This window comes from Corvus moneduloides, chromosome 3, assembly GCF_009650955.1.
Source record: "Corvus moneduloides isolate bCorMon1 chromosome 3, bCorMon1.pri, whole genome shotgun sequence".
Classification (NCBI taxonomy): Eukaryota; Metazoa; Chordata; class Aves; order Passeriformes; family Corvidae; genus Corvus; species Corvus moneduloides.
In genome coordinates, this window is record NC_045478.1 from 65,913,975 (window position 1) to 66,058,153 (window position 144,179).

At 36.7% G+C, this 144,179-nt stretch overlaps 1 long non-coding RNA gene across 2 annotated transcripts; it reads right to left on the reverse strand.

The window, feature by feature from the left end:
- Positions 1-47,848: 47,848 nt before the first annotated feature.
- On the reverse strand, positions 47,849-110,901 carry LOC116440817. 2 transcript variants are annotated; one of them, XR_004238772.1, is made up of 8 exons: positions 110,809-110,901; positions 105,850-106,940; positions 102,886-105,738; positions 93,457-93,624; positions 69,532-69,632; positions 58,269-58,462; positions 57,672-57,702; positions 47,849-54,718 (listed from the first exon to the last, which is right to left on the reverse strand). It is a non-coding gene; the product is annotated as an uncharacterized LOC116440817 (long non-coding RNA). The 2 variants fall into 2 exon arrangements; XR_004238773.1 differs by lacking the exons at positions 47,849-54,718; positions 57,672-57,702; positions 58,269-58,462; positions 69,532-69,632 and adding an exon at positions 87,701-90,672 and having other exon boundaries at positions 102,886-106,940.
- Between the last annotated feature and the right edge of the window lie 33,278 nt (positions 110,902-144,179).

The window sequence follows — 144,179 nt, forward strand, 5'->3', positions numbered from 1 at the left end:
CCTTCCCTTCCCTTCCCTTCCCTTCCCTTCCCTTCCCTTCCCTTCCCTTCCCTTCCCTTCCCTTCCCTTCCCTTCCCTTCCCTTCCCTTCCCTTCCCTTCCCTTCCCTTCCCTTCCCTTCCCTTCCCTTCCCTTCCCTTCCCTTCCCTTCCCTTCCCTTCCCTTCCCTTCCCTTCCCTTCCCTTCCCTTCCTTTCCCTTCCCTTCCCTTCCCACACCTTCCCACACCTTCCCTTCCCACACCTTCCCTTCCCTTCCCTTCCCTTCCCTTCCCACACCTTCCCTTCCCTTCCCTTCCCTTCCCTTCCCTTCCCTTCCCTTCCCTTCCCTTCCCTTCCCTTCCCTTCCCTTCCCTTCCCTTCCCTTCCCTTCCCTTCCCTTCCCTTCCCTTCCCTTCCCTTCCCTTCCCTTCCCTTCCCTTCCCTTCCCCGCTCCATCCCCTCCTGCCTTTGGGTGGATGGTGAAGAGAGTTAGAGGCACAAAAGGCAAAGATCTTGGGTTGAAATAAGAACAATTTACTGGAAACAGCAATGAGATAAGAAAATGAACAGTTACAGCAACAATACTAATGACAAAAAACGTGCAAAGAGAGGGTGATTGACATGCAAAGTGTTTACCAAGCCGAGGAGGATAAAAAAAAGCAATGGCGGACAGACACTTCACCTGCCATGCTTCTCCACCACTGGAAAAGATCACCCTTTCTTCTCATAAACAAGAGACAATCTCTTTACCCCATTCCTGGCAATGACGTAAGATGGTATCAAATAACATTAGGCTTTTGGCCGTGTCCACGTGAATCCAGGCTCTGTCCCTTCATGGCTACTGAAAAAATTAACCCTGTGCTTGGCTGAAACCAGGACAGACATATGAAATGATACCAGCCTGAACCACTTCATTATATTCTCAAAAATAATTCAAGGAATAATTTGTAAGTCTAGAGACATTACAAAAGGGAAAAAATGCTTAGTGAAGAAGAAATTATTGAGTTACACCAAATACAGAGAGTTTCCCTTTTTTTCCACCCTAAATGTTAAGTATACTCCATAAAAGCTTTATTGAGCTTTTTGAGTGAGCTAGCCAGAGATTAGGCACTTTATGAATCCCACTGGATCTTTAGTATGACTATGTCATGCTGGCAGGTGATATCAAGAACTAGACAGCAATGGAAGAGAAACACAGGGACTCCCTTATCCGTTTCTGGCTCATACTTACTCAGGTGACTGAGAATTCTGTGAGTGCTCTGGCAGGCAAGGACAGAGCCCTCCAAATGCTGCAGTGTAACCCTTTGAATCTGACCAGTCAATCTAACCCAGGTGCCATGACAAGAATGTGCAAGCACCCTATGATTGAATACTGAAAAGAAACTGGGTTTCACCAACCCAGCTTAAATATTTTATTGAACCTCTTTGTTGGAGTTTAAAAGCTGACATGTGAGGGAGGGGAGTTAAATGGCTAATGCCACCATTTTCTCATTTCTTGTATAACCAGCTTGCCAGCTCAGGGTTGTTGAGATGCTTAGCTGACACTCACAGAATAGTATTATTTCAATGCCAGGACAAGACTTCTCTGTTAATAAAATAAATCTCTGCCTTTGAAATTCGAAGGAAGTTGTTTATTTTCAACCAGAGATGTGACAGGGACTTATGTGATTTTAGCATATTCTCATTTCACTAATTTGGATTAGTTTGTGGTCAGTATATCATGCAAATATATGAAGAATAAAGTAGTGATAGTACATGTTAGAAGACCATGGTTTGTGACTTATTTAATAAATGTAGTCTTTTTTTTTTTTCTGTATTTAAACACCTGCCCATAAGCACAGTTGACAAGAAAAAATTGCAGCTACTACTACCTTCAAGTGTGCAGTGGCAACTTGGCTAAATAGACACTCTGATTCATTTTCTTTACCTGAACTGGTATTTATACTGGGATATGCCTATGGTCTTTTTAATAGCTACAACTGAAAATCTGTTCTGTCATTCGCAGGTTTTATTTTATGCAGTTTATTTTTTCAACAGCATATTTAAAATTCAAACTACTCATCTAGGAATGATTCTTAAGATTTTAATTATTGTATGTTAGTGCAATTAGGGTAATTGATTCATTGAATGTTCAGATAAGCAAAGTGCCTTAACAAAAGAGAATCCGTTTTAAAGGAAACAGAGTTTGAGACAGTGAATATAAAAGAATATAACTGTATTATCAGGATGCTATGAAATGTATATTTTTATATGATTAAATTTCGGACCTTGATAAAGAATTTTTCAACTCTGTTTCCTCTTAATGAAATGTCCATTAAACACTGCTTGCATTTGTCTCTCTATGTACATGAGTATATACAAAAGAGTGGATAGAAATGAGAAAAGCATATCTATACTGAAATATTATAAGGGAAACAAGTTGTCTCTCACAGGAACTCCAGACAGCCACTGTGGTGCTTCCTGACAGAGTAAAGCAGCAGGAGACAGCTAATGAGGCAAGTCATCCGTTATCATTGCAGTGCTTAGCCTGATTTAGTTATCTGAATCAAAATGACAGATTCAGGAGGAAGGCTCCTGGGAACCTGACTGAAAATGTTGTGTTGATGTTACCATGCATTGATCAATCTAGTGGAGTGCCTCTTTGTCTCCATGCCAACAATGAATAGAAACAAAAAGCAGGGGTTAAAGGGCATGCTTTTGGAAAACTGATATTAGGGGAGATATTTTCTTTATAAACAAGTTTTGTTAAACACTGAAATAAGCTTCATGCCTGAGACAAGTCATGGCTCTTCAAAATGTGGGAGGCTTTATAATGTAATTTCAGCTTGTCAGGAACAATTTTCCTCCTTCCTTTTAAGATTACTTAGAAGTTTAGCTTCAGAAGCTACACTCTATGTCACTGGTTGCTTATTAACTTTATTCTAACATTAAGAGAAAGAAAGAGACTTTAAGCATTTCAATACCAGCAAAATGCCAGCCAGTAACTTTTAAAAATGTGTGATCATATTTTTATAGAATATTCATCTTATTAGATGGGGAAAGTTAATCTTCATAGCATTAAATATTTTTAGAAAATATGCAATTTAGAAGACAGAAGGTAGTTACTATCTGCAAAATGAAGATCCAAATGGTGACTAATTTTTATGAGGAGTTAAACTTAGAGCTAGGGTTTTTTGAATGAGAGCTCTGGACTAGGCTTTCTTGCAAAATGAATAAATGATATTTAAAAAAGAAAACAAAGGGAAAAAGCAGTCTTTGAAAAGAAAATCAAGTCCATAGAATCAGAGAATCATAGGATATACTGAGTTGGAAGGGACTCATCAGGATCACCAAGTCCAACTCCTGGCCCTGGGGAGGACACTCCAAAAATCACACCATGTGCCTGAAAGCACAGAGAAGAGCAGGGCAATTCCCTCCCTTGCCCAGCTGGCAATGTTGTGTCTGATGCACCCCAGGACACAATTGTCCCTCCTGTCTGCTGGGGCACTGCTGACTCATGTTCAACCTGCCATCGACCAGGACCCCCAGGCCCCTTTCTGCGGCACTGCTGTCCAGCGTCTCATTCCCCAGTCTATAAACACAACCAGCCTTGCCCCATCCCAGATGCAGAATACAGCACTTCCCCTTGTTAAACTTCATACAGTTGGTGATTGTACATGACTGTAATTTGTAGCGGTTTCTCTGCTGGGCCTCTATGCCCTTGAGGGAGTTGATAGCTCCTCCCAATTTAGTGTTGTCAACAAACTTGCTTAGTATCCCTTCAAGTCCTGTATCCAAGTCATTAATGAAGATGTTGAAGAGAACTGGGCCAAGGATGGAGCCCTGTGAAATCCCACTGGTGACAGGTCACCAGCCTGATGTCACCCCATTCCCTGTAACCCTTTGTTCCCAACCCATGAGCCTGGTGTTTTCCCTTTCCCTCTTCCAAGTTAGATTAACACTTTGTCACGGAGGCCCAATAGCTACTGTGCTTGAATTCTTTCTCCCCCCTGAGAAAAGTGCATCCCATCAGGTTTCAGTAGACCGGGTGTTGAATAGATCATTCCATGGTCAAGAAACCCAAAATTTTTCTAGTTACACCAGCCTCAGAGCCACACATAGACCTGATGGATCTGCCTATTCCTATCAATATTACCCCTTGTTACCAGAAGGATCCCGGAAATCACTACCAGTGCTTCTTATCCTTCAACCAATCATACCGAGTCCCTGAAGTCTCTTTTGATTACTATTGGACTTCTCTTTGTTATTTTGTCACTGCTCTCTTGAACAAACAATAACAAATAGTAATCACTCCTTACTAGTGTGGAGAGTTTTCCAGTAATGCTCCTGATCGGAGGAAAGTGTTAAAAGTGGCAGAATGGAGAGGAGGATTATAGACTCGTTAAAGTGACTTTGTGGCTGGGAATGCTGAGGTCTGGAAAATAACAGTGTGGGAAACCCCACATATTGTGCCTCCTGCTGTTTATCCTCTGCCTGTTTTGGGAAGTAGAATCTCTGTGTAGAGATAACATAGGTGTTCATGGAGACTGGGAGGCGCTCTCACAGACATGCCTGAGCTCCCTATTTTGGAAGAAAGATCAAAGCTCAGAGATCCTAAAGAGCACAAGGAAGTTCATAGTATGGTGGTAAACTACACATGTGCAGACCTTTTTTAAATTGCTGCAAACAGCAGCCCCACAGCTCTGTCAGAATAGATCTTAACGGAGCCCACATTCTGGCTGGTGTGTCTCTGCCCAGGATATTGCTTCAGGATCTTCCAGTTTGAGAGGTAATGGAATAAACTTACTCTTTGCATTTCAGCCATGGTTTTGTGGTTTTTCTACCTGCCTGCCTGTGGTGACTCACACAGTCCCTTACCCAAGCCCTTGGGAAACAGCAGACTTCCCTGTGACCTGAGTCCAGTCTGTATGTTGGGCTCTTCATTCCCCTTAGAAGGGAGTCACCTTTTAGAACTACTCTTCTTTTCCTCTTAACAGAGGAGGTCATGATATGGGGTACAGATGGTGTTGCTTTAGGAGGCCCCTCTACCCCAGAAGGGCCTTTTCCCACCTCATCAGTTGTCTGGACTTCTGGTTCCAGGGCCTCATACCTCTTGCAGAAGGTGCCAGTCCTACTTACTACATTTTCAGAATGAGGGGTGACCTTGCTCCTTGTACATGCGGTGACTCACTTTCAGCTTTTGTCTTCAACAGACCCTTGACTAATTGCCTTGCGGGGTTCTGAGTCCACCAGCTTCTCAGCTACAACTGATGTTTGAAACTCCTGAGGGTCTTGAGACTGTAGCATCTCTGAAAACAACCAGTCTTGCTCATTCCCCAAACACCCAAACACTACATAGCCTATTTACTTCCTCCTGTAGCTCCCTCACCTGGAGATGCAGGTCTTGAGGCACAAGACACCTTCTGCAAAGGAGCTGTTTGTTTGCACCAGCCTTGCAGGAGGCATGAGGCAATACTGGCAACCTGTGTGCTGGAGCATTGCTGAGTGGGAAGCTGAAGTTTTACTTTTGGTGGAGCCAAGGCAGTTTCTTTTGTAGACTCAAAGGGGTTGCTGATCTCAAAAGGAGCCATCATTCCCTTTTTCCATTCAACAGGCAGATGGTGCTGAAATCAGAACCTGGAAATTCCAGTATCCCAAACAATAAGAAGTCACAAACCTGGAAGAATATGGTAATTTTCCTATTTATATTTGAAATAAGAATTTATAATAATATCAACAACAATGACTATGGAACTTAAGCAACTACAGTCAAAAGGCACAGACTGTGGACTTAAGAAACAGTAATTACTACAGTGTTGAACACTTCTAAATAAGGATACAGAGAAAAAGGAGTTTGGAGATGATAAGAATAAGACTCTTGACCCAAATTTAGAATCATGAAATTGTTCCCATGAAAAAAGCTTTTTAAATTATCCAGTTCAACCATTAACCCAGCACTGACAAATCCACCATTAAATCATTTCCCTGAGTGCTACAACTACCTGTCTTTTAAATAATTCCAGGGATAGTGATTCAAACACTTCCTAGAGCATGAAAACTCTCGGTGAGGACATTTTTCCTAATAATGAATCTAAACCTCTCCTAGCACAGCTTGAAGACTTTTCCTCTTGCCCTGTTACTAGCTCCCTGGGAGAAGAGATGACCCCCACCTGCCTACACCCTCCTTTCAGGGAGTTGTAGAGAGTGATTAGGTCTCCCACAGCCTCCTTTCCTCCAGGCTAAACATCCCCAGCTTCTTCAGCAGCTCCTCATCAGACCCGTGCTCCAGACCATTCACCAGCTCAGTTGCCCTTCTCTGGACACACCCCAGCACCTCAATGTCCTTCTTGTAGTGACGGGCTCAGAACTGGACCCAGCACTCAAGGTGTGGCCTCACCGGTGCTGAGTACAGGGGGGACAATCACTGTGCTGGTCCTGCAGGCCACAATACTTGTGCTGCAGGCCAAGATGTTATAGACTTGTGTAATTTTTTTGTGCCTCTCTTCATCATCTCCTTCATAGTAGCCCTATTCCTCATCCTGTCTTTCAAATCTAGAGTTTAAGCTGCCTCAGCTTTTCATAGCCATCTAACCTGATCAGACTATCTAAAATACTCATATACCTCATAATATGGACGTGCATTGCTTTGTATGGAAGCTCGCAACTATTCCCATGTGACAGCAAACTAATACAGACTAATCTTGTACCTGGGTTAAAAAAAAAAAAAAGAAATAAAGAAGGATTAATGGAAAAATATGTAAATATGTGCAGAGAAAGAGGTTATGCTGTCCTGTTATGCCATATTCATGTCAGTTTTTTGTTCTGCTCATAACTCAACTGCAGGTCCAGTGCAGATCTTGTAGCGAGCTAACCATGATGCATTTTCAGATATTTCTTAATATTTTTTAAGGTCCTGCTTCTTTTGTTGTGGAAGGTTGTAAGGATATTATGATGCTTGAAAAATGCAGGACTTTTGCAAATATGTAGAAGTTAAAAAATATATATTTATTTAGAAAACTGTGGGGTTTTTATATTAACTGTATGTCCTCATCTTTCCTGGGAGCACAATATGTATTTCCATCAGTTCTTCCATTTGAGTGCTCTGTCACAAATATGGAAAAGCTGTTTTTGTTAAAACAACTGAAGCGTTCTTTACTGGAGCACCTCTATGACACAGATAGAGCTGGATATCTGTGGATCTGCATGTTCCTGCCAGAGTGGCATTATGCACAGCACTTCAAGGGAACTCTTAGTACAAGTAGTGTTTGCATAAATGGAAAAAACAAAAGTTAAAACCTTACAGAAATACAAAAAGTTTGGGGTTGTAACATTGCAACCATGTTACAAAGGTTCAAACTAGTGATCAAGGCTTATAGATTGGAAGATTTTTTTTATGTCAGAAGGATTTTATCTTAAATTGCTTGAATCCCCTTGTACTCAAGAGATGGGGGTGCTGGGTTGTTTTGGGGTTCTTTTAAGCAAAAACTCTTATTGGATAAAATAAATACATAATAGGGGAGTGCTATTTCTGGAGCGGATTCATCTACTTTTCTAGCACTACTTGTGTTATTGCTGGCATTATTAATGCAGTATGCAGACACTGACACTACTCAGTCTTGTGTGACCTGAATAAAACTAGTGTTTTAATAGTCTAACCACTGTAAATGTCATGGATGGGATGGAGACCTGTCAAACAGGCAATTTATTACCAGAAGGAATATGAGTGAAAATATATTCCATGATCTTATGGGGCTGTAGAAATTGTTATATTTTAGTTTTTTGAATTGAACAGCAAATGAGATACAGAGAGCAAATTATTTTTGTCTGTCACCATTAGTTGCAGATACACTGGGCAGAGTGAATGTGAAAATGCAGCTTTACTTCCTGTCTTAATAAAATATTTCACATTTTTTTTACACCAGTACTGTAGTAGATGGGAGGAATGATTGACTGTCTCAAAGCAACCAGGTGGAAAGTGTGTGTGGGGGGACAGAGAGAGTTCTGCATAGGTGGGACAGTGCTTAACAAATGCAAATGATGGTCTATCTAATCCTTATATACTGAGATGGAACAGCACCTATACCTATGACTAAGGGATTCAAAAAATAGCACTAATCAAACTCAGTAATAATGAAAGTTTTACATTAAATAGGCTGAGTACATAAAAAGCAGAGTAGACACATGGTGCATAAAAAAAGCCAAGTTAATGTAACAGGAATTCTGATGAAGTGCAAGACTGAAGATTGCACGTCAAAAATGTATGTGGCCTAGTTTTTATACTCTTTAATTTCTTCTTTTCATTAGTTTTCTTGCCATATTAATGTTTCTTTTTCCATCTGAGGCATCACCTAAGTTGCGTAAATGGAGTGACATAAAGTGTCTTAAGAAATAAGTCTAATGCTATTTACAATAAAATTGCTAAAGGAAATGGTCTATTCAATGGTAAACTTTAAACCAAAATGTAGTGCTTAAAACTAGTTAATTTGCTTGTTCCCATGTCAAAGTTGAAGGATACTTTTTATAAATTGTGTTCAAATTAGGAATCATATGCAAACGCTAGGCTTCCTGTTGCATTCAAAAAGGAAAAACCAGCAGTTTTAATATTACGAAAGGAGATAGCTTCTGCTGTAAGCTTACCCTTAGATGAATCTAAAATTAATTCAATCAGAGCCAACACTTTATTTTATAAGTTCTGAAAGTACATAACCACTTAGTTCTTATCTCCTTATTTGAGAAAAATAAATTAACTCTATCCCTTCCTCATTTAAAGGTATTTCCAGATTGTCTGCTAAATTGTTATTGCATTCAACTTTGTTGCTGAATCAGAAGTTTATTGACTATTCCAGCCATGTGTCATGCAAAGAGAGTTTGATTCATGTTCCGTATTCATGTTGACTTTCTTATCTCTGAAAGAAGACTCACTTAAAATATTTCAGCTGACTTCAGCCTGACTTCAGTATATAGTAGTCAAATTTGGCTTAGGAAATCTTGTTTTCATATTAGGCAATACTGTATATTAAAAATGGCCTGAAATCAATCAGATGGTTTCCTTCTAGGAATTTCCATGTAATATGGATGGGATTCAAATATCTTTACAGAGAAGCACACTGAATTAATAACAGCTGAAAAGTGAAAGACATTTCTTCTTCTAAGAGACATACAAGTTTCTTAGTATGGGAAATTGCAGGCAGTGTTGTATATGCATCACACACTCTCCTTGAAACTTTTCAGGAGCTCACAGGCTCCAGGAACAGTCTGTAATGAAGAGCAAATCACAATGACTTTTCTTCTCTGTGTTTCTTTGTGATTTGGTGTAGTTCAGGTATGTCAGTGGCAGCGGAAGGGAGGACAGACTTTCAAATCGCATTTTTTGTTACCTAGTACAAAACAGGACAGAGAATCAGATTCCAGAAGTAAAAAGCTTTCAGGGCCTTGTACTAAACATTTTGAACAACAAAAGTGTCAGACCATTGCCCTTCTCTTCTTTGTGGTAAAAAATGTTTAGGACACTTTTAACTTTGGTAGCATTTTCATTCTTATCTCCAAATAGTGCAGCCAGCCTCCTCTAGTGCAATTTGATTCTTTGGGATGGTTTGAATTGTTTTCCTGCTTGGTTTTCTTCATAATCTTATGTTCAGTTTACAGAATTCAGTCATTCCCTTAATGAACTATATATGATGTCCTAGAAAAAATGGTCAAGCAGTAATAGTTCAGAGAATTAATTTGTTCATTATAGAGCTCTCAAAAGGGAAGTGTCCCTGTTGTGGTTTAGCACAGCTTGAGTTTTAGTTAAGGAGAACTCTACCAGCCATGGAAGTGATTTTTTTACAAGGGGCTGCAGACAGCTTTGTCTAGACCCGACAGAACCAATCAACTGGCTAGTTTGAATATTGACAACTCTGTTAAGCTGCCTAAGAAGCTTGACATGCCTCTGTGATCTACATTTAAGAACAAACAAACCCCACGAAAGCTCTCTTGCTTCTGGCTTTTGGACAGGTAACTGGGGGTACCATTCCTCCAAAGGACTTGCTTTTCAATACCCAAGATGATGTTACAGGCAGTTATATATATGAGAATCACACATTTACTTCAGGATACATCAGGTGAAAGCTGGTTGTGTTTCCAAATGCACAGAGTATTATTTATTTTACATCTTTATCATTTTCTTTGAGTTCAGCCTTTTGGTATTGCTTCAGTATGGGTCCAGGTCTTCAGTTCAAGGTAGATTTGGGTATCTGACAAGTAGATAGTGGAGAAAATTTGGAGATTCTCTGGATTATTTTATTTATTTTATTTCTCGAAAAAAACCTGCAATAGGCTTAGTAATACCAAAATCATCTCTGAATTTAATGCAACTTTCGCCACAGTTTTAACAAAGAAAGGCTGAAAAAACATTAAAAAATGTTATAATTTTATGCTGTATGCTTTACATACAACTAATGTTTTTCCTTTCTTACTTAGAACTGTCAGCATTTATTCTGTGAGAATTCTATGCCCTAAAATTTTAACTTTTGGTTAAAAAAAGTGATATGGCAATCAAAACAATGCTGATTTTTTTTTCTTTTGAGGATTTAGGTTTTTTTTAGATTAATGTAATTTATGTTTTTAAAAGTTTTTTTCTTGTTCCATCAGCAAGCTGAGAAATTCATCTACTGTTTGCACAGTTAAGGCTTCATGTTCACCTGTCATCCTTGGAACCAGGTTGTTTCTTTTGTCTATATTAATACAGTGACAAAGATTCAACAGTGCAAAAATATTCACTGACTGCAATTTGTGTGACCTCCTAGTTTTCAAATTAGGTTGTCATTTATGCACATCTATAATTGAGGGTAATGTTTGTCCTGCAAATATTTATTACCATAATGTGAGAGAAGGCAAGAATGTAGCTTGTCTCAGAATGCAGTCAGCATAAGCATTAACAGCAATTAAAAAAGATAAAATTTTTTGTTTGTAAACTAAAAAATTAAAGGCTGAAATAATGAGAACTTTAACCATTTTAAAGTCATTTTACACACTGTCTTTTCTATACATCACTTCTTCCATTTAGCCAAAGGCAAAGAAGGGAAAGGGAATGAGTAAACAGCCTGAATCTGTTTTGTAAGAGATCATGTCAGTTGTTATTAACTGTTATATTATGTTTCATTGGGCTGGTTGAAGGCAAACAGAAGGTCAAAATATTTGTTTTTCTTATTTGGCTTTCTTGTCTTTGAAAGAAGATTTACTTAAAATATTTCAGCTGACTTCAGTATTTTTTAATGTATTTTATTAGAATCACCATTTTCAGCAATATTTTTAGAAAGTGGAAGGTTTTTAAGAGGAACATATGGATGCAATACCTTTGGGGAGTGGGGGGAAGTGCTTATGTGCTGGTATAAAAATGTCATGCCTGTAAGGACTTATATGAAGAACATGAGCTCATTCTAACTTAACCCTGTAAGCAAAGGAAAATGATTATGAATTGTATCAATAAACATTAGGAATATTCCTCATTCCCAAGTATTATTGTCAATTAGCGGACCTAAAAGAACTTTATCCTTTTGTTTTGCCTTTTTTTTTTTTCTTCCGGATGAATGAAGCACAAGTTATCCAAGGTAAAGTGTAGGCAATGTGAGAGCCAGTAAAAGAACCTGATTTCCCTGAAAACCAGCTATTTCCATCAGGCAATGTTTTAAGTTTTTTTGCAATCTTATTTTAACCATACTGACAAATGCAGCTTATTCCCTGGAATTTTTTTTTCATTTACAATCACAGTCTTGCACTCTTTTTCCCATGCTTTAGACCAATCTGAGATTTATATATGTTACCACATAATAGTTCTGTAAACTGTTTCCAGTAGTTTCAGGAGGTTGGTCTATTCAACCCTACACTAGCAAGTTCCTCGCAGAGATGGACGTTTTGTCCTACAGAATTGCTGTACCCAACAATGCTATTGCATTAAGTAAATGCTTCTCTGTGTCCATTCAGTGATGTGTGATACTATAGGCTCTGGCAACAGACATGCTTTCCTACAGCATTAATGGCTCAAGCACAAAAGCTCAGCACTACATAGATTTGAAGCAACCTGCCCTTCCTCACTGTCAAATGGCAAAATGCAGGATAGCAGCTTGATGTTGTAGAGTATTCAATAAAGTAGAAGCTTTCACAGCTTGGCATGATAGACAAATAAAAGCCCCTGACAAAAGTATGGGCTCTGAAATTGCCCATAATGTTGCACTTGCCAACATATGGATGAGATCCTTTCATCCCACCTTGCTTTGAGGAAGGAAATATCAGTGCTTTACTCTTACCTATGTATGGGAAGGTTCTTCACTGCTGATTTGGTGAAGAGAAGTGGCTGGCTGGGTGTATCCATTATTTGAAGTAATTTTTCAAAAACCCAGAACTTGTTTGTGGACACTTTTCTCAATTTTAGTAAAAACAAAAATCATAGCAATATTTTTAAAAGGACTCCTGTCAAATAAATATGAACTATTACACCCAGAAAGCCATGCTCACCTGGAAGATCCTATACAGCAATCTCCAAATAATCACTTTCCAAGTGCTCTTAATAGTTAAGCAGCAAAAAGAAACTTCTCAGGTAATTGCTTTCAGAAAATCAGGAATTGCTTGTAGTTTCCCACACAGCAATATTTCAGATTACTATTGTGATAGATAAATAAAGTGGGGCAGTCCATTACTAAATAGTGCATGAGTCATATTTAGTATGCAGTAGATCAGGTACTGAGAATTGAGTGATTTTTAAAACCTATTCAGCGCTGGAAAATCTGTGCCACATTTACACATATTGTAGAACTCCCCCTGGGATTCCAAATTTATTTCTAGAATTTTAAAAACAGTTCTTTAAGATGTCATTATTTAACCTCCCAGGCCTGGGAACAAAGGAAAAGAAAACTTCTAATTTTTCAAGTCCATCTATATTTTCAAGTACTACCAGTCCTAACTATGTGCTAGAGACTTTCACCCAGTACAAACAGTTATTGGAAGGCAGAGTGGGATGCATGAGTTAATAAATTACTTATAATTATGACAGTTTTTCTTGAATTACCCATCTGTAAAATTCTTATATGAATGGCCCTTCAAATATCTTGGAGCTGAGCAGGTATTCCAGTGAGTTAAACTGGCAGCAAAGAGGTACAACACACTAGTAATGAAAACCAGATAGCAGAGACTCTAGAAAACACCACTGGAGTTGTAAGATGTTTTTGATATGGTGATAATGAGACAAATCAAAGAAGCTATATATATATATATATAAAAATAAACAGATTCTTAGGAAGATAAAAAGCAAAATGTGCAAAATACAATAGCTGGTTGTGACTACTGTCTCTCCAACCACGTGGGACCTGTTCAATAAAGCATGGTTTGGGTTGGGAGGCATCTGGACGTTTTTATTCTGCAGGGATTTTTAAAATATTCAGACCTGTTTTCTTCTAGCTTGGACAAGGAGACAGACATTTTAACTGAAGATGATGTGCAAAAACTATTATTTGGAATCATGGAAATGCGTGCATATTTATGTGTGGTCAAGATACTTTTGCTTTGGATGTAAAGCTTATTCATTATGCAAGATGGATCAGATTGTAAAAGGGGAAGGCTTTTTAAATTTTTATTTGCTGTGGAAGATGAGACTGGGATGAACGATCAGTCAAGGAAAGGGAAAAGAAAAAGGAATGGCTCCATTTTTAAACTATCACTCTACAAAATTATCCTTATCTGATAAAGAATTTCTGCATGAGTTTAAGCATCCTCTCATGAGTAGTCAGTAACTGTGCATTCATCGTATTCTGGGCTTGACCTGAGATCATGGGGTCTGGTCTGCAGAAGTGTTCAACTTTCATGGATCTCACACAAAAGTGCTTTGAACCTTTAAATGTTCTGTAATGCATGCTGGAAAATCAGATTCTATGCCCTCAACTGTGGGATATGCCCAGCCACTGCCCTGGAGGGATGTCTGCTGAGATAAGAGAGTTTGCAACCGCCCAGCAGGACTCCCTGGAAAGGACTTGAGTCATGGTGAGGAAAAGTAGACCCACAATCCTTTGGGATACCCTATGCAGATCGTTCTGTAACCCACTGGTCTATCCCAGACCCTCTGTAATCCATTGGTCCCCTTGCTGATCCCCTGTATCCCTATAAAAGACCAATTCGCCTCTGTAGAAGAGAGCTCGTCCCTGGCCTTCCCTTCGCCGGAGGGAACCCACAATAAAGCTCCCTTCGTGCGGAACCAGCCATACGGGCCTTCTCGTCTCTCTTTCCGGTCTGGTTTGGCCTAGAGGCTGCCCTGCAGAGCTGAGCTGAAATCATGAGCTGATAATTACTAAAGAGCTGACAGCTTCTGCAAGGGCTCCTCTGCCAGCAGCTGAGAGGAAGACACCGGGCGTCGGGAAGGCGATTCCTTTCGGGACCATCTCCCCAGACCGGTCACCTCTTCCTGGGTCACAGCCTCGGACCCCACCACCAGCTGTAATACTCAACTTGGACTCTAAAAATCCATGAGTGCACTTGACCTCTTTGTCTCTTTCTAGTACCTATAAAATTGGGAATTACACCATCTCTTCATATCACTAGAGTGCTATGAAGATTAAATAATTTTTGTGATGCACTCTGATATTGCTATTTAGACATCATAGAGAAACCCATGAGAAAATTAATCATCCTGTCTTCAGAATGACTGTGCACTTCATAAATCCTACGGCTATACATTTGACAATAAAATTTACCGAACAGCTAATTTTCTAACTTCTTTGTTCTTGTTCTTTCTTCAGTCATTCTTCTTCTTTTCTTTCCCACAGTGCCCAAAAGTTTTTTCTCCTACACTTGCCAGAGATTCCTGGTGATAATAGCCTTCCTCTAGTCCTGCAAAATTTATCCCTCTATCCCCTCCCTGATATGTTGGTGAATTCTCCTCTTCCCCTACTGCCTTCCTAAAGTGCATTCCAAAGTAAATAACACAAAACGTCTGAGTAATTATTCATTGATGTCTTATTATTTCTTCTGTGGAGAAGAAATAATAATTTTTATTGTGTGTGTAACTTGGTACAATGAGTTCTGATCCTGATCACAGCATTTTCATGATGCTATAAAATTAAAGTAAAATACTATTACTATCATGGCTGTCTCATAATTTAGTATAGAAATCTTGCACCACATGCAGTTTAGTTTGAGTGTGACCTCATCAATTTCCTGGCATATGAGAATTAAGAGGGACAAAAAATAATGAGAACACTGTTGTACATTTTTCCGTTTTCCTGTAAATTTAATCAATTCAGTTTTTAGCATGTGTCTAGAAGACCAATCTGTATATTCTCTTTTTAATTTACATAATTTGTTTCCAAATATATAGCACACAAAATAGTTCAGGAATCATTTGCCTGTATTCTTCTTTAAAAATTCTCTGCAACTACTTTCCTTGCCATTTTTATTGAGAGACAGTTCTTGAACCCAAAATGCATCCTGAAATATCAATCTAACACACTAGCTTTGGTTAATGACTTCTCTTAGATAGGAAACATTAGCTATGCCACACTAAAATGGATTTTTAAGCTTGTAGGGTCAGAAATATAGATTACATAGCTCCCAGAATTTAACAGAGTTAGCAAAGTACTTGAACAGAGAATCAGGTTCATAAAACCAGGTTTAGAATAGCTTTGGTGGGTTGTTTTTATATTTCCCAAGGAAATAATTATTTTATAACACAGCTACAACTGTCTATCTTACATCAACACACATCTGAGTTTTTCAGAAAGCTTCAGAAAAAAAAAAAATTAATGGGAAGATAAAACAGGGAAGAAAGACCACCAGAAATTGAATTGATGATTTATGCACACTTAACCTTGGGCAATTCAATTTCCCCTGATTTTAAAAGTGAAACTACCTCTTTAATGGGAACACACTCTATTAGATTAGATGATTTGTAAAAATTTTTGATATAAATTCCCACACAAATATTAAAAGCAAAAAAGCTTTTTAACTGTGTCGTAACTAGGTATAAGAAAATCCATAGGTATCAGTTGGGCAATTGGATTTTACTATGATAGGAGTGTTTAGAAGACCAGCAAGTCAGACCAGTTTAAAATTTTAGGATGACACTTTTCTGGATTTACACTTGTTAACAATGAACATTGTGTTGTCAAAGGCTGTTTAAACACTAACAATCGTTACCATTGCATATGCAAAATACTGAGACCTTAACAATCTTAACCTAAACCAGCTATGAGTCTGCAGTACCCTGGAATTGATTGGTTTTAGTTGGCACTGGGGGCTGTCCTTCACTTGACCAAGATCAGTCAGCCAAGGTTTTTCCCAGGGGAAGACAGTTGCATTTTCTTTCCTCCCCATCTTTCTTTTCTCATTGCTCTGTCCAATTCCCTAAAAGAAATGAGGTGATCTCATCTAGTTTTGACAACTTATTTTTTGGGATCAGGATGTAGGCTGGCTTATCTTATTCTGCAGAATTCTGGTTTCAACAGACGCCTTTCCTGCATGTTCCCCATCCTTAGCTCTGCTCTGGCATATTTTACTGCTTGAGCATGTTTTTCTTCTTCCTGCTTGTGCAACTATACTAGAGACCTCTCTTTGCTATGGCTATTGTTTTAATATTTAAGCTTAGCTGTCTTACACAATGTTATTGGTAGTGTTACAATGGTGCAAAATCCTTGGACATTTTACCAGTCATAGTATTTTAAGTTTTTTTCTTTGGATTGAGGGCACCCAAATATTAATAATGTCTTCCTTTATGTCTTCCTTCTACAGGTCCAATTGACCTCTGCTTTGTCTTGAGGAGTGGTGAATCTGTCTTTCATCAAACTAGCTAGTAATTTTTCATGTTTTGTCCACTAACTTTATTATTCCTTCACAATTTGATGGCCAAAATGTTATAAATTTAGGAAAACACCATCACATGATTTGTAGACCTTACTTATAGCTGGATTCCTACCCGCTTGGCTTCTGACCGTAATACCTCCACTGGAGAGATGCACCCTGGGGCCTCCAGGAAACTCTTGGGCCAGTGCTCATGCCCTTACTATGATAGTGAACTAGCTGTGTTCATAAATCTATAGTACTGATCTTAAACAAAGTTACTTTTCTGGAAGGTCCTGCAGAAAGACTGTTTCAAAACCTCAGTCCTCTTAAAGCCTCTAATACTCAGACTAAATATACTCATTGATGACCTAGCTATGTTCTTGTGCAGTAATAACTTTGCACAGCTTTTCTAGCTTTGCATCATTTATCCTAATTTCTCAGTTCTTTTTAACTCCCTGCGGTAGATGTTTCCTCTTTCCTGACCACACCCATTCTATAGATTGAGTGGGAAATACATCCTGCAGTGGTTCTCAGGAGAGCCATGTAGTTGTCCTGCCGTACAGGACCTGGTGTCAGCAGCTGTGCTTGGACATGGCAGAGCAACCTCAGACTGGTTCTGCTGGTCCTGGATCATTTCTGAACAGTGGCATTGGCATTCTCCAGTCCTTGTTAGAATGTCTCACTAATGTGTCTGAGAGGTAGAGATGGGACAGGAAATTGCCATTAGAGGATTTTCTGACGGAAAATGCCTTTATATCAAAAGCAAATTTTTCTGCAGAAAAATTCTATTATTTGTTGTGAAAGTTACAAAAAACATTCAACTGTTCATTTCTCAATCTGTCTTGTACAGTAATCAGGAAGCATGTCTAAGGATGCCAAGAGGATTGTTCTGCCAATCCCTACATTGCATTTGTTTGGATACAAATTTCTTTTCCAGTAGGTGACTACTGAAATCTCTCTTAATCATGACATGTCTAGAAGAACTTCTAACAATAAGTAACATTCTTCTGACTATACACATTCATTGAATTCAAACCCACATGCCTTTTAAGCCAAGAGGTTTGGAATGAAGTTGCCAAATTGGAATTGCCAAATTTGGAATGAATTGCCTTCTCCACCCTGCTATGACCCAACCTCCCCACCCTAGAGTGAAAATGTTAAAAATGAAATCTTTATAAGAGATTACAATGTTGGTTATGTGAGTTTAGTTAAAATGTGAATATGTATCCAAAAATGAGGTTGCAGCTTCATAATATGACAAGTGATTGAGCCTGCCAGCTGAGTCAGAATTTTTATGTGAATAAAAATCTTTTGGGATGGTTCTTCCTGCTTTCACATGCATTAAAATTACTTTTAGGAAAGAATCTGTCATTACATTATAATTCCTCCATTTTGATGCATGCCAGAATCTATACAGTATTTCTATTAGTGAAAAAAAGCAAATGAAAAAAAGAAAAAAAAGGAGGAATTCTTGCAAGCAGAATAAATAGTTTAAATAGCTTGGTTAAGAGAGAGTGATTTTTGAACAAATAAATAGGGTTTTTTTGTTAATTGATTTACTCAGTCACAAGAGCAGATTGGAAGACTGGTGGATTTTTTATATCTATTTTAACCTGATAAATAAATCCTTCATTGATTGTACCTATCCAAATGGAGTGTAAGTATTTAAAAAAATCTGAAGGCAAGTCTTTTTCAGTTCATGACTGAAATGGAGTTCCATTCCAATAGCTAGGAAAAGTTTTATTTATTTGCATTTCAATCTTCAAAGAATTTTGCTATAAATTAGCTTAATTTCCAAGCATAATTGTCCAAACAATATAACAAAAAATATATTGCCTTTTGAAAAATGTCAAATGTGCACTTCAATAACTGTAAAAAGTCATGATTTATTTATGCAAAATACATTTTTCAGAAATGACCATTTCTCAGTTGAAGTCTCAATTTCAACAAATCCTTCTTTCCCAATATGAGAGGTGATATATTGCTAGAAATCCTTTGGTCTTCTTTATGCTACAGTGATATTTGAAAGATAACTACTACTCCCTGCTTCTGTGGTCCTGGGTAACTGGCAACAATGAGCAGCCCGTGTAAAACTATGTCATGCATTGCTTCAATGTATTCCTGCTACCATATCATGATCTTGACTAGACTGTGCAAATTAATGCAAATTATCATCTGTAATTTGGTTCTTCTCTGCCAAAACTGGAGCAACTATCACTCCTTGATGCCATATTTTTCTGTCGACCTAGGTAGGTGGTTACTTGGGGCAACACCTGGCATTTCCTTTATATTTCTACTTCCTCATAATGCAGTTAACTCATTAATACTAAATAATATAAATTATGGCTATCATTCCAAGGAAATAAAAACAGAAAAAAAATATAAAGTTTACCTTTTCGTAAAGCAGTTACAGATATCACAAATAAATCTTTATCAAAATAAACAGGCAGGAGTTCATCTTCACTGTCATTGCTCTTTTTTATTGAAAAAACCTGTTAGATATAAGGAAATGTTCTTCCTCCATGGAGATATCATTACTTTTCTTGGCCATAAACAGGCTGCCACAGCAAACAGTGCACATTTGTCTAACATTCTAAAGGATAATTTTGTCTCTGGTGAAATACATCATTTTGCTCAGCAGGCTTGAGTGAAACGAATGCTTCAATTGATTAAAAATATTTTATTCTCTGGCTCCGTGAACAACATAAACCAAAAGCAGGGATGTAGAGGACACTCTTCTCCATTTTAAGGAATTTTTTTATTTATCCTATATAATAGACAAGGATGTCATACCTACACTTAGATATGCTTAATTTCCAGTACCCTAAAAAGGGGAATAATAACAAACAGTGTCAATGACATTTTTTTCTTGCATGTTCTCTGAGTTGCAGTATGAAATGGGGATTAGTAAACACAGCAGATTTCCAGTAAAGAGTATTTTTTAGCTTTCTGTAGTGTGTAGCATGGCAAGCTGGAACACCAATATTTCTTCAAAATCACTTAAGTGCTTGTCATCAAATGAAGGATTAATTCCTTCACAGTAAACTTGCACACAGTGTGTAGGTTCCAATTCTCTGAAAAGCATAATGATCCTAGAGCTTTGAAAGATGCCAAGCCTGACATTTCAGGAGACTGAAAAACTGTACTCAGCCATAAAACAGAGATCACAGAGGGAACTAACTCCAGCATGATTCTTTCCTTCTATTAAGTCACCTCTCCTCCACATGGCAAGTACCACTTCTAAAGACTTGCCTTAGATATGCCCACTTTATCCCTGTCTGCAGAAAACTCTGGCAACTAATACCTGTGGTGGTGACAGTGTTCTGGAAAAAAATGTCTGATAAACAGTAGGAAGTGCTAGGATTTCCTAGCAATGTGCATTTGTTGCTTGGTTGGTTTTTAATTACCTTGATAAAGCTGTTGGAAAGATGGGTGATGAAAATAACTTTACCTACTTCGACTGCTACCAGTGTCCACACATCTCCAGGCAAATTTCATGTTTTTCTCCTTGGTATATTGATGGCTTCTTTTGCACAGCTGCTTTCTTCTCACAGTCCTGTTCTGACATTTCATAAATTTAACTGTCCATTGCAATTTTGCTGTGGGTGTTCTTTTGCTCAATTTCCATTTCAGAGGAAGTAAATATGATGAACTCATAATAAATCTGTTGGTGTAAACAACACGGGAAAAGGAGTAGGATAACTATTCCAATTCACACCAGAAAAGAATAAGCTGTTGCTTTTGCTCTGCACCTCCTTTTTCAGACACAGGCCTAACCTAGGCAATCAATGTCAACCACTTACTGAAGTGATATGCATGCTTTTACTAGTCTAAAATATGGCCATCAAATATCTAACCCTTTAGCTTTTATCTATTTTCTTTATTTTTTTTCTGCTCTTTGAATTCACTGACATGACAAGCTAATTAAACATAGGAACATGTTTATACTGCAAAGGATTATCAGAACCACCCCCCCCATTCCCTGCAGATTTCATGAAATCCAGGGTTCCTTTGAAAATTCTTGGATGTAACAAATGTGGGCTGATGACAAACTGATCTTTCTTGTACAAATTCATTGTGTCTTTACCACCTGTATGTAAATAATGTAAAATACCTTTTTTAAATTGAAAAAAAATTACTTGAAAGGGATTCCACCTCAAGGCTGGAACACGACAACAAATACTTCAGATTCCACCATCATGTCTTGTCCTGTATGAGTGATAAATGTAATTACTTCTTCCAGCTTGTCTAGATTTAGCAGTATGATACTTGAAATATGTGTACAATCTGCACAGGATCTTTCAGGTAAAAAATCCCCCTCTAACTCATTTTAGCAAGTATTTCTAAGCTTTGAATATGAGTTTCTACCCAGTCCTGAAGGAGCTGCTTGTACTGAACCTCCAACTGCCTCGTCATCATGCCAGACCACTGAGCCCTGCATGTGGCTGATGAATTATTTCAATCTGCTTTAGGATTAACCTGTTTTTTCTATGACACAACACCTACTGTATGTCGACTGGAAAGGACGATTAACTAATTTTCAATTTGTTTGTGGACAGACTCCCATTTATAAAATAAACAGGCAAATCACTTCAAACAGAGAGAACACTCAAAGCTAAGTGGTACATTTCTTCAGCTGATACCCAATGACCTTTCAAGATGAAAGGATAATAGTCGACACAGAAAAGGAAGAAAAAAAGCCCTGTGTGCTGTTTGCAAGGTTTAGAGGTCACTTGGCTACAGAGAGAGAAGGATACAATGGAAGCTGCAGAAAACACTGCAGAGGCAAACATGGACTAGGGTTTAGATTTTTTTCTTCTGAGCCTCACCATTCACCACTGGCCATCTCCATTTAACAAGAGCCTCTGTTTCCCTGACTAAGGATATGTTCTGTTTATTGTGTGGCGAAGGCTCCACTTATGTATTAGCTGCCTATCTGAACTCCTCTTTGGAGAGCAAATAATTGGTCAAACCCAAAAGCAAAATGGCATGCTTATCCCATTCAATTGTCTGGCGATCATATGACAGGGTTGAGAGAAGATGGTGGGGGTCTTACAAGACAAAGTAAGATATTATTCCCAATGAAATCCTGCGGCTAGATGCACCTCTGTCTTCAAGTACAATCAAGGTCTTTGTTCTGTCACAGATCCTGGGAGTCAGCTTGCTTCTCCCTTTGAGAAAACTCAAAGCAATTTCCCACACTCGTAGCAAGACATCACCAGGCCATAAAGATTGTTCTGTCCTCTGAGCACACAATGTTTAGACAGAAATAGAAAATTAAAAACAAATTCCTTTTCATTTTACTGACCTTCAGAAGCTGTACTCTTAAAAGCAGACACAGCATTTGCACCAACAGAACCTGAGTCTTCACTACACAGAATATGCTTTCAGAAAAACTTCTTCCCATGCTCACTTTTGATTAAAACTTTTTATACTGCTTCTCTTGAAAGAAATCAGTGTCAGCTTAAGGGCTGGAGATACCAGTCACTTCCTACATATTTCACATCCTTGCACTTTCACTCTTGCACACACACACATCCATCCTCACACAGCCACCAAATTAATAACTCTTCTCCCACATGCAGGTTTGAGAAACAATCCTGATCACTGCTTAGATATGTTAAACATTTTTTAATGGTAGTCTCTATATAGATAAATGCAAAACTGATCACCATTTTCAAGGCAGGAGTCAGCATTCAAAGTCACCTTGAACACTACTGTCAGAAATTATTGTTTACCCTTGGGCTATTCTGTCTGCATTTAAATAATAATAATAATAAAGAAAATGATTGAAAGGAGCAAAAAGCTAGTGAAATATAGTTTAGTTTTAACACTATTTTCTACATGGGAGCAATATGTTTCCACCTATATCTTACCATTCATCTGAAATATTATTTTTTATTGTGACTTCTTTTTTACTTTTTATTGCACTACTTCGGTAAAAATTACAGATTAGTTATATTTCTCCTCTCTGAAAGTTGTCTCCAGGTTTGGTTTTTGTTTTGCTATGAAGCTAAAGGTTTTATGTAGAGAAGCAATATTTGGGTGGTATGAAGGCTAGGTTGCATATTTAGCAGGAGGTTAGAAAAGCTCTGTTTGTTTAGCTTTGTGAAACAAAGGCTGAGAAGGAAGTCTATAAATACATCAGCAGGGTAAACAACAGGAGAGAAAAGGACCATTGAAGTGAAACGCCAGTGTTGTCACAGGAACAAATGGATGTGAACAGCTGGAAATAAATTTAGCGGGAAATTAAAAGAAATGTCCCAACTCTTAGAGTAGTCAGGCTCTGGAACACAGCCTTCCAATAAGAAAACATAGGACACAAACCCCCCCAAAATAGTTTTGAGTATAGAGGTTATTAATAAATGAGTTTTCTGAAAGGTGAGAAAATATATCAGAGAATTTCAAAGATTTTCTCCAGCCTTAGGTTCTTGGGATTTTTATAGTGTTTTTAGTTATTTATTTTGATTTGCCGTAGCTGAAAAACCTGAATGGAATTTCAAAAGCAAGCTAAAGGAACTAGATGTTGAAAACAAGTTAATTAGGTCTCTAATTTCTGCCTGGTCTCCTTTGAAAATCCCAGTGCTGAAATGGATCTCTTTAGATACGAGTAAGGATTACATTACCTTGCTCTTGAAATATTCAGTGCTCTTCTGGGAAACTGAAGCTCTCGAATGATTCAGGGAAATGCAGGCATAGTGGCTAAAAGGTGAGTAAAGCATTTTTAAGCAACCACCCCTCCCCATGATCAGCTCTCAAACACCCACAGTTGTAATTATCTACCTGCTGTAACCCACAGTCAGTGGGTCCAACTACTTGCAGACCAAGGCCCAGCTCTGTGAAACCCAACTGTATGACCTTGGCTTGGTTTTACCAATTTGGTAAAAGTTATTGCTGAGCTGTGGTAGAGTTCTTACACTGAAGATGTGCATGATGAGAAAAAAAAAAAAAAAAGACAGAAGTGAAATTTTTGAGGTGATTCTAGTTACTAGCTCAGGGAATAAAGAGAAAAATATCAGTATGAAACAATATAAAATACTGAGAAAAGAAAGCAGATAACTGAAAGGTAGAACTCAGCAAGAGCCTTGTTCCAAAGCTAATATTCCTCCCTCTGCCCAAAAAGGTGTCTGGACAGCATAGGCTCATGAAGTGTCTGCATGCTAGTGACTGGTCTAGTAACACATTAGTCTCAGGTATAAGCTGACATGCCTATCTAACAAGCACATTAAAATAAAAATAATTGTTGTACACTTGTAAGCTCTGCGTGAGGTAAAAAAACTCACATTTTGCCAAAAAGATGTTGAAATGTGATTCAGCAGAGGAAGGGTTACCTGATATGAACAGGAATTCAGAATAATATTTTAGGATTCAGAGGTTCAAGACAACAATTGGCAAACTCAGTTTGATATTTTTAGGCATATTTACTTTTTAAAATGCTATCCTCCTGACAATTTTGGCCAAAATTCTTACCGCCTCGAAGGAGCTGACAAAGCACATGTGTCCACTGTCACCTTGACTGAGCTGGAAGTATTTTGTGGATTGTGACAGAAAAGAGGATTTAAAGGATTTCTGCTTCCACCACAGGCCATGTCATGGCCTTCCACCATATCTATACATGTCAAAACTGTTTCCTGTCAGATCGAATTGGCTCCTTACTCCTTAATATCATCAACACTGATGAGACAGATGAGCACATTTCTATCTAACTGGTGTTAGAGCTGCACTGCAAACTTTGCCTTTTTGATGGCAATGCTGTAAGGAAGCATCTGTAATAAGTAACAAGATGGTACAACACGGAGCAAATTGCTTGGAGACAGTAACTCATGCAGTTGCTAAGAGAAGCAGCTAATAAATATGGTTTGAATAGAAATGCTAATGAAATAGAGCTGGATGCTTGTTATGTCGTTTAACACTACTGCATATACAGCAGTTAATCTTTTTTGGGATTCTCTTTATTGTCACTGAGGTCTATGCCTGTTTTTACTGCTTTTATTGCAAATCAGATAAATACTGTCATATGGCAGGAAACAGTGAACAAATGTAGTGATGTAAGGTTACATTCAGCTGGACACCATCTATCTGAATGATTAATTGAAGGTGTATGCAAAAAGCTACTGAAACTCAGCACTTCTGTCAAACAGCAAAAAAAAAATCAATAAGAACACCACTGTCTTGGTCTCTTGTACTTTTGTGAAAAACACAAAGACAAATCAAGGATATATTTTCAAACCTGCCAGGAAGTTGCTGCAAGATGAAAGTCTTTTATTTTTTCCCCACTGAATTATAGCTTCTATTAATAAAATGGCATCTGCAGTAAGGACAGAATCTAATATGCAACAGTCTTCCCATGCATTTCATCATCTCTGAGGTTTTAAATGTATTCTTGTTCAACCTTTAGTTAAAGATCATTGCTACTATGAAATCAATTTTTGCTCTCGTCCTGGGTGAATGATTAAGAAAGATTTTAGTACAGTTATGTCAGAAAAGGGGCATTTTGGCACAAGGTATTTACATGTATGTGACGTGTCATGTTCAGTTAGCTTAGTCCATTGGGATACCCTGATGAAGGAATACTAATTTCTATAGACAATTGACCACATGCAAGTCCATCTTCTTTACAGTTCATGTACATCCATGTGGGACTTCTTCACTGGGGTGCTAGTGGGGAAACATCTTTTGTCATGAGTCTCTGAACCAAAACCAATTTACATTTCAGAACATGTAGAGCAGCATCTAAATTACCTAGCCACTATGCCAAATCTATTTTCAGCAAACGCACAAAGAGACTGAGTGTTTCAAGCCAAGGAGATCAAACCACGTTGGGGAGTACCAAAGACAGCTAGTTTCTAATCCTGAAAATAAATGTCAACAGTTTCAGTGCTTGCTTTATCAGAGAATGAAGAAATTGTATTTGTGATTTTTTCCCCCAAATAAAAACTCCCAGTCCAGTATGTTGTGAGATTTTTAAGATCAAATGAATGGTCTCTGAGAACTTTTGAAAATATTCAAAATGCAAGAAGCTTTCTGAGTGCCATATGAACTCATTCTGAGGCCAATGTATTTATCAGAAAGACAAAATGGATTTGTTCTTTAACACTCTCTTTGAAATACTACAGTCATAGAATTAATGGAAACGGTATGATGTCTCTTTGCTGACTAGAAGTATGTGAATAATCAAAGCTTACAACTTGGTTCCTGTTCAGTAGTTTTTAATGTTATTCAGAAATAAATAAGAGTCCAATCCAGAATGATTCACTAATTCACAGACATAATGAATGCCTGAATAGTTCAGCCTCTAATGAATGCAGTTTCCAGTATCTTAGTAAGATGTGCTAAACATCAAATAGATAATATTGAGAGTAGTATGTCAGTATAAATACCAGAGGATTTTGCCTCCATAATCTGTAGCTGCTTTTGAAATACAGATTTTTACTTCTGAACGCATTCAGACATACAGTGTAGCTCCTAGAAACTGAAGAGCACAAAAGCTTTATGAAGAATATTGTATGAATGTTCCTGAACTAGAATCAAAAAATAGACAAGGAGAAAAGAAGCTTCTGCAGTGTCATGGTTTGATTCAAGAAGTAGAAATGGGATGTAAATGGTGCTTAGTGTACTTGAAACAGACTATACCTGCACTGGTCTGTTGCCAGTGTTAACTGGCTGCTAATGGCTTTTCTAGAAGCCTTCACACAGGTGGCCACAGGGCAGAATTAAAAAGCAATGAGAGGTATACAGTGACATCTCTGTATGAAATTCTCAATCTCCTTGTCAGATTGTTGACATTTCTGAGTAATATCAAGATCATGTAAGTTCATAAAATTTGTCTAATAAGATTAGATAACTTTGCTAAGCTGATATACTTAGTAACAAGAAAATAGTTTTAATTGCAAGTGGAAAGAGATGGAAATCTCCAAGGAATGATGTATCCTCTCCTAAAATTCTTAGGTGGAATTAATTGCTGTCTGGAGATATCCACTTCTCTGTATCACTCATCCTCACCTAAGGTAATGATTCTGGGAGATCTCTTCCACATCTCATATGTTTAATTATGTGCGTAAGGCTTCTAAGGTGAAGACAGCAGAAGGTGAAGGCGTTGCAGTAATGCCATTACTACATATCACTATAGATTTATAAACTCTGTTTTGCTTTCATTTCCTGAAGAAAGCTGAAGATGACTAACAGATAAGGTTGAAATACTGGGTTACTAGTAAATAATCTAGTAATTAATAACTTTAATGACCTTTATGAATACTCAGAAAAGTTGGTATGGTTGTTGTTTCAAGATAAGAAGCTAACAACTTAGATTAAGGCTTATGCTTGCTTACAAAAATGCAAGAGGAAACAAGAAAAAAAACAGAATTTTGGTATTCCTTTTGATTATGGAAACTTGTATGTTTGGCTAAAGATGAAAAGAATGAGGAAGGCATTTTTAAGTCAAATTCTTGCTCAAAGAAGAACATTGTTTTTGTCATTAAGAAGGACCTTTTTTATAACCACCTATATTAGCAGAATGTTTGCTTACCAATGCGTAGCAATCAGATCACAGAATCTCAGAGTTGCTGAGTTTGAAATACCGCATCAGTTATTTTTATACACTGATAAGGTCCCTCTGAACCTTTTTTGCTCCAGGCTGAACAATCACAACTCTTTCAGCCTCTCCTTGTGTGAGAGATGCTCCGAGCCCTTGACAATCTTTTTGGATCTTCAGTGGACTTGCTCCAACATGTCCAGCTTACTCGGATACTGGGAAGCCTAGACTCAGAAATCCAGATGGACGCATGGGCTGAGCAGAGGAAAAGGATCACCTTTCTTGTCATTATTTATCCTGACAATGAAAATGTTTCATATATATATATATATATATATATACATATATATGAATGAAAATACATATATATCATTTGCAGGAAATTACTGTTTTCAACAGTATTTTTGATAGTGTGAGGAAATGGATGTTCTGAAGCTTTCAGATGTACTACTTGGAGAGTAAAAAATGTTCATAGTTAATCTGAAAAATATTTCACATATAGAAAAGTTATTTACAAGAAAAAATTGGAAATAAAGAGAGAAAATTTAAAATAGAATGTATTGCTTTACCTTGAAAGAATATTCTGAATATTTTATATCCTTATTTAATGCAGGAAATTTATTTGGAATTCTTTAAATTGTGATAGGATAAAAAATAATGTGGAAGGCTTAAAGGTTAAAAGGTTATAATGGAAAAAACCCCAATAAATAATGATTATTTGCTGCTATGGTAAGGGAAAAAAACGTGCAAAATATTATATCTCTCAATCTTGAGGAAAATAGCTGCTACATTTACATAACAGTCTGATCTTCAGAGAATGATTATTTACTGATTATCTGATTATTTACTAATTTCAGTTCAGTCCTTCTTGCTTCACCACAAAACATTCAAGTTTTATAAGATGGTGCATAAGTTCAAATACTGCTGTCTAATTTTCTGGGTTTTTTTCTTAGATAAATTCTACTTTTAAGAGACACTCCTTTATTCAATGAGTGAAATGTGTGATCTACAATAAAACTACTGAAATTACCATAAAAAATGTTGTTGCAAAGTTCTGGCATTGTGGTATAGTAAAGGGAAAAGATTTTGTCTTTTAATATATCCAATATATTGCTTTGCATTAGATAACAATTGAACTGATTTACTCTTTTATAGATTGTTCATTAGTTCTGAAGTCAACCCTTTGAAAATGTTGTCAGCTACATGACTTACTTTAACAACTTGCACTGATGCTAGAGTTCTCTCAAGTGGTCTGTATTCAAGGAAATCATCATCTATTCACAAAAATTTCACAATGATTTTCCCCTTTACTCATTCCCTTTGTACTTCATCAAAACTGATTTTACTATGACATGCTTTAGGGTGGTCAGGTCTTTCATGGCAAACCTGTCCTTTCTTTTTACCCCCCTAGAGTGTTTACAGCAATGATCAAACAGAAGCTTACATTTTAGAGGATACTTTTTTCAAATTTCCTTTGACTGCTTGGACTTTGTCTGGTTAAAGCTTGCTTATAAACATTTCTGGCATTAACGGAAATCAATGAGAGACTTTTTCTTACCAGAGTAGAATATGGGGCAGTCATGGATGAAAAGCCAGTGACTTCACAATTGGGAAGTATATGAGGTTTTGTACAAGTAATCTTGTATTGAAAACAGAAGTCTTTCTGAAGGCGTGTTGGTAGTCCTAAGAGTAAAGCTAATTTATTTTTCTTGTTATTATACCTCTAGCTGCCAGGTCATTTTTTAAATAAGAAGACTTAATAGATGTCAGTGCTGATTTAAAATTCATTCTAAGATTTATAAATCTCACTTACAAGGTGAAGGATGGTCATAAGCCAAATTAAGCCAAAATGACAGACACCCCCGCCACCATTCAGGGAAGAAACAGAGAGCAAATGTTAGCTTCCTTTTAACCCTACTACCACAGAAAAGTTAGAGATGTTAATAGAATACAAATATCTCATGTTTGGTTTGCCTGTGCTGTTGAAATTACAGTTTAAGTTTTGGGTTTTTTTCCTAGTGTGAGTAACACTGTAAATACATGGATTTCGCTCACTGTATTAGTTTTGGACCCTACGTATCACAGCCAATCTCTCTTTTTTTTTTTTTTTCCCAGTCCATTATTATCCATGGAAATCTTAAGAGTAGGAAAATAAAATAGGAAGTAGTGGAGTCCTTTTTTTTGCACATATAACAAGCATTATATTTGGGATAAGAAGAACATCTCCTATAAATTATTTCAACTCAATTAAATGAGTGCAGCAATCACTTAAGCAGCACTGAAGGAGATGTGAAAATGTTCATTCCCTTAAGAAAAGGTGAATTTTCTTCATATGACTGTCTCTCCAAATGACTGAGACTTCTGCTGAAGTGTGTGCTATTTCAAGGTAAGATGCAAACAATGAAAAAGGAAACAAATGATGAAGCCATCACCTCTGACCTCATTGAAACAGAACTCTTAAGAGAAAAATGCACTTCATGCCTCCAGTCACAGGATTCTGATTTAAATTAAGGCAAACATACTGTGCAAGCTGCATATTTTTTTCCTTTTAAATTTAAATCTGTGCATAACAGGCAAATGCATTTCCTATGTTATAATAGGTGTTCCCAAATCTACTTTGATTTAATGAGTAGTTGATTGAGGAATGGATAGAGCTCCTTAGGGGGCCACAAGGCAGGGACCTGATGGCCGAGACCTGTCCCATCACCTCTGGACACCAGCCCCCATATAGGGAGCAGGACAGGCTGGGGGGCAGCTAAGAAACACCTATATCTTACATAACATAGATAAAGAACCAACTTTATTTGGAGACCACTTGGGCTGAACTACCTTAAAGAATGCCTTGCACAAGGATTTGAACGTCATTTCTCCTCTCGCGTACTTAGTTGATGTCTAAGGGGATTATATAGTTGTTTCCTTTTATCAAGTAGATAGTAGCATATTTAAAATAGAATATAAATTAAAACCAGCAATTGTTATATTCTATAGACAAAGGAAACACAAAAGTGAATGGAAAAAATATAGAACACTTTGTTCTTACATGGCTCAATACATTCAAAAATAATTTTGATTGATATTGAGTTAAAAGGTGTCTCTGTATAGAATGTATGGTTAAAAAAATGACAGTAACTTACTTTTAATAACTGACTTTAATTCCAGTTGTAGCCAGTAGTTCATCTTAATTCAGGATTTTTCATTTATCTCCAGGGCCCAAGGTTACGTCTATTAAAAGGTAAAGTGCTGGTAAAGACCCTGCTCTCTCTTCCCTTTTTCCATGGGTTCTGTCTTTGGCCATGATCATCATATTGGACTCACGATCATTAGCAGTCTACTGTCATGGGAACAGCCAGCATTTCCATAGGAAATTTTGGGAGAACAACAGGGAGAAAAAAGTGTCTGGCAGCACATGAACAGGAGACAGAGGAGAAAGATGAACTGGAAAGACATTATTCTGAGATATAAATCCTGTAGCAATTCAACTCCCAGGGGACCTAAGACGGAACTTTTTTACTCATTTATTTAGATTCCTGACAAGAACAGAGACAATCATGCATATTCTGAAAAAATGGGTAAAGATTGAAGTACCCAAGTTGTTGGAATAAGACTGACAAAGACAAGAAGATTGCTTTCACATTTACTAACTGGAACCTCGTGACCCAGTGATCATTCCTAATTAGTAGAATGTCTTGCTCTTCTGTTAAATCTGAAGAGAAGAAGCAAGCTGAGTGGAACAGGGCTTTGTACAGTTTACACAGCAAAAACTTTTTGTCAAGAAAAATTCCAAATCAGGCCACCTAATCAGCACAAACTGGGCCCTACTCCAGTCTATTAGGCCCGAGTGAGGCTCTGCAGTCCTGCCAAATTCTGAATGAGACTCAGTTCCTGAAAAAGTGGCTCCCAGGATAAGATCATGTAAAGCAGAAAGACTTTTCAGCAGTTCTCTCATCTAGGCTTTTCACTTCCACGACATCCCAGCTAGCTTGCTGCTTATAAAAAGATCTTCTAACTCATCAAGTCCCAAACTTATCTGGAAACTCTCTTGAAATATTTTGTATTTATAGCAGTAAACAACAACAACAACAAAAAAAAACCAACAAAGCCAAAACCAAACAAAAAACCCCCCAAACAGCCCTAAATCAAATGATTCAGGCTGTAATTATGCCAAGAATTCAATAAAAATAACGCTGACTTTGCCGCTGAACAAATCACCTCTGAACTGGTGCAGAGATCTTTGACCAGTACCAGATATTGGAGCAATGCCTGATTCATTCCTCCTTTTTTACAGCGCTTAACTTTTTAGTTGATAATTCCCTGAGAGGACTATGTCTTTTTCCACTTTTAGAGAAGTTAAAAGTAGGGTTTTAAATGCTAATTTCTTTGAAAGAAGAGGGAAAAGTACTAAAACTACTATTAGAAGCCTAGGGTTCTAAATACTTGCTAAGACACCTTCCTAACATTCACCATATGGCATTTTATCACATGAGCCGTGTACAGGAGGCACATAAGTTTAACGTCCCATAGGAATGGAATCACATAAATTTTCTTTATGAGTGTGTCTATCACTTCTACAATTATTTGTTATGCAAATATATTGTATTTATTCCATAAATTATTTTATTTATTATGTAAATATATTTTTGAATATTATTCTTATCCAGACAGTCTCACATCTAACTATGTATTTTTCCTTGTTTGGTTATCTTTATTTTGTATGGAATACTAATCATTATTTTAAAGTGCAATTTTCCGTGAATGGATTTCACTCATTTTTCCCCAAACAGATCCTAATTTGACATGGAGGAAAATACTTTAAAAAGAATTTCACCCACAGGATATTATTCTGTTTTATTATAAAGACTAACATATTGTAATTGGAGTTGAATAGAATATAGCTTTTCCAATCTATTAATGTTTTCAGGTTAAGAAAAAATCTCCCCCACACTTAATAAAACCCAAAGTTTTGCCCTAATCAGCAAAAAACCTTGTCTGTTGCTCAAAAGCACAATGATCTGTGAGAGTTAGATTCAGTAAGGATACTGCTATAATAATTACTTACACGTACAAAAACTTCAAATGGAAAATATTCATAATGGTTTTCTTCTTCACAGACAAATCAGGACCAAGTGTTCAGGACTACAGTGTAGATTTCCAGACAGAATTAGAGACTTGAATTTTGCCTTTCCTTAACCTAAATAAGCACACAGACCTATAGACTTTTACCAAATCTGTGCCAAGTTTCTCTTTCAGTTTAGTGAGAAATTTAATTAATTCTGAAGTTAGACTACCTCCTAAAAGTTTTCAGTTTAAGTAGAATTTTGGACAAAAATACTAAAATAAAATATATTGGAGACACTTCAGCTTTAAGCTTTCATTTTCTATGTGACAATTTGCAAACGTACATGTATCAAATATGTCAAAAAGTAGTTAAAATACCTAAGCTTAAAGATTTTTGAATCTGACTTTCCACAAAGAGGAAATATCCACAGATTTCCTCCAAGATGTTTCAAATTAGTGTTCCAAATTTAACCAGCTGAAGGAGGGTATTTTGCATAAACTTATCTATTGAACCAGAAATATGGGCTTTTAATTTTTGCTTTTTATTTCCTAGCAGCAAAATCTATTTTAGGATTAAAGTGGGAAAAGGAAACAAAGTTTACATTGCAAACATATACACATTCAAATAAATTAAAGTATTTACAAACAATCTGGATACAGTAAAGGACTCCAAGATTTCTAGCAGACTTAATTAATAGGACTATTGCTAAAATGAGTCAATTTATCCCCTCAAGCGTAGCATAACGCTCCCAAGTAACTTAATCAGAGTCATAAAAACTTATGGAGAAGATCAGACAATTTTAATGATCTTCTTCATTGCCTCTGAAAAGCTAATCTAAATAAGACAGATATCTGTATAGACCTAATGATACCACAGGTATCCAAATTTACTCTCTTCTGGTGACTGAGACACTGGAATGGTTCTTTTCATACCACTAAAAAAATTGAATTTTAAAGCATAAATTCATTTGTGATTTCAATTCTAGACCAAGCTCAATTAGCTCAAAAATAGAAAGTAGGAATAAAAAAATGGTCACAAGGCTTTCTCAATAAATTAACTCCATGTAGCATTCAGAATCATGGTCATAACTTTTTATGCTAGTTACAAGTATACGCTCAATTATTTTTTAATGTTGTTTGCACTTTAAAGAGAAGATAGCTGAGACCAATAGAGTGGATTAAACCATTTCATTTCTTTCTCCTGTGCTGTTTAAGAAATTGAGCTGAATTATAGAACAAAGTAACTAATGATTAAATACCTCCACTTTGGGTGACTAACTGGAAACATCTTTTATAGCCATGATTTTTTAAAGCCATGATTTCCAAAGTCAGAAAAGCAACATTTTTATTAAGGGCCTTCAAGAAAAATGTGATGATAAGCCAAATATTGAGATACTGAATAATTCCTAATCATAGGTTTCTATATTCCTGTTTTGTACAAGATGATTTGTTTGCTAGATTTTGGCAAATAATAACTGAACAAGTATATCGAAAACAATGATGTTGAAAAGGTGACCTGAGATCAAGATATGGAGTGGCAGAGATTTGCAGACATAAGTAAGGATCTAATGTATCAATATACATGTCAAATAAACTCAATCTAGCTTGATGAGGCACTGGTGATAAATAACCAATATGACTGTATACTTAGAGATCAATTCATGCACTGAAGTGCTGTTGACTGAAACAGAAGAAGCATGAGAGAGAGCAGTCCAGATAACAGTATATTAAAGGTCATGTAGGATGTTTATAACAGAGCTGTGAAGTAAATCACTTGATTTTGCTCTTTGGGAGAGAAGGTGTTTTTCCATGCTCCCAGGCCCAGAATGGGTACGAGCATGGTAATGCCAGGGTTCCCTATCCACGTGCTTCATTGATTTCCTTCTATCTAGGGAAACCACCACCACTAAAGGAAGTTCTAAAGGAGGTTTGGCCCTTGTGGTATTGTCAGAACAGAGGGGTTTAGTGCCCCGATAAGATTGTAATAATCAAGCTGGAGCCTACTCATATGTACCTTTAAAGCACTGATCATATTATTCACTTACCTCGTTACCCTTCTTCCTGTTTCTTGACCTATCTCTTCGCTATCTTCACTCCAGTCTTCTCCAAAATAAACAAACTTTTCTTCCAATTGATCCCACTTTTGCTGCACCTATTGCTTTTTCTGATACTGTAACCTAAGTGATCTCAACCTTATACGGTGTTGTCACCCTCACAAGACTCTTTTCCCAAAAGCCAACACTTCAGGTACCTTTGAAGTTTCTCCATTTGTCATTTGTTATGTGTCCTGCCTACTGGTTTCACATGTCACATCCACATCCTGCTCAGTTAGCTTTGTTGTGAGCCAGGGCTTTGTTGGGGAACCAGTCATTCACTGGCAGCTGTAATATCAGCTCACAGTTTCCGTCTTCCATTTATTTGTACTCACGATGATGGAAGGAAAAGGAGAGACATCCATTCAATTCTGAGTCCAGCCTGATCTTTGTCATCTGATTACACCTCTAACTTCACAGAGATACAGTGAGCACAGAAACTTACCATTTCAATTTTATGTTTCCTTTTCAGAGTTCAACTGCCAAGGCAAAAATCTGCATTTAGATTTAGCCTTTTGCCTGTCATTGCTATTAAATAAGACGCAGGTGAAAATATCTAAAAGTGAATAAAACTTAAGATGAACCACCTAAGCCAGTCATTTTTCCAGACTCTACAATAGAGAAATTTTTAATTATCTCACAGGGTTGGTTATATTAGGATAGGATTTGGAAGGGAAGGAAAAGGAGGCAATAAAATAGCAGAAAAAGACTCCAAAGCATTTAATACAGTGGAGGAAAAAGGAAGCAACATAAAACAATGGAAGGAGATGCTTATTTTACTAAGAGGCTGATAGGAAAAATGCAAAAGAGGTATCAGAGAAGAAAAACAGAGGTAAATAGCATAAGATGAATAGTATTGCTGAGATTGCTTGTTTACCAGCAGAATGTCTGGACTTGCCAACCCAGAGAGTCTCTTTTGCTTTTATGTTCCTAAATTGCATAAGCAGAAAGGGGTAAGAAACAAATCCAAAATGTGTGATAAAAATATTTCAGCAGCACTTTGTCCTCAACTGTACCAGAAGAACTATTTATTGAGAAGATTCTCATAGGAAAGCAACTATGAACTGAGCTTGCATTTCTCCAATAGGATGAAGAGAGGAAGGAAGGAAGGAAGGAAGGAAGGAAGGAAGGAAGGAAGGAAGGAAGGAAGGAAGGAATTCGGCATTCGGAATTCGGAATTCGGAAGGAAGGAAGGAAGGAAGGAAGGAAGGAATTTTCCAGAGGAAAATAGTAGAAAACATTTTTACAAATATTGTTAGCTGGAGAGAAAATTTGGTATCTTTCTAAATGATACTTCTATTATCTGTCTGCCAGATAATCCCTGGATTTCTCTGGTTTTGCAGGCATGCAGATTAAGAAAGAGGAGAAAAATTATATAAATCTTTACATTTTGTCTGATCCCTTCCTCTGGAAGAGGAATATGCAAAAGATTTAAAGTTAATGACCTTTGCTGGTATGCTGAATGGAACTGAGCAACTGGCATGACGATATGGTATCTTCATGTCCAAAACAGGGAGATAATTTTTGCCATTAATAATGCACTTGCATATGCAATTACAGACTAAAAGGTCTGTGTAGGTGTGAGACATAGCAATCACAGGGCTGAAGCTTCTGTATATGACAAAATCTGGTACTCACTGGAATAACATTACAACACAAATTCAATACACAGTAGGTTAAACATCATCGTGCAAGTCTTCAATACTCTTAGGCATGACAACAGCACCAAGGTATTATAGTGATTTGCATTCTGTGTGTCCAAAACAGATTAAATACTCTGTTCAATGTGTCAAGTCAGTTTGCAATGCAAAACAGATGTATATTTGCTTTGGCTTCTGCAACCAATATTTAAAATAGAAACTGGGAAGCTGATGCAGAGAAATACCATTTTAACATTCAATTTCATTTTACTGCTTTGTCCCTAGTTAAGCCTTCATTTCAGCAGTAATGAATGCACACAGTTGTTGGTTTTTAGTATCTCTTTTCTTTAGCATAAAATTAAAATGTGCTCCTGTTGGAGCAGAACAAATATAAATTAAAAAATTAGGAAACAAAGACTCCTTCTGCATCTCACATCTCTAAATCCATAACACTCTATTAGAAGCCTCATTTACTTTAATAAAAGGTGTTCTGTAGAATTTAGATATTCCACTGTTAGAAATCACAAGATTCTTGAAAAAATCAGTTATAATACATTATAGCATAATGACTATATGCTAGATCACAGTTTTGTGTCAAGATTTGTAAAACAAATTAAGATGAACAAGTGTTTTAGATTAACTCTCAAATCACTTCAAGTTGACCACTACTGTCCCTTTGTGTTTCCAATCCAATTTTACCATATGCAAATGTTGTTGAGCCAAACAAATGGGTAAACGTAAAAAATAACCCAACTCCACAAACCTCTCATCCTCAAGAAGGCACATTTTTGATCTTATGTGTTCTTCAGCTTGATTTGATGCCAGTCCTGTTTCTATTAAATTCGACAATGTAAAAATCTTTCTCTTAATTTCAGTGGATTTTAGTTTTCTAACATGTAGTATTTGTAAATGGTGTCCAGAACTTTTCTGTGAAAGACAAGCAATTACAGTAGTTGTAGTTCCTTCCAGTCATACTATAGTAAGAATCCCAGGAAGTTATTTCCTTGAGGGTTTTTTCCCCTATTTGTACTGAAGCCAGTGTCTGCAGGGTCACTTTTGACTGCAGTATTAAGCAAGAACATAAAGATATTAAACCCACACATTTTGGTCAAGAACATATATTTACAGATGCTCTGAAGTCTCTGAGAATTTTTTTTCAAACATTACATGTTAAGCATTTAGAGACCAATTTTTTTGTTGTTGTTTTAATTCAGTCAGCTCTTTCTAAGAAGGATTCTGACAGAAAATCAGTATCTTCCCTATCATTCATGAAAACTTGTTCTTTATTCCTGATCAAAAGTCAAAAATTCCTGATGCTCCTTTCTCCCACCTAAACAAATTGGATGTAAATTAGAAGAAAAAAAAAAAATGCACTAGTCTACCTAGACAGAGCAAAGTAACAGTTTGCTAAACTAGCAAACACTCCAAGATAAGATTGTTGGAGTACAAGAAGCTGAAAATTCACTGATGGAAAAGAATCATTCTGGTTTTTTTGTTATGTAATGCTACATGCAAGGACATCTTGTGTTTTGAATATTATTTATTTTATGTTGTTCTAGTGACAGTTCTTCCCAGCCTCCAGACAGAACAGTTTAGAATCTGTCAAAAATAAAGATATATTTTCCAATTCTATTTCTGACTATTCAGCCTGAGATCTCAATGTTACATATTTCTGTGTGATTTATAAATGATCACAAATTATAATGGTTATTTTATGTCAAGTTTTATCCTCTGGTGTTTTGTTGATTGCAAGATGCAGACCTAAGCAGATTTTTCTCATGTAGTTTTAGGAATGTCAAGGTGAACTTTAATATTCACTTTACCCATGTGTCTTGACCGGCATTTTCTGTATCTTGTACCTGTAGTGGTCACATAAAATTGTTTGTGTAACAGAATTTCTCCAAAGGATTTTGTAGTTATCAGAAGCAAGGTACTCTTCAGGTTTACATTGCTTGTTTTTTGGGGGTTTTTTTGGTTGTTTTTGTTTTTGTTTGGGGGTTTTTTTTGTTTGTTTTTGTTGTGGGGTATTTGTTTGGTTTTGGGTTTGTTTTTTTTTTTTTTTCCTTTTCTTTTTGCTTTATCCTGGACTGTAAAAGGCAGTTTAAAAGCTACCTTCTACTACTGTACACCTTTCTTCAATACAGACTTACAATGCAAAGTAACACAGTTCAAGTATCTCTTGGCTACTTTAGAAAAGATTCTGTACATAGGTGAACTCCAACAGCTAGCAGTAACCTTTAAGAAACCTACAGGGAAATGGGAACTGCAGGTTTCTAGGTCTATCCCAAAGCTTCAGAAATGAACTTAAAGCAGCATTGAACTCAAAGCAAACAGTGCAAATCAACAGGTCAGAACTGCCACAGTACATGCAGGTAATATTGGCATCATAAGTTAAAAACCGAGCAGGGAATAACAGACTGCACAGGGTGGAAGACCGTCCTTGAAAGACAAGGAAGAGGAATATGCAAAAAATTAACAAAGTTAATGACATTTGCAGGTATGCTGAACAAAACTGAGCAACTGTCATGAAATGGAAGTATTTAAGTCAATGGCTGGTTCAGTATATGGCCAAACTGACAGGACTATTATTAACACTTTATGCTTCATGTAAAAAGGAATGAATGATTTCTGCATTAAGCTTCACTACTGGTGTAGCCAAAGTGATGCTTTATTAAAAAGGAAGGTGTTACGCTAAACTGTGAATTCATATCACTGTGTGACTAGGATGAAACAGCATTCACTGAGGAGCACTTATGAGTGAAAATTAAGAGTTTTCCAGAGCTCTGGGAGTATAATGCACATTTTCACTAAATGTTAATGGGATTTTGGAACCTAACTGCATTAGTGACCTCTGAAAATCCCTATCAAAGTGACTGAATTGCAAACAAAAAATAGAGTTTCTCATTAATCTCCACTATTGTGCAAGTAGACTGGAGGGTAGCCAGTATTGTAGCCATCTTAAATGATGTGTTAGGGGTGAACCTAAAAATTATAGACCAGTGAACATGATTTTAGTATTAGGTAAATTAGCTGAAAACACATTTAATGAGACTTGTAAAACACACAAATGAGCATAATATAATAGAAATCAGCAAAGCTTCTGTAAATGGGAATCACACTTCTTAAGCCTCATTTTACTCAAAAGAATTGAAACGATGGAAAAATAATTCTTAAATATAATTTAGTTGAATTTCTGAAAGGCCCTCTAGGAAATATCTGGGCCAAAGGTGCTAGTAGGAGGAAAAGGTAGTCTTAGGAAACAGTGTAGTATTAGTTTAATTTTTAATAGGTGTGCTGACATAAAAGGAAATTTTTGAAAAACACAGTGTCTATTAAAATTAAATATTTTCAAATATAACAGAGGTAATAGAAATCAATAATGGAAACAATATTACGCTACTCTGTAGGGAGGTGATGGGTCCCTATCTTAACACATATGGTTGGTTTTGGTCAACAAGCTTTAAAATTGCATAAAGGTCTAAAATACAGAAAAATGCAAACAGAATAACAGGCCTCGTGATTGCCACTATTTCTATCATGCTGTAACATAAATTTTAAAAGGCAATTACTTTAAAACAGAAAGAAAACAAATAATTATCGATAGTAAAAGAGTAATTACACTGTATTTATAGCTAATTTTTCCAGTGTCTCTGCTGGCAAATTGCTTGAGCCTATTCACTGTCATTGAGGCCAGTATCTACCAAGCACCTACGTATTTCCTCATAAACTTTCAGACTTAAAAAAAACCCTCAAAATTTTTTCTATTGAATATTCTCTGTTAAATCTGAAAAAAAATTTGTAATTATTTCAGAGTTGTAGTTTTGTAGACCAAAAAACTTTCAAGGACTTTTCTAAAAATTTGATAGTGTTGATATCCAAGTTTAAATTCCTAGAAATGTTCCTTAGCACTTAGCTAATATAGAAATAGCCCTTATGGCTGAGATCCAGGTTCATTATTAGAAAAAAAAAAGATCAAAATAAATAGATAAATAGATAAGTAAAGACAACCAGAATTAATTACTTGATTTGCTACTTCTCTGTGTAATTTTTAGTACTTAAAGCAAAACTCAGGTTGTTACAATATTGCTACCAAGTCAGAACAAAATACCAAGCTTGTATTTTCCTAGAACTGCTGTAAATTAATATAAAATACTTTCATCCAAGACAAGGCAAGATTTATGCTTACAGTAAAAATTTCATTTACCACCATGCCAGTCAGAAAACAATTATAAGTCTACCAGCCACCTCTCATCAAATAACAATTGCTCATTCCTTACATATGTTTAGAAACAAGCTTGCCCTTTACAAATAACCCCTAAACTGCAGCTCCTTCTAGCTGTGCTGATTCAGAAATGGCACAGTCACTTGAAAACTCAATTTACCTAGGCCTAATTCTGAGTCCAGCCTGGCTCCTTTGAAGTACAATGTAGACATGCATTTGGAAGTCCATGTTTAACTGAAATCCATGAAGTTTATGAGTTTTGTAATGAGGCACAGTTCTGAAACAGAAATTTCAGGTAAGATAAACCATAATTCTTTTCCTCTAGGGAGAGAGAATAACTGTTATGCAACTTGAGTACACCCACATCCGAATCCTACAGTCTGCAGCTTAATCTCTAGGATTATTATAGGTCTCACTATAAAGAACTGAATCTCAGTCCCTGGAAGAGCTGTAGACACAGAACTTCGTTTAGTTGCCTAAAGATTGCTCACCAAAAGCCTCGGTGTGACTGAGGCGTTTCACGAGGGAAGCAGATAGGACAGTGAAGTGAGCAGAGACCTGCAGTTTTCTGAAGCAAGGAGACGACTCCATTAAATTTCATCTGGCACTAGGTGGAATAAACAGCAAGGCCGTGTCTACTCTTCTGAATGGAGTCCTAGAAATCAGTACATAAGCAGCAGGACTGTGACTACAATCACTTTCAGTACACTTTCTCAGCAGACTAAATACACTTACACAGATGATATAAAAGGCTTTTGTGAATTGGACCCTGCATTTTCAAAGCTAAGCACTTTTTTTCCATTTACAGAAACCATTCATTTAATTCCAAGAGAAAAAGACATACATACCATTTCATAACTTAGAATCTTTATTGGCTTGAGTGAATTATTGAAAAAAACAAATTTAATTTCATGTTTTATTTTGCCCACAAATAAATTTCTGAACACAGTACGTCATACAAAGCTAAGTTCCTTTTGTCAGGGAAAAAACATCATCATATTGAATGCCAAAATCTTTCTAAGCATATCTTGCTTGCAAAAGAAGAACTTTTAATTAACTTAGATATAATGATACATCACCTTACAGATGTAAAATATCCCATCTGTCAGCTTCTTTCTTTTCTTCCCCTAATGTTGAAATCTATGAGGCCAGAAACCCCCAAAATCCTGGCTGACAAATTGCTTAAGTGTCAACAGAGTGGTTTCTGTGAGGGTTCTATTCTATCCTTGTACTTCAAATCCCACATCTGTAACTTTTTTACTGTTCCTCTCTCTAAATTTCTGATTTTCAGTACATCTGATGAGTACAGAAACTCATTTGTAATTGAGAAAAAATAGGGCCCTTTATTTTTAGATTGTGTATCAACATGCTCTGCAGTCCTACAGCCTTTCTGTTCTACAAAACACACAGAGTATTCCCGCTGGTTGTCATGAAAAAATTGTCAGCTCCCCGCTCCTTTTGTACTGAGAAACTTATAATTTGTGTTTGCCACATGACTACTAGTACACGTAGCAGCATATGAAATACATAGTATTAACATCCCTATGAATTTATGACTTATCATTAAACACACATTCAGATATTCCCATACCTTTCCAAAAAAGTCTTATTGCATGCACAGACTTTCATGATGCAATATTTGCATGCTTTTATGAGAAGATTCTTCTCCAAGTACTGTAGACCATTTGGATAGTGCTTCACTTGGATATTGAAAGGTTTTTATATTGGGTGTATAAGGAATTTGGTTTTTTCAGTGTAGTATTCAGGGTTGCATTTCAGCAGTATAAAGTTTAGGGAAGCTGGAATCAAAGAGGAAGTTTATACATTATAACTTCCAGTCAGCAACTTTTGCAGTGTTTTTAAGGAGACAGAGATGCTTGTTCCTGTTGCAGTGGGGATACTGCAACATGCATATATCAAACCAGGAGTCCCGTGGAAAGGAAATATATACGGACAGACAGATTCTTGATAGCTGTTTCAGAGAGATGTTTATTTTCCCAGCCGCATGGCCGGGGCTCAGCGGAGGAACTGTTCCAATCACGGGACCAAGGGTCCTTCTGCCCGCGCAGGGAACACAAACCAACCAATGGGAACGAGGCTGAGCAGGGGCAGGAAAACCCCGTGTCTGTGCCCTCAGGGCCCCTCTCCCAGGGCTACACGGCGGGGGAGGAGACCCCAACACCTCACCTGTTCTATTTTAATAAAAGGAGAATGAAAACAACTGGATAAACATAACAAGAACAGTTTCAAAACAAAACAAGCCACCCTCCTGAGTCTTTAAATGTCCAAACAGATTCTGTGGAACATCTTAGGGCTGACAGAAGGGAGACATGACTCTCTGAGCATGCTTTGTGGGGAAACTGAGGCAGGAGAGGGTTTAATTTCTTCCCTCCCCCTTTTCATCCCTCACTTGGCATTGGAAAGGGATTTTTGGGGAAACAATTGGCAAAAGCATGGTTTTGTGAGGAAAACCATGGATGAAAAAATGGATTGGGAATACACTGGGGGTAATAGGACATAGGGTAAAAGGGAAAGGTGGGATTAGGAAAGGGAGACTGTACGGGGGACTTACAATGGAGATATTGTCTAACATGACTACGATTTTTTGCATATATACTGCCTTTCACAGAAACACCATCAGGCCCAGTGACCTGCGATGCTTGTAACCCTTTTCTCCCTAGTACAATATTAAATTCCACCACCTCTCCATCTCCCAAGCTTGGGATGCATTTTTCAGGGTTATTCTTTTTAATAGCAGTTCTATGCACGAATATGTCTTGCTGGTTGTCACACCTTGTTATAAAACCATAATTTTGCTTAACATTATACCATTTTACTATCCCTAAGATCTTAGCTACTATGATCTTTTCCTTTTTCCGAGTGGCTGCTGTTTTCTGTCTCGCTGCGTCTTTGCTCTCTCCTTTGGTCGCTCCCGTGTTGGAATTGTTGGGGCTGCTGGTGCCTGCGCGCTCTTCCCGGGGTCGCGTTCGGGGCTGTGCGGGCCGGGCTGGGCTGCGCCGCTCAGTTCTCTGCGCGTCGCCTCCTCTGGTCGCAGCTTCGCTGCCACTTCCAGGCGCTGTACCCACGTCTCGGCCGGGCCCCTGAGCGACGACTCCCCCGCGCTCCGCTCCAGCGCGCGTTTTGGCTGGGCGCGGCTCCGTTCTACCGCCATCGCCGCCAGCCGCTGCCCGCGCGCCGCCCCTCTCAGTCGGGCGTTCCCGGGGCTCGCTCCACCACGCGCTGCGCGCGGCCGGGCGGGCACCGCCGGGTCCCGCTGCTCCCGCCGCTCCTCGCTCCGCCACCGATACTGCGGCTCACTTGGCTCCGCCCGCACGCGGGAACTGCCTCGCTGCTGCTCGCAGAGCGCTCGGTGCACGTGGCCTGGGCCGCACGGTCCCTGCGCCAGGCTTCCCTTCGCCAGGACACAGCTGACATTGCTCAACAGTCTCGGTAACTAAATAATATTCACGAAAATATTCTTCCATCGGCATATATTTTGACTCCAATATTAACTGTGTCCAAACGGTTTTCCAAAAGCCCTTGGTAATAATTAAATCCCAAGAAACATAGAAAAAGTTCTTAAACAACCATGCCAGGAAGTGTTTCAGTTCTTTTTGAGCTTGAATCAAGCTAAAATTCACAAATCGTTGTTCAAGAATCATTTTAAGATAAATGTCCATATGCAGCTCTGAGAGCCAAGAGTCTTCCCACGGTTCCTCCATAGTTTAGATATGGAATAGCAAAGCAAAACCAAGAAGAGGAATCCAAAGTTTCCAGGGTTTACTCACACAAATCAGTCACTTAGGGATCGGGGATTGTTCTACTCACAATTCTCCACCATTATGTTGCAGTGGGGATACTGCAACACGCATATACCAAACCAGGAGTCCCGTGGAAAGGAAATATATATGGACAGACAGATTCTTGATAGCTGTTTCAGAGATGTTTATTTCTCCAGCCGCATGGCCGGAGCTCTGCCGAGGAACTGTTCAATCACGGGACCAAGGGTCCTTCTGCCCGCGCAGGGAACACAAACCAACCAATGGGAACGAGGCTGAGCAGGGGCAGAGAAACCCCGTGTCTGTGCCCTCAGGGCCCCTCTCCCAGGGCTACACGGCAGGGGAGGGACCCCAACATGTTCCATCTTACATAACCAGAAATTTCATTGCAATACAAGAACTAAGTTTTGAGGGCTGTTAATTCTCTTGAATTTTAAAACCTTATCTGTGTTAACTGACAGCTCTCTGTTACTTATTCTTGCTCAGGTACACAGCAGTTAGAAATAAATTAGAGACCCAATTCCTAGTAAGTCTGGAACTTTTCAGTACAAGCTTAGTATTTTGTCTAGTAAAAGATTTAAATCAGATTTATGTCCTTCCTGACAGCCAGTTCCATTATTCATTGTCCTTCACAGCTTCTTAATCAAGAAGTTTTCCCCAATCATTCATTATTTCTACTTTCTTTGTTGTTTTCCTAAGCTTTCCCAAACAGTTATTTTTGTTCTTGGAAGGACAGATGAAGCTACTGTAAGTTATAGCACTGGTAAAACAGGTAAGATTCAGCTGGGGTGTGTGTGATTGATTGAATGATCTGGTTTAAAGGTGTTCTGGTGAGATACATTGTTGTAGTGGCCCCTTAAATAGATTTATTGTATCTCCATGGAAGACATTGAAGTCAGATGAATCCTGGGCAAAGTGAGTGCATTGTGCCACATCAGCATATTTCTGATAGTTTAGTGCAGTATGAATATATTAACAGTAATATCTTACAGTATATCAAATACTGTTTTGTATGTGGCATATTGTACTGAGTTTATAACCCTTTACAAAATACATTCCTTGTGCTTAAAAATTCTCTGTGTTAAAAATACTATGGGCTTTTTCACAGGAGAAGGTACATTATTCCTAACTTCCAATCTATATAAAGTAAATATAACTCACATTTTTCATCTTGGACCATTGAAAGTTCTGTGAAAGAGATTCTTCCTTTCCTTTATAACAAAACTGTAGTAAAAGAAAGTAAAAAATAAATACACTGTCCATTAAATTTCTAAACTTTCACTTAAACTGTCCATCCAAACCTAATGTCATTCATGGAGATAATCCAGCATAAATTTCATGCCATTTTTCTACCAGTATAGTTTCTCCTCTAGGAAGTTATTGTAATCTGGAAGTTGCTATGGAATTTTCTTCTCAAACTGGAAAAGAAAGTACATATGCTAGAGAAAACATTTAAGAGCTAACATCCTTAACTTCTAGAAGAGGCCATAACCATCTTCTCAGAATGAAAAAGTAAATAATTTAAGTCCATAATGTCAAATAATTGGAAGCAAAATATGCTCAGAACCTTCTGTTTGCATTTGGTCTGACATTTTGGGAATTAAAAGCATCCCTAAAGCATCATCAAAATAGATATATAGAAGCTTAATGATTGCTAAAAGGCTGATATTCCGGACCGGGAAAAATATAAAAGATTTATCTGTGGTAAGAGTTTTGGCAGACCTTGTGAGAACTGGCTCAAATGAAAAAGGTTATGTGGTGGGTAGAAGATAAACTCAATTTTTAAAGAGTGTGGGAAGAGTCTATGGAATTTTTACAGTTGTTTTACATGCGTGACAACATTAGACATACCAGTATAAAATCAAATTAACTAAATTAATAAAAATACAAGGGAATAAGGAAAAGGATATATTTACTTTTCCATAGATATAATTTTATCAGCAGCTGTTAGTGTGCTATAGCTCAAGAGAAACTACCTACTCAAAGTAAATGCATAAAACCAAAATATGATGTTTGAGGAGGGCTGAGGTGTTATGCTTTATCTCAGTTATGAATATAACTTTATAGAGAGAAGTGAAAAAAGATTCTTCAGCAGCAGCATAAAAACTGTCTGTTCAGTTTGCCAATACATCTAACGAGAGGAAAAAGCATACATTTTTTGGAAGATCCAACATGCATTTCCTAGAAAGCAATTTAACAACTTGGAGAATACATCTGCATGAAATAGAATCTTACTTTGTTTCAGTTTGGAGTTGAAAATTCTTGAACATAATCTGCTCAAGGTTATGGCTGCCATATGGTTTTTCTATGATAAATTGCTACAGTGTGTAAATAAATAAGAATACACAATCATAGAAATTAAGTCATGCTATTCCTAACAGAATATTTTAGATCTAAACCACTGTTGGCAGATCAATGGTCAAGCAATTTTCAAATTAGTGGAGGATATTTATGTGGATCATTCCAATAGTTAATCAATTTACAATATGTTTAGTACGCAGTCTTCCTAGCATTAGTATGAGTTACTCTGAGAGCAGTCCTTTCCCACTTCTATTCAGTACTTCTCTTTTGTGCAAATTGGATGCTTTAAAAACTGCTAGAGATGGAATATGATTGTTTTGTCACCAAGAGGATCAAGTGGTTACAAATCTTGCTGAATTTTTTAAGGGGAGGAAGAGGAAAAACATCAGCTCTTCTGGAAATCCCACCATCAGCAACCCACAGCAAGGATTTAAAATTAGTTATCTATGCCTATGTCCTCATATTCCTTTGCTGTGAAAGTCATAAGTGAGGATAAAGGTGAGATGGAAACCAGAGCTGGCATGGAGTGGGAATGAGGAAACATGGACAGATCTTAAAAACATCACACAGCTCCTACAAGCACAGGCATGACCAGGAGTTAATCACAGCAATCTCTAGGTGCAGTGATGAATGATAAATAATCAGACTCATCCTGTGCTAGTCGTTTGATATGGTGTTTTGGAGAATAGTGCCTAGAAAGATTATCAACTGCAGTGTGTAGAGGAGGAACACAAAAATGGGAATGACACTTTTTTTTCCCCCTAAATATACTTGATTGATGCAAAAATGTGTGGCTTTTGTGGGAAACAGCAGAAAGGGAAAACAGCAAATAATATTGTTTACTTTGAATAATTATGCAGCTTTGCTGGTAACTGTTAGAAATAGTTGGATCCCTGTTTCTGGTACACTTTTTAAATAGTTCCTGTTAAGATGACTCAGATGTTTCTGAAAATAACATTAGGGTAAGAATCATGTTGTCAATATAAAAGAAATTATATTTTTAAGTGAAACCTTGTGCCTGTACTTTGGACAATGAACATGAAATCTGGAGAGTATGTCAGATGGGAATCAGAGAAGTTCCTCTGTTTCTGTAAATGCTGACTTTAATTTCCACCTAATTACTTCATTTATGATATTCTTTTTCAGGCTATTTATTACACTCCAGAATTAATGTAAAATGAAATAGTCCTATGTAACAAGAACACTATAACTGCAATAACAAAGTGCTAAAGATTTAAAGAAGTGTCCAAATTTACTGACCTCCATAAATTTAACTGGGTGTATTTAAATTACAAAATTATTTTTAATAGTATGACAATGTGTTAATTTGTTCCTGTGAAAGACTTGCAACACAGTGAAATCTCAAAGCTATATGAAAATTGTTGTTATTTTCCCATCCTTTTCATTTGATAATTTATTTAATGCTGAATAGAAAAACAAAAGTCTTCTTCCAAATGAAAATTAGGACATTTTAAAGTGTCTATTTATTTTGAACTACAATTACATCCAAAGATTTAACAATGGAATAAAAGGAAGAGTTAGCATTCTTAAACAAAAGCAATTATCTATGTATCTGCAGAATTTATTTAATAGTGGTCAGTCTAGCACACATCAATACAGATAAGTCTGTACTCAATAATGAACACAAATCATGATTTATAATAGACTAAGCAAAATCAATATAATTTGAAGAAAAATCAAAGTCAAAATGAAATGTTTCAATAGGATTGAAACCAGGAACACAAGCAAAGGAGTCCACATAGGCACCTGTTTAGTAGGAAATAAACCCCCTCTCCAATACCTTTACTGCTTCTGTGGCCTCCATTCAAACATCCATCAAATCCATAATTATTCACTTTCTCAATGACTTTTCACTGGTATCTCAAAATGAATTACCATAGCATGCTTATGCTTATCTGTGTACTTTTTGTTTTCAGTTATTTCAAGTGCCTATTCATTACTTGGGGCACATTAAAAGTATGGCAATATCTTCCACTGTGTCTCTTGTGGTTTGTATTTTACTTTTATTACAACATAGTAATCGGTTATATAAAGCTGAAGGCTTTTAAAACATGACTATTAAACTTTTATCAATAAAATGCACACTATACACATTGGTTCAAAAATAATAAAAAGGAAAGAATAAAATCTAGGATAAAATAAAAATATAGGTCACTGTTTCTGGCATGACAGCTAGAAAGTGTTTGAAAATGGAATAAAACTTGGAGACACAGCCTAGAATAGATGAGATTAGAAAAAAAACAATAACTTTGCCTCCCTGTCTAAATTTTCATATGGTACATCCTCCCACTAGGTCTGAGGCAATCAAAGAATATTCAAAAATTATTAATTTCTGCTAGCCTATAGTACGCCTGTACTCTAAATACAACAGAAGTGCTACCCTGTGTTGAATGCACAGTCCTTTAACAGTGGCAGTAATTAACCTGAAGAGCAGTCAGGGAAGAGAAAAGCTCAGTTTTCCCATTTTCATCCTCAGAAAAAGACCTGGATATGCAAAGGTGTCCTTCTATGCTGTATTTTCCAGAGAAATAACCTTTCTCCTTCTTGCTTCCAGTATTACTCCTATCTTTCATTTGTGAACAGCTTTTCACCATTCCTGTGGTGCTGTTTTCTTCCACCTCCTATATAAACAGCTGCTGGATCACATTCTTCAATAAAGAATCAGTAAAATTAAGCAGTTTAGAAAAAGGAGGACAAATTTCATGCCATATTCCAGTGTCCATATTTCGTGCCTGGTCCCTGCCAGCAGTTGTATGGGCCCTACAGAGGGAGAAATGATCTCCAGCATGAGAACAGGAGAGATTGGTCAAGGTCAATGAGAACTGCCTACTGGGAGTCTACCTTTTCTCAACATGTATACTAGAGACAAACACAAGTTATTGGCAACTGCATCAGCTGTGAGCTGAGAACAAAAGATGTAGTACACAGGTTTTAAAGCCTATCAATCCATGAGAGCCTATGGGAACAGAAAATTTGACTGGCAGTGCAAGGAGAGGATTTTGTCACCCACTTGGTAAATCTCAAATAATTAAATATTATTAACTGCATTTCAGCATGTCCCATTAGAATTAAAACTAATATTTTATCTTTGACAAAGAAAATTTATTGACCCTATACTGAATATTCAGGTCACTGGTGTTATATAAGTCTCTTTCCAGTAAAATATCCATCACCAGTATCATTTAGCCTCAAAAGAGAAATCTGAGTTCATTTTCTCATGAATATTATACTCCCCCAGAAGATATGAAATATACAGGCTTTCAGAGTTAAACATGTGAAACCAAAGCATTTTCTTGGTTAATTTTCAAAACTGGCCATTGCCCAAGGGAGGTAAATTCAAATAAACACAAAGATACTGAATCTTACTGCTTTCAAGTACTATGAAGGCCCTTCTCTATTCACTGAGGGCTGTATACAAACTGGATGTTATCTATTTATAACATCCAGCACATACTGAATCAGTATCTCCTGTGATAGAAGAGTTACGCATCTGTGTAGGTGCAGTTTGACACCAGTATAGCTGATGTAATTCCAATGTACTTAAATCAGCTGTATCAGTGTAAGCATTCTTAGCAATACCTCTGGGATTACGTCAGGGAAGGCAGGGGGTATTTTAATTTTAGCAGCCAACTGTAAAGACAGCACAAAAAGTTTGATTAGAATGCAACAAACTGCTGATACCTTGTGCCATAAAATCCAAATTCTGTTATGGAAACTATTCAAAGATGGAAAGAAAAAAAGAAAAATAATAATAATAATATGGTATTGTTCATTCAAGGGGAGAGCCATCCAATTTTCGCAGGGAGAACACTTTCTTTCCTGGTTCAAATTGTACCTTCACCTCAAAAATGTAGTCCATTCCTGTAACATGGGGGAAATTGGTTAGTGCTCTCCATGGCTGGGCAAGCCTTATAGAATAGGTCTTCTGCATCATGGGAGATTGCTGTAATGTCTGAACAATTACCCCATAGCAACATTATCCCTAATCCCTAAAGGAAGTGCCAAGGGTGCTGCTCTGGGTAGATTTTCAACCAGTGTCTGTCCTGTTGATTTCTAGGCTAGGTCTGAAATCAGAATTGCACCTCCTTCCATTTCACCCTGAGGCACCTGACTCTTCCTATAGAGCTGAAAAATCTTACAGACTGTTCTGCAGTCCTCAGCTGAGGGCAGGTCTCTGAAGATTTTAGGAGTATAAGACCTTAACTGACCCAGCCCTACCTAATTCTAGACAACAGAAGATATGGCAGCCATTAAATATTCTGCAATGAGAAATGCTCCATTTATGATTTTGTTCACATCTTTTAAATTCATGCCTTTGAGCAGGACTTCCAGCATTCTGAGATAATAACGAGGTAATGAAAAATTGCTGGTTTTGATGTCTGTTTGGCTAGCAGCCACTAGCAGTGGTTAGGATCAAGAGAACGACAGATGTCCTTTATAATATATCAGTTACTGATGGGAAGATCCCAGATCTGAAGCACCATAAGTCCCTTCAAGGGAAGGACATAAAGTTGGAAAATATCACAGAGGTAGAATTAGATTATACAAAATATATATCTCACATGAGTACCTTAGGCATCTCTTTGATTTCTTGGGTCAATCAGTGCTAAATTTAGTTATAAAGGATGAAACCAAGCAGTCAGACTGCTGGAAAAGATTGAAATAAAATAAGTATGTTCAGGACAATAAGTAAAGGATGTTTATCAGTTTATACCACATGTCTAGATTTAGAAATGATTTGCTAGAAACAGTGTTGGTATGCTTCCCAGAGATAATGTTTCTCTCTTTTGCCTTTTCTGTGTGATACAGACACTTTCAGATGGCAGATATTAAACTAGAAACAGCTGTATCCTCTCCACAAAATATTTTATTACTGACAAGCCATATGTCTATTGCCTGTCCTTAAAAAGACAACTGCGTGCCACACAGCATGCAGAGAATTGGGGCATATAATACAGACCAAAAAAAAAAAAAGGAGGAAAACCTCTCTGTCAAGACTGGTGTAGATTATGTTGTTGTTGTTTCACCCTGTACCATAACTAATTGTTTACACAGACAGACACAGAAACAGAAGACAGATACCACTTAACTTTGTAAGACAGGGCATTTTCCATAAAATGTATGCTTGTGGCCTCCCCAAACTGCAGCTTGGACCTCCAGAAGAGACTGCCTTTTCCTTCCTGTCCATTGTCACAGACCAGGGTTTTCCTCTCTTCTTAGGTATTTTCCACAAGCCATTGCTTTCTCACACTCAAGAGTTTAAATTTGCAACTGATTTCATATTGCTTTTTCCAAAGGTCAATTAAGGCTGTTCTCTTTTGGCTGCCGGAGTATGTGCAAATCTCAGAATTTCTCATGAAAATGAAAAGCACAGATTTTTTCAAACAGAAGACTGGCTATAGAAATTATTCAAATGATACAAAAGGGCAAGAAATAAATGCAACTTTTAATTTGCCATAACAGACACACTCACAATTTTGATTTGGACTTAGAGGAAATGACATTCAACAAGTTGATGAAAACTTTTCTTTTGAAACATCCTTACTACAGAGTATGTGAAAGCCCACTTAACACTGTAAGAGATACCTGTGGGTACTGGTCTGCTTCTCCACATGGAACAAGAGTCTGCAGTATAATGTGAAATTCCTAACTTGGCTTCTGCGCTTCATATAGATAACATTTGCTTCTTTTTAATGGTGTGATATCCTTTCAGAAATACTAACACTCTGCACTTAGAGAATTTTATCTCCAGTATAGTGGCCAATTTATGCCATCAGCAATTTAACCCAGTGTAAAGTAGCACATTAATCTTGGAATATTGTCCAAAATTCAGGGACAACACAGTTTATACATATACATGTAGATTTTTTATATGTATATATAATCTGACAAATCATTGGATACAACACAAAATCTGACCAATCATTGGGTTAAAATCTGAGTAGAAAAGTACAACATGCCTCTACTGTGTTGGAGATGATACTTCTCTGGAACACCATCAGATATAATTTTCTGGTTTGTTTAGCATATGACTGAGGATGGACAATTTCCCTCATGCAGATTTCTGTTGCTGAAAACTGCAGTAACTGCAAGATACACTCAATTCAAATCCTTTTTAACAGTTCAGAGAAGTCAATGGCTCAATCCTTCATATTTCCTTTTTTTTATTTCTGTAAGGACTAAATTTAACATTCTTTAGTGATCTGATAAATTTACTGGAAGAAGGGATTTTGCCATTCTCTCCCACAGTGGCCCAGAGGGAGACTGAAAATTTAATACATTTTGGCTCCTAAGTTCCAAACAATTCCCGCTCTAACCAATTATAGATGCAGTTCATCATGCCTTATTTTCAGTTGTCCAAATGTTAGATATCTTAGTATTAGCCATCTGACACAGCCTTTATATGCTGTGTGCAGAAATGTGTGAATTTCAGGAAAATGATTAATCTCATCCTAAAATAGGTATAAAAAATTGAAGATATTATTCAGTTGAAAAGGTTCCTGTTCCTTTCCTTTAATGATTAGCTGAGATTCAAACATTTAAGAACTTTTGAACATTTGAGTTCACCTGGAGAAATTCCAGCTATGGTGTTCATTGTGTTTTGCTATTTTTAATCCTGAAACATAAGCATGAGGTTTTCAGCATGAGAAAATACATCAGAATTTAGATATATCACTTTGAATACTGAGAAATAGAAATACTGAAAAATAAGGCGTGTCATGTGTGATATCACAGAAAAAAATGCGAACACAAAGTTGTCAATAGAGACTTGTGAATTGGAACTTCAAAAGTATTTTCTTCTTTACTGTTAAAAAGAGGTGCAGGTTTGTCCTATTTTTCACATAAACACCTGCCTCTAGATAATCTGCAAAGGTGCATTTTTGTCTTCTTCATTATTCATAAGCAAAAGTTCAGGTCTTACTAAAAAAACCACATTAGATGTATAGATTAACTACGATTGCATTTGTACAAAATATTGTATGATTTGTCTCACAACTGAAAAAGTTGAAAATGGAGAAGATCATTTGTCAAATATGCTTAGTGACAGAAATGCTGACAACAGGAAATCTATGGACTTTGGTAGCACGAGAATTTAGATAAGCGCAGAAGAAAAATTAGTTGTTTACATAACTGCTATATCGTAAAAGCCAATGCATTGGAAACACTCATCAAGAAATTTCTTCCATTATATTATAGCATTTAATAAAATCACAAATTCCAAAATTATCAAAACTCAAATGCAAATATACATGGAGCATCCTAATGCATAATTGTTCAGTTTGCCAACCCTTTCAACATTTTTGCAAAAATAATGACCTTCATATTTTTTCCTGCCCTCCTCACTATACAAATTTTTTGGACAGAATTCTGGACTGATTGACAGATCCCAAAGAAAAAGCTCTCCAGGATCTCACTTTAGCCTCCTCTTATACACCACAGGAAAAGGTGATACCCTACTTAAGAAAAAATTATAAAAGATCTTCATGTAACTGTAATGTGAGCAATAAGGTTAAACATGCAATATCTATACATGAGGAAATGGGACTTTGATGAATTCCCACGCTGCAGTAATGGGGTTGAAGCAATAAAGTTATCTATTTTCTCATGTCTTTATATTTTACCCATTAATTCACAGAAGGAAAATGAAATCACTAGTGGCAAATAAAAATGACTGCTCTGCAAACAAAAATAAAGAAAAAATTATTGCTTCATGGAAATACTAAGGAGTTCAGTTTGCTTTAGAGTTTTTTTTTTTAATATCTCCAAATATTTGCAATAATAGAAGGTATCAAATTTAGAAATACTGATTTAGAAATTTGATTGCAATTTTCATGTTCTAAGTCTTCCTGTCATAGCTAGCTTGAGGCACTACTGCAGTAGGGGAATTTCATTTATACAAGTTCAATTAACTTCTTTTCAAAATATAGCAAGATCCATTGTTCCAAGACAGTAGTTTAAATGACTGAAAATGGAAAGCAAGAGCACTAAGAGCTTTTTCTCTTGGAAATGCTGGGAATACATTTTTCCTTCTCTTCTTTTTTTTTTTTTTTTTTTTTTTTTTGTCTCTGGATGGGAATTGGAATTAAATGCCATTGGTGGTTTCCCAGTAACAATGGGAGCTAATTCTTCTTGGAACTGATTTTCAGTATTATTTTATAGTCTACCTGACTTACCTTAATAGAAATTTTAAAAAGCTGCATTAAAAGGGAAAAGAAGCCCCAGTCACAGACAGCTTTCTGTTTTCTGTTCATATCACAAGAATTTGTTTGTATCCCATTTTGTCTTGCAGGCTTTGGTTCATTCTCCTGTTGTCACTGTGAAGATGACATCTGCACCATTATTTCATTATCATATTTTAAAACCACTCTCTGTAACTATTATTTTCATGAAAACCATTTTGAACCATGCTACAGAAAGGAATAATTGTCCCTGTGAAGTTGCATAAATTTATCAAATATAAACATTAATGTAGCTATACTCAGGAAACATATTTTAAGGACTTCCATGAAAAAATCCCTCGGTCTGTTGTATACTAATTAGTTTTAAGTAAAATACTTAAGTTTGTACTAAAGTAAAAAAGAACTACATTTAACCAAAACAAGAGTATCTTTACTATGCATTATATGTGAGTGAAAAAAGCCCCATAATTTATAAATGAGTAATTGTTTATATGTGTCTGTTGGACTAAAATCCACCTGTTTTGTACGCAAGGACCAGGATCCTTTGCTGTAGAACAAGAGTCTTCTCAGTAGAGACCAGATTTCGCATACATAACCATGATGAAAATAGAGACTAATAGGTTAAAAACTGTAAGGCCCATCCTAAATTTTAGTAAACCTGGAAAATATGGAGGAGTTACTGTATTTGACTAACTAAAAGATACTCTTAATGGACCTCTCTAATCTTTATGCAACGATGAGCAGGCACTGGAAATGGACAAGTTGTGCCACCCAGTCAATTTTATCATTAATTTCTGTTTCTGTATAATCCTCCTGGAGAAATGCTTACTCTTTTGAAGTTGGCATGATTTTCAAGGGACAATCAGTAAAGTTGTTATGAAGCCCTCACCCTCTCTGGAGAACAAATGAGCTCATCCAGTTTCACAGATGTGCCACCCTATTCCTGGACTGAATTGTCAGATCTTTAGAGACAGAACACCTCGTGGTTTGAGGCACACATTAATTTAAATTTAGATCAAGTCCACAGGGAAAGCTTCCTATCACAGTGCACTTAGTTGAAGGAAAGTGATAGAAAACCCATTGTTAGGTAAAAAATTCAGCTTTAAAACTTTTGGTAAGTGTTAATGGCTCAATGGGAAACAAAACAGCTTGTAGCTAATAAATACTCTCTTTCCATCTCTATATTGTCTGAAGACCTTTTCTGAAGACTTTTATTCAAGCATACATTCAAGACAGATAACAGGAAATGTTCAAAAACAGGCCTTTTGGCAATCTGTAATTAAGACACTACAGTCCTTGAGATGGAAATCTCAATGGAAATTTAATTTAACCCAATGTTTGTGTTTTAAGTATTTGGTTTGCACAATACTAGAATTTAGTCAAAATTACTTTTCTTTTTTTGAGATTGTAATAAAGCAAAGACAAATTACTATCCTACTCTCCCACTGCAAGGACAAGCAGCCAAAATTACGGAAGAGAGTTTTCACACAGGGTGGAAAGAAACACTGAAGGATCATTTACTCTATCTTCTTACAAATTTTTCCTTTTGCTTTGACTTTTTCACTGTGAGGGTAGTGAGGCACTGGAACAGGTTGCCCAAAGAAGCTGTAAATGCCATATCCCTGAAATGTTCAAGGTCAGGCTGGATTGGGCTCTCAGCAACCTGGTCTAGGGGAGGTGTCCCTGCCCATGGTAGGAGGGGTTGGAAATAGATGATATTTAAAGTTCCTTTCAACCCAAACCATTACATGATTCTAACCTTTAAATGAAGAAGCCTACAACATATCGTTTTATTAAGGACCAGAAGTATTTCTATGTTCAAGGAGAGACCTTTGAACATGGGCCTCCTTGTTTTATCCATTTCTATTAAATGACATTTGGGTGAAAAGGCAAAGACTATTCCTTCTGCTACATGGTTATGTTATGGTCCATTTAAAGAAGTCCAACCATGAAAATCACTCTAGATACCCAGTAAAATTGGCAAGAAGCTGACTTTTAAGAAGCAGTAGCACGCAAACTAAATTGTTTTCCAGTAGGATTGCAGCATTTTTAGTGCTCCCTCACCCTGCCCCAAATAAGTCTTCACACAGGTCCGGGGAAAACAAGGGGATTTCCATTAATGTTATTATTACTGGATTTTTACTCATGTGAAATATTACTGTCATAGCGAAACTATAGATAATATTTGTAGCTTTCCATAAACTTTTATTCCCTAGGAACCAAATTAATGCTTTAAAATTGATGTTATTTTAAAACAGACAAAAATGATAAATGAGAAGTCGAAACATAAAACTGCTTGTTTCAACAAGAAAACACCCTATTTGAACTATCAGGATCTCGAATTAGTATGTCTTTTTACTAGAGAAAAAAATTACTCCTGTTACACAATATTTTTATAACAAATAAAAAAGAGAACCTTAAAATGAAATTTTTTAGGTAGGGTATTATGTAGGAAATCTCTACTAAAAAAAAAGCAAAATAGAGGCCCATCAAAGGTAGTTTCATTTTATATAATAAGACCCATGGACAGTCACAGCCAGATTATTGCTTTCCTCCACACAGATCCGTTCCTCAGCACTTTTGGTGCCCATCATCAGCATTCCAATCTGCAGGCCTGTGGCTGCAGCCACACACGGGCAAACACTCTGGAGCGGGGGAGCTGATTGTATAGCCTGAAGTGTATGAATAAAGGCTTATTACAAAGCAAATACATAAGGGTCTCCTACAGTGTCACTCCCCTCAAGCAAGCAAGGCGGGAAATTGATCATGATTCTGAAAAGTAATTAAGTTTGAAAGGAAAAGTAAATCCTATTTATCTAAAGCAAGCTCTGGTTTAACTAAAGGGAGCATCTCAAGCCCTAAAAATGCCTTCCTGAAGAAAACTTACAAAATAAAGCAGTTATGAAGAGTGAGACAAAATAGACATAAATGGAAGGCATGTAAATTCATGTTATGCAAACAAGGCTTTAAGTTAAGTACACCAGACATCCTCATATTCATACAATAAGAACATGCAAAGTCTACAGCACTGACAGAAATATTTTATGGCATGTATTTGATGACTGTGAAAGATCAGTAGCTCACTTACCATAGTGAAATCTGGGAACACAGCCAGTAATCTTTAAAAAACACAATTAAAATACATTAGTTAGTTAGTTTATAACTTAAAAGGATAGCATGTTCTAAATATTGGACTTTTCAATTGTAAACCCTCTGATGGTAGAAAGTCAGAACATTTAACTTCTGTTCTTGTGAATATCCTTGTTTTGCCCTTTTTCTCTTCTTAAAAAGTACCACATAAAATATCAAATAGGGTAAATATTTTCTAGGGGAAGGATTAATTCCACTTATTCTGGCATGTCTAAAAATTTGCATTAATTTCATATAATGTAGTTGAAATTTGCTCTCCACCTAAATCAATGGCTGCCATTCCTTGCAGCCTTGTATTTTTTTGTAGTCTGGCTCAGTTTATGAGTTGTCTCACAACTAGATTTTATAAAACCTTTTGTACAGCTCACAGTTTTCAAGTATTAAAATCTAAGCTTATCAAGTTGTGAAATACAAAGCCCTAAGATGCTTTTATAAGTCACACCAAAGAGAAATCAAGAAACCTATGCCCATGAGCACTTATTTTTTTATGAGGTCATACAGTATGTGAAAAGACAAGAAAAAGAGATCATTTTACCGTATTGAAATCCATTCAGTATGTTTGCTGCTCTGTCTAGAAGACAGCAACACCTGAAGTAGCCAATACCAACTGCTGGAGAAAGGAGAAATGAGAGCAGCTCTGAACAGGCCATCCAGCCAATGTCATGGCATGCAGCTCTCCCACCTTGCAGTCATTGTCTTGCAGTGTGACTCATCCAGCTCCAAAGTAATCTAATAAAGACATGATTCAGGACAGCGTGATAGGAATCTTGATTGATTTTGCATGCACAGGTTTCTGACATGTACAAATGGAGAGGACTATTTTGTAGGTAATTATTTGATGCCTACAGAAAGCCAAAGACATAATTCATAACAAAAGCCACTTTTCTTTGTAGGAGACAATATTTTGTGTTATGTAAAAGCTGTGTGGAAAACAATATTTATCTTGTAATGAACTTTAATTAAATAAAATGTTAACTCTGAACTAGAGACATAATGAATGTATAAATGTTGCCTGTAAGTTGTTCTCAAAACTATGGGATGAATTATTTTCAGCCATAATTTTTGTGACTACTCAGTTTCTTGGATTTAATTAGCAGTTTTACCAAGAAAAACATTTTCACCTTATGACTTGAAATATTCCAGTACTGAATTTTCAGATAGTTTTTCTAAGTTCCAGCAATCTATTTGGAAAGGTCCATCAAATCATAGCAAAGAAATCACATAAATTTACCTTATGGAATGCATGAAAATTAAGTAATACAGTTCAACTGCCACAAAAATAACCAAAACAAAAACAAAGATATGAAATTTTTTGTTTCCTCTTTAAAAATTCTCTGTTTAGAAATTACTGATGTGCTTAAGGAAGTAATGAACTTTTGATGGGCAATTTACAATCATACAAATCAATGGATGTATTTGACAGACATTAAAAAATGCATGTTTACCACTACCACAGAACAAAGCAAAATACAACTTTATTTTCTTCCATGCTTATGAATGAACATTCTAATTAGCAGTCAATACCACAAATCAGGAAGATTTTTCATATGGAATCTCTTCCTTCCTTCCCAGTCTTCCTCTATTCTGTCCTCCACAGAGAATCATAACAAATCTCCAACAAACTTCAGAAAAACAAGTTTTCAAAAATGTTAATGAATTATTGTCAACTTTATTAAACCACTTCAAGAACAATCAACATAACTGAACATTTACAATTTTTTTGTCAGACACTTTATTAAGTGGTATTTTGAAAGTCACTTAAATTTTAATTATGTTTTGTATCAAAGGAGTTTTCATGCAACCTAAGATTCAATTTCATTGCTTTTTATTAATCAGTAAGTACCACATTATTATATATTCTATAGTATTACAGATAATTTATATATACATTTGTGTATGTATGCATATAAATGATAAAACATAAATATTTCACTGCTTGTTTTCAGCTTTTTTTAAGAAGAGTAGAAAAAACTAAAGGAACCAGAGTTTTTTCTCTTCTCTTCTCTTCTCTCAACATTATACTCAGTGTGACAGTCTCCACTCAAATGCCTCTGGGCATGTGTACATCTCTAACTACAATAATCAGTGCTGGAAACTGTTCCAAATCCTTCCTGAAGAATTTCTAGTTCTCTCTTCTTTCACCCATTAGCTTCATTTTTGTCTGAATAGCTAATGTCAGTCAATCAGCATAAAGAGAATAGCAAGATTAAATTCAGTGAAGGGGGAAAAAAATGGTGTGGTAAGGATAAATTTTACAGATCTCAGAAGTCACACAAGCACTGGCATAAAATCTGCAGAATGTGAAATCATAGCTTAGTTACTGCACACAGCCACCTCTAGCTTTTATTCCAAACTGTCAGTATCCATTACAGCTTCAATTCATTTATTACCATACCTATCTTTCTTTCTGCCTGTAATCATTTATAAAGAAAAGCAAACTTCTATTGTATTTATTGCTGCTGCTGAGACTTGAATGAAACTGTTTTCCATAGATATTAGGCAAGTTTATTCCCTTACCATGTAGAGTTATGTTGTGAACCACATCTGCATTTAGACCACTGCCCATCATGTATGCTCATATATCTTGCTCTAAATTAATTAAATTGTTGTAAAACTACATAGACTAGCTATGTTCTCATACACTTTAACCCAATTCTATATTTATTCCTCCCTGAAAGTGTAATGTCAGATTAAGTTAAATCACCCTACATTTTAAGTAAAGGTTTTGTAAGCTACAGGGTAGTTTAAGAAATTGTGTTCCATGCTATTCATTACCATTAATCTGTTCAACTACTCTAAGTGATTTTATTTCAATGATTTCTCTTTAAATCTAATTCATTTAGTGATTTCTAAAGGTGTTTTCTCGCTTGCTCTCTCTCTCTCTGCTCAGAAAATCCAGGTATTTTTTGTTGGTTTGCCACTGACTAAATTGTAGGCCCTATTCACATCTGTCTTTATCACTAGCATCCCTGTCCGTAATATTGGCAGCTGTACACATACAGAATTTTGCAATGCCCAGCAGGAGGAAATTGTCCCCTCCAATAACTTGAGGTTTCTTGATGAGAGAGTGGAGACATTGAGGAATACATTGCTGCCTGTGCCTGCAGTCGCCCATGTCAATGGCTCTTAACTATACCAAGGAAAGTATTACCTTCAACAAGGCTTGATGAACTGAAATCCAGACTGCACCAACTTCTGTATCTAAAACAGTCTACAGTGAAAGGAGTCTAAGGACTGCTATATATCATATCCATCATTTCATCCATCAACTTTCTCAGAAGTTTTGGGAAAACGGAAGATTTGATATTACCTCTCAAGAGCATCAGATTTTAGTCAAGTTACTGACACAGTTACTAGCTTAAAAGAGGGCAACACAAATTCTGAAGAGAGGAACAGTTATGCAATACAGTGAAAACGTACCAGATTCTTCCCTATCTGTAACCATTGAATTCTTCATTTCCCAAACACTAATTTTATTATCCTCTGCCTTGAACATCCACATATTTTAAAGGAGCTTTGGGGATGAAAGCTTAGGTTCCTGGGGGAATTTGCACAAGCCAGGATGATCCACAGTTTTGAATTTCTTTATGCACATTGTGTTAGTGAGGATTTTAATTAAACTCAGTGGCAGATAGTCTGAAGCAGCTGAGGCCCATAGCTATTGTGTATGAAGGAAAAGCATTGAAGGAGTAGATGGATAATTATATGGAAATCAGAACTCATTTCAGGCTCCCATGTAATTATCTAGGTCGTCAAAATAGTCCCTCAAAACCAGGAAATCTTTGTAATTCAGACGCATATATATATTTTTTTTTAAGTTATAATATCAAGCTGGGACAATATTATATGTACATAGTATAATTTTAAACCACATATTTATGCCACAAACCGTTTCTTAAAATATAAAATAGCCTCACAAAATAGCCTCATTTTTCTCTGCATCCAGAAGTATCTCAAAGCCTAACCTACCTCACATCTGTATAGGATGTGCTGTTTTTCTAAAGCCAATACTCCAGTTTCTGGAGAATGAAGAGGAAAAGAAAGGTGAGAAGCCAAGACTTGCACAAATAACTCCTCACTGCTGTCCAAAAAAGGAAATTATAGTAGAAGGTCCTTTGTCATAATTTTGTCATGATCTCATAAAAATCTAAGACAAGAGTGAAGAATCAACTGTGACACTGGATAGGTGTCATCAAAATCTGTAAACATATATGTTAAAGAAACTGGTATGTTATTCAAAAAGTGCAAATACTGATTGCTTTGGGAGTATTCTGCTTAGGCTGGGTGCAGTGTAGTAGCTTCAGAACTTCAATTAGTACTGAATCGTAAAAAGAAAACCCTTCTCTCATGTTCAGATTGGAATTTCTGTAAAGTATGATAATTGCTATGTCCTCACCTGCAACTCCTTGCTTAAAAAAAAAAAAAAATCAATGACAGTCTTTAAAAAGATTTGACTTGTTCCCTTTATTGCACAAAAGAGCCTTTGAGCTAACAAAAATGCTTGTTTGTAGATTCTAGATCGCTTTAAAGTGAGGCTGAGAGAGACAGGCATAATACACATATTACACCAGAACACCCCAGTCAGCATCATTTGAGGGATAACCATGGTGGTAATCGCCACAATGGACAACACTCATCTGTGGTGCCTGGGTATATTCCTGCTCGTCCCACTGCAAAGCATCCCTGCACCATTGCCACGCTGTGAACACCACCACTACTGCATCCAGACTGTACTCATGCAGCTGGTGCCAAGGGCTGTAGCTTTTTATGGTACGGTGTAATTAGCTTTTCCTCTGGAAAGCTGAATCCTACTGCCCTGAATACAGTACAGCCCTCTCACAAAACAGCTTCCTGAAAAGAGGTGGAGGAGGCAGTGTTCCACATATCCAGCCTCACTACTCTACTCTGTTAGGCAATATCTGCTGGCTCCTCGGATGCCATTGGGAAACAGTGAAATTGCTTGTTCAGTGCCTGCACTCACATTTCCCTCTGTTTTCACATTTTTTGATTCTTTGAATCTCACACTCCCTCCCTTTTTCCATTCCTTGGCACATACAGTCACATGATTCCTCCCTGCTCATTTCTCCATAACTTTTTCTCATGTCTTCTTGGAAAGGGCTTGAAGATTTTTTTGGACTGTTGTCTAGGTTGAATCCAAAAAAAGACTGTTTAATCCAAAAGAGAAACTGTTTAAAGGAAGAACATAAACCCGGCCACTCCCTGCCATATATTCTGTACCTACTCCCCCATCCTCCATACTTCTTGCAATAAGCATGCTAGAGGGTACAGCCTTGCATCTTATTTTAAGTGTATTTTCATGGACCTGCTGTCCAAAAATTTATATACTTCCTTTTTGTAAGTGTCTATATCACCTGCAATCACAATCTTTTATGGCAAAGGATTCCATAAGCTTTCTACCACCAAGAAGAAATATGCTCCTTTATCTGTTTTAAATTAAACTCACCGTTTTCTTCAATCTCCATCTAGTTTTGTTACTACAGGCTCATGTACCAAGGTGTAAGTCTGCCATCTTAATGTTTTTGTGAACTTTGTTCATATGTCACTCCTAAGAGGAGCATCACTGATAATCGCTGATATTTTATTCTCTTCTCATAAGCCAACTGTTCCATCTCCTCCATAATTTTAATTATCCTTTGCCTTCGCCACTTTGTTCTTCTTGAGATGCAGAGACAATACTGGCCAACCATGCTGAAGACAGAAGCTCATCAAAATTTTGTGTGGCAAACTGTCTCTGTCCTGCTCTCAGTTGCTTTCAAGATGATGCTAAGCTCTACATTTTTCTTCAATTTTTTTTTTTTTTTTTTTTTTTTTTTTCCTGGCTAAAACCACCTGCCAAGAAAGTTATTTCAGACAAATGTCAGCCCCAAATCTGTTACTTAAGTGTTATTTCCAAGTTCAGTACTGGAAAAAGGTAACATACAATGGAAAGTTAAATGACTTCTCTCTGTCACACTCGTTGAACCAGACTCATATTTCAAAGTATTTCTCTTGTTTTCTGTTGCAATCATTAAATGACTCTAGCTTCTTGTGTGTTAAAGATCAGTTTTTCCTTTTCAACTTTCCCTGTAATCTGTTTACTGACTTATCTCTCTTGATATATTGTGAGGAATAAGCAAGCAGGTTTAGAAAGCTATGGCTTCATGGCCTTCCTGAGAAACTTGATTTACCAAGGCACAGCTGAGGCCCTGCGTTAGAATCAACTATGGTCGTGGTTTGTGGTAGCTGCAAAGAGCAAAGCATGACAAATCTGAACCAAATAGACAACATAGTATACACAAATGTGTATTTAGAGAAAACATGTAACATTTAAAATATCCCTTGAAATCCTATTCCTAACATACCAAACTTTGGAATGCTGTTTACACACATGCTTTCAGAAAACCCTACTAAACATGCTGTAAGTTAAAGTTTTTTAAGCTCTCATCCACATCTAAAGCTGAAAAAAACATTCAAATGCCTGAGTTTTCTCGTTGTCTCATGAAAACTGTCCCCACTGACCAAGCTCTTCTGGCACCATAATGAAGCCTCTCCTCATTGGGCCTATTTTGAAGCGTTTTTATTGTTTCTTGCTATGCACATTATGTTGGCTAGGTAACTCCCTAGCTGGTTTGTGTTCTCATTCAAAGTGACAGCCTACCAGTAAATAAAAATGTTCAATTACCAAATGAGAACTGAAACTGCAGTCCTATCACTTCACTTCAGACACCATTTAAAAAAAGAAAGAAAACCCACCCAGACAACCCAAAACATTAATGGTAAAACAGGAAATAACACTGATTTGGGATTGATTTTTGAGTGGCATTCACTCATTAACTGTTCCAAACACATTAAGAGCCTGAGGGGATCTTCCATGTCTCAGTGAAGGAGAGGCAGTTAGTCAAAACTTTTTATTTATAACAGTCACAAGAGCATTCAAACCAGGAGCTCCATCCCTGCAAGCAAGGGAATTATGTAGCACCTGAAGTCACACTTCCGTATCATGTTTTACAATAGTATTCTGCATGTCATAAACATTAAAATAAGTTCTTGAAAAAGGGGGGGAAAAAAAGCCTAAACAATTTAATTAATTTTCTTTTATAATGGACAAAGCTCCCTATAGGTTTTCATATATACATAAACAAAGTTCCCTAGTCTTGGTTTATTAGTTTCTCTCAAGAGTTCAAATTAAGATGTTCTCTATTAAAAGTAACTTAATAATCTCAAAGTTAAATAAGGGAAGTACAGTTGTGTAACATATATGCTCTCGTATTTTGAATGCTTCCTTCAGTGTTCCTCCTTCTGCATTTCCCTCCTGCTGCAATTGAAGTTAAGAGGTACTTCTATCTTTATAGCATTACCTTCTTCTATTCCCATCCTACTAACCTGCATATAAATGCAATGGTCCTAACACTTCCTGACTACTCAGCTAAAATTTGTTCCTTCTAATCCTCACATAATTGAACACCTAGACTTTAACCTCCGCATTACTTTTTCAGAATCTTTTCATTTTTTTATTTAATATTCTCAGTATTGCCCCATGTTTTCCTCTATTGTCTCTGGAATTTGCGTTCTGACCACCTGTAAGTTAGTAAACTATGAACAGCTAGGAAAGTTAATTCAAGTAATTGAAACTTCAAGTTCAGCATCTCTTTATATTTTGTTTCAAATGCTTTTGAAATGATAAGAAAATGGTATAGCCAGAAAATGTGTGGAGATTTTCCTTCTACAGTATCTGAAGCTGTAGTTACTTTGATATGCAAGTTGTGTTTGGAGGCTGCCATCAGACATCCAATTTTAATTCACCCTTTCTAAAACTGCCAGTCACACAGTTAAGATCATGTCTGCTAAATACGCTCAATAGTTTTAATACTTGAGTAATTTTACCCACTAATTTTGGAACAAATTTTTATTCAAAAGTAGATGAGGAAACTTGGGCTGTACTCTGCCTCAGCTACTTGGTGCTCAGCTCAGTTAGGCACTAGCACACCTGCAAAAAAGCATCAGTATTGACAGGCAGCAGTCTGTAAACAAAATAAAATCTATACAAAGTGTATTGGTCACTCTCTTCATCTGCCTTCTTTTTATAAATATTAAGATACAAGAATTCATTTTAGCTAGAAAAATGTCAACTCACATACTTCTTCTCTCTTATGTGACTAAATTTTGAAAGCTATCTGCTTCTTTGTGGCATCTAACCCAAAGTTTGGACTTCTATGTTCAAAGATAGGTTATTACATACTGCCAGCAAAGCAGAGGGGAAAAGAAAAATATCTTCCAGCTCACTAATTTAGTCAGGACTCTTTTAGGCTCGTGTTTCTTTGGTTTTGGTTTTGGATTGTTTTTTAGATTATTTAAGTACCCCAATTTCCATTGCTTTCCTCTCAAAAAAATGGTATGAATTTTAAGCAGCAAATTTGTAGCTACAGCTTTATACCACTGTGGCTATCAAATCTTGTTTTGATAAATTAATAATTCAGAACCAAGTTTGGTGAAACACTTGCCTTCATGGTGCTCAGATGTCCTTGCTGTGGACTGAGGCAAACATCCTTTTGGTTTTTTTCCAGGCTCCGTTGACTCTCCTCTGCATTCCTTTCCCCTATATTTCCCAGTTCTGAGAATAATTAGCAACACTCAGTAGTGATAGCATGCTGCAGCAACCTAACAGTGATATCTTGCCAACACCAGCTGTGCTTCAGTATTTATTTATTAAGATCACACTATTTACATAGGACAAACTTGCTGAGACAGCAAAGAGATGAATACAGTTGCAGCAGCTGAATTTCAGCTTGACTTTTGAAAGGAAATAAAACCCATACTCGGGTAACATTTATCTCTAAGAAGAGGAGATACAAGCCTTTAATTCCACTTTCAAGTTATGTTTTGCTGGCTCTTGAGTTTAGTCTACAGGTGATGGAAGGGAACCTTGTACTGCAGGGTGTAGTGGATGATTCTTCTTTTTGCACTGCATTTAAACAGCTGAGTGCAGAGACATTGGATATGCAGGAAAAGGATGCATCTGTGAAGCAGGCTTCCCCTTTGTATTGCTAAGGCCAAGTCAGAGGCTGGCTTTGTAAATCATGATACACTTGAATTTTCACATCTGCTTGTCAGAATGGTAGAGCAACATGAAAACTGATGTCAGCAAGTCTGCTGCTTTCTAGTTCATCTCAGGTAGAAAAAAAACATTAGGCAGGCTTATGATTTAATGTGTGTGTTCTTTACAGTAGAGTGAATGCCAGGAATTTAAAAGCCTAGACTCTTCCTTTAGATGGTCTTTGTAAAAAAGGCTGCTGAAGTGCTACAGAAGTTCACACTAGAAGACACTGTACATTTAGAAAATTACTGGCTTTCTCCCTCTTATTTTGAAAACTGTGTATATTTTCTGTTCCTCTACCCTCATTTGATTATTAGTACATATGAAGCAGTAGTGATTTCCACCCTCCTGGAAATAAAAGAACTGCCACTGAAATGTGAGTCAAAAATGACTGTTTAAGTATTCAGAAAATGCTTTGCTAAATCCTTCATGATATACGTAGGCCTAGGTCCCTTAGTGATTTCAAAAGTAATATTTTACAAGGAAAAAGTTGAAACCAGAAAACATTTTCTTGTCTGCTTATTAAAGGAAGGGGAACTGAGGGTGACCCCAGCATAGATTGCAACCTTAGCAGTGGGGCACCACCCCACAAGATCTGACCATGGCAGGCAGAGCCAGGTGCTGGGAGCAGAGTCCATCAACTGTAAGCCATGAACCAGGGCCAGGGAACCTGGTGAAGAGAAGCAGTAGACACAGCTGGAGACATGACCACATTGTACACTCCAGATCCATCCAGGAGATGGAGACAGAGCTGGAGGCAGAGCTGGAGACTCTTTCAACATAGCTCAGACAGGGGTTAGAGGTCCTCAGCTGAGCTGAAATGGGCCTTCTGGGCCCTTGAGAAACCCAGTGGGGCTGGTCAGGGACATTCAGTCCCATTTGTGCTCTCAGGGCTCAGACGAAGAGCCATCCTGAAATATGTCATTCAGTTGAAAAGCAGTCATGGAAAGAAACATTTAAAAAGTTGAGGATGATGAGCATTTATAGAACAGTGTCCCACACCAGAATTGTGGTCTTCTCATCACCTCACTGAAATAAAATACAAAGTGTATGAAGGCAAAATTTACTTTTAAGAAAATAGTGCATTATGAGATAATAAATGCTTAAATAGAAGCATAATTTGAATCTTTTGCTTTGACCTTTTCTAATTTTTCAGTGTTGAGTCATACAACCTGAAAGATTTATAAAAAAATTAAAGTAAAATTTGTATGACAGGCATGGCAAGAAGTCAAAACTGTGTGGACAGTGTTTTTGTGTCACCTCCAGTTATCAATGGTTCATCTTTGTGCAAGTATTTTGCATGCATATTTAAAGCTTCTCAGGATATATAATTTTTCCAAAGTGGGCAGCTTCTCTGATTTTAATCAGAGTTGAGTGATTAGCATTCTTGAAGATATGTGTGAGAAACATTCTTAAGTATGGTTCACCTGACCTCTCCAGCTATGTTAAGGATGATGTTATTTTTTATGAGCCGTGAATACAGAATCATTGACTGCTAGTAGGTAGCTATAAAATCTGGAGTACATGATCAAAAGTAGTTATCTTTAGTAGCTGTGTTCTGGTCCACATAAAATAAATTGACCTTATAGCCCTTTTTCATTAGAGAGCATCAATACCACAATAAACATTGCTAGGGAATGTTCAGTCTGATATCAGCCTCAATACTGAGGCCAAATGATGGCATGAAATGCTGACCCATCTCCAGCCCCACAGGCAGCAAATATTCTGATTCAAGAGTCAGATGAAATGCAAATGCTTTTTGTTGTGAGAGTGTTCACATACCGTGGTTTTTTTGACTAAGCTTTTTTATGAACAGTTACAGAAATGCTAATTTTTAAAGAAAACCTGAAGCCTCTCAAGTCATTTCAATTTACCCCTCACTGCCTGGATACCTATGCAAGACAACACTCCCAACTTTTGTCAATTAAAATCATCTCTTTTTCAAGCTGGTTTACTGAGGTTGTCCCCTATCTTGGGACTCAAAAACTTTTGAGTAATCTATTTCTTAATATGTATATAGATATAATACAGCTAATAATTCTAAAATATAAAATAATATCTATTTGGTATTTTTCACATAACAATATTCTGTTGTTGTATGGACATCTAACCCAGTCTCCTAAGCAAGGCTAGATTGTTAAAAGCATCTTACCACGCAGCAATACAGTGAGGCCTACATAAAAGAATTAAGGACATTTATCTAATGCTTTTTCTTACTGGATCTTGATTTTATAAATGTCTTATTGCAGATTTCAGAATTAAAGGACTTGCTCAAACCACCAAGCAGGTCATTTGGCAGTTTGGAAAAAGAGCAGGGCCTCCTTACTCCTGCTCAGGATCGAGCACCATTTGAAACACTCGTAGAGTGCCTACACAGAGCTAGAGGGCACAACACAGGTCTGGGGGAGGATCCCCACCCTCTGAAGCAGCAGGTGGAGGCTCCACAGCCTAATGTAGGGCTTCTAAAGACAGACCCTATTCTTAGGTAGCTGAAAAAAGACTTAGTTTGAGATCAGGACATCCCAGTGTAGCTGTCTCCATGCAAAGGAGGCAATCGTAGCTGTTCATTTAGTTTGGGATTGACTGGCTCACTGTGTGCTCTGAGCTGCTCAGCTCTCCCCTGACTAGGAGAAGAATTAAAACACGCTTGCATAGACAGACATCTACCTGAGATGCATACATGAGAAGACAGGTAGTCACTTACCTTTTGTGTGAACCCCTTTGACTGGATCTGAATCCCAATTCAGGTATCTGTGGTTCCCCCTTTACATGAACAGGTGCAAACCATCTTGATGCAACCACTGTCTAAAGAATTGGGAAAAAAGGAGATTTAAATGGAAAATAAATAACCAAAAGTTTAAGTTACAGTAGATTATAAAACTTTCGAGTAACTAATATACCTTATTTCGTCTGTTTCCACATGCATACTATTCAGTGTTGAATGAACAATGTGCATCTGTTTGAATTATCATAAAGCAGCTTTTAAACTATTTATAACAAATATATATAGTAAAAAAATTTACTAATATTAATGCTGTCTCTGAATGTATATATTATTCTCTTTTACACATACTGCTGGTTTTTATGTATATATAAATAATTTCATTTATATTATATATTTTTTTTTCTGTCATATGCATAAAAGCACATTCTTTTACAAAATTATCTTTAGAAAATGTTGTGTGAGGAATAATGCATGAGTGTGTAACTGAGAAAAATTTCTTAACTTTAAATGCAAAAGAACATACATACACCATGTCCACAAATTTATTTCAGAAAAAATAAAAGAATTCTCTGGCTATCATGAGTTACTAAAATATAGAGTGAAGGTCATTATGTAACCTTAACTTCAGTGTATTTTTGTGCCTTCCATGATATGTATACATTACCTCAGTACAGAACAATACATAAGATTTTTTAATTTAATAAAAAAAATGTGAATTTAAACCTGAACATGAAATAGCTCCTACTGTTAGAAAGAATCCAGCAACGAATAGCTGCAATGTCATAAAGGCTGCAGGATGTTAATTAACCCTCAGGCAAAATTTTCTTTTTTGACATTGAGGAGGTCATAAAATCACTCAAATATTTTCTTAATTAAAAGTCATATGCAAAACATCTGTCTTGGTACATGTTTACTTCTGCAATATTGTGCTCATGTTAAATGATGCTCTTGAAGACCTTGTAAAGCTTAATAAGGACAAAACAGGGGGACAGAGCTGTTATAGAAACAAAACTACTTATCTAGAAATTGCATTAGAAATTGACATAATTTAAAGTTAGAAGACATTTAATGAACATCCTACAGAAAATCTAAAAAAATAATTCCTAGAATGCTTGAGAAATTTTTTTTAATGAATAAAATATCTTTTATTGCAGTTTTTCAAACCGTCATTTGTTAATATTTACACTGTGTTTCTAAGCACATTGACATTGGAGACATCAGATGCAGATGTTTTTAAAGAGGAGAAAAGTGACATAACTAAAGCTACAATGACAGCTACAAACAGTGACATAATTTCTAAAAAATTATGTTTCTGTTCTGCCATCACATAGTGAAACAATATGTCATTTTTACTAGAATAGGACTAAACCTACTGTATTTCCAAGTCCCAAATCAATTTTCATTGTGTTTTAACCCATGGGGCTTCAAATGAATGGCAATTAATAGTAAAATAAATAAATGCTGGCTGTAAGGAGGTTTTCTGTTTCAATGAAAGCTACGCTGACTTGAAAACCAGAAGTGATGGTTTAGGGACTAAATCATATAAGCTGCAGGGTTTTTTCCTTTTTTCTTGCTTTCTTCTTAAGAATGATAACTAGTTATTGTTCTACGAATGCTTGTATATATGCAAAAGCAAAAATAAAAGACAACTTTTGATATTTTTAACAACCTAACAGGAAGTATTATTCTTTAAGCAATCAATAGTGATGATCTCGTGTCAGTGCTGGAAATTGCATTATATGAAGGAAAAACAGAAAAACAAAGAACCCCAATCATGGTGAGAAATAAGAGCAAGGTTCACTCTATGTAATAGATCAATTATTTTCAGTCATATAAAAAATAAGCCTCAAGCTTAGTGAACATAGCAGATTTTTCCTTTGACTCAGTAAGCATGGAACTACTTTGAAAGCAAAGTACTTTTGTTGTTCTTTGAGTATGTTAAAATAATGTAGTGTAGTTATGCTCTTCACATACATGAACTGTGATTACAGGATAGACAAACATAATTTCACTTAGCCATTAAGTAAAATTTCTTATTTCAGAAGAATATACTAATTATATAATGGGGAAAATAAATTGAATAACTTTTAATCTAATTGTACATTTCACTTTTGCAGGTAATTTAAGCTTAGTAAAACAATAAAAGTGTGATATGTATTAACTGACAAATCACTTTGGGTGTTTCTGTAAGTGTATACAAAATTAGAAAAGTTGACAAAATAGGCATCAAAAACTGACTAATAACTGTTATGAGATTGAAATAGAAAATCCAACAAGCACTTAGCAGACATTAGGTGGAATGCTGACTGAAAATTGTTAGGATTTTTCGCTATCTCTGGTATTGTCAGGGCAAATCATTGTTCAGCAAACTGTTGTAATGCTCATATTTAAAAATATGGCTAACAATAAACTGAAATGCCATTACTTCCAGCAGTGTCTCTTAATAAACTCTGAAATAGTAAACATTATAATAGATTTAAAACCTTATTTTTTGTATAAGATAATAACTAATTTTACAGATGCAAAATCAAGCAAATAAAACTAACTTTGCTATCAAAATTCCCACAGTGTGCCATCTACAAACTTTCACACACTTCTACAGTACTATGGGATTAAGAATTATCAGTATTAGGAAACAATCACTCTCCACACTATGTCTCAATATCAAATGCCCTTATTATCTATTTGCTCATGTATACGATGTATTTAAAGATTAAAATCAGCAACAGGGAATTGTCCTATAAAGAGCTATTTTTCATTATTGCTCTAGGTTTGAAAGCAGCCAATTCTTTCAACAGCAAGTAAGAATAAATATGAAAATATTGCTTTTTAACTCTGGGATCTCTATAATTTTACAGGTAAAAATCAGTCTTGGTAGGCCAAATCTTTGATCCATTTTATGTATGTCTGACATATATCTATATTTTATGGTTGCTTAACCAGTCAAATATAAAAATCTACTAAAATCAATCAAGTCTGAGGCTGAATAACCAGGCCTAAGTGACCTTAAATAAGGTAGACTAATTTAAGTGCTGCATCAGCATTTAAATATTGCCTTAGCTACTGATGCACTCAAGTGTGGAGTGGGGTGTGGGTTTCAGTCCATTTGGATTTGGTGAGTGCTCCAGCCACACACCATTACTGTTACTGTCAGCTCTTCTGCCTTCAAGTTATTCTTTTATGACTACCCTTTGAAAAGAGCAGCTTCCATAACATGCAGCAGTTGTGTACCTCTGCTACTGCTAAATGTTGAATGTTTTCAGAAGAAATAGAATTTCCCCCCAGCCATTTACCTCCTATCAAACAGCAATCTGCCACCTGTGCATCTGACATCCATGTTTCTTGCATTTTAAAGAATTTTTTTTTTAATCAGAAGGTAAAGTTGAGAAAGACATTTTCATAGAATGTGCATAGAGTAGGTCCACATATCCCAACTACAAACTAATAATTTTCAACAGACACTCTGAGAGAAAGGGGAGAAGAAAGTGGGAAATCTCAAATGCAAAGAGAGGGGTTACTTTTAGTTGTTACTGAATAAAATCTGCAGTTTTACTGATTGATTACAGCTCAAAATAGTTACAGATGTATAAAAGTTTGCCTAGCATTGAGGAGAAGTGCTTTTCTTATAGAGAAAAAACATGAGCAATTTTAACCCAGTACACATACTTCATAAATTATGCACTGAAAATATTCCAACTTTGACAATACAAATATCTGATATGTGTGCCGGTATTTGTTACCCTATTACATGAGTCACAACGCATTCACTTTAGAGTTTGGATAAAGGAACAGAAATATTTTGTGTCTTAAATACTTTAAATTACTATAAAAACGTGTTTGCATCTGTCTAATACACCTCTAATATTCGTTGTAGTTTTTCATTCAATAAATTTTGACACCTTCTATCACCTTAACAATATTATTAGCCTCTCTACTTGAATTTAATGCTCTTTAGAGCATAATAAGTTATTCTTTTAAATATCTGATAATGGGTAAATATGGGCAACATACCAACAGAAACATAAGCTTCAATAGTAAAGTGTCAGGGTCCCTTTCCCCCGCCATGTAGCCCTGGGAGAGGGGCCCTGGGGGGTTTCCCTGGCCCCGGGTCAGCCTCGTTCCCCATTGGTTGTGTTCCCCTGCACGGGCAAGGACCCTCGGGTCCCGTGATTGAGCAGTTCCTCGGCAGCGCCCCGGCCATGCGGCTGGAGAAATAAACATCTCTGAAACATCTACCAAGAATCGGTCCATAGATATTTCTTTTCCACAGCCTCCTTGTTTGATACATCGTGTTACAGAATCCCCACTATAGCAGTAAAGTTCAGTGAAATCTCTACTAACAGCAAGGTATTAAAGACTTAAATATTTAGTGTTTATTTTTTTACAAGTGTTGTCTGTAACATTTTACTTTTTTGTTATATGAAAACTTAGTTGGTTAAAAGGCAGTGGATATACACAGCAATAAAGAAAAATTGTCTATTAACCATGGCTCTTCATCTTATTCTTCCATCTGTAAGACAGAAAAAAATCTAATTTACAGAAATCTTAAAGCTAGGCAGTTAGGGTGAGATAAAATAAAAGACAAATGCAGAAATCCGTTCTTTTCAACTCGTAAGTGTAAAGACATTGTAAGTATTATTTAATAGTTTTTCCACTGGTAATAGATAAAAATATAATACTTCATGGAACACGCAAAGAGAAAGTTAGGATTGAGTTCTATTGAGCTGAAAGGTTAAATTCAGTTAACGTAAAACAAATTTATTATATTTAAAACAGCCTGTTAGAATTAATCAGATCTTTCCTGCCTAGGAGCTACCTCTTAGGCAGGGGTTGATCAGCCCCAAGATACCTCTTCATCGCTAATAGCTGCTTCAGAGTTGTGTGGTGGAAGTTAAAATCTTGTTGTGAATTTCACTGTAAATCCAAGTATTGAACAAAACAGGGACAGCCCATGGCATGGGTCAAACAGTGTGGTGTCTGATCTGTCTGTGGGTGTCCACATGAGAGGGCAAACCTTTGCTTAAGCACAGAAAAATCAAATCTGTTTTATGAAATAAAACCAAAATAGACCATACTGACACAAGGTTTTATTCGGTAGCTAAACAGAAGGAACTGAAGACTGAGGAAGGATGGGTTTGTGAGGGATGAGAAAGGCCTGAAAAGCTGCATCCTTTATCTCCTTTAGATTTCCCCCATGGTGACAAATAAATGATGGGAACCGTTTTTTTCCCATGTGTGCTCCAGTTGCGCACTTCTTAATTTGCCAAGTCCCAGTTTGGAAAACAGCACAAATAATGTCTACCAATAGATGGTCTACCTAGTGATAGACTGTGTAGATATTTCTTTTAGATTCAGTTATCTACATTCCCTTTGAAATAAATTAAAAATTCTCCCAGGTTTGTCTTAACAAGAGATATATCTCTAAAATGCAATGGAAGAATTGGCTGAACTAAATCAGTTTTAATGAAATAAGAAAAATTCTGTTCTGAGGAGTGTTGCAAAGACATTGGGTGAGTCTTAAAGTATACAAGGCCTGTATTAAATATTGCACCAGTTTTTATGAAACATTCAAAAAACAAACCCCCACATTTTCACCATTTTCTTTGGGAAAACTTGACCTTGGACAAGAGTGAGCACATACTCAAGGCAGCTGCAAGGTCAGGGATCCAGCCAGGCCCACAGCAGCTTGGACCATCCTTACCACCGGGCAACACTGAGAGTTTTTAGAGAAGACATCAAGTCACAGTTTACAGAGAAACTTACTCAAGCAAGTGTATTCCTAGTTTTACTTTGAACAGTACATTTGGGGGAAAACTTTCCTTCTCCAAACTCTACCTGACACATTCATTTTAAAAAAATTTTTAAAGATTAACTTACCCCCTCTCTCATCTTCAGACTTCACAGAGATAAGATGCACTATGAAGTATTTTGCAAATTCTTTTCGTAATAATCACTTCCACAAACCACAGTATAAATAAATGCAGCTTGAATGGCAGCTTAATTTATGTATGAAGTTAGACTTCAAATTTTGATTTGCTCCTGAGTTCTTCTCTGCCTCAGCTTTTGATCTTCCTATAATCTCGATAGTCTCAGTCAGAGCAGCATGAACTTTAGCTGTTGCTAAAAATAAATTATATAAAAAACTGTTTCAGCTGACAATACTCAAGATTCCCTTGGTTCCTAGAACAAAGTGTATGAGTGCAGTGGGGACCATTTAAAGGTCATTTTTTCAGTATCAGATAATCTTAGAACTAAGAAAATAAACTGAATGTTCTCGGCTGAAACAAGTCAGACCATTTTCAAGACAACAGTATAAGCCATTAAAATTTAGTTCTGGCACATGATCATTCAAAAGAGTAATGACTTTCTCCAAAAATTAGATGATTTAATTGCCTAAGCTACATAATAACATTGTGAGCCTCTGTGCATTCTTCCCTTTAAAGTATTTTATCCTTTGTGTTGAATTCCACAATTTTTTTCAGCTGTAGCACAATGGTTTAGGCAACAGGGCTTCACTAACCTGACTAAGAGCGAAATCTAACCTAATTTTGTTCTCTGATATAATAGGCTTAGAGGCTGATCTTGAAAAGACTAATGCCTGTCTTAACTTTCTGTGCTGCAACCAGCTCCATTGGCATCAATGAAATGCCTCGGAGAGTACAATGAGTGTACACATCCATTAATCTTTGCAGAACTAGAGGCTTGGACTCTGTGTGAATGAAACAGGATAGCACTGTGGGCTATAAAGCAATGGGCTATAAAGCAGAAGACTATGAAATGGCAAGTACAGGTGTAAGATTCCTCTGAATATTTATCTGAATTTTTTGAAGTTGAGTTTTAATTATTTTGAGCTGCAGAAAGTATCTGCAAAAGCTATATTTTTTCTCACGAGGTCACAAAGAAATATGTGATTTTGAATATTTTTGCTCTGAAACCAAATCCACTTTCTTTTAAGAATGTAATGCAATATTGCAACAAATTAAAATATTCTCCAGCACTATTTCCATTTTTTCCAGTTGAAGTATGAACACTTTATACATAAATGAAGTGTATTCTGGTATACAGCAACATTTCTATCATTAGAAGTTTTATTGGATAGTTTTTAATTGTCTATTATTTCCAACTCAGGCTATATGCAAATCAAGAAAAAATAGTCATCCTGAGAAGTTACTGTACTTCTCTTAGACTGGAAATCCACAGATATATTTGTACCTTAGCTTGACTGTAAATTCTAAAGAACTGCAGATCAAACAAGCCTTAAGGCTTTTTTCCATTGAAATCTTGTCATTTTTAAGGATTTGGAAGTGGTGAATTTGTCACTTATATGGAACACGTTTTTCCCTGAGTAGCCACATCACAGAATTTCATTTTGGAAAGTGATAAATATTGTTGGTTCCACTCTGTTCCAGACTGAGACTAACAAATGTCATCTGTCTTCAGATGGTGTTCCAAGACCTATTCTTTGCACACAAATGGGGTAGGGGTAGTGTAGGTGTCCTACACAACCCCTTTTCCTGTAGATACCATTAAAGCAGCTTTTCCAGCTTATGATTTAAGGCTGTTGTATTATCTGAGAGATTGTCTTCCTAATTTTGAAACAATAGAGCATGTATGGATTATAGCAGAAAGTAAACTTAATTATATCAGATTAGTACAAAGCAAAGGCTATTTAGAAGAGATCCTGTTACTGGATGACATGGGTCATCTTGATCTCTGGTTAATATAGATCGACATATTATGTGTGATTTCAAACTATCAGAGCTTTAAATAAAGAAGAACAATTGGAGGATGAAATGATGAATTTCAGATAACTGACAAACATTTACTACTAAACCCAGATATGCTTGCATTTGACTTTTTGCTTTAAGTTCCATGAGGCTGATAAAATTTGTAAAGCTCAGCACAGTTCATATTTATTTTATGGACAAAGCACAACGGAACATATCATCTCTAACCTGGCTGAAAATACACATCAAAGAAGCAACATTACACATTAGTTTCTGAAACTAGTAAGAGAGCATGAAGTATATGAGCTGTACTGAAAGAAAGAAACTTACAAGGCAAAAAATTGATTATGCGTTATTTTCCTAAGAAATTGCTTTTATAGAACTAAGTTCAACAGAAAAAGTCTGAGAAAGAAAACCGTTATGAGCAGCCCTGACTTGACAGGAGAAGTGAGTGCCTGGCTTATGCAAGTGGTCATTTCAGAAATCTCTTATGTCCTTGTTCCTCCCAAGAAAGGGATACACCAGCACAGCAAGATTCAGATGCTGAAGAAAATTCTTAAAGCAAGATTCTCAATAGGGTCTTTCTTTGCTTTTGTTTTTATTTTTGCTTTCTTTTCCTTACAGTCTGCACTGTAAGGAAAAGAGGAACTGTCATTATTAATATGTAATTTGGAGTCCTGATGCATATCTTCTTCTTGTTTCAGTGCATTCTTGCCTGCATCAAGTGGATTTCTAACAGTAAAGTTCATAACACCCCACACAGAGAAAGTAAATTAGAAGAATAATATAACTGCACTTAAATATTTATTTAAAAAGCTTATCCTTGCCTCTCACACTACAGAATGCTATGGCTGAGCTGAAAAGTGATTTTAATAGGAATTCCAAGCTGAGGAGTCCAGCTGAATATGTTGCACTCAGATTATGTTAAATGTTAGATTTCTGACATTAAATACGTAACACGGGATAGATACTGTTGGTGTTCTTGACACCAACACTGCAGGATACTGACAAAAGATTGAAGAGTAGTGTGTTCTTTTTTTACTTTCCTCAGTGTCACAGGTTGGGTTTGTAACCGGGCAGAAACACCAATTTAGTGTAGTGGTTTGGTCTAAAATACTCATTACTGTTTATCTTCTGTGAGATAAGAATTAGGAGAAATGCAAAGCAGGCACCAAACTTGAAAGAATATAAAGAAGTTTATTAACAGACCTAAAAGAAGGGAAAAAAAAAAAATCATTATACCACCTTCAGAACTCTGCTCCTCCCCCCACCTTCCTCCCTTCTCCCACTGACAATGTGAAAAGACAACCCTTAAGATGTTCAGTCTGTTTACCACTGCCATAATAACCTTGTTTAGTCCATTTAGAAAGAGAAGTCTCTTCTTGCTCATGCTATGAAAACAGTATCACAACGAGACAGCCACCCACTTCCAAATATTGTTCAGTCCATTTAGGAAGAGGAGTCTCTCTGCCTGCATGTGAGTCCCTTCCCCCGACTTGCAGCTTGTTCAAGGTCACACACAGATAGCAATTGGTTTTCCCGCGTTCGAGGGTCCACTCTTGAAGTTTTTTGGGGTACAATTTTAAGGTTGAGCTGTCCAGAAACAAAAACAGAGGCCCTTCTCCTTCCGTGGGAGCAAAGGGTCTTCCTCATCTTCATTGTTAGGACTATATCTGGGAGCATCTCTAGGAACTGACTTTTTCTCCTTTCCCACTTGGAGCAAAAGTCCTCATCAGGTTCATCTCTAGGAACTGAGGTTTCTCCTTTCCTATTTGGAGCAAAAGTCCTCATCGTTTCCATCTCTCCCTGTCCAAACTTCTCATGAAATTACAGCTGCGTCAGCATCTGCCTATCTCAGTGCAGGTGCTTTTGCTTACGAGTTGAACACTCCACCCCCCAGATCTTCATGGAATTACAACGGGATACTCTGATATGTCATAGCTTCACAACAGAATTTCAGCTTTAAGCATCTCCTCTCTCTCTTCCCTCAGGTTTTCAGCTCTTCACAGCAGTAAAAGGGTTAATCTCACCTCGGCCTTGCAGCTTTGCAGCTGGAATGTTGAATTTTTCTTATCGCAGTGGAGGGGGGGAGAGCCGAGCCGCTCCGGCTGCCCACAGCAAGGCAGTGGGGGGGGGGGGGTTCCATGGCTGGAACAGGTCCATGGCTTCAGGATGGCCGTGGCCCGGCCCGGCCTGGCCCAAGCAGGGCCTGGCCGGGCCCACTGGCCCCCACTCGGGGCCTGCAGCCACCTGTCCCAGCGCCGGAAACGAGAGAGAGCTTGGGGGGGAGTTTGCCTATTCTTAAATGTGGATCACAGAGGTGGTCACAACTTTAAGTGGCTTAGAGAATTGTCCATATTCAAACTGGCCAGCTGATAGGTTCTATCAGGTCCCAGAGGAAACTGTAAGCACCCCTTAGCAAGGACATCCTTTCCGGGACTGTGCTTGCTAACCTATGACACTCAGTTGTCATTGTTCACACTGGATTTACATTTTGGTTATATTAAAAAATAAGTAAAATGCTTTCTTTTCCCCTCACAATATTATTAGCACTAATGTTGGTAATGTTATTAAAAAAGTACCTTCCATGAATATTTCTGATGAGTGGGTAAAGGATAGCTCATACAATTACCTGTCTAATAGAACAGTTCTATTCTAAAATGCATGAAATCCTAGGAAAGGGCACCAGGATGGTCTTGATGTTCAAACTTTGCAGACTACTGTTCAAATACCAGTGTTTTTCTAGCTGTCCTCTCTTAAAGAAATCTTGTAACCACTACACAAATGCCACTTTTAATGACTCTGCTAAAATTTCAAGTAAGCCCTCCATCATAGCCAAGGTTCCTATAATACACAACCTTTCTGATAACCATGACATATAAATTGCCTGCAGAAGGAAATCAGAAGAGTATATCTCAAATTCAGCTCATCTGTCAAAAGCTTAAAGATGATTTCTGACCACAGTGTTATATGAATGTGTTTGGACTGTTGGTAAACGACAGCTATTGGAGAGATAAAAGCACCAGCTTGGAAAATGAGAACTCCTTTAAATTTAATCTAATGGGGCCTATTTCTGAGTAGTTACACACCATGAAGTTTTGATTTTTCTATTTAAAAACCCTAAGATGAAAAGGACAGCAGGAGAAGGGTTAGGATTGAAACAGCAAGATTATCTTTTGAGATAATACAGAAACATGGCAGTAACAGGAACCCCATAGATTATTTGCAGAGGATTCCATGAAATAGTGAACATGGTGGTAACCTCAAAAAAATATTCTGAGGCAGACTACAGAACACCAAAAAAATCTAATACATTTATAAATATTTAAGGATTTCTGCAGAGAAGTTGGCTTTTTATTCAGAGGAAAGAGGAGGAAATATCCAGGTCACCAAAACAGTGGCATACATATCTAGTTCAGATTAACTAGCTGCAGTTAGGAAGAAGCTGTTTTCCCCAAACTGATAAGGCACTTTCAACAGGCCCAGTGGATAACCATGAATAAGACTGGATGTTGTTATTGTGCATGATGTTATGGAGTAAAGTGTCACATTCCATGTGACACAATAAGAATTCAGTGCATTTAGGCACAGTACCGTGTGGGTCACTGGCAGCTCGAGCTTTCCACCGATGCTCGTGGGACAGGGCCCAGTCATGAATGCTGTAGAGGCCTGCGTGGCCCATCACAAATTCACTGTGATTTACATCTGATTAAGATAAAAGTACTTAAAACAAATGTACAGATATAAAATCAGAGCTAAATTAAGAAGCCATTTACCACAACTTTCTTCACTCCTCTGAATCTCTCCACATGACATAGCGCTTTCCTTGTAAGGGCTTTTCAGAGGAAAGTTTTTGTTTAACTGTTGAATATTCTGAAGTATTTTTTCTTCCTGACCGACCTTCATATTCTTCAAGGACTTCCTTCAGAAACTGAGGATTAAAAATACTGCTCTTCAAACAGAAAACTCCCATATGTAAGAGACTACTGGACAGTGCCAGCTCCAAAACCTGCACTCATGACATATGTACATACATATGCTCATACACATACCCACTGATAATATTGCAAATGAAAGAGGAAAAAGCAAAAGGAATGACTTTGAAGACAATCAAGATTCATTTAAGAGCTGAAAAGAGACTGTTGAACAGTCTCTAAGTTGAAAGTCTCTAAGTTAAACAACTTTCTAATTTCTTCCTCATAAAGATATTTCCTGAATTAATTTCTCTTTTAAATTGACCTGCAGCCTATATTGTTTTTTAGAAAAAGTTAGTATTACTCTCGGCCTTCATATAAATATTTTCAGTGATGGGAATAATCTGTATCAGGCCATGTCAACTTGTTCTGGTGGTTAAATATTTTTACTTCAGAAAATATTTTCCTTGCATCTTGGTACTGAACACACCGAGCCTCTGTTTCCAGCACCCAGGATATTGTTATATTGTTGTTTTTCATTATAGATATATCTAAACTAGGATCATTATTTATTTTGCCAAAATTATTCTTTGGAATTTTTTTCTTCATAAAATAATTATTATTTCTTTTTACAAAAAAGGTTTTCTGGCTTCCTGCTTAGGTACATTTCATGGTGCTTTCTTAAATTTTAACCAATATTTCACTATGATTCCCATATAAATATAAAGCAGAAACACAGAAATCCAGGAGTATTTGTGCTATTATCAAGGTCGGAAGGAATATAGTCTGTCTTGTCCTACTGTCATCTTTTATATACATCAGGATTATATTAGTCTTTTTGGTTCCATTACAGTACCGTCATATTTTCAGATATCATTTCCCAGAATAAAGTTCTTTTTCTTGAAGAAGCATGTATTTCATCTTTTGTTACAAATGTAGCTTCTTAAACATTAATAAAATTTATGGGTTGAACAAATTGATCTATATCACAACTACGGACAACTTCTCCCATGATTGTATTGGTTGCACCTGTATTGACCTTAATTCAATATCCTTTTCTTACCTTCTCTAAGTAAAAGTTAGAGCACAGTGTCATGTATCTCTTGATTATAGCTCTTTGCTTATAACTATACTTTATTTTTAATCAATTTGTTCACTAATGCCAATTTTTTTTAAAGTTAATTTTGAATTAGTCATCCATGTTGTATTGAAAAAGAAAGTTAAAATATAAAGAAGATAAAACCAAAATTTTATCTAGAAAGACACTGGAATGTGCTAGCTTCTCAAAGTGTCTTATGATTTTTACACCAAACTCCTTATAGTAATGTGGTAGCCAATCTAACTGTCGGTTGGACAATGATGGCATCTTTGCATTATTTGTCCAGGAAATAGAAATGAATTTTGTATTTCCATCTTTTAAATGAAGAAGGTAAGGTTGTTGCAAAAATGGAAATAATACATGATCCGAAGTTTAATGTCCTATGAATTCTTGATTTTTTTTCCTTTTTAAGATTTCTAAAAGAGATTTTAAAAAATAGTTCAGAAATTATTTCCAGAAATTCTGAATAAAACCTTTGACAATTGGAAAAGAGAGATATTTCTCATTAGATCTATCTCTCTTTCTGGTTTTTTTTTTTCAGAGAGAAATAATATAGAGAAATCATTAAGAAATTTAAATAATCCTAACTTACAGCATAATGAATAAACTGATATGTTATTCTGCATGCATTCAGTCAGAGCTATCAATTTAGTGCTGATTTATAACCATACTACTTTTAATATTAGCCTCCAGCTTTGAGGATATCTGAAAGTCCAGGCCAAAAATCAAAAAAGCCTTGAGAAATGGTAATTACACTCCTGCAAATCAACTATATACTGGAGGAATAATGCAACAGACAAATACAGATCTGTGGATTTGATGAATCATGGACATGAATTTTTGGGTTATTAAATGCTGGCGTATACAGCAAACACATGCTGTATGTACTGCGTATATAGTGCAAATACATATTTGAAGATTTCATGTGTTAGGTAATCCTGAGTAGAGGAAAAAAAAACATTTTAAGAAAATGTGTATCTTGGTGTTAAATATCAAGTCAGTAGATGACTTCTGATTTTGGTACAGAATACATTTCCATATAGAAGCATAATGGATCAAACCAACTTTTCTAACTTGTCACAGAAAACTTGTGCTACTGCTTTTAGTGAAATGCTGGAGCACTACCATCCCCCAAGTTGCAACTACAACAATAGAACTCATTGTTTCCATAGAAACCAAGGAATTTCAGATGAGGGGGGAAAGTAGGCTGCGGTGTATTTCTGCCCCTTCTTACATGCGGTAAAAATAATAAGCAGACATGCAGGATGAAGAAAATACTCAATTCTCTCCTCCCATTTTTGGGAAGTCATAGAGTGCATGAATGTCAGTCAGAAGAGCATTCCAAAAAAAGAGAAAATAAAAGGTGCCGTGCTCTGTCATATGCATCCTATATATGGATTTGCAGCAGGCTAGTAACCAGTCAAAAAAAGCAATTAAAATAAATAAATCAATACCTTTATTTATAAACTATTGAGAATCTTCCTTGCAGTGTCTTGCAGTGTTGCAGCTTGCACGACATTTGATATGAAAAATCCTTGGCAACATTCCTGAAGTCTGAAGCTTTTCAACATGCTTTGACTACCAGTGTACAAGTCCTCAGAGGTGTAATATTTCTATGATCCAACTCCAAAAAGACCTTGAAATTATTAGCTTCAAATTGGCATTATACTGCTGTGTAGGAAGCAAAAATGAAAAATGAGAATCTGATCACTTTTTTGACTACCCATACACCTTATTCACTGGGCAAAATTCCTATAATTTTCTCCTAACTTATTGTTTAAAAAAGAATGTTGATTTTTTTTTACAAGTCACCATGGGATATTTTAAATTAAGCGGCATCTATAATTTCATATTTGAATAAGTAGCACAGAATGCACAGACCAATTCCAGCATAGCAACCCTAAAACTGAAAATGAATGTTAATTTGCAGGAAGAACATTTTTTGTGACTGTGAAGAACCGAAAGTAATAACTAAATATTGCATCCAGTTACAGTCTCAAAAAGACATGTTCCTGACCTTATTCTGCTAATTAGGAAACCAAACCAGTGCCAATCTGCAATTACCTTTTCTGAAGTTCCAGAGCTGAGTTTTAATAATGTATGCAGCATAGCACATTCCTATAAATAATAGGACCTCTTTGGTAAGAAGACTCAGGCATTTGTTAATGTGTCTTTAAATTAGTCCAATTAACAATTTCAATGTTTTATACCAGTAAATACATAATTTTAATTCAACAACTGAATATCTACTCCCAACTACTTGGACCTTTAAAACATACAGATCAGGAGTCAGAGAAGAAAATGTTCTGTGCTTTTTGTCACTTCTATGGAACTTCTAATTCTTGTCAGCATCATCCTCCATAATAAATTGATATTTATCTGCAAAAGCACAAATCTGTAGTGTTTAAACAATTTCATGAAACTAGTCACATGCTTTAAAACCTTAGCAGCCTCTCAAGCCACCTGCAGACTGGTCTATCAGACCACTGAACTGTTCAATTACTGTGATTACTGGTATTACTTGACTTAGTATCTGTGTCTTCTTCCAACAGAAGAGAAGGAATATATATATATAAAACAGGAAACTATATACAAATTTTCCGTAGTTCATGTGAGTTCAGATTAAAATCCTCATAAACAATGTTAACTTTCTGTGTGGTGTATGAAAAGACACTGATGATTTTCTTTTATGATTATGTTTTGAAGACTTTAATTTCAGTAGAGAGCTTCTTAATGTCCTTAATTGTCCAAGCTAATGAAAACTTTGCCTGTGTTAAATTCCCATGGACAGGTGCTTTCTAACTTGATATCCTAAGGATATGAGGATTATACCCACGTAATATACATGGGTTTGTGCATGTGAGTGTCCCCAAGTATCTTACTCAGGAGAAAAAAAATCTAACCAGCCATGTAGGGTTCTCAAAGTTATTCTGTTCTTAGGCTGCCAAGGAAGATAAAGACTTGATTAATGTAGCAGTAGAGAGGGGAAAGGACAGGCTCTCATACTCCATGATGGAAAGAGAAGCAGTGGAAATCCCAACTGCTTGGAAGCTTCAGATAGGGATTGCACCTCAGATACAGCAGGATGCAACCACAGTATTTATTGTTATAGTGGTCATGATTTATCTGTTCATGCAAGATTAGTGAGTGCCTTGAGGACAATCTGGGTCAAATTTTTGTTCTATCTATTGCTGTCCCACTAAAAGAGCATATTGGCTGTGAGACAACAAATGATATCTTGTCTCCGAACATATAAAATATCTCAAAACAAGTAACTAGCCACTTCAAAGACAACACTTATAGGAACTGGCGAGTATTTTTGCTACCAATACTGAACTCTGAGTTTGAGGGAAAAGGCTGACCAAAAGGACAAGACTTCTCTTAGCATAAATATGTAATGATGTTACCAAATAGCATTCTGAGCTAGAGACATGAATAGTTTTTACCTTAACTACAAAAGAAACCTAACAAACAAACCACCAACTATCTAACCAATCAACAAAAACTTTATGTGTAAGACTGTATTCAGTTTGGGGGAATATTTTTTATTTATACTGCAAGTTTTCCCATAATATAACGTAAATGACACCAAAAATTGCTACTGTGTGCTGAGGAATGCAGGGGGGATGGAATGTTTTAAAGGCAGAAAGACCTGCTAGGTTTTGAGCATACCTACGAGTTGTGTAGGTAACTGGGTTATTTGCGAGTGTTAGCAAAAAATGGAGAGGCTTCACACGTAAATAAGTAGTTATTGCTGAAAATACAGCTTTTCTCTGTTGCACATCTTTGAGCATGGTTCAATTCCCATTTAAGCATTAGGAGGATATGTTAGATTTTAGAACAGAGAAAATAGAGGACAGTTAGGTATAAAATATTGATACACTTGTATCAGCAGAGTCACGGTCAGGATTTTTCTGCTGATTTCTCAATTCAAAGTCATCAAAGAAGCAAGCACTCTGACAGTTCAAAAGGTGTGGTAACCCCTATTTATCTGACATTCCAAGACAGCTGATTCCAGTCATCCACCTTCCCTTTCAGTGCTTATGAGGATAGTTTTCCTGTAGTCTTCATATTTTGTGCTTGTTTGTTGGCTGCCTTAGTGATAATTGTTCTGATCATCATTTTACCGAGAGAACTTCAGACAAAATTCCTCCAGAAGCTTGTAATAGGAAGCAAGGAAAGGTTACAACCATAACTTCATGGAGACATAATTTTTTGGGGGTATGTCAGTGCCGTGAAATGGACCATTGTCCTGAAGTTGTACTGCAAGAGCAGAGTTGCACTGTTCCCTTCCACAGATTCAGGGCAGAATCAGGAAGAGTGCACATGGCATGGGACAGCCATGACAGGATACTTAGTCCACAAGGCAAGATAGACCTGACTTTTTGGCACATGAGTCTAATGAGTGCACATATGACCACATTAACTTGCTCCTGCTGCTTCCAGGTCTAGTGTTGGTGAAGATCAGCTGTCCGTGCACTTCTCTTGAGATAAACATGTATGATGTTAGCCAATTTCCCTATTCTTGCATTTCTGCCATAATACAACTCTATATGCAGTTACAGTCCCTGGGGTGAATACCGATTATGAGATTATTGCTACCACAGTGAAAAAATAATTGATATTATTAATAACTATTATTTATGCTAATAAATGTTCAATAATAAAAATTAATTCTATTAAGCAATAAACAAAGAATGCTGTTGAAACTTACAATTTGGTTAATGAAAACTGAAAACCCCAAATTTTATATGAAAAAAATATAGATACTCTACATTTGCAATAGGCACTCATTTCTTATATCAGAATTTACCAAATCATCTGCACATTTTTACCAAGAATATTAACATAAATCATTCTAATACCTGGCCTAAAAGTACTGCAGCTGGGACTCCTGCTTGCATGAATGCAAGTCAGTGCTTCCAGCTGCTCAGGTTACCTCAGAGATACCCAACTAGCGCCAGACCCTTCATTCCGTACCCTGAGTTCCAGTGATGCCTTTTCCTGGTCTTAAAACCAAGAGTCAAACACAGTTAGAATGGGAAAAGGGATTTTACCTGGTATTTATTTTAAAGATCCTTAGGTGCACACGTCCAGGTGGAACGCACCGAAATGCACACTGCAATGCACACACACAATAGATTGAGCATAACATTATAGGTCTTACTAGTTAGCATATCTATCAAAGATTCCCCTATGAGAGGCTCGAGTGAGCCTCCCCCTCCCCAAGGAGCCCTCCCCTGGATGGTTCTATCTTAGTTTACAGAATGTGTTCTGGAGAGGACCTTGGGGTCTGGGACACAATGATCCCTACCTACAAAGCTTCTAAAATGCTTGGTCTCTTAGCTGAACAAACAAGTCCAAGAATGTAGGCAAAAAGCACTAAGAATACAGAAGTTGTAAAAAGATATAACAGGGGTATAAAAGAAAAAGCAAAAAATCTTCATGGCATCACCAGGGTGGACTTATTTTCTACAGAAATGAGAGGAGACCTCAGAAAATGTGAGTAGCTTGCCTTAAGAACAGCATTCCATATCAAGCAATTAAAATAATATAAAGTCTTGCACAGTTACAGCATATTAAATATGTATTTTCCAGTCCTTCATATTGACAGGTCCTTACTGTGGCTGTGTCAGAGTAGCTAGACAAACTATAGTGGATGGGATGGTATCTGTATATCCCAGTCAGGCAGGTAGGTAAAGTAAATAAATAGTGTAGCTCAATGCCATATACTTCTAAAATTACTAGCAGTTGTGTTTAAGAGAACTGGTTTTATTCTGGGCATTCTGTTAAAGAAACTTCTGGAGATTTTTAGGAAATGCTAGGCTTTCATACAGTGAGAACCAAGCTCCTCTAACTACATGTCTGAAACCCCTAGTCTCTTCTTAAATCTTAGCCAATTTTTTATTCTTTTCCGTACATATTATCACCTATGTCATTCGCCATTGTCAAAATAGTTGAGTATAAATAGTCACTTAATTTATAAGAAGATGTGTGCTTTAAGCAGAGCAATGTAATGGACAAACAGAATAACCTCCTGCCATGTCATGTGTAATTTGGAAATGCCATGCAATACAATGCTTGAAATTCCTTTGATATGTACATGCATTATATAATTTTTTGTATACTCAACAGAATAATCATTACATAAAATAGACAGCATTATGGGGCAGGTATATTAAAGCCAAAAACTCAGCCCAGAAGTGAGAATTATAAATATCTAAGTTTTGTTGTCTTTCTCTGATCCTTAGGGAAAGTGTCTCAAATAATCTTTTTGAACTGACTCGCATTCATCACTTCAGAGTCACAGAACACAGAGGACATTGTATGTATGCAGGGATTCCATTAGGGGATAAACAAATGGTTTGCACCCCATAATGTCACCCAGGTTTTATGAAACAATCCTCAATATGAGGCAGCCAAAATTAAAAGCTTAGGCTGAAGATTCCTATCTATTCTTGCCTGAAAGGTGGGGACAATGATTGATCCATCTGGTAAGATTGTTTTTTTATGCAGTAATTAGTATTTAAAAGGACTGCTGAATATGAAAAAAAGAAAAAGTAAAATGGTATGTGTTATTATTAAAAGAAAATCATTACAGCTGAAAGCTTTAGTAGTTATTGTTGAACTCAAGTACATATCCACAGCCAGTCATTATCTCTAAGAGAATGCCAGAAAAAGTGAAAAGTACAGGTTTAAACACCATTTTACACATTAGTGTTTCAATAAAAGTTAAGAGGCTTCACTACATAATAAATCCTGGACACACGAAACAGTAACAAATCTAATAATAAAACTACTAATGATCAATGATGACAAATAGTACTCAGGGTTATTATTTCAAGCAATTGTCCATGACTACTTAACCAAATTTTTAGACAAATGTTTTTGGCTCTGCTTGTATCTCTTTCCACTCCTGCTGATCTGGCATAAATATTACTGGAGAGTAAATGTTAAAGTCTTTTCAAAGAGTCGCAGAAATTTAATGTAAAAGGCCTAATTCTCTGGTGGTGCAACCATGGAATTTTGCCAGTACAGAAATTTGGCTCTATACACGTACATACAAGCAGTTGTACACCAGGTTTTGTGTGTACAGCCAAATGCAGGATAGAAGCAATAACACATAACTAAGCCAGGCTCTCACAAGCAACCCACGTCCTGATTACAAATAGTAAATTGTCACATAGGTGCATGATTAATACAGAGCAAAATTCAGCCACATTCCAAAAATACTTCTATGAAACAAAGGCATTAACAGAAATCTTTCTGAAGTGGCTAAATTTGTCATTATTCATCATGCAGTATTCCTGTACGTGTAGTGCTGGGGTTAGCAATAAAATAAGGAAGAATTATGGTATAAAACAGAAATTCAGAGCAGTTCTTCAGCAAAACAAGCAAATGTAAGAGTAAAATAAACAAAGAAAACAATGAAAAAGCAGGGTGCCACTGAGGATGTAAGCAGTATCTAGTCCAAATTCAACATGAAAGCAAAGGCATTTTCTGTAACCAAAATTTAGCTGAGAATATGGTTCAGTTGTGAACTCTGAATTCATAAAGAAATGTAGTGTCTTTTCTAAGGCAAAAGTAAAAGGTATTTCAAGCATATTCTGGACCCCTGCAAGATTCTGTTAGTCACTGTCACAGCTGGAGAACTATTGGGAAACAAACCATTAAAAATCCCACAGGGCATTTTGCTAGACATCCATATAAATTTTAGTTATGTTACTCACAATGAAAGAGTGAAACAGCTGTACAACAGACACTTGGACAGTCCTCTTGTGTCACAGCTGGAAAGCCATGGATGCATTGGGCTGCCTTGCTGAGAGGATTAATGTGTCTTTGCAGGACTACTTTTTGTCCTGTGTCCTCTGCCTCTTCTGATCCCACTAGTGGCCTGGTGTTGAATGAGCCATTGAGCCAACACTGATGGTATTTATACATCAGAGACATGAAGCTGAAACCCTCTGCAGCAAGTTGGGGTTCAGATGTGGCTTTATTACTATTCAGTCACCTAAATCTGTCTCCTGCTGGTGACCTCCCCTGGTTAGTGGGGGCATTTCAGAGGTAAGCATCTCACAGCAGTAACATCAACAAGAACTAACATATCTGTTTGGAATTTATATGAACAAAGAGATTCCATCTTTAAAAGCCACAGAGAAAGGAATCTTTTACAACTATTTTCCTTGTGGAAGACCACGGTTTTGGCCCTTTTTTTCCATGAACACTCTTCTTTCACATATGGTTTGTAGAATTTAAGAGTCAAAACAGATTGAGGAAGGATTTTCAGGCTGAGGTCTTGAGATTGTAAAATAACACATCTTGGATACTTCTCATCTCCTTCTTTCTTGCTCCCTTATATTTTTTGGAATAGGATCCTCTCCTATTTTTCAACACACATTGTTTCATCAAGATAAGAGCAGAATGCCACAGCTGAGATTACAATGTTCTACCGTATTTTACAGTTTAGCCAATTCTGAACAGAAAACCTAATAAATTAACAAGGTTACACTGCACCAGCTAGAGCTATCTGAGGCTGAGCTGAGACACAGAAACATTTCCTAAAGGAACTCAGTCATACAGAGATGAGCAGCCTTTGTTCACTGACGATTATTCTGTTTTTCCCAGAGACATTTATTAATACATAATGCAAGAGAGCCTAGGCTCACTGTGTTCTTTGCTTCCTACATGATTCCTCTGTTCCTTCAGGAGCAAAGAGAACAATCCCATATGACCTTCTTGCATTGTACACATTTAAGAAGAAATACAATCCATCTTTCTCTATTTAATCTACCCTTTCTGATTACCTGCTCATCTGATCATCCAGCAAAGATATTTAATTCCAAGAGATCAGTGCAAAGGTTTTGGAAATACCACTTCCTGAAAGTGACTTTTCAGCTATCCTTCTCTTGTCAAATTGCACATTACTCTCTAGTGATGAATAATAGGCTGTATTGTTACTCAACATATATGACAGGAGAAAAGAGTGATAAGTAATGATGAATTTGGATCATTTTGATAGGTCAAACTGAATTCCTTAGGCTTTGTGAACAATAGACTCTTTTGCAGCCATGGGTATATATCTGAAGCAGAAAAGGAAATCCTACTTTAAAGGATATTCATTGCCTATAGACAAGATACTTTCAAACCAAAGGTTTTGCAACAAAGCAAATGCAACCTTCCATAGTTAGATAGTGAAATTCTTTCATTTACTTCCGTAAATGAAATTAGTGAGACTATTACTAGAAACATTCAATTGGCTGCTGTGGGCTTGAAAATTCATTTCAGAAGAGAGAAACTAGAACAAAAAGCAGAAACTATGAATAAATTCAGAGTAAATATGACATAAAAGCCAACAAAACTTGACAAAAATATAGAACTCAAAATGTGACTTAAAGCATAAAATTTTTTAAAATCGCTCTATTCTATTTGCCCTCTCTGAAAAGATTTACTTCGAAAGAGTCACTAAGGTGAGTTCACATGTGAAATAAAAGGGCACAATAAGATCAGATTTTCATACTGCACAAAATCAGACTGAGTGGAAAGAATTGTATTTTTCCACCTAGAAGATAATTAAATCCCAGTATAACCTATCAAAAGTTGTGACGAAGTCTCTATCATTTTAAATCGACTGCACAACTTGATAAAAATATTCCATTCTCAAATCAAAAATTTATTCAGTAAAGTTCTCCACCTCATATTGTACTAAAAATGAGATCCATTTCTTTAATGGACTTTTCAGGCTTTTATATCTATAAACATTGGCTTCTAATGAGATCCCTGTAGCAAATTATTCATTGACAAATTTAGTAAGATTAGTCTGTATTTAGAAATGTACTAGCAGTCTCATAAGCTATTTCATATGTGGTAACACAATCCTTCCTGTGTAAGCTAGAGGTCATGCTATATAACTTACTGTTTTAAAGATTGGCTATTTGAATTACCTTACATAGACGCATATCTCTAATTTTCCACAATATGTATCCCTTCCATGTATTTTTAAACATGTTTTCTAAAGTCTTCAGTGAACCTGACTAGGAACTCTCCTGATTCAAGACTATTTAGGTAATATAAAGGAAGTAGTGTTGCAGCCATAAAGTGTCCTTTAGTCCTGTATTTCCAAAATTTCTCTCTCTAGCTTTCATATTCTTCATAACATATTGAAATGATCCACATATCTTCAATTTACATGATTAATATAGTACAGCTGTGGAAGTCCAAGGATACAGGTAAGAAGGAATTCTTCCAGAGTCAATATGTCCATTAGGTCTCTAACATTTCCAAAGAATAACAACAAAAAAAAATTGAGGACAAATATTATCGCTTGGAATTTTCAACACTCAGAGTTTTCATCTCTCTGTTCTATATGGAAACTTGAAATACTTCAGATTCTTTTAAAGCTGTGTCTTGAAAATATATTTTTTTTACTAGGTCAATCCATTCCCATCTACTATATTTTCCTCTTTCAAGTTTTTTGTGTTTTGTGGTTTTGTGGGTTTTTTGGTTTTATTTCTCATTCTTTTTTTAAGTATGTGTCATCCCTAGGAAAAAATTCTATAAAAGTCTGAGATAATTTTAAGTCTTACGCAACGGCTTTGTTCACTGCTTGCTGTCAAGCAATGAACAGCGTGAGTTATATTTAAGAAAAAAAAATCTAATAATGTCTACAAAATATATAATAAATGAAATAGATAATAAAATTTTAGTTTGGACATTCATGATGGTAAAACAAATACAAGGATACAAATAAAAAAATACAAGGATTTATCTTCATCTCTCAAACTATAGAATATATGTATATATATTTACTATATAATTCCATATCAAGTCTTCAAGAATTATAATAATAGGGCATAGGTCAGGTTTCCCAAGGGATTCATGATCCTACACATGGATTTCTTTTGAAAAATGGAGTCTATCTACAATGTGTCCAACTAGTTTGTTTCTTCATTATCTGGTCTTACAACTGAAAAGGTTACCTTTAATATAAAATAAACCCAAAACCAATCAAATAAAAACATCAATCAAACAAACAAAAACACATATAACCAAAAGGACAAAATAAAAAACCAATCCCAAACACCCTCAGAAAGCCTCCCTTCCCCTTGTCTCTCCTGCCAGATTTTATTTTGAGATTTCTGATGCTAGATTCTTCCTTATAACTCACCAGCCCTTAGAGAATTCCCTGTCAGAAGGTTCCCAAATGAGCATCATTAGGAGATCAAAGTTTTCCAACAGTTGATCTGTTGCTTAGTTACCAACTCCCTGGAGCTGTGACTTGACAAACTGCTTTGCGCTGAACAGAAGTCAACATTTTGTCCAAAGGGGCTTCCACCTGAAAAGAGGATCATCATATTTAACAACCCATGGTGTCACCTTGGATCACCCTCCTTTGAAACTGCAGCATGGAAAACATTCCAAAAAAAGGAGGTAAAAAGACGACAGAGAGAGACACGTCCCAGATACAAAATACATTTTACAGTCTTAACATAGAGACTCATGGAGCATCTACAGTATCAAACAGAAATAAAGAGTTCTGCACAGACAGATTCACTGTGTCATATCACATTTGAGTACGAAAATTAAATTCAGCCTCCTGAAGCTCCAAATGTGAAGGACATTCAAGTCAAAAGTTCTGGCACAGACTTAACTTAAATTTAATAGAGCACTGTTTAATTTAAGATGTTAACATTAAAAAATATCTGGATGGCACCCAAGACATTATAAAGCTATGATTTGCTAAATATTCATCACTTTGTACATTCTCTAAAACCATCTTTCCCATGCAAATAATTAAGCATTTCATTTTTAAAAATTGTGTCCTGAGAATTAGCAAAAAGTCAATTCTATGTTCCCAATTCTGAATGCAAATATGGAAAAGAAAGCACTTACTACAAAGGGATCATAAAATTTTTTTCTACAGAAAGGTCAGACTGGACAAAAGAATTTTCATGTCAATTTCACCCTTTATGTTCTGCTCAATCTTCGTCTTGCAAGAGGGATGAATTTTATTACTTTACAAAATGAAAGCCTATTATTTCTGCAAGTGATTCTTGATCAATAATAAATTTCCCATATAGTTTTATTTGAGGTCATTTGATATCTGAGCATTTGTCATTCTTTTAAAACTGAATTAAATAAGATTTAAAATAAAATCAAATGCCTCCTTCCAGTTGTTTGTTCATTTCTGGTTTTGGTTTTGTTTTTTTTTTTTTAAGGAAAAAACCAGTTTAATTCATCAGGAAAACTGTCAAGGAAAGAATTATGCATTATATGCATATGAACATGGATCATAACAATGCATTATACATTCATGTTAAGCATCCATATTTGATGATAAAAGAAAACAAAGCATACTAAATATTCTACACTGACACAGATCTACATATCTATACATACCACAGAATCACAGAATATCTTGAGCTGGAAGGGACCCAGAAGGATCATCGAGATATACACATAGTCATGCACAAATACATGTGTACATATATATATATAATCTAGCATTACAGATTTGTGTGACATAAAAGAGCAATTCTCAAAGAACCCAAGACTTTAAACAGCTTCATCAGTTTTTCCATCTCCTCTCCTTATTATCTTTCTAATCCTTCACACCCCACCCAAATATTTTTAAAATATGCTTATTCTGTATAATTTACTTCGATTTCTCAAAATTTTGGTAATTGTTTTAAGGAGGCAAACAGACAAAAAACCCCACCCCACCAGAAACATTTATCTGTCTTTAAAATTCATAAAGGTTTTTCTTCCGCAGTCCTGTAGGATTCATAGGCTTCATGTTTTTCTGCTTTCCTTTTCCAGGACGAAACAATGGTGTATGTCTGAACTAGAAATCAGAGGCTTAGTGTGAAACTAACATCAAACTGCAATTAAATAGAGAAATAATGCTCAATTTTATTCAAATGAAACCCATGACATGACAAATCTCTAAACAATGGCAGCATTATCTTGAAATCAAACTGTGGTGAAATTGTCTGATTCTTTATGCTCAAGTATGCCAAGAATTCAAGAGGCTGCACTTGTAGGGCCTCCAACCTCATTGCAGAAATGAACAATTACTTGACTAAATCCAAAGTTTTACCATCAAAGAGGAGCAGATGACGGATTGCACAGCAGCGTTCAACAGTCAGCATCTTCTGAGCACCTTCTCTTGTCTATGGCACAGAAGTGGCTAAATGTGAAGTGTTATAACAGAGACCCATTTGCAGGTTGACTTCTATCCAAACTGGCAATTCTCAAGCAGTTGCTACAGGCAGACAGATGCACTTCTCAGGGATTGCAAACCTTTGGAGAGCACAGTAGTACAGGATGACATCTGCAGGGGGATCTTGACTGGTAAAATGATATTCATGGGCTGTTGTGTAGCTTCTACTCAGCAGGAGGGAGAGATTTTCCAGTCCAGAAGAATGTCTTGGTTGCAAAGCTGAGAGGATGCCAGGGCAAGGTAGCCCTGATGGGCTAGGGCAAGCCGCCAAGGCCGCATTCTCATGCAGATGTGAGCCTGTCACTGTGCAGTGACCTGAAACTGGTACAAGGAGAGCAAATGTGGGCCCCTTTCAGAACGACTGGTCTTGCCCATTCAACTGCTTGGAGAAATTAACTCTGAACTTTGATCATATTTCTTAGGGAAGGAAAACTGATTAAGAGCTCCCCCCCCACACTGAGGTAAAAACCCAAAAATGTCTAAAACAGACTCAGAGAGCGGCACAGTCCATGCCATATTCTTGCACATGTTTCCTGTGTAAAGGCTTCTCGTGAAAGCACAGCTTCATGTTTCGAAACTACTTTATCAGCTGTGTAGAGAAGGGAAGTTCTAACAGCTGCCTACTGTAGAAACAGAGGCCATTCCATATCATTACTAGAAAAATCTTCAGCAAAAAGCGAGTTAGGGATGAGACAGTGGCTCCCACATCCTCACTGTGATTTTGATAAACTGAAGGTGCCATTCTCTGGGGAGGAGTAGGAAACCAGAAAGCAGCGTTTCAGAGAGCGACCTCCACAAGTGTAGCAGTGGATGTGTCACAGTGCATCCCCGCACTCAGATCTGGTACTCTTTACACAGTTTGTTGGAGTAATTCAAGTTTTGGTGAGGATTCCAGAGATAAAAAGTAATATTACTGGGAGAAAAATCCCATCTTCAGCATATCTTTGTGGTAGAGTGTTCTGCACAGTATTTTCAAAACTCACACAATTGGATATGGTTCATGGAGCTGGACACGGTTCATTAGGCAAGTGCTTATAATGGCCTCCTGTTACATCTGCTGAAAGTAAAATGCTTTGATCTTGCATCCAGGAGCAGATTTTGAGACTGTCTACAATATCATGCATGCTGGTGGTAATTTACCCTTAATTTTCCCATTCAGTTTGCATTGCAAAGCAGCAGGGAGGTTGGCTTAACTCTAAATGCTGTAGTGTCAAAAGAATCAGTGGGATTCAATGCCCATATTCATGTGAATTTCTTCTCTTCATATTTGAAACAGAAAGATCCTATGTTTGTTTATTAACATGCCAGAACCCAGCAGACAGCCAAAAACTCTAGCAGCTTCCTGAATCTTTATGAAACTCCTGAATATTGATTAAAATCAATTTATCATTTTACTTATCTTGCGCATTCATTTGTATGTGCCTCTATCTGGTAAATCAAATTCCATATTAATTACTACATTAATTCATTATCACTCCCATCAGTATATTGCTAATATTTATTGACAAGCCACTTCATTTTCAGCTCTCAGTGGAGCTTCTGATACGTGGTCAACATTCTGTTGTTTAGGAGTGGTTTGATTTTTTTTCCTATCTTTTATGGGTATTCATTTTGCTGGAAAAACCCAATTTTTTTTTTTTATTATTTGTTTCCAAATCCCCAGATTAGTCTGGAACCAGAAAATCCAGGAGAGTTTTTGTTAGTTTTGTTTCTATAAAGCAGATTATTGCATGCATCTGTTGTATTTTATGTTCAAAATGGGAAACAAACTAAGCATCAGTCTGAAAGGTCACAAGATACAATGACTCTTGTTGAATAAATTCCTTTGATAAACAAATGCAGTCAAAAAAACACAAGTTGAGCCAGAAGACTTTCTTGCTCAGGAACAGATATTCCCAAGGAGTGATTTTAACCCCAAGTAAATGGCAGTCTTGATGGTTTTTTCATCACAAAGAGGACTTTCCTATCATGGCCTCCAGACTCTTCCCATCATACAGACCCTCAAACCTCATCTCAACCAACAGCAGTCTCTTCTTCAGCAATAGGGTCTCTCAGCTGGACACCAGGTGCTCACCAAAGCCACTCTGTCACTCCCCTCCTCAGCTGGTCAGAGAAGAGAAAACGTAATGAAAGGCTTGTGGGTCATGATAAGGACAGGGAGAGATCGCTCACCAATCGTGGGCAAGACAGACTTGACTTGGGGAAATTAGTTTAATTTTTCACCAAGCAAGTCAGAGTAGGATAAAGAGAAATAAAATCAAATCTTAAAACACCTTCCATTTGTGCCTCCCTTCTTCCCAGTCTTACCTTTATTTCTGATTTTCTCTCCCTCATCCCCCCCAGTGGCACAGCGAGATGGAGAATGGGTGTTGTGGTCGGTTCATCACATCTTGTATCTGTCACTTCTTCCTCCTCAATGGGAGGACTCCTCACATTCTTCCCCTGTTCCAGTGTAAGGTCCCTTCCACAGGAGATAGTCTTTCATGAATTTCCAACATGAATCCTTCACACAGGTTGCAGGTCTTCATAAACCTCCCCAGAGTGGGTCTCTTCCAGGGAATGCAGTCCCTCAGGAACACACAGCTCCATTGTGCGTCCTCTGCAGGGTCACAAGTCCTGCCAGAAAACCTGCTCCAGTGGGTTCCTCTCTCCATGAAGCCATGTGTCCTGCCAGGAGCCTGCTCCAGCAAAGACTTCTAACCTTTCATGGCCACCTTTGGACATGTACCTGCTCTATGGGAGGGTCCCTCGCTGGCTGCAGGTGGATATCTGATCCACCATGGACTTTCACGAGCTGCAAGAAGACAGCCATGGTCTGCACCACAGGCTTCAGGGGAATCTCTGTTCTGTGCCTGGACCAGCTCCTTCACCTCCTTCACTGACCTTGGTGTCTGCAGGTCTTTTCCTCTCACAAATTCTCACTCCTCTCTGCTGTTCTGCAGCAGCTTTTTCCCCTTCTTAAAACCATTACTGCTGGACTCATCCTTGGCCAGTGGCAGTTCTGTCTTGAAGCCAGATGTCAATGGTTTCATTGGACACAGGGGAAACTTCTCACAGAAGCCACTACTGTAGTCCCTCACTGACAAAACCCTGCCATCCAAATCCAATACATCTCCTTCTCAGCAGTTTGCAGTGGGAACCTGGCTACACTTTTCTTCCTCTCTTCTCACTAGGAGGGACTGTGAATGATTTAGATATATAAAAATATGACAGCCACTTAAAAATACATACAAACAAAATCCACCTCAACAATAAATTAACTACAATCTGCTTCATAGTGAAGGGCAGGTGGCAGAGTTAGTTTTAATAAATGAATTAAATATCTGTTCTGTAAAATATATCTTTGAAGTGCAAGTACAGAAACATGGAATATAAACCTAATGTATTCTTTTGAATTTTTCATGGTGGCTGGGAGGAAAACAAATTAAAATAAAAAGAACAATATAATTTGAAAATATTCCTTCTGGTATTGTTTCACTGGATTACTGTGAGGGTAGTAAGGCACTGGAACAGGTTGCTAGAGAAGTTCTGGATACCCCTTCCCTAGAATTGTTCAAGACCAGGTTGGGTGGGATTTTGAGCAACCTCAATGGAAAGTGTCCCTGCCCATGTCAGGGGGTTTGGAACTAGATGATCTTTAACATCCCCTCCAAACCAAGCCATTCTCTGATTCTCTGATTGTCTTCATTTCCTATGCAACTCACTGGTAAAAATCTAAACAGACTAAGACCTGTATTTTGAGTGTAGCACTGGTCTTCATAAAGTAATTAATACATTATTAATTATATCCCACAATTTTATGTCTTCCTAGTCTCCTTAAAAAAAAAAAGACCACCAACATTAATGCATCAAATTTTAATTAAGTAAAAAAAATCTACTTAATGATAAACATCATTACTCCTGAGATTTACTGCACCAATGCAAAAGGTGAAATTTTAATAATACTTAAAAATAAAAATTCGGGATCTGGGAAAGATCATTCAGCACATGACCAATGTGATTCATTTTTTGACCACTAGAATGTATTCACAAACTACAATGATGAATAGAAGCTATAAACTTGTGGGAATCAGGAGCCCAAATCTTACTTCTAAATGCTTTTAAATTCCCCCTGAGGTTATAAGCTCTTAGGGTTCAAACAGCTATTGTTGAATTCATTTCACTTTCTATAGGCATCTGAAGTTGGTAGTCTGCAACTAAGATAGTTGTCCGAGGATCTTTTTAGCAATTTTTGCCTTTCTTGGGGAGAAACTTGAATTTTTCAAAGGGCAATTGGTCCCATGCAAATATATATATGAATGGTGATACGCCTTGTCCTCTCTGAACTTCTCTGAAGGGTGAATATCTTAAACTTTGAGTATTTATTTTCCAACAGTGAGATGAATTTCCCCATAACTGAACATATACTACTACTTTAAAAGTCCTTAGGCATGAACTTGGGCAACACCACTGCAATAATTACAGTGGACTTAATTACATTGACTTTAAGCAGATTCTTGCCAAAATATTATTATTTGCCAACCCAAAATGTTTTGCTGAACTGCATCATGTTTCTACTTCAGTCTAATTACAGAGTTGTTATTATATAATGTATAAGCATGCAGTTAGTCACTCACCAGCAACTTATTTTTAAAGGACCACCTCTCTTGCAACTTAATCAACAAGGTCTGATCCTTCCCAGCCTAATTTTAGGTAATAAAATAATACCTCTGTAGACTTGAATTACTGTCTAGAAATGCCATGTCTTTTCATTGTCTCCTGAAGAAGGTGAAAGAGGGAGAAAGCGGGGGGTATGTAGGTCCTTAATTTGGTTTTGTGTAATGCTGAACATGGATGGAGTGATTCCAGCCAAATGTCCACCTCAGGAATCACAAGAAAAACAAACACAGCTACCAAAATATATATGATAGTAAGGTGGTTAATAGGATTTCCATAAACCAGGCCTTTTATAATTTGTGCTATCCCTAAACTGCAGTGCAAGTCATGAAAATTGAAGCTTCTGTCTCAGTCTTGAATTTTGTTTAAAAAAGCCCACTGCTATTTGTGCTTGCCTGAATTTGTGCTCCTGTTATGGAACTCTGTCTACTCCGCAGAGGATGTGGATCTATGACAAGTCTCATTTTGCAACCTGAACTCTAACAAAAAAAATCTTTAGTGGGTGATCAGCAGTGTTAAGTCAAGACAACTTCCTAAATACATGGGATGTGTGAGCCTGCAGATGTGATGTGTTGATATCAGTGCTGATGAGGTCAATGTTAAGTCTACCTGCTTGAGAATAAGACTGATGGAGTCAGAGCTTGTACCTGTATTTGGCATCTGGGAAAGTCAGATTGCAATCTTACAGAGAAATGAGTAGTACCATGTAATCAAAAGCATTTCAGACACACGGAGGTTACAGGAAATGTGATTGTAAAACCATAAAACAACAAAATGTGACCACCACAGGTATAATTCTTGAAAATACATCTAAACTATCTATTAAAACTAAATATCATTAAATTTAGCCTACTAATAAAAACAAAACTGAGTAAAAACTTTTGCAGAAAGATAACATAAATCAGAAGCTTCTGTGACTTCTGATAAAAAAAAAAGTAGTCCAGTTGTTAAATTTTGTAACCCAAATGCTCTACCATTGTGATGCAAAGCTCACAGATGAAGTCAGCACAGTGAATATTTATTACACTAGTTGTATTGGATAAAACACAGCAGTCAGCAAAAGTGATAATGATTAACTTACTTTTTGGAAAAACTATTTTAATTTTAATAAATAGGTTTCTACCAATTTCCCAGTTCTTCTCTGCCCCCTTATTTGGATCACCAGGTAAGGTTTCAGATTTTTGAAAGGTTATAGTCCAGAACAAGCGACAGCTGATCACTTTAACAAGTTAAATTAGATGGAAGAACCTGGTTGCTTCATTTCTATACGCCTGCAGAATCTCTCCCTGCAGAACCTAATGACATTGATAAATGCATTTCTTTATCAAACATTAAGACACACATTTATTTAAACAAGTACTATCCATGTTTCAAAAGTTCTGAAGGTGTTCAATTCCTTATTCTAGTTACCACTATTAACTGACTGCTACAGAAATGACCAAAATAGGTGCTGATTTTTTAAAGTCTGGCTAGAAGAAAAGAGCTACACTTATGAGCAGTGTCATACTTGCAAGGGTTAGTAACTAGAAAAACCTCACCAAGTAATTTACACTCCTGGGTATATGTTTGGACTGTGAACTCTTAGGCCAGATTATCTTGATTTCCCATTCAGAATTCTTATGCTACTTTCTGAGAACAGAGGAGGAGGCAAACATGTCTTTTTTGAAACAAATAAATGGAAAGATTAGAATTCCTTAGTGTCTGGATTTTTTTAGAAAATACAAATATTTTTGAGAGTAATTAATTGTTTCTTGGGCCCAGTAAAATCTTTACTCAGTAACAATGACTCGCTGGCAGATTAGCTTCAGTTTTTTGACCTGTCATGATTGTAATCCATATTCAAATTACACCAGAATTAATTCAGGGAAATTGCAATAGTTTCAATGCTGTAATGAGAAAAAATTTAAATCCATCATTCCAAACTGCTGTATATGTAATATTTATTCCCTATCGTTTGTTTTCCAGCAAGGAGAAAGTCCATACTCCATGTGTATTTCCACATGAGAAACAAAGTTTCCACATTCAAATGCAGCATCTGTATGTTCAGGTTTATTTTGCTAGCCAGGGTTCATTTCAAAATTATATCTTTTACAGTATTATAGAAACAAGAACATAAATCAATAGAAAACTGGAAGCATGCCTCTTTAAGTTTATTTATTTTTTATTTTTTTCTTTGTCATTCGTAGGACACTGTCCTACTTTGCCCTGTTTCTGAAATGAGCCTTGTCCTGCTGTTTCACTGCATGTTCCCAAATGAATAGAGTTACAAGATAAAAATGGAATTCCTGAATATGCCACAATGCAGAAGAATACATCTCCTTTTTAAGTTCTTGTAATGAATTTTCTAAAAATAAAACACAATGAACACAATTTTCTGAACAGTGAGAGATTTGTATCGGAATTACAATTTGAGCTATTGTACGTTTTTGCCACATTTTCCCGAGGTTTGTTACTTTTTAAACTGATTTGCATGTAGCATGAAAGTTACCCAGCTGTTCGGATGAATACATTACATTTGGTTTTCAAACACACAAAAAAGGAAGGAAGAGTCTGTGTGTGTGAAGGAAAGGAAAGGAAAGGGGAAACAGACTGGATTATATATTATGCTCTATATATAAAGGAAATATAATCATACAGGCAAAGCAGAAAAAAAGGCAGGGAGAAATAATCTTGGCACATAAATGAGTGGTAAAAACCTTTCTATGCTGTGGAACTTACTTGTTAAGTAGAGCTTACTGAAATCTGGGAGGTGGTGAAGGACACTGTAGAAAATTAAGATCGTCTTAGCTTCAACAGTTCTGAAAGCTGGTATTGTTGTCTTAAAGAAGACAGAAGATAAAGGTCTCTTAACATGTGATAAAGTTCTAAGGCAGTGTCTAACACCAAGTTAGGAAGCAGAAAAAACACCCTAGGCCACTATCTGCTGCAATTTTTTTTAAGGAATTCCTGCACGATTTTGCTAATCTGTTCCCAGATATTACTAACTATTTGTGCTGTATTCTAAAAATCTCCTGAGAAAATATCCTTTTTAGATTAAGACTGAATAAAATATAGATTTTAATTGTTTTTCTAGCTGGGATCAAAGCCTTATATATGTGCCCATACAAGACTTAACAAGAGTCAGGGTCCTGTTTAAAATTGATATTATTGCTGTATCACAGAATAGCTGTGACAGGAAGGAATCTCTGGAGATTATCTAGGCCAATCCTCTTCTCAAATGTTCATCAAGACCATGTTTAGTTGAGGTTTTAATATTTCTAAGGATGCAGGCTTTAAAACCTCTCTGAGAGACCTGTATATGACCTTGCTTTCAGTAAACACATTCTAATTTGATTTACAGAATATATTTTTTCTAATGTTTAAAGGGAAGTAACTTTACTTCCATTTGAGCCTATTGCCCCTTGTCTTGGCACTGGACACCACTAAGAATCTTGCTCTGTCGTCTTTACCTCCTCTGGTCTGGTATTTTTACACATTGACATAATCCCCCTGAGTGTTTTAAACTTCAGGCTGAACAGAGCCATCTTTCTGTTTTGCTTTGTGAGAGAAGCTCCGGTATCTAAATTTTTGTGACCCTTTTCGAGACTCACACCATGTCTTTCTTTATGTCTCTGGGGAGCTCAAAACTAGGCCTAGCACTACAGATATATCTCACCAGGGCTAAGTGGAGGGGAATGATCATTTCCTTCATCCTACTGGAAAGATTTCTCTTAATGAAGCCAGAGGCTGTTGACCTTTGATGCAAGGGTACATTGGTGTCTCTTGATCAGCACAGTGTCCATTCAGACAGAATTTCTGCACTACCCCCTGGGCTATATCTCTAGTGACTGGTCTCCAACTGGACTTTGTTTTGCTGACTGAAAGCCTTGAGCCTGACAGTTTAGTAATAGCTTCTTTGTTTCAAGGCCTGGTTTGCTGTCTTACGTACTTTGGTATCTGGCTCTGTTTTTCTTGTCTGATTCAGTCCATCTCTGTCAATTTTTCTAGACTTTGTCTAGCTTTTCTAGACTTTCTGTACTTTGTCATTTTGTTTGTAAGAATATTATGGGAGACAATTCTGAAAGGCTTGATGAAATCAAGATAAACAATGCCAGCTACTTGTCAGCCCTTGCCTACAGAGCTGGTCAATATACCATAGGAAGCTGTTGGATTGGTTAAGCATATAACTTAATAAATTCATGCAGACTAATCCCAATTTCCTTTTTGACTTTTATATGTTTGGGAATGGCTTCCAGGAAGATTTCCTCTCTCACCTTCCCAGGGACTAAGATCACAGAATCACAAAATGTTCTGAGTTGGAAGGGACCAACAAAGATCAAGTCCAACTCCGAAGTGAATGGCCCATATAGGGATTGAATCCACAACCTTGGTGTTATCAGCACTATGCTCTGGCCAACTGTGCTAGTCTCAGCTGATGCTGACCGGTCTGCAGACCTTTTAAAGATAATTGAGTATAATCTTGCAATGACAGTGACCAACTTCCTCAGGTCTCATGATTGCATCCCATTAGCTCCTATGGATGAGCACACTCCTCACGTGTGCTCAGTTTGTTTAAATGTTCCCTGACATGATCCTCCTCCACTGAGGGTAAGTCTTTCTTGCAATGGGATTCCTCACTTGACTCAAGGGGCTGAAACTGTTCAAGGCAAGTTTTACCAGTAAAGAACAGTGAGTGAAGATGTTCACTCTTCTCCATGTGCTTTTAGAACAAGTATGAAGTTCTTATGCAGAACCTAGACAGGTTCCACTTTTCTACTGCTAATTTCCATCTGATCCTCCCTTCCTCACCCCCAAGTGAAAGGGATGATTTTCTTCTCTGAAATTATGGGTAAGTTAATTCTGTAGTGAATTCATATCTCAGCAGTCCAGACACACATTTTGTATGGATGACTATATTTGTTTTTCTTGGTCAGCAGTCTCCATATGCCTGGGTATAGCACTTACTATAACAAAAGATAGCTATTAGAGATAGAATAAGTAATGAATATGAGCAGCAGTTTACTCTATGAGTCACCAATATAAGTATCTTTGATATATTAGCTTTAGTTAGCCTAAGCAGAAATTAGAGGAGTCAGGGACTTCCAAGGGCAAAAGATTAGAGGAAATGTTCCAAGTAGCCAATATGCTTTCCCCTTATTCAGATATTCAGATGATGACAAAATGTTACAATCATAATTATACCTGGATTAAGGTGAAGCACAGCTTCCCACATAAATATTTCTGAATTGTTTTTAAAATGTCACTGCTGAACTTCTGTAAAATAAGTTCTCAACCTAAAGAGAAATGTCCTTGTTAAGTGCTTCTTTGAATTTTACTTGTGGTGTTACATATACACATCCTACAGAAAATAATTTATTTCTTTCTGTACCTTTGTAATCTACACAAAAACATAAATGATTTTGTTACACATATGTTGTCATACCGAATGATTTGCCGTGTATGCACTTTTGCATTCACATTTCTTCTTTTGGCTGTTCAAGTATAATTTTTTCAGCCACTATAATGAAGATGTGGGGGTTTTCCATTTGTTCTGGTGGGCTCCTGGATTGATTGTGATTAATCACCTGACCTCTGAGGAAGAGAAAGTCAAGGTGAAAAGTGGATAATGCAGATTTGTCAATAGGATTTTTTGCTTCTTAATATTAATTTAGGATCTAGAGCTTAATTTGAGTTTTCACTTACTGGTTTCAGGTTCACATCTGGTAGGTTTAGAAGAAGAGGCAGCTGTGTCAATGGGCCATTTAAGTTTTTGATCTCAGATTAATTGACTCCAAAACCTTAAGAGTGGAAGAAATTTTATGTAAAAATAGAAATGGGCAAGAAAAATTTTTTCCAGACAAATTTCAAAAGTTTCCCTTTTTCTTACTGAGACAAAGCTGACCTTTTCAAGTTTTCAGTGAAGAAACAGCCATAAATCCAAAATAAACAGTACTGCAATAGCAACATACTCAAAAGTAGTGTTATGCCTGGTTGGCAGCTGAAAACTCATGTCCTACAAACCAGTGCAGTGATTTTATTGTTAAAAAGCAGGTTATTTTAGAGACCCTGAAAGGGAAGGGGTAAGGCTAGTGGGAATGCAAAAGAACCACTGGACTAAAACAATCATTTTACATAGATCTCCAAAACTGAAAATAAGGATAGGAATTCTAGAAAAAGTGCACAAAGCAGTAACAGTGTCATCTTTGCTATGAATAAATTGAATGTGGTTTCTCTGGTTATGCCTAAATGTTCTCAAAAATCCCCAGCAGAGAATGCTGTAACTCTCTGTAAGATGAGTAAACTTGGGCTGCAGAAGAAATTACACGTGGAGTGGAAAAGGAAAAAAACATATTAGGGTGCTCTATAACTTGACCTATCATTCTTATGTATAATCAAGATGTATCTGGACTGTGAACCTAGATCACAAAATTATTTCCAATTTTTAAAAGACATTTTCAAGTTCTACAGTTTTAGAGTTAGCCTTGAGAAGTACACAGAAATACAGATTTTCCAGGATATTCAAACATATCTGTAAAATGAATACTCCTAAAGAATAGGGTATCGATTCCTTCTTCTAGAGTCTTGACAATATGGTGATATTAAGTAATATGGATCTAGAAAAAAAATGTGATAAGTGAAAACAGTCACAGGAACGTAAATTCCAGAGATTGATTTCCTTCTTTCCTTTCTTCTTTCCTTTCTTTCTTCCTTCCTTCCTTCCTTCCTTCCTTCCTTCCTTCCTTCCTTCCTTCCTTCCTTCCTTCCTTCCTTCCTTCGAATTGGCAATCCAGCTGCTAGAAGTGAAGGGAGAAAGGAAGAATTATGACAATCATTCTTGGATGAAAAACTAAAATTAAGATCCTAAAATAAGAGGGAGAGAGAGGAAGAGAGACAGATGGCAATAAGGGGTGCGATGAGAAATATGAGGGAAACCAGGAGATATTCCATTTGCACCTTGGTCCAGAAGAAAGAGAACCCCAAGAGGGTGCAGCTTTAATAAAAGCAGATGGACAGTTAGAAGACTCCCCAGGTCAAATGATGCTTCAGTTGTGCATATGTAGGCAACAGAAGGCATAAGAGATAAGGAAAAAGATATTCATTATAGACAACAAAATAGAATTTAAATTAACCCACTAAGGCTTATCTACCCTTGAAAAAGATGAGGGAACATAGCTTATAGGAGATTCATATGATCACCCACAGAAGCAGTATCCAAGATTGTGGGGTTTATTTTAAGATTATCTTGGGGTTTTTTTTCAAAGTAGATCTACTATTTAGTAATCAAGAATATCATCCTTTGTTTTTCTAGAATAGCTGCACATCATTTTCATCATTGCCTTGGCCATGTAATGAGAACATCAGGGGAGATCTGACAGGAAGTATTTTGCTCCTAACTGAGAAGCAACAAAAGGGAGCAATGTAGTCTTCCCAGTGGCCTCTCCACCCAAAATGTCACATGACAGTCTCAGGATTCAGGCCATGTTTTCTTTGCTTGTTTCCCAGCAAGTGAGTCTGAGGACCAGTAATGCCTCAGGTAATGCCTCTCATCTGTAATGTTATGCTTCAGGAGAGAGATTCTGACAAACTTATCTGGTACCACTATGGCAAACTGCAGGTAGCAACCAAATAGCTCTTGTATTCAGGAATGCCAACAAATATCTTTGGAGTGGAAAATGTAAAATGAAGGGAAAAATTAGAAAGAATAGTAATAAGAGACGTAGCAGGGTAGAAAGAATCAAAACTCTAACACAGGACACCAGAAAAATTATCCATATGCAAACATTTGGAACAAAATAAGGTACAATGAAGGAAATATTATTGGGAAAGCAAAGGAACTGAGGGTATCTTCACCTTCTCCATCTATCTTGATTGCCTTTTTAGGATAAAGGAAAGAGCTGAGACAGTCTGGGGTTTATTAAAATCCTCATTCAATTTTCCTTTGTTAATTAAGAAAAATCAAGGAAGAGATACACAAGCTCTATTTGATTAGAAGTATTTATGCAACTTTATGTCCTAACAGATTGCATTTCAAAGTCATCCGCAAAGTCATGAGTGCTTTAAAGTAGTTCTCTTCTGATCTTTTAGATTCAATTATTCAGACTTTTTTTTCTGGAGATGCTAACATCACATCACATGCAGAGTCTGTCTCATATTTGTCCAACATAGTTTATAAGACAAGGCTTTAACCTGGAACATTTAAGCAGTTGTGCTTTGCTTTTATGCAGCAGCCAGACATTCAAGCTGTCATCTTCAGTAGCATCAATTCTCTTGTGTTCCTGAATCCCAAAATCTTTCTCTGCAGTATCTGCACCTCCCAGTGCTCTCCACAGATGAGTAAATTTTCACTAGATAAAGAGACTAGTACATTCAGGACTAGATCCTAAGCATTATCATCTCTTCAGTCCCTTCTTCATATTTAAATAGATAGATAGATATCTCTTAGGTACTTATCTCCTCTTAAGTAGGTAACTCTTCCTTTGTTACAGTGGGTAACCAAAGTGTCACACAGAGAGACACGCATGTTCTATCAGTAAAGTATTTAAGCCTGCCTAAAACGTAAAAGATCTACTTTATACAGCCTAAACTTTAAAATCATGCCCAGCAGTTATGTCTGCTCCCTTATCACCTTTGCAACTCCTCCTGTGTCAGTGTTATTAATTTTCCCGCTACATTAATTTACCCACAATTAATTACTAATTTTAAACAGATTCTTCAGTGCCATCTATACATTGTTGTGAATTTAGGGTGTCCAGTAGGTTACGCGTGGGTAGATAATTTTGTCCCCCTAAGCAGATATAGAAATATGTAATAAACTTCATTGACATGCTCACAGTAATTTATTTTCTCTTTCTGTGCAATTATAGGATAAAAGCAGTAGGATCAAACTTTTACTTAGGTATAACTGAAGGTATAGTCAATCTTACAGATGTATTTAACATTCAAATTCCTCTGTCATAGCTATGGCACATTTTTTCTGTGCAAAGCACCTGTCTCAGATACCTGTGGAATTAATATTGAGTAATTACTCAGAAATGCAAAAGCCACAGTGCCTTTTTCACTTTTACTATAGGGATACCAGCCATGGATTCACTTGGGAATTATTAACCTTCCTCATTTAGTGTATAAAATTAAACCAAGAGATAACAAAACCTTGGAATACTTTCTTGAGCCTGGCAACAAGCACTATGCTGAGCTTCTTTTATCGTAAATCAGCATAACTCTTTGTTTACTTAAACTTGCTGACATTTGCGTCCCCAGCTTGTTAATGTTCCAGAGGTGACTCTCAGAGCTGCAGTGTGTTTCAGCTTTTAGCAAGGCACCTGGGTTAAAGTCAATTAAAGAGGAGATATTCAGCAGGTCTTCAAATCAGACCTAAGTATTAGAACCATTCAAGAAATGTCTGCTTTTATCTGAAAGCCGGATTGAAATATAAATATTTCATTTTGGGTCATTTTTTCGTTCTGGTTTGTATAATTCTTTTTCCTTTTTATTGAAAAGAAAACCTAATCACTTGGGGCTCATGCAAAATATTTTGTTCAGTCTGAAACAGAATATTTTATTTTGGCATATTTGAAATAAAAGACAAAAGAAGCAACGTTTTAGACACAGAAAATGTATCCTAATTTTTCATTTTTGTCTAATAACCCAGTTCTCAGGGGATTAATATAAAGTTATGAAATGCACAGGGTCGAGACCTTTCTTGATGTAAGGATCTGACCATTCACAGCACATAAAGCAGTCTCAAATATTTTGGTAGATGTAGCTCTCCCTCAGTCTTTTCTGTCAGAGCCATGATATTCTGCACAGACTATTTAAATATTCATGGAACAAGAGGATAGCATAAAAATGACTTCATGGCCTGCTTTTTCAGGTGTTCTTCTGGGCAGGATACATTAATTCAAATCCCTGCTCTGAGTCATCCAAAAATAGAACTGCGAATTTGAAGGGTTCCAGCACCTCATTTTTTGGGGAAAAGAGGCTTTGTGTAACTGGATTTTATGCCAAATGCTTATAAGCTGTCTTCACATTTCAGAATGCTCTGTCACTCTTATTTGGGACAATAAAAATTTGTCTCTGAGCTGTGTTTCTCAGTGAGGGACTGATTTATTGACATTGTAATATCCAGCTATACTGGGTATCTTTAATAAAATGTATATACTGAAAAGAAAAGGCATCAGCCAATGAAGAAGTTATTCTTACTTATCAAATATCATAAAAACTTGATAATACTAAAATTTTTCTCAGTCTAAACAATTAGTACTCCAGTTTTCTTTTTTCTTTTTTTTTCCTCCTTTATATGGTATTTTAAATAATCGTCATGTCGAATAAAAGAATAAGTCCTTCTAATCACATCCAACGCTGACTCTGTTTCAAAGGAAGAAATTGTTCTGAAGCTCTCTGTAGAGGTCTGAGGCAGTGTTTGAAAAACATAGTTTTAAGTAAATGCCCAAGATGTGTATATTTTGGCACTTTGACTAATGTCAAATATAATTCTACACAAGTTAAGGAAATTGCATTTGTGTGCATGCAAGAGAGACATGTTGCTACAGTGGACCTCATTCTATAATCTCTGGGACAAGGAAAATATTCAGTGGGATCTGATGGGGAAAAAAGGCAACTTTGAAACTGAAAGCATCAGAAAGTAAGGAACAACAACAATACCTGGAAGATATTCCGCTCCACCAGACATTAGAGGTCTTCATCAGTAGGACTGTTATAGAGCTTTGCTGCCTCTTGAAGTCAAGACTTCCTGGTAACTAGAGGAAAGAATAATTTTTTGGAAAATTAGCTCTTTGGCTGAGCAGTTGTGAGGAAGAACAAAGTCCCTGACAAGAAGTGGCTTAGATATTTTTGTAAGAGTGGTAAAGGACTGTTGCACAGGTCCTCAGGTACCTGGCTTCCTTAGCCATCATCACCTGCTTTGTTGGAAAAGGATCCTCAGATGAGACTGTTCATCTCTGCTGTGCCAGAGGACTGACTTCCTTCCTTCCTTCCTCCTCTCCTCTCCTCTCCTCTCCTCTCCTCTCCTCTCCTCTCCTCTCCTCTCCTCTCCTCTCCTCTCCTCTCTCCTCTCCTCTCCTCTCCTCTCTCCTCTCCTCTCCTCTCCTCTCCTCTCCTCTCCTCTCCTCTCCTCTCCTCTCCTCTCCTCTCCTCTCCTCTCCTCTCCTCTCCTCTCCTCTCCTCTCCTCTCCTCTCCTCTCCTCTCCTCTCCTCTCCTCTCCTCTCCTCTCCTCTCCTCTCCTCTCCTCTCCTCTCTCCTCTCCTCTCCTCTCCTCTCCTCTCCTCTCCTCTCCTCTCCTCTCCTCTCCTCTCCTCTCCTCTCCTCTCCTCTCCTCTCCTCTCCTCTCCTCTCCTCTCCTCTCCTCTCCTCTCCTCTCCTCCTCTTCTTTTTCCCTCACTCCCTCCATCTCTAGCTCTCTCTCTCTGCTGCCTTTATAACTTTCTCCATTAACAATCCATGTGTGCCATCAGCTATTAGCCCTGCTAATATAACCGTCTGCAGGTAAATCTGTCCTGACATCTTTTGTGCAATCAGACCTGTGATTAGGATTGTAAAAGTGGCAGGGATATAATATGGCAGATGAAAGATACTAGAAAGAATTTTGAACAATAATGGAAAAAAAGCTGGAGACACAATATTATCACACAATGAAAGACTAATAATTCACTTTCAGAAGAGAAGATTTGGAAACCAGAAACAAAGAAACCAAAGTCTGAAAACGTGATTCAGATTTAAAGGCAATATTAAAAATCCTGATATGGTGAAGAAAATAGCAAAAGGTATTAAGTATTCATGCCCAACTGTTTCCCTTGACATTGCATTTGGTTATTTTGTTTACCATCCATCTGAACTGCTTCTTTTTGACAAATTTATTAAATGAAGCCTGAAGAAAGGGTCTGTTGCTTATCTATTTGATCATCTCTATAAAAAATGCATATAAGTGATCTCCCTTTTTCCACCTGAATTTCATTTCTTTTGTCATCCATCTGAATGGTTGTAAATAAAGATGAAATAAAACAAGTTTGGTATTATACATTTTATTTTCTATTTACAGGTTTCAGATTTGAGGCTAAGGCTCAAAGTCTGAAAGAAGGATAGAGCAGATTTTCTATTTTCCTATTCATAAGCAGAAGAATTGGATATTTCTGAAGCACATGAAGCAAATAAAAGTCTCTTTTATTATTATTCATAACTAAAATTCTGGTCTATTTTTATTCTTACTGTAGCTTTTATAGAGAGCTATGCATCTGAGTCAGCACCTCAAAGCAAAACTCATTTCCAATTCATGACATCTCTGTTTCCTCCAATTACTTAGCTTCATTTCCTTCTTGTTTCATTTTTTCCCTTTTGACTGTCACTCACTCAAATGAAATTGCTACACAGTCTAATTCTCCATTTGAGAGTGATATATCATATTCTTGAATAGGCTTTAGTTTAACTAGCCTTTCTTTGGTTTGTTGTTTTTTTTTTTTTAACTGCAATAATTACATGGCCTTGACATATAGAGCTAAAGTATAGGAAGCAAAAAGACTGTATGGGAAGAATGCCCATTTGTGCATTTTATTATGGCTTTTGCGGTCATATCTTCGAAGTGTCATTTTTCACTCTTCCTTCCCATACTGTTGTGCTGATGGCCTGTCAGGTTTCTAAATTTATCTCTTTCACGTTTTTTGCACTCTTCATCTTCTTTCAAAGCTTGATTCTATTTATTCTAGCTCCTCTACTTCTCTTACTTTTCATACTATATATAATTTTTTCTGCTCTACTGTATTATCAACTGTGATTGTCAACACTTGAGTTATTTTCAGCAATGTTAGGATCCAAGGCAATGTCAAATGTATGATTTTGTGTGCACTTCCTCTTTAAATCTCAAGGTACGCAGTGTTCTTGAATAGTAAGAATTTCCAGAGAGGATCCTATAAAGCATCTGACAGAAGTGCTAAGATATTAATTAAAAATTCACACTAGTATGTAAATATACGTCTAATCATTGCCTTTGCAGTAGATTTTTTAGCATACATCCTGCACATGCCTAGAAACATGTAGGCACTTTTAAAGGTTCCAGTGCAACAAGGTTTTTAGTATATGCCTTGGGAGGTTGTTCTGTGAACCATCCAACTACAAAACACAAGAAAAAGATCCTCATCCAGATCTATGGGGAGGAAAATATTTTTTCATTATTTTCCAAAAAAAAAAAAAAGCCTTTGTTTTAATTATACTAGAGGAAATGGAGTCTCAAATGTTCAGAAAATTGCTAACTGAGTTTGTTCATGGTCCTCCACCATATTTGATAACTTGACATTGCTGCAGCCTCCATGACCACAGCGCTTCAGCATACGAAGAAAAATTGAAATGTATTTTGTTTACTCTCAAAGAAAAGAAGAAAAAAGGAGTGTCCTGGATCTTACATATACTATTTTCCACGATAACTCTGGTTGGTTTTTTTCAAAAGACTCCTTTGAAAAAAGAGAAATGACAAGTATAGCAGTAAGTCTGCTACTAAAAATCATGCCCTCAATTCACTGGATTGGATATTCAAAAATAGATCACAGAAAAATATACCCCCTGTAGTACTGCCAAGGTCAGTGAGAGTTAAGACAATCTGAATAAATGTGGATTCCGCAACTGAAAACTTCTCATTGTCCATCAACTACTTCTGAAGTTTCCCTTGATTTGAGCAAGTCAGATCATTGCTACTTACTTCTCTTAGCAAGTTGCTTCTCTCCAGACACTATTTAGTATTATCTGAGTGACACGATGACAACTGTATCAAAGTGCAGCATCTCTGGGTCAGATTCTTCAGTGAAATAAAGACAGCACTCTCAATTTACTTTGATGACATAACCAAGTATCCTAAAGTATTATTATTACTGCAAAATGGATATGCCAAATGGAGAGTGTCCAGCTGCTCAGAGGGGAATGCTTTCCAAATAGAGGTTGCCCAAAAGACTGACAAAGGCTCTCATTTGTAATTCAGCCAGGATTACTGGCAGATTTGGAAGACTCTTTTGTGGGTCTTTTGATTTGCAGACAGTAGAAACAAGGATCTCACCCCAAAGAATAATATACCCAATAATAAACCCAGAAGTAATAAAAAATTATTTGAGTCATCAAGCTGTAAGTAATCATGCAGTGGGGAGCAAGGAGAAGCTAAGTACAATTTTAGCATTGGTACAGCATATTGCTCACACTCGCTCTTAGTTCCATCACCCATTCTTGACCAAAGAAGACTTACTTTTTTTGGTTTTAGTTGTGATGGAAATACTTAAGTGAAAAACATCTGAAACATTTTCAGTGAATCTACAGAAAGATCACAGTCATACCTGTGTTGATTCTGCAGAGCTAAAAGGAGTAACACTAAAAATACCTTTATATTGGTCAGCAGCTCCAAATACCTAGAGGGAGCGCAGCTGAGTTAGGCAGTGCTATTTTTGTAGAGCCACTTTATACAGAAGAATAGAAGTTCAAATATAAAGACGATGAGGTCATAGCAATGCAAAGAGTGAACAATTAAAATCTCTCAGAACTTTTTGAGGAGGATTTTGTGTGGGTAAGAAGTGAGCACATATCCAGCAACAAGCCAAGAATCTGTATCCAGTGGAATGGTGCTGGCAGCAGGAGCAAAGGGTGCCCAAAGTCAGGTGAACTGACACTCTCCCTGCACTCTAGGTGCAGGACTCCCATTAATAGTTAACGGCAACAATACACAGGGAACAAGGTGAGAACAACTCCTTATACGAGAGTTCAAGAAAGCAATTAAATCTGAATTCCCAAAGAACAATCTTGGCAAGCTTACAATTAGTTCTGATGTGAATATCCTTCTTCCCCAGTGTGTTTACAGTTACAGACACACAGCAGAGGCAAGAACTGTGGCCCTGATTCTGTAACAGTTTATCTGTCATGACTGAGGTATTTATATCTTCCTTGCACACCTGTACACAGTGTTCTGTAAATGGTTTTGCAAATATCATATTCCATATGCTTTATTATACATATGTTACTGTATTTAATACAGAGATCCATTACCCTGAGGATAAAGTGCCTTCTGTCATCTGGATATGTTTATTTTTGAAAGCTTTTAGCACTTCCATGGCTGCATGACAAGTTTAGACTATTAGAGTATATCCTAAGTGTAAACTGAGATTTGAAATCAAAGTACAACTTCGTTTATTCAATATTTTCTCTTCATTCATTTTTTTTCTCTTTCTCAAAAATGCCCACCAACTATTTAACAACCCACAGTGCATTGTACTGTCATCTATGAAAGTGTGGTTATAATAAATAACATTTCTTAAGATCACATGTACTCTCTCAGTGTTCTTCAACTGTGTGGGCAAAATAGGACTATAAAAATTTCAGTAGTCCATGTCCAACACAGTGCTGTTATTATTTATAGCATTTTGTGGGTCAGCTTGCTGAATACTGCAGATGTAGGTATGCTCGTCTGTATGTTTATATATGCATAAATACACATAAACAAAGGCAGGCAAAGATATATGTTAGTATATACCAAAAAAACCTTCAATCTGTAAAGGGCCACCCATAAAACTTACTGTAACTTAAGTGCCTGACAACAGTTTGGGTTTCTGTTTTTCCCTAGTACTGTATTCATGAGTTTATAATCTCTGTTGTTTACAAAGCCACAGAACAAGTCACGACTCACTGACAATTCAGTATCCTCTCTTTTACAGGGGACACCAAGAAGAGAGTTACGTGAGCTGCTTTTGCCAGCAATAAAACAGAAGTGATTCATCTCATTTTCCACTCAAAATATTGACTCTTCTTACTGAGAGGTTTTGGTCAAAATCTCTTCTGCTTTCAAAACTAAAGAGGCCTCTAAACCTATGATCTGCAGAGCCAGTAGACAAGTTAGCCTGTTTTTAGAGTAGTACCATGACTGAAAAGTCCACATTTTCACTGAATAAATGCCTATTTTCTATGGCAGCTGCAGGGGCTGCATGCAACTGGATCGCAGAAGGAACGAAGTTTTTCTTCCCAACTCATGTGGCTTTCTCCATAGATTGTATAATCACATAGTCTAAAAATTTGTATAAAAGCTTGGGTGCAAATAAGGATAGCAGGACCTAAACCCAGTATTGAATAGCATTAAAAATTATTGTGATAAAATCCATGCTTCATAGCTATCAAAAAGAAAACTAGGACTCTTTGAATTGATGTAGAGCACAAAAGAAAATAATAGATTATTTTCATGCATAAAACAAAAATGATGCTTTCATTAATTAATTCCCTACATACTTACATTGGGTTGCAGAAAACAGTTTGAAGTTCAAAATTACCTTTTTTTAAGAAGTACAGTGGAGAAGAAAAAGGCAGATTACATTTCATTTAGGTACACCACAATTAGAAATGTGTGAATAAAATTTTTATTAGTAGTAAAAACAGTGAAAATATATTAAAATTTAGTACATGTATTATTTAATTTTTTCTGCCATATCAGGAACAGTTTACCATAAAACAACATAATAAGCTTCAACTTCAATAAGTATTGCGCTTTTAATTTTGATTGAACAACAAAAAAGCTAGGAAAAAACAACTCAATAAGAGCTTTTTCTGACATTTTACTAAGTTTCAAAAAACCCTCAACTTTCAGAATAAAAATTAATATGCAGAGCTTCAATCTGTTTTCTGTTGGCTTAAAAAGCCTAAAAATAATTTTTCAGTTTTCTCCAGTGGATCACTTAGCCTTGCCCAAGTTCAGCTGGTAATGAAATATTGCAATGACAGAGAAGTTAAAGGGAGTGTAGTTATGAACATTTTGGTAAATATGAGTGGAAAATCCCCAGCAACTTCCATCATTAATTATGTGTGTATATATATATATATATATATTTGCCTTCAAGGTTTTTTGTTGAATATCCAAGAGCAATATTTGTTGACAGTACCATTCATTTAAAGAGATTTTTTTAGATAATCATTCCGTATGGAAACCAAACTGTGAGATACAACTGGAATATGATACTGGAAACTTCATTCTACAAATTACAAGGCACTGATGATTTTATATCAGCTTATAACTTTCCAAAACTGAAAGTCTGTTCTCTTGGAAAATTCTAACTTCTCATCTGCCCATCATATGGTGAATTATCTTACCTTATCTACTCAAGCTTTAACTCTTATTAGCATTTTCTGACTGAGGTACGGGAAGATCTTCCCAAGCCAGGCTGCAGTTGTAACTTTGATATGAGCTGCAGACCACTTTTCCCCAGGCATACCAAGGGAAGGAGAGAAGGCAGGGGTAGGAGGCCCTGTATAACCACTGGTCCAGTGCACAGTGGGAAGGAGAACCCCAGCTCTGGGGAGGTTGCTTTACTTATGCTGTAGATAGAAAACAAAAGCAGCTTTACTCCATTGTACAAAAAAACCCAAGGCAAGCAGCAATGTCACTTATTAGGAGCAATATCTGCTAAAAGAAGTTATATACTTTTTTTTCTCTGCTTCTCTGCTGTTGAAATAGGAGAGAGCTCTAGTGAACAAGGAGTGGAGGTGTGGGACTGATGCAGATTGTCCTAAATTTCAGCAGCCTTTGAAACCAGAAGCTGGGTGTAGGCTACTTGAACTTTGCAGTCCGTAGAGATTTGCATAAATACCGTGAGCAGTTAATGCTTGGAAAGCTTCCTGAATTTAAAGAAGCCTGTTTCCTTGTGTTAAAGGAATACGATACAAGCTCTTACTGTGCTAACACCAGCGTCCATTTCCATCTTCTTCACCAGAAAAATACCAACAGAGTTCACTAAGTCTTGTCTAAGGGTTGAGGAAGGGAAAATCCATTCACAATACAGTCTTGTAAAATGTGAGGAGATCACTCAAGACAGTGATCAAGATGATATGGACGTTATTTATAACTAATAAGATTATCCATAGACAAGAGAACTATTGAAACCATTGAGCCTGGAGGATTTGTAGGGTACCCTAGAACTGTGTGAAAGTCATGCTTTTGCCTTAAATAGAAGAGAAGGTATTATAAAACTGAGAATACTCTCCATATGTATCAAAGGTTGCTGCTTTTAAAAGGTCATCTCACACAAGCCTTAAATTCTTCTGAAGCCTTTCCTCTAGACCATAACCTAAGCAAAGTATTCCTACAACTCTCAATCATGTGTTTCTGTCATTAGCTGTGGCACATTAGGTGTCCCAGGGCTACTCTAAGCAATAATTGTTCTGTCACTTTGCAACATAGCAGACAAAACAGGGGCATATACAGCCTAGGAACAGTCAGTGGTGAACATTTGCTTGACGTATTACACATATAACAAGATACTTAAACATTCAGTTGTCTGTTAGCCTGTGCAAAGTGAAATTCTACATGGAGAGAGAAAACATCCTTTGCTTCCATTTGAGCATCCATTAAGATCACTGTCCACTTCAGGGCTCACTGTTGAAATTACTGGTCAGAAAACTGAATGGTCAGAAAAGCAGAAAAGTGAGGTTTTTAAAGCATTTATTATATTGGACCTGCTTTTGAGTTGAGAAAAGGAAAATAATAAATTCTTTTGGTACTTAGAAACAATTAATATTCAGCTCTCACCTGATCCGGCACTGAATTTGTCTTGGATTACTTGGAAAATTGTCTTCTTCGTAATCTTTTTGTTATGGGCCTGTAAAGCAATCCTAATGATCTGGACAAGCCCTGAAGCATCTCTAAGGCTTTATGGAAAAATTAATTGAGGATTCACTGCCCTTGGAATTTACTACAAGTGGAAGTTAATAGCTCAGGCAAATTCTCTCCCATATGTTAATAAACTACCATGGCACTGTGGTACTTCTGTCTTGGCTTCTCCTCAGTTATTATTCCTGTATCATCTCAATTAGCTTCTACAGGTTCTTATTAATGTAATTCCCACCTAATCCCCTTTCCCTTTTTCCCTTTCCTGTGTCAGCAGCATTTCAATACATAATTACTGACTGTGTACACTTGTTTATTCCATGTATTTCAGCATATTTTCTAATGGCCACTTCCCATTCTATTCTACTCAAACACTAAATCCATAATTTGCCAGAGAGCCTTTCCAGAATTGCTACAACTGGCTTGCTTGCTCTCTCTTGTTTCTCTCTCTCCCTCCCCATCTAAATCATAAGGAAAGGATTTAGATTTTGGCTATAGCACGATAATAGTGTGCTTGACTTTCCTGTGCTACTACTACTACTACTACTACTACTACTAGCAATAATAATAATATTTACAACAGGGAAAGGGTACTGATATTTAAGTTCCTACTGGTCACCCTCGAATTTGGTTCAGCATGTCTATTCATCAATAACTGTTTTATATTTCTTGATGCTGTCATGACAATACATGTAGGACTCAGCCTATTCTAGTATTTCCAGTTTTAAATAATCTAGAAATATCTATTAGGAGTTAGGAAGCTCTGGTATGATATTAAATTTGCCACTGTCTTGCTGTGTGCTCTCTTTATTTGCCTTGTCTGCCAGGTCTGCAGCTTGGGAAAAGACAGGATGGAGCCATTGTGTCCTATCGAAACCCCAGCAGCTGAGTCTGTGGAGTGACCACGTATTTGCTTCTAATTCATGACAGGAGGAAAGTTATAAAAGCATGAAAACTCATGTAAGCATGAGCTGTCTTCATGGTGCTGTGCAAGAACCAAGTACAAATATACTCAGAGTTCATAAATACAGATATTTCTCACCCCACCTACTTGCAACAGCAGCAAGATATCATTTGCTCCTCCTATTAGAGCTTAATCGGTGGTTTAGAAATAACATGAACATACATATTCTCCCACATTGATCCCACTGCACTTCCAGCCTACCTAATTTCCTAGTGCAGGCTGTTACAGCATTGCTCACGTTGGAGCACATACAGAAGCTCAGGAGGCAGACACTACTGAAGTTCTGCAGGACAAAGAAACAATATTGTAAAGAGGAACTGGGTATTTTATCCTCTCTTCCCTGCTTCCCCCCCCAGTATGTCATCTAATTTAGGTAAATCTCAAACCAGTGTAAATAGAAAATTCCACTTTATTATCAGAAGCAGTGGTAAATTATGGTTAACATGTTTGTTAAATTAGACAAACCTTTGTGGCACTACTGAAGTCTAAAATGCCTGAAGGCCAGTTCAAATACTGTTAGTATAGTCTAAACTGAAACGTGTTTTCTATAGAAAGAAGCTACTTCTCTTAAAGAGAAAAGCCTCTACATTTTCTTAAAAGAAACAAGCTTATTTTTCTGTGTCTAGTGCAGCATGTCTTTAAGAAACTTCTCACTACTGAGGCTATAACATTTTATTTCTACAGGGAAGTTAAAGTGCTTCTTTAAAGTATTTTGAGAGAGATAGAAACAAGAACAATATTTTTCTACTTGATCCTGCATTTTCTACCAAATAAAATATTTACTCCTGTGAATAGTCCTAGGAATTTTAGATTTCACTTCCATATGAATTTTTGCTTACTTCAATAATTTTTTTCTTTTTTTTCGCTTTTTAATAAAAAATAATTTCAGTCTGACCACTGGCACCACTGACCAGTACATTTACTGCCAGGTCTTTGCAAAATAGTCAATAAACACAAGTTTGATACCTAGTACAACTGAAATAGAAAATAAATGGTATTAAAAATTATAAAAATTAGTTGCCTAATAAATTTGGTTTAGATTTTGGCTATAGCACAATAATAGTGTGCTTGACTTTCCTGTAATAATAATAACAATAATAATAATATTTACAACAGGGAAAGGATTCTGATATTTAAGCTCCTACCGGTCACCCTTGAATTTGGTTCAGCATGTCTATTCATCAATAACTGGTTTATATTTCTTGATGCTGTCATGATAATACATGTTGGACTCAGCCTATTCTCCCAAGTACTCTATTTTGCTCTGACCTTTGCACATATCTGCTCTTTTTTTTTTTTTAATCTAAATTTTACTTCACACAAAAGCAAAAAAGGAAATAGCAATTATTGTCTGAAATTAGTGCCGAAAAAGGCAACAGTAATTGCAAAAAAGGCAGTGTTTTGAAAAATGACAACTGTAGATGCTTAAATCTTGGCTCAGGTTTTCTGTCTGAATACAGTCTTTGTGATTTCTTCCAGTTAAAGCTTTGTTTTAATCTCATCTTCTACAACACATAGTGAAGAAGTTACTGCACATTTCTTCATAGACAGCTACTGATTCACTATGCCCCTATATTTTCTTGAATAGTCAAAAGACAGTGATCATGATCTCATCTTTAAAACAGGCACTGCATCAAATACAACAAATAATAACCGTTTCCAATTGTAAGGTAAACTTTGGCAGGGAAACTAACACCTGAACATGACTTTGGCATGTAGATCTAGGAGGCTAATAATTTCAAGATGCCATTCAGATTCTGAAATAATTCAGTGCTTCCTTCCTCCTTCCTAAAAACAATCTAGGATTCCACTTTCAATGCAATTCCAAATAACCTTTAAATATTTTTTTAAAAATACCCTAAACTATGTAAAAAATGTTGAATGTTAAGAAAAAATATTAAATATTTCAAACATCTTGTTAAATTTAACTCAGAAACAGTGACACAATTAACAAAAATTAGTAGATTCAAAAGCTTTGTTAACACTAAGAGAAAAAGTAGGCTAGGAAATATCCTGTTAAAATGTTTGATGGGCTAGTCACTTTTGAGAGCAGTGATTGTAGAAGTGATCCTCAGATGAAACACTTTACGAGAAAGATTTGTGGTTTTCTATAATTAGAAAAAAAATGCTCCCAGTTCTAGTCTGCTGAGCTAGGGAAAAAAAGAAGGACAGGAAAGAAGATCTCAATATTAAATAACAGAAAAATAATGGTGACCAATGACACAGAGAGTGTATCATCGTTAAACAGAAACTATGGTCATAACAAGATTTCCTTGCAAAAGTAATTTTGAAAAAAAATGAAAAATGTACAGCATACAGATCTCTCATCTCTATACCTTCCCTCCCACAAAAAAAACCTCAACAACAACAAAAAACCAAATCAAACCAAACTAAAAAACAAAACAAACAAACAAAAAAAAAACCCAAAAACCCCACAAAAAATAATTCTTTCTCACGATAAAGGCAAAATACACTGTATTTTGAATTACAATGCTTGAAATCCTCAAATGCTCTAAGTACTGCCTTCTGTAGGAGTTTAAATGAAATGCCTAAAGCAAATCAATATTCTCCTGCCTTATTCTGTCATAGTTAGGTCTTTTGTGATTTGGCAAAGTTTAATATTGCTGAGCCAGCGGTGAAATCTGTGAGGATCTATATGGCTAAGAGGCTCCTACACGATTACCTGCACTTAAAAACAAAACCAAAAATACCAACTGATAATAATTCAAAAATATTTTGTTCTCATCCACATGCCCTGATTTATTATGAGGAAGACCCTAGGAAACTTTGAAAGGAAAGCTCTCCAGCTTGTAAACATCCATTCCAAACTGAACCACAGGTACATCCATCTTTGTATTTCTGTCAATACATACCTTACTGATTGCATTCATTACTAAGCAATGGCTTATATCTTCAGTACAAAACAGATTCCTTAAAATTTTCATGAAACACAAATACTTCAGCTGCTGCTTTGGAGAAAAAATATGACTAGATCATTTTGAACATCTCTGTGTCCAGTTTAGCAACTTGATTTGGAGTGTTGGGTTTTTTCTCTTGAAAACAGGAGAAAGGAAAAAGATGAAAGCTTTATAAGAGGGGCTGTGAAAATCAGCTCTCCTACGCTACTAAATATGAAAGTTTAATTCCTTTCTGCCCTTCAGTTTGCTTCTGTGTATATCTGCTGCTGTGCACTTGGAGTAGGCTTCTGACATCTCCAGGGCTAATAATGGGGTTGCCAGATAGCAATGTTGTTCCTGGAGCAGGTTGTCACAGACCAACTGGCTGAGGCAAATATGGCAAGTAAAAGTAAAAGCAGTGAGTTAACAGAGGCAGGCTGTTGCTCTGTTTGCCTGGGGGATTTTCCCGGTGATATTAGCTTTGACCATTAGATGACCAATTACAGCAGCTAACAGAAATTGAGCATGTCTGTCTTCAGTGGGGACTACTGAGACTGTGAAGAAAAATAGAATAGCATCTGCTTCATAGCACATATAAGATCCTGAAATCCTGGTTAAAAGACCCAGCAGAGAGGGAATAGGCTTGAGGATGGGCCATATATTAGGGAAGGGTTGAACTGCAGAGAGGTATATAAAGGAGGTTCAACCAAAACTCCTGTATCTCTCAGCCAGTAGGGCTTGAAGAAAGAAAGGAACAAGGATGGATTTTGCCTTCTCATTAACAACTGAAGTCACATATGGGAAGTTGCCTATTTTCATTCACAACTTAGGCTGGCAGGGCTCAGTAGAACAATGAGCTGCTGAAAATTGATTTCTTCTTACAGCCAGTCTAAATTAGCATAAATCCAGAGAAAAAACTGTTGGTCCTGTTCACAGGAACCATTATTAGTTTAGGGAGTGTCCTGGTTTCAGCTGGGATAGAGTTAATTTTCTTCCTAGTAGCTGGTACAGTGCTGTGCTTTGGATTTAAGATGAGAAGAATATTGACAACACACTGATGTTTTAGGTGTTGCTGAGCAGTGCTTACACTAAGTAAAGAACTCTTTAGCTCCTGCTTCATGGTGTCCTGCCAGCCAGGGGGCTGGGGGTGCACAAGAACATGGAGGGCACACAGTCAGGGCAGCTGACCCTAACTGGCCAAAGAGATATTCCATACTATATAGCATCATGATCAGCATATAAAGTAGGGGGAAAGCTGGCTGGGCACTGCTGCTCAGGAAGAGGCTGAGCATGGGTTTGTTGGTGATGAGCAATTGTTTTTCATTTGCATCACTTGTTTTTCTTGGTTTCAAGTTCTCTTTCATTTTGTTACTCTCATTTTCTGTATGATATTTTATCATTGTCATTATTATATTTTATTTTATTTTATTTTAGTTATTAAACTGTTCTCATCTCAACCCCCAAGTTTTATTCCTTTTACCTTTTGTATTCTCTCCCCATCACACTGGGAGGCGTTGGGGATGGGTACTGAGCAAGCAACTGGGTAGTGCTTAGTTGCTGGCAGAGGTTAAACCACAAGAGGGGCACTCATTTCCTGCAGCAACAAAGGCAATAACTGCTCTATCCTATGAACAAATTTCCATACTACACCAGTCAAGAACCTCAGCCAACTGATGTGTGACAACTCTTTACAGGCAATGTTATACCACTTTTTACATCATTCCATTATGTCTTTCAAATTTCAAGAAGCTGAAGGCTTCAGGGTTTTTTTCTCCGGAGGCTCTACTGAATGGGAAAAACAGAAGAGAAAAACATTCAGGGAAAGATATATTCTAGATAAAAAGGAGATGGAGAGGGCCAAAGTAGCTAAGACACCTTATGCTTTCCATAGATATATGCAGGAGTTCAGTACATAGAAAGGGGGATTAAAAAATCATAAAATAATTGCTGCCTTTATTAATACTTCAATGCTACACAGACATGAGTGGTCCTGTGAGATCTTGCTGGAACTGGTAGTGATTCCTTTTTTTACAGCTCTCTTATCCATTGGGAGGCAAAGTCCAAATGACACTCCCACTCCAAAGCAAGAATTTGGGTAAGCTTAGATATTTGTTTTCAATGAAGCTGTCTTTGTGTCAACCAGAAGTTTTTATGGTTTGTTACAGACTTTCCAACAGCTGGTTTAATTGCCTGTTTCTACCTATTCCTCTAGAGCTCTGGGTTTTGTAGGTATCATAGGTAGGAGCATGCATATTTTTGTTTTTTTTGAAATGCCGATGCAAGTTGAAGCCAATCCTTAAATTCTTTAAAATGCATTTTACAGTTCGCACTTTCTTCTGATTTCACCTCTCACTCACACTGTTTCATGGAATTTTATGCTCCTCTTGTCATTCATTTAAAAAAGAAAAAAGAACAAAGAAAAGAGAAATAATAAAAAAAAACCTTTCAAAAACCAAAACGGGATCAAACCAAGGAATGTACACTTCATAATGAGAAAAAAATGAAGATTTTTGAATCATGTGTGGTTGTGGTTTATGCTGCAGCTGCTTGCCCCATTCCCACCTCAGATATGTCTGTTCCTCACTTAAGTAAGCTGTAGGCACTTAACCTCAGGGGTCTACAGCCTGGCAGACAAGAAAAGATTAATTTGGTGCCAGGTTTGCCTTCATAAATGTGATTATAAATTTCTGGTCTCCAGGTACTCCTGCACAAACAGAGCAGCTGAGCCATGCCTGCCCTGGGAAGGGGAAACTTGCAAAGTCTGACTGAGCTCCGTAGAGAGGACCAAGAGCCACTGCTGCTGTAACAAGGTTGGCCTTCTTACGAACTTATGATTCTCTTATGAACCAGATTCCTGCATTGTAAAACCATTGCACCAAACATGGCTTTGCAGTATCCATCACAAATCCATCTGGAGTCCAGGCACATCTAAGGAAGAGAGCTACAAACTTACCCACACACACCCACTGTACTTTATTGTGACACATTTTCTGAGCCTTCACAAACATAAACAATGTTAAATGCAAATATCTACCTAGAACAATAACCTTTCTGATGTCAAAATGCAAACAACCCTGAAGGTTCACCTTATTATGGTATGAATTACTTCTAAAAAATACAAATATCTTGAGTCATTAAAACATGGACACTTACATTCAGAATTCAACAGTACTATCTGAAATTTTCTCACAGATACATATATCATATTTTGATATTTCATTCTTTAAGTCAATCTTCAGGTTTTTTATATATTTTAAAAACCTAAAGGAAGGAATAAACATGTTAAATATTCTTGCTCAAATAAGGTCTTTGACTGGATAGCATAATTTTTAGCCACTGTATGAGTAGTAAAAGTATGCAAGATGTAAAAGAAAAATAGTTGCTCTGAAAAAGTAAAGCATTGAAAGGAAAGAATGTGAAGAAACTAAGCTATAGAGATATGAAACTAAACTCTGTACAAGCAGTAGAATATTTTTTCCAGAAATTTTTTCAAAAAATAACTAGATTTATGAAGATTAAAGTCTTAGATTTTTAAAGCTTTTTCTAAACAGAGTTTCTGCTTTCTGAGGTAAGAGCCAGTGAGCTTGTATGTTCCCAGCTGTACCTTCCCAGGCTACATTTGAAAACATTCCCCTTTGTAGATACAGGACTAAATCCTGTATCCTTTGCAGATCAATAAAATAATCCCATCTATTTCTATGAGTTACAGATATGGCTATAGTGCTATTTTTTTTTTCCACATTAGTTAGCCTTTATTGCACATGATATTTCTCTTCACATTATACTTTCTCTCAGAGACTGTACCCAACAATATGTGAAGGAATCCCAGGCTTGTCAAGATAGAAGAGATTCATACTGCATTAATCTTTTAATTCCTCCCTTTTCCAAGCTCAGTGCTTGAGATTCTTTCATCATCATTTCTATTCATGTCTGAAATTAAACATCCTTCTATTGTTAAATCATGGTTCCTCACCAAAATGGTTTCTTTTCCACTGAAATCTAAGAGCTTCCATGGGGCTATGCTTTGGATTTGTAATGAAAACAGTTTTGGTAACAGATGTTTTAATTACTGCTGAACAGTGTTTACACAGCACTGTGTCTTTTTTTGCTTCTCGCTCTCCCACCCGCGAGGAGGCTGGAGGTGCACAAGGAGCTGAGAGGGCACACAGCTGGGACAGCTGACCCCAATAGACCAAAGAGTTGTCCCAGACCATATGGCATCATCCTCAGCATATAAAGCTGGGGGAAGAAGAAGGAAGAAAAAGCATTCAGAGTTATAACATTTATCTTCCCATGTAACTGTTAAGCATGATGGAGCCCTGGTTTCCTGAAGATGGCTGAACACCTGCCTGCCCATGGGAAGTGGTGAATTAATTCCTTGTTTTGCTTTCCTTGATTTCCTTGCACAAGCAGCTTTTCCTTTACCTATTAAACTGTCTTTATCTAAACCCATGAGTTTTCTCACTTTCACCCTTCAGATTCTCTTCCCCATCCCACTGAATGTGAGTGAGCAGCTGGGTAAGGTTTAGATTCCTCCCAGAGTTGAACCATGACAGAGATACTATCCATAGTTGAATTCAGCCACATTATGGGGCCACCTCGGAAGCCACATTTTTCACAAGAACATATAATCCCGCTTTAAAGCTGATAAAATAGATGTTCTTTGGATTGAGTACCATGCAGGTACACTGAAACACATCAAGCCACAAAAAACTATTCTGGTGTTCATTTTCAAAATCTGAAAACAGAATGCAAGAAAAAACATTCAATAAGAGTAAATTAATATTCATCAGTAGAACAGATGCATTTCTAGCCAATGCTTTTCCCAGCACAGTGCTATTTCCTAAATATACTATTTTCTTGGGAAAATTCTTTCTTACATTCTCCTTCTTTGAATAGGCTTCCTGTTGCTCATATATAAAAGATATTGTACTTATAGGATAACCTCTGCATTCTCTACAGGTTTTTTTACTTTTCTTTCTTAATTCTTTACATATTTCCTAATCTGCACCTAATTGTGGAACGTCACTCTACATCTGGCATATACTGTTATTTCTTCTTTTGGCTTTTACCTTTAAACAAAGACTCCTCACTTTTCTGAAAGTGTTTAAAAGGTTGATCCACTGCAGTTAATACACCGTAAATACAGCCGTGCTTTTTATTAAAATGTTTCTATTTTAATTAAAACCATTCCTTGTTTGCTATCTGTAAGGCTCAGTCCTGCCTACCACATCCTGAAATTACAGAAAAGAGTCTACATGCCCATATCTTTTATGCTGCTAAGTCACTCTACTATGAAAATAAGGTATGTCAATAAGTTTGAATTAAATAAATTCAAATAGATCTGTGCAGTGCTGGAGAAGGATAGGCTTAACAGGAAAAGTGTAAGTCCAAAGGGTAGACAACAGAGGAGAAATGTGTCCTTAATCAGATTTGGGGTAAAATAATAGGTGAAGAAGGACTCACAACCCCTAGGAGCCCTTTACCTCTTGCACAAATGGAACAAGCCTGGCAGCCTCATTCTACCAAGACATCATCTGCTTCAGTCAAGGTCCCTGGCATACACTCAGCTCTGGTTTACAAATAATCCTAGAGGGCAGCTGAAAGGTATAGCCTCCTCCTGGACTTTCCTGGGTCAGAAGTAGAATATCCAGCATCTTCAAGCAACTGCTGAAACATTAAGTGTACAATGCAAAATGTTTGAAAGATGTCTAAGAAAGCTAGGTGGGTTGGTAAAGCAGTAAACCCTAGCATGTTTAGTTAAATGTCCTGGTAGAGAAACACAGGAGTGAACTTAAGGTCACTTACACCTTTATTAAAGGCTATCTATATCTGGAGCTGCATACTGATACCCTCTTCCTTGATACACATCCATGCTAAACCTGTCTAGAGAAAAACAGAACATAAACAGAAGAACACAACTGGAAAAAAACTGCAACTACACTTCTGCAAACTATACTGCATGCTTGACTCCAGTTGAAAGCAAAGGTGTCAGTTCTCATTTTTTATAAATCAGTTCACCAGTTTCTTCTTGGGAGGTAACTGCTTAGAGCTCTCACATGGTTGCTCTCCTAGAGGTATTTAATTTCTCAGTTTCAACATGCCCAAGGCATCTGCTTTTCTTACTGACAAGACACAGTCTGTCACTGGCATCAGAGGAATTATCAGTACATTTGACAACAGTGATGTTCAGCACTGAATATAGCTATTATATCCACAAAAATAACATGGCAGCTTACTAAAAAAGTTGCGAAAAGAAATACTTGGAAAGCTTTCATTTAAGTAAAAAAAAATTTAAAATTATTTTAGTTTTACTGTTAACATTTTAAGAAGTGGCTTTTTAGGACAGGAAAAAGACTGCTTAGTCACAGCAAAGTCTGCCTGGACATACCCAGAAGACACTGAAGGAATGATTGGCAGTATTTTACATAAATTATAGATAAATTAGTAAATAATTTGAAACTGTTGCTCAAAGAAAAGTTGATCTTCACAGCATTTGGAAGAAATGGCATTTGCATTTTTTTTTTCTATTCAGAGAAAACTTTCAGATACTTTTGTGCTCGGTTTTTTTTTTAATGATACTTCAGTCTTTGGAAACTGTGCTGCAAGCTTCAAGAATTCTTAGGAACTAGACTGTAGACCATTATAAACTATGTAAAAAGTGACATAATCCAGTTTGAGCATTAAAAAATATCTGCCTATAAGGGTTTTGTGGTTAGAGGCCTTGACTTTTTACTAGAAACACAAATATCCTGTCAATAGTACAGAACAAAAACCACGTTTCGTATACATATGTGTTTTATAATTAAAAAAAAAAAAACTGGTTAGCAAAGTGGAGGCCAGTTTATGTTAAAAAATATGAGTTAAAGGATATCTAAGTCCATCTATTGCCTCTGCAATACACTTCCAAGATCCCTTTGTATAATAAAACACTTAGATTCTTCTTTTGGGGTGTATCTAGTATACAGTTAAAATCATGGCTAGGTTCAATACTTTAAGAACTAGGAGTATTATTTGCAATTTATTTTTTATTTACAAGCTAAAATTCAATTTTGAAATGTCTAAATGTGGTATGAAAACTTTAGCAAAATTTCTTCTAAGGTTTTTTGTTGTTTAAGTGAACCTGGTGCCTCTGAGCTGTCTTCATACTCGGGAAATAGTGCTTGCCTGATTAGAGTCTGCTGACCTCAACACCTGTCTTCTCGTTTTTTATGGTGAGCACCAGTGCTCTGTTCTTCTAAAGGCTGATTTAGACCTTTCTTGGTAAGCTAACTTTTTTTGTCATTTGTTATTGACACTCATAATACCAGATAACCTTATGCAACTCATGACATAATTATTCTCAGCATAAGGCAACCAGGCATATCTTCGGTAAGTTGTCAAGAGTTCATCAAAAGTGTCCAAAGATCTAGCTTGGAAATTCAAGTTATCTTGGAGGAACCAGACATCAATTTTAATTTTAGTGGGGTAAAATTTTATAATACAAAAACAATTATTGTAACAGTGACAGTTTCCTTTATCTTCCTTAAAATCTGAAAGTACTGATAGTGGCAGTATAAGATACTGTGGCTGTTTACATTACAGTAGCACATTGAAAGGTCATAAGAAAAAGCTGATAGATAGCTCTCAGTGTTAGGTGAGGCTTCAGAGTCTGAGTTTACAGCTTAAATAAACGTGGCAGAATGAGCCTGGATTGAAGTAATTCTTTGACTAAGACTTCTAAGACTTAGAAGAAGGAAGACCAGATCTTTGGGTATGGTTAAATGCTTGCCTTTCTATGACATTTCTTCATTCTCCATGCCAGTCCCTAATTTGAAACCGGTCATTAAATTTCAACAGAAATACTCTTGCCCTTGCATTTTTCAGTATAATATCAGTAACTTCGGCTCAGCAGGACAGGGGATAAGATACCACATGCAAAGCAGATCGAAAAATACAGTCTGTTTGACATCAGACATACTACAATGGGAGAGAACAAGTTAGCATTTCTCTTCTGACCTTTTGACATCATATAGTATCTATTTTAAAAACAACAACAAAACAAATAAAAAACCGGTGTAAGATTCTGGTTGCATTAATGCACACATAAGCCTACTGCCTCTTAAAATACTGTGCCTTGAAAACAACCTCATTGAAAAATAAGATTAAAAAAATAGCCTTTGGTTTTTTGTTGGGTTTTTTCCTCCAACAGAAGGCAGCATATAGTCCATCAGTTTTATAAGAATGTTTTATAGCTTGTTTACTGCTTAAGACTTGTACAGAAGGTCAATACAATGCAGACTAGCAGTAGGAAAGTGGCAAGTACCTATTCATACTTGAAAGAATGGCATCATACATCAATTGTCTCCAGAATCATTAAATTATGGTCCTGAAGAAATGAAAGATTTAATTCACAATCTAATAATTCTCTCACAATTCTTTCATGAAAGATGCTGGGAGCATTTTTTTCTTTGGTAAATATGTTTGAAACATGAACATGAAATAATATTTTTATATGCAAACAAAAGTGTACACTGGTCACTAGTAATGTCTTCTATGGCCACTGGAAGTATAAACAGCATTCTACTGTTTGCAAATATGACTTTAAGTTTTCATGGATTCCAGCAGTTGACATAATCTAATATAAACATATGTCAGAGGAATAGGGTAAAGTTCCCTTGGTTCCTTTTTATGCCTATGCTTTTCCTTGCATTTTGTAGATTTTTATCTGATAGGACTTACATACAGTGAGAGAATTGAAGATTGGAATCCCAAAAGTTTGTCTGTAATGCCTTTATAATACGCCTAAAATTTTAGATATCACAGCATGGAGACTTCAGAGGCAGCTGAAGATTAGACGAGTTCTAAAAGTGCCTGTCAAATATTTTTTTTCTTCACTTTATTTTTGAAGTTAAAATATTTACTAGCAATTGCAGAATATGATTTATCTTATTGGCTGGCCAAGGAAAAAAACCACTGTCCTCCTAACATTCCTGCAAAAGAAATAAAAAAGTCTGTCTAAGGGATAAATGACCTATCACTCAGAAGGATTAAAGTTTTTAAGCACTCTGATAAAAAGAAAGCGAGCACAAAGGAGTGAAATCAGTTCAGAGTTTACCTTTGGGCCACATGGAAATTCCCAAATAACACACCTGCCATGTTTTAACACAGACTGTTGGAAACTTGCCAGCATGTGCTTTTTTTCCACATTCCTCCAAATTTCCATTTCCCCCAGCCACTCTTTCTCCCTGTCACACACACGGACAAAGGAATCAGAAATCCCTCTCATGCCTTGCTTCAACAAGCCAGAGAATCCCCCAGACTTTTGATTCTACTTAGATGTACTCCTATGAATAGTAGGGATGCTTTGATAGAATAGCCACCTTAAGGCCCAAATAGTTTAATTTATTTAGCTGATTAGCAGCAGCAGAGAAGGAACTCACTAGTTAGTAGCACTAAACTGTGTTCTACAAGTAGTTCAGTTGAAGTCAACAGGAATGTAGAAGGAATTAAATGTTCCTCAGTTGATCAAAGCAAGTCAAATATTGAAAGTAATTATTAACCTATCTGATGTCATATTGACATGAATACCAAGTGAGTGTCTGTATGGAGTCCACCCACACAACATTTGGATTGGTCCCTGTGTGGGATGTGGCAGAACACACACTAAACCAATTTTTAATTTGCAGCTGGAAGACAATAAATTCTTTGGAAGGTACATAAAGAGACATCATCATAGGTTGTAGCAAGTATTAATAAAATCTTAATTACTTGACTAACATGAACAAAAAATCCTCTCCACTAACAGAAATAAGTAACTGAGGAGTAAACATGAAAGATTAACAATGTGTTCAAACATAGAAGGCAAGGAGAGTAGTGAGACAGATACAAGAGAAGGACAGGAGTTTGTGCTGGGTGACAAAGTACTTATGAGTCAAACATACAGCACTTTCACAACCAAAAAAAAAGGTGAAAGGGAAGCAAATGCTATAGGGTATTAAGTTGTATTAAGAGTAATAAATTTAAACCCAAATGAGTTAATTACCCTGTTCTACTTGGTGTTTATTAAGCATCAGTTGGAGTCCTAGATTCAATTTTAAGCATCACATTTGAAAAATGACAGGCAAATTAGGGAGTTCAGAGAAGAAATAAAAAATGATGAAACATTTAGAAAACAGGTCCCACAAGACACCATCTAGGAAAGAAAAATGCTGAGGGGAGACATGGCAACTGAGAAAATATGCTAGGGGATGTAACAAAAGGGACAGTGAGCAATAATTCTTGCATAGTCTTCTTTGACTGACAAATAGTAGGTCTATTGGGAAGCCACAACAAGGAAACTATGCTTTAGATAAACATAAAATCTTTATAAGAAAGGTCTAGGCTTTAGGGAATATGTCACAGAGAGGATGCTTGATCACCTTTGCAGGAGGTTTTCAAGGTTAAATAGACAATATTGGTCCTCAAGGTTTTGGGATAGTGTAGTCTTGCTACCTTGTAGGGAACAGAATTTTTAGCTTTAGACATCCATTGTGAGCCAAGTCTTCCATGAGTCTTTATATGGATGTGGATATGCAAATGCACACCTAAATACTTCACAGCTATATATGGAGGAGTATATGTAATAGATAATCCTTCTGTTATGACACATATGCACTATCCAATATCTCATAAGTGAAGACACAATAAATGTCATAACAGGGACTGGTCATTTTTTATACAGAATGGATTTTCTCCTTTCACTGTTCTCCAGACTGCTCTGTCCAGCTTTGTACTTGACAACTGTGCAGTGCAGAAACTGCTTAAATAGTGAAGAGCAGGGAAATACAAAAGATGGTTTAAGTTTCAAGCTCTAACTTCCAAGTTCTTTTCTCAAGTAACAAGTGATAGGACAAGAGAAAACAGATTCAAGTTGTGCCAGAGGAGATTTAGATTGGATATCAGGAAAAATTTCTTCATTTAAAAGGTTGTCAAGGACTGGAACAGGCTGCCCCAAGAAGTGGTGAAATCACCACCCCTGGAGGTATTTAAAAGATGTGTAGATATGGCACTTAGGGGCATAATTTAGTGGTGGACTTGGCAGTGCTAGATTTACAGTTGAACTATCTGATCTTAAATGATTCCAACCAAAATAGGATCTGTTGATGAACAATATTTGCTTGGTTCTAGCATTTATACTGCTTGATTAGTAGATATTATAAAAACTATTTTCCTAAACCTGTAAATAGATGTTGAAAACTGACAAAACCTGACAATTCCAACAGTGCCATCTTTATTCATGAAAATAAACTAGGAAGAAGAAATGGGCAGGAAATAGATTGAACATAATTTTTTAAAGTTTTCATGTTCTTTACTCAGTATTTCCTTTTGCAGGTGTGGCTTTTTTCCATTTCATAAGAATCTCATTTTCAGAAGAGGAAGGAAAGAAAAATGTCAACGAGATATACTGGAGGTCTAAATTAAGATACTCAGTTGTCTTTTGTTGCTTTGATAGCAACAAAAACTGTCTCTCTCTTTCTCTAGTGCTGAAGTCTGCATATGGTTTCTGGTCTGAATAATTTCATCACATTCCTACTGTAGCCAGTCACTGTGGCAAATCTAATTAAGTATTTCCTCATTTTATGTAGGACAGAGCAACAGAAATCTACTGCCTTCATAAGTGATGTGAACAGCTGTAGCACACACTGTAAAATACTGCCTTCAGAAATTGTCATGTTACTGAAAATTCTCACTATTGTTTCATGTGTGAAACACTGCAAGTCCCCTTTAATTCAATAAGATTTCAAAACACTATCATTTGATAAAAATCCTAAAATAAAACTGTCAGCAGAACACTGCAAAAGATCTAGAAAATTTATTTTAATATTCAATACTTGCTGGTGTTATCTGACTAAGGGGGAATGGAGGCAAGTTATAAGTAAATTTCCCCCTTGTAACTGAAGTCATGTTAGATCTTCTGTTGCCAGAAGACCCCATGCATCTCTAGCAGGGCTATGATCCCTTTTCTCCATGCTTTGTAAAGACTAGTGCATAGGCCAGAAAGTATAGAAATTAAATAGTATGGTGGTCCAATAGATGGGCTAATAAAGTGGTTGGGGGTTTTTTTCAGTTTTCTGGTTTTTAAATGAACTTTTTATTCTTAGATTTCCCCTTTTTCAAATAATTCAGTATGAATCCAAAAGTCTGGTTTTTTTGTTTGTTGGGTTTTTTTTCTGCAGTTTTATTGGCTGGGCTGAGCTCTGCTAAATTTAACTCCCCCTAGATATCAAGGATAGCCTTTGCAACTAGTCTTACCTACAAGAAGAATCCTGCCCTGCCCCATTCCCATCATTAACAACCCTCCTGGTACCTCACCTTCACATGCAAAAGTAACAAACAGATCCCTGTAGGGCTGTCAGTGATGTTTCACCAGCTAAAAGACAGGACCTTTTGCCGAGTGATGCAGTAGTTTCCTTCTCCTCTTTCCTTCTGGATATTGTGTGATCTTGAGTTACAACCATGGCCTCCATCAGTCCATGGAAGTGTCTCACATCTGCTGGCATGAAACAGCAGTCTGACAGGGCTTACTCTAGCAAGTTGCCTTTGACTCCTGATCACACAGTGAAATTTTGCTGTATGCAGATGTTTAGAAAATGCCCTACTAATAAAGACATCTAAAGGCTACAAACAAAGAACAGCCCCTCCTTCTATGCCCCTGTCACTACTCAGAAAGATGCCTTTAAATTTTTCCTTTCCCTGTAGAAATCTTTGCATGGATTTGAAGATAATAAAGGTGCAGCCTTTAAATGAAGTGTGCAAAGTCTAAGTACATTGTTGTGAATTAAGTCACAGTAAATTAATCACTGATTATACAAATGAAGATAAAAAGTGGAGCTCGTGCATGGCATTCACAATGCAGTGTAAACTGTACAGGGCAGGGACTGCTTCTTGCCATGGCAACCTCATCCCAGGATTTCTCCTCAGCCTCCTACATGAAAAAGCTGCACCACTGCTGTTGTGCATTGTGTCACTGATCTAAGGAAAGGGATGGCTCTCACCCCATCCGGAGAGGAAACCAAAACTGGGGACTACAAGAAGGAAAATGATACTTGTCCCAGAAACAGGGAAACTGTCCAGATTTACATGCCTCGTCCAATGTAACACCATAAACTTTACGCAGAGCATTTAAAGAACTTCTGGTTTTTCACATAATCCTTTCAGAAAGCTGCAAGAACTGTACTAGTGATCTGTGGTGAAGAGAGGATACAGAATTTTAATTTCAAATCTGTCTCAGGTTTTCCATAATATAATGTCTTTCTTAATGCTAGAAATTAACAAAATGCTTAACAACTTGCTGCAGTTGAAGTGCACTATGATATATTGACAACTGGAAATGAGTATAAGTCATCAAAAAAGATGTAACTGAATGAAACACAAGCCTATATATATATAAATATATATATATGAATATGCACTAAATATATAAAATGTATAAATGTATATATATTTTTTATGTGTTTATGTACTGTGTATAAAGTATATGTATTTAATGTATAAATACATCTATATATGGACATCTTACACTTTAAAAATAGAAAACTTGACAAAGCAGAAAAGCAAACATATTAAGCTCATATGAGATTTACATTTCCAAAGATATTAATTCTGTTGATGCCATCAGTTATAGCTACACTACAAACCATTCATGCTCATTCTTTCTAGGTGGGCTACTATTAAAACCTATAGAATGGGAGACAGTATGCTGCAACATTCAGAACTGGGGCACAAACACCCTTATTCTTCAGTTACATTAGATGAATCAGAGCACTGTATTCCTGATGTCACAGTGTTCCAACTCCAAAATCTATGAGTAATTTCATTATGCCTACAGAGCAATAAAATTTGGTGACACGGGATGAGTCGGAGAAGATGAAAAGACTACATATTGGGATGGTTATGAAGTCCTACCACACATAATAGAATATTTAGCTCCTGAGACGACAAATGGAGTCTTTGGGACAATAAAGTACTAAAGACCCTGAGTGAAAAAATCAGTAGAATGAAACTACCCTGGAGTTTAAACCAAGCATGTATTTGCCTAAATGAGATGATAGAACAAAAATTACTTGCTATTACGTACCCAAGATAGTTACAATTTCTTCAAAAGTAGAGTTGTACTATTGCAAAAAGTGCTTATGAATAAGCTGACAATTTTGAATTAAATTCTTTAGAATTTTTTTATTTTTATTTAAAATTAGAATATTAAATTCATGTGGCCATACACCAGCTGCAGATAATGACTGGGTTTCTGTTTGCTTCAGAAGGATAGGATTATAGAAGCAGGGCAGTAGTCGGTTAAAAAAATAAATGAAGCATCATCACCTTATGTATATGACAGCTTGGTTTTCACAAACACTTTAATATATGTGGCTTACAAATAAATGTAAGAAGTTTTGCCATGATTTAGATGCTTACTGTTCTAAGTGCTTTTTTCTGAGACATTAATTTCCACCACATTCCAGCAGGAGCCACATCCCCAGAATTTTCCTTGTCATAGCACATTCCTCTGTAGAGAGCCAAAGATAACACAGTAATGTTTTTTGGTTTTTTTTGAGAAAGCATAAGCTCCTTGAGAACTAAATTTCCTTTAGTTGCTTCTTAATCAATATGAATTCTTTCCACTCACTGGGAAACAGTCCTTACAAAATTAAATTTCAATTTTTTTTAAATAGCAGAACATATCACACAAGCTGGATTGCTGCTTCATCCAGCACTGTGTGAAATTTGAAAACAAAGTTCCTGCAGGAGATGGTCATTTTAAAAGAAGCAAACAATGGAGGCTGCAGAGAAATTCTTTCAGGATATTTGCACTATTCTGAGTAACAGCATTATTTAGGTTTCTTTTCCTCACTTCAATTTATTCAAATACACTATATTTATAACAGAACAAAAGACCAGCACTGAGGAGCCTACAGTGTAAATGTATGTGATAACTGGACAGTGGACCATTTCTTTTGGCAAAGAGTTCCATTTGGAAGAGAAATCAACAACAGAAAAGTGGTTCTAAAAATAAGCCAATATAAGGTGATCTGTGTCTTAATCTGCTTCATTGTTTGGTAAATAATCTGATATAACTGGAAAAGAAAGACATCAAGAAGAGTTTGTTTATGTTGCTATGGTTAGTAATCTCCCACTTCAGGATGTAAGCTTTTTTCCTATTGTCTGTTAGTGCCTGAATTAATTCTTTCCCTGTACAGCTCCATTTCATCTTTGATTGACTGCTCTGGTTACATCAGTGACTCACTTGGTAGGCTTAATGGATGCATTTCCATGTAAAAATAGCTAACAAGTGTTGTGTTTCAGCTAACCAAAGAGAATAAATAAAGTTCTTTAACACTACATGTTATGGGTTTTTTGCTATTGTTGTTATTGTCCTACTATGCACTAACACTAGATACAATTATGTTGTACAATATATTATATGAATATAAAAGCCGTTGTTTTTATTACAGGCTGTCTGACCAACCTCTCTTCTTTACAATTAGTTCATTTCTATAATTTTACAACAGTTTTAGTGATTCTCTTCAGTCTGAAGAAAGATAAGTAGTACTCCTAGGTGAGTGTGTACAAACCTGAGTCCAGTTGATTTGAAAAGTCAAAAATGGAAAACTGTTCCTAAACAGTAGTTTGCTTGCTTAGGAACACAATAAATTAGTATACAGATAAAAGAGCACACAAATGCCTCTGTCTGTACTGCTCTCCTTTGGCCAAACTTTCTTCTTTGAGTGGTCTCAAACTAATCAGGTTCTGAATTATGATTTAAATAGTCAATATTCTTATTTAGTCAACTCTTTTTGGAGTTAATGAATGTATGAAATAATTTTTTAATTGGCAAAAGTAATGAAAGCAAGCAATATGGGGTAACTGACAAAAACTTCCTATTATTATTTTACAAGAAAAGGAATATCTCACCTTTTCTCAGATCTGAAATTTTCAATCTCATAGTGTAGGATACTACACTTAAACAGGAATAATCAGCTGCAAACAATGTGTGTCGCAGCTGGCTGGAGAGAAGTCCTGTAAAAGATCCTGGTCCTTAGGGTTGATTACAAGCTGAATGAGTCAATAACGTCATCCCAAGCAATCACACCAAGGATACACACGTGAGAAGGTAGGCAGCAAGATTGTACATGAAGCAATCTTATTGCTTTGGCTTGTATAAAATCTCTACTAAAGTTTCATCTTCCATTTTGAACAATTCACTTCTAAGAAAGATGTTGAGCTACTGAATAGGCTGCAATGGAGAGCAATCAGAATGATTACAGACCCTCAGAAGATGGACCACAAGGTAAAATTGAAGAAACAAGGGCTGGATAGCCTAAGAAAAGGCTAAACTAGAGGAAGGATGAAAAAACTCTTGTTTGTTGAAGCAATGAATGTACCTATACTAATGAGAGTGTACTGGTAAGACTGGATAACCACGTTAGATGATGTGTTAGAGAGATTGCAACATCTCTTTCAATAAGCTGGGCAAATATGTGCACTGGCCATGGAAAAGGCAGATTGTTTCATCACCTGGAGAGGTAAGCTAGGTGGCTTCCTTTCACCCAGCTCTATTCATTCTGTCATGAATAAGACATCATTTCAAGGGGGGAAAAACTGAATACTTATGAATGTCAGTTTTTGACAGATAAATACTACCACCAGGTACTTGCATGCCTGTTTAATTAAATAATGTCACTGCTTTTTAGAAATATTAATAAAAAGAACATCACAGTGTTATGTGGCAGATATAAATCCACCCATTGCACAGATGAATGAACTTAATGCAAAATGATTACATGATGTTTCTCTAGGGACCCTTTCCTCATTTTCATTTGTGTTTGCCCTACTCATACGTCAACTCAAGATTTACTTTGTTGATTTTATTTAAATGGAAAGCCCTATTAGTGTATCTGTTATATAAATACATATGATTCTATGTATGCTGTACACTGTACATACAGTTTCTATGTACACTATCAGCAATGAGATCATACCCAGATTAAACAAAAGGTTCTTCAGACAGTCTCTGTTAAAGAAAAAAAAAAAAAAAAGATGTTAATGAGATTTCTTGTGGGTCCTCCAAATTTGTTTTCATAATCCACGTAAGAGTTTAAATATTTATGAATGCATTAAGCGAAATAAACTTTTTCTGTATATTTTGACCTATCTCTCCAAATGCTCTATTTGTCTCACTTAAATCGTGACTTTATGATCCAAAGTTTGATTTACACTTAGATTCTAAGTTATATGCTAAGATAAACCTTTACTGATACTTTCTATGGTTGTTGCAACAGGCTTTCATGGACCATATGAGATTTCTGGCTGTGAAGTGTTTTCATTGACTTTATTTTAGCTAACATGCTTTTTACTTAGCAAAAATAAAACTGAACAAGATATCATTTTTAGCCCCAGATGAGTATATTTCCTGAAAACCAGAAACTGTTAACTTTGCAATATCAACAAAAATCGTTCAACATGTATCTTCAAGATTTATGGTAGAGTTCCATGTGTTACATCTCAGTTGGAAAGATTTTATCTGTGACCTTTTTTCACTCCAAAATTTATAACATTTGATTTTCACTACTGCAGATTAAATCTCAGTTGTTCTCTTGCAGTAATAATAAAACACTCTTAAAACTACTTTCTTGTTATTAAAATGTCCATTGTTTATAAATAAACAACATGATTACCTCTTACTGTGGCTCCTGATTGGTAAAATAATATTGTAACATTGTTATAAATTTTCTATTTTATTAGAACAATTCCCAGGAGACAAACACTTCATCTGCATAGCAAAGTAATTCAACAATTTACAGTAATACTGCGTGGAAAAAAAAAAAATGTTTTTCCCTCTACAAAAGAAAAATAGTACAATTATCAGCTTAGTACTGTGATATGACTCTAAGAAGCATTCCTAGTTGCAATTACATCTGTACAATGCCACCCTTGAAAAAAACAAACATCTGAACTCTGCTAACCTGTCACTTTAAGCTGTTCGCCTTCATAAGACCTGAAAGCAGAAATCAGGCCCCAAACTCAGGTATTCTAACTGGATTTCACAAAACTTCTTCACTTTTTAAATGAGGCATCTCAGAATTCTGCCAGGTTTTCCACTCTCTACTATTTTCCATGCTGCATTTGGAAGGCATACCTTCTAAAATACAGCGGACTGTTGGGAAGCAATTTCTTCTCACAGCAGCAAGATGCAGCCCACCAGCACTATTTTCTTTCTCTGGAAGGCCTGGCTCCAAGGTTTAAGTTCCTACTAAATACTGAGTTGGGAAAACTGCAACTCAAGTGACAAAATCTTTATTTTGATGTGGCAGAGGGTCCTTGATAAATGTCATATTCCGTGATTATGTGATTGCTGAGCTCGGGGTAGAATCACCATGGGACTTTTCCTGGCACAGGATGCCCTGCGTGATGCTCAGAGAGCAGGATGAGACTCCAGGCTCTGCAGTGAGATGCTGCCCCTTGGAGGGTTTCTGGCTCCAGCTCCTTCTGATATCAGCAGATCCTTGGCACCTGAGCCCAGCGTCCTTGGGGAGAGGACCACAGCTTTCATCATTGCCTGTTGTGGGCATTTGCATGTGCGTGCCATGGCAGGACATGTAGGGATGGGGATCAGATAGTGCAGCTAACACAGCTACCAGGCAGTGATCCCAGCTGGGACAAAGCAGAGGTGCTCCCCAGTCCCTCTGCTCCCTGATTTTGTTCTCAGCAACGTCTGATCTTTCTCCAGCTATTCATGAAAACTTCCCTTTGAGCTACTTTATCCTCAGCTGGTTAATTCCAATGGCAAAAGTTAAGTTATGCTACCAGCCAGCTGAATAGTCCTTCCTGTCTCCCGCACATGTCCCTTTAATGTGACAAGGCATTTCACTGATGTTTGTAGGACAATAGCACCGATTCTATTTCCATATGAATTGCAAAACAATCTACCCACTTTTTGTGTTACACCTGACTAATTCTAAGAAGGAAAATGTTTGTGCCTCTTAGAGTATGATTTATTTTCAAAGGCACTACAAACTGCTAATGTCCAGTTTGCTGGACATGCAAAGAAAGGTTGCAAAGAAGACAGTTTTAATCTGTGCAATGCATGTGAGATCATCATACTCAGTTAAAAAAAAGAAAGCAAACATAAACCCCCAAAACAACAACAACAACCACCAACATCCCCCCTCCCACCCAAAAAAACTCCAAAACAAAACAAAACACCCCACTTGCTGAGATTAGCTGGCAATGAAGTGTTGAGAAACCCAAATAAATGGACAGAAAATATTCACTTATTCAGTAAATTAGAAGTGCTATTGTGTCAGATATGTGTAACCATACAGTTTATTTCAGAACTATCTTTAAGATGTTCTTAGCTTTCTAATCACCAGTTTAATCATTCAAGAGAAGAAGGAGATCATGCATTATTCTAAATTTCAGGCTCACAGGAAAAAGGTCTTAATTTGCAGGAGCTTTCAGATGCAAGTACAAGAAGCCATTTCATACTATCTCCAAATATATTAAGTGTTTTCAGTAGCTTGGGGAAGAAGGGGTTATTAGAAATTCTTAAAATAAATTCTGTTACAGGATAATACTGTGGTAGCACAGGAGATGGAGAACTATGACTGCAGCCTCAAGAACAATCTGCAGTCAGCATTAATTGCAAAAATGATCATAATGTTGCCATCTGTTTCAGTGGAACCCATTAACAGTTTGTGGTACTTTGAATACGTAAGCCTCTTTGTGCTCCTGGAAAGTTATAGCAGCAAAACTCGGTTGTTTCATGAAAAGGAGTTCAGTGTTAGCAGCTACAGCTCAAGGAATATTTATCCTACTCCCACCTCCTCCCCTGTCCCTTTTTTTTAAGCCTTTTAAAATTCATTGCAGTTGTATAATGTATTAGGACATTAAGTCTTCCAATTGCTGCTCACTATTAAGAGGCTCATTTACAGTCTCCATTATGATATAACAGACCTTTTTATTCCTTCCATATGAAGTCACCGGTAATGTTTACCTCTAAGATATCTGACTTAAGTGCTCTGAAATACTCCATGGAAGATTGACTCTCACGCCTGCTGTCACTAAGAGGCAATAATTTGGAGAGAACAACTTTCTTACTTAGATGTCTCATATAAGTGCCTTAAGTTAGGATAAGTCACTAGCTATATAATTACAGTGTAAAATTAAAAGGTGACACAGAGAAGATATTTACATATTAGTGCTGCCCTGCCAATAGAGGGAAATTTGGAAATCCTATTATATACTTTACAATTCTAACAAGCGGAAATGTAGAAAAACCACAGTTTGTTGTCTGAATCTTCAAAGTTAATATTCTCTTGTCAAATTTACATTAGGTTATTATCATGCCCTGGATTACAGATACACTTTACCCCAACTGTTTATCTAGAAGATGACCATGTATTTTCAGTGATGCCTTTTCCTGGTCTTAAAATCAAGAGTCAAACACAGTTAGAACGGGAAAAGGGACTTTACCTTGGTATTTATTTTAAGGATCCTTAGGTGCACACGTCCAGGTGGAACGCACCGAAATGCACACTGCAATGCACACACACAATAGATTGAGTATAACGTTACAGGTCTTACTAATGAGCATATCTATCAAAGATTCCCCTATGAGAGGCTCGAGTGAGCCCCCCTCCCCAAGGAGCCTTCCCCTGGATGGTTCTATCTAAATTTACAGAATGTGTTCTGGAGAGGACCTTGGGGTCTGGGGCACACTGATCCCTACCTACAAAGCTTCTAAAATGTTTGGTCTCCTAGTTGAACAAACAAGTCCAAGAATGTAGGCAAAAAGCACTAAGAATACAGAAATTGTAAAAAAAGTACAACAGGGGTATAAAAGAAGAGGCAAAAAATCTTCATGGCATCACCAGAATGCAAAAGAAATGCAAATTAGGGTGATGGAACCATTAACTTTTTTACCTTTTTTTTTCTCAGAAGTGCAAGGTGTCCCAGCTTAGTCCTCAACACTATTTCTGAAGACATGGAAAAAGGATCTTACAATACATATGTACATATTATACAATTAGCTGCTCAGCATCTCTCCGTTCATGATATTTTGATGCTGAGACATGTATTTCAACTGGATACAGAATGTATTTTTATCAGTTTAGTTCTGTGAAATTCAAAATTTAGGACCTGAACATCAACTTTTTCTGGGTTTCATTTTGCTTGTGCTTTGGCTCAGTAGAATGTTATTTATACCTTTTCAAATCAGTCTCTTCCTACTCATTCCTCCTAAACTGATGTATGAACCACAGAACTATGAGATCTTCATCTACAAATGCTGCTTTGAGAAAACTTGTTGGAAAAGAGGGCAATGGGAGTTGAGGAAAGAAGAAAATGATATTTAAGAACTCAGGCTAGAACAGAATTATTCTTCTCTTAAGCTGTGCATTTAAATATTATTGTTTCCATTTAGAAACAAAACCTTTTTGTTCTGCCACTTCCTCAGAACCTTCCAGAATAGGCAGGGATTAGCTAACCATCTCCAAAAGAATTTAAAATTCAAAGATGTGCAATAATTAT